General features: G+C 46.1%; 3 protein-coding genes and 1 long non-coding RNA gene across 7 annotated transcripts; 2 read left to right on the top strand and 2 right to left on the bottom strand.

The window, feature by feature from the left end:
- Positions 1 to 2,135: 2,135 nt before the first annotated feature.
- On the bottom strand, positions 2,136 to 36,407 carry ALDH2 (aldehyde dehydrogenase 2 family member). Its single transcript, XM_081203107.1, has 13 exons — positions 36,253 to 36,407; positions 27,434 to 27,538; positions 24,419 to 24,559; positions 23,606 to 23,685; positions 20,925 to 21,036; positions 19,788 to 19,916; positions 19,094 to 19,207; positions 10,086 to 10,188; positions 8,766 to 8,950; positions 7,336 to 7,500; positions 5,892 to 6,049; positions 4,037 to 4,151; positions 2,136 to 2,703 (listed from the first exon to the last, which is right to left on the bottom strand). The coding sequence occupies exons 1-13, from the start codon at positions 36,382 to 36,384 to the stop codon at positions 2,671 to 2,673; spliced, it is 1,572 nt and encodes a 523-aa protein (XP_081059233.1). The 5' UTR covers positions 36,385 to 36,407; the 3' UTR covers positions 2,136 to 2,670.
- LOC308592092 lies at positions 12,893 to 16,014 on the top strand. Its single transcript, XR_014010369.1, has 2 exons — positions 12,893 to 13,124; positions 15,766 to 16,014. It is a non-coding gene; the product is annotated as an uncharacterized lncRNA (long non-coding RNA).
- A 3,086-nt stretch (positions 36,408 to 39,493) lies between the features above and the next one.
- Positions 39,494 to 84,605, bottom strand: ACAD10 (acyl-CoA dehydrogenase family member 10). Of its 3 annotated transcripts, none has more exons than XM_081202964.1 (21): positions 84,525 to 84,605; positions 77,692 to 77,884; positions 76,215 to 76,363; positions 74,582 to 74,776; positions 73,650 to 73,808; positions 73,369 to 73,522; positions 71,727 to 71,868; positions 70,788 to 70,856; positions 69,661 to 69,842; positions 67,638 to 67,788; positions 59,878 to 60,023; positions 56,962 to 57,135; positions 51,069 to 51,442; positions 50,049 to 50,189; positions 48,051 to 48,188; positions 47,063 to 47,153; positions 45,533 to 45,691; positions 44,908 to 45,080; positions 43,012 to 43,155; positions 41,022 to 41,099; positions 39,494 to 39,866 (listed from the first exon to the last, which is right to left on the bottom strand). In XM_081202964.1, the coding sequence occupies exons 2-21, from the start codon at positions 77,873 to 77,875 to the stop codon at positions 39,732 to 39,734; spliced, it is 3,138 nt and encodes a 1,045-aa protein (XP_081059090.1). In that variant the 5' UTR covers positions 77,876 to 77,884; positions 84,525 to 84,605; the 3' UTR covers positions 39,494 to 39,731. The 3 variants fall into 3 exon arrangements, with proteins under 3 accessions (XP_081059090.1, XP_081059092.1, XP_081059091.1); XM_081202966.1 differs by lacking the exon at positions 84,525 to 84,605 and adding an exon at positions 84,168 to 84,440; XM_081202965.1 differs by lacking the exon at positions 84,525 to 84,605 and adding an exon at positions 83,662 to 84,062.
- Positions 84,606 to 84,722: 117 nt separating this feature from the next.
- Positions 84,723 to 104,024, top strand: BRAP (BRCA1 associated protein). 2 transcript variants are annotated; one of them, XM_081203325.1, is made up of 12 exons: positions 84,723 to 84,966; positions 86,218 to 86,379; positions 87,652 to 87,850; positions 90,855 to 91,044; positions 93,499 to 93,612; positions 95,017 to 95,165; positions 97,121 to 97,196; positions 98,231 to 98,369; positions 101,430 to 101,539; positions 101,848 to 101,937; positions 102,638 to 102,741; positions 103,304 to 104,024. In XM_081203325.1, the coding sequence occupies exons 1-12, from the start codon at positions 84,741 to 84,743 to the stop codon at positions 103,662 to 103,664; spliced, it is 1,920 nt and encodes a 639-aa protein (XP_081059451.1). In that variant the 5' UTR covers positions 84,723 to 84,740; the 3' UTR covers positions 103,665 to 104,024. The 2 variants fall into 2 exon arrangements, with proteins under 2 accessions (XP_081059451.1, XP_081059450.1); XM_081203324.1 differs by having other exon boundaries at positions 84,725 to 84,966; positions 87,649 to 87,850.
- The last annotated feature ends 8,796 nt before the right edge of the window (positions 104,025 to 112,820 follow it).

The following is a 112,820-nucleotide window of genomic DNA, read 5'->3' on the forward strand; positions in this document are numbered from 1 at the left end:
AGAAAAGTTAAAAGCCCAATGGGCTGTGGGAGGCTCTTAGGTACCAACTTTCAGGTCTCTAATGTCATTTGTTTATTTAAGCATATTACCAAACTACCTGGTGGTGCATTCAACATACATAAGCAGCAACAGTACTTTTAATTTTGATACCCTCTCAGGAAGTGAGGCCAAAATTCTCTGCGCATACAAAAAAAGGATAAAGGATTTCCTTGCAAACTGTGTTCCACACCTTTACCTGCATATAAAATACAAATAAGACCAGCACCAAAATGCTGTAGTGTGCAGTGCTCCTGTTGAGCCAGCCATGACCTTTATGGCAATATGCCATTTTATTCCCCTCCCAGATTCTGTTACTTCTCCCAGTTCAGCATCATGTAGCCAGTCATACTTTTTGCTCTGTCCCCATTTGGCCAAGCTGTGTGTTGTCCCTATGGTTCACTTCCTGAAAGTATTTATTTCCCCCCATACTTCTGCAAACCTTGATGATGCCCCGACCCTGGTGCTAGCTCCTTTTTGTAGGTGATGGAGTTTTAGCTATGCAAGTTTAAGCAGCTAGAGAATGAGCTCAAGGGTAGCATCTTTTGCCGTAGCTTTTGCTCAAGGTAAAATGTATGTGACTATTACCCTTGGACATTACGCTACTTTCCAGCCATGCATGTCAGTGGTTTCTTTTATCTCTCTTCCACCTCCTCCATCCATGCAAAGAAGCAAAAGGGATCGGCGCATCAGGAAAGGACACATCAAGCCACACAAAAGCACTCAAGGAGGCTGATGGGAGTCCTGAGGGCCATGTAGAGAGGCTGGGAGGGCCACGTTCAGTCCCTGAGCCTGATGTTCCTCACCTCGATATAAAGGATATGAAACATGCTGCCTCATAATGTGGCAACACAGATTATTTTGCTCCGTGAATTTGTTTAATCAGTGGATATATGAAACTTTGCATTGCTGGCATGCCTGGCTTGAAGACTTCCAGGAAGCCATAGGATCGGCTAATGGTGGTTCTTGAAGTCTTGTGTGCAGAAGCCAATTCCTCTTGCTGCTAAATTACACACTCACTTTAATAATGTCCTTCTCAGCCAATTGCATTCTGTATGGGAAAGACTGTCAGTCACCATATTGTCTACACAACAATCTCCCTACTTTCAAAGCGTTCAGAGTATTAAAATTAAGGTTCCTTGGCTGCAGATGACTTGCAGCAGGTAATATATCCTATATCCATGGACAGTGGACAAGGGATGCTCTGTGACCATCCATTTTTCCCTGCGATAGCCTGGTGGCTTATACCCAGTGGGGTTTTTTTCTGGGGGTACGCATATCCCTAAACATTTTGTGAATCTTTGTACTTTTGTCCATTTACTGTATTTATTTCCCCCGATTTGAACTATAAAATGGTGATTTTCTTGAGTCAAAATAAGAGTACCCCTAAACATTTTTAAAGGAAAAAAATCACTGCTTATACCATATAACAAAGCTGGGTTTTCAAATATTCTAAGTAGCAAACCTATGACAACCCAAAATAAACTAAATCCTGAAGAAAGTGGCTGCTGAGGGAGCATGGAATTTGAACCCTATGTTTTTCAGTTGAATAGTGAAGAACTCTAAGGCTGCATTCTCACCAGGCACTGAAAGTACTATGATACCACCTAAAACTCATGGTTTTCCCCAAAGAATCCTGGGAGCTGCCATTTTTTAAGGGTGCTGAGAATTGTTAGGAGATCCCCTATCACCCCCTTCATGCGGTTAGAATTCTCAGAGTGGTTTAAACAGGGGACTCTGGGAACTGTAGCTCTCTGGGGGGAATAGGGGTGTCCTAAAACTATCAGCACCCATCACAAAGTACAGCTCCCATAATTCTTTAGGGAAAGGCATGACTATTTAAAGTAGTATCATGGTGCTTTAAATGTATGGTGTGAATGTGGCTCAAAACACTCATCCATTTTTCTTGTTTCCATTGCAATCACTAGAAAGTGTCTTGGCATGTTGAGAATTCAGAAGAAGAAGAAGAAAACCACCAAAGAGCGTCCCTTCCTCTATTATACAAATCCTTTTCTCTCTATTTCATCTTACCCCATTTGCACTAAGAGAAAAGGGTAACCGTTTTAACCAAAAATGGTCAGCAACTGAACAAATGCACGTCAACTATGAAATTTTCTTTATGTATTTGATATAAGATCAGGGGGGGAAATCACAGCCTGCGCTGGCTTCACAGCATTGATTGTCAAAATAAGCAGACAGTTTTAGAGCTCTCTTATATAAAAGGGGCAGTTTCTGTTTAGGTTACACATGGAGAAAGGACGGAAGTTCTCATTACTTAGATATTTGCTCCTATAAACAAACCTCAAGATACATTCCAGATTACCATAAATGGGTACCATATAATCAGTTTGAAAAACCAGTTTGAGAAATTATTCTTAAAGCTCAAGTGGATATCTGCATCCATTAGTGTAACATTAAGATATAGGGGTGCCTGGTACAGAAAAAGTGAAGTAAAATGTAAGCAGGTAAATAAAGATTTTTCTTAAAATATATGAAATAAACGATCTTAGGTTGCTTGTAGAGGTGAAGGCTTTCTTCATGAAGGAGGTTCCTCTACTTTAATCCTGCTTAAATGCTGCTATCAAGAGGAATGGCAGCTTATACCAACGGTTTCAGATATACAGCTGATGTCCTTTAAGAATTCTTCTGTGGAACTTTGATGGTTACCTAGAAAGAATATGGTTCATTAGACTTGGCCAACTTTGCACCTCTCACTCTACAAGACAATCAGTCCCAAGTTGACTCCCATGTCAACCCTGTTAATGCAAATCTGTTTCAAACAGTTACAGGTAGGTAGCCATGTTGGTCTTCAAACAGTTTAGCAGAAACTTAGGCAGCTGTTACGACTTTTTGCATGCAGAGCATATGCTCTACCATTGAGCTTCAGCCCTTCCTCAAAACAGGATGCAGTCTACATAATATTGTGCTGGATTAATCAAACCCTACAGCTTCCCATTTAGAACAGAATTGGCTGGAGGCATCCACTAGCATTGGACAGAACAATACTCAAATTTCACTGCTTTCAAGACCATAGCCCAGTGCCTGATCCACTTGGCTTATTGAAGTAGCACTCCTAATTCTGTTGCTCAAGCTGTGGGATACTGGGACAACTGCTTCCCACTTCAACTCTTTAAATTGGCTCTAAGGTGGGTATCAATTCTTCAAAACTAGAAGAATTCCAGTGCTTTCTTTACATAATAAGAAATGCTTCCATGCAGGTACTTAAAAGGTGCCTAAACATTTTCGTTATGATCCAAGGTAGGAATTCTACGATAACCTAGCATACCAAAGCATTAGCTCAATGTTACCCCACAAACAACACTTAAGACAGTAATGTTTGGAGCCTATTTGTTCAAGAGATACTGCTCTTGTCCTGTCCAGATGCAATTTTACTTGCAGACAGATGGAGCCACCATTAGGCATGGAAGCCCAGTTTTCTGTTCACAACTAAAAGGTTGCCATCAGCAAAAAATGGTTTATTGAAAATAGGAACACGGTTTAGACATATTACCAAGTCATGATTTGTCATGAGGCCTGACCCAACACCATCTGAACCACAATGGCCACCAAACCATAATCTGCTGTTAGGTTTTGAAGGTGGCTTGCCACCTAGGTCAGGCAAACAGTGGTTTAGTGTTACGCCTGAACTATGGTTTGGGAATTCCTCTCCCCTTTGAGGATGTCATCAAGGGATTCTCAGGGAATATTGGGAAAGAAGATCAGACAAACCATGGTTTGCAGTCTAAGCCAGAGTTAGTGAAAGACATGCTTTCATGTTATGTCTACAAAACCAATGTTCAGTGGGCTAAGGAGAGCAACATTTGACACTTCTTTATTCCATTCCGTACAAAGTAAAATACCGTCAATTCTCCCATAAGCAAGACAAGTTTTATTTACTACTTGGAAGTCCTTGCCATTCTCTACTGGAAGATGCAAAATATAAGTTTCAGTTTTCAAAATACTTAAAAACCAAACTAGGACGAGAGTTTCAGATCCTCACCGTTTTTACTTCCATGTATGGCGTGAGACCATATTCTCCCCCTTCTCGTCCTTGTCCAGATGCTTTGTACCCACCAAATGGTGTCTGGCTGCCAAACACGTTGTAGCAGTTAATCCTGCAGGAGACATTGGGGGTTAGGAGTTATTTCTGGAGCATTTAGATAGCAGAAGACTACAGTGGTGCCTCACAAGACGAAATTAATTCGTTCCGAGAGTTTTTTCGTCTAGCGTATTTTTCGTCTTGCGAAGCACGGTGTCGGAAAAGTTTTGGAAAAGCTTCAAAAATCACCAAAAACCTCAAAAAAGGCTACCACACTGCGTTCTATGAGTTGCTCCTCGAAGTCAAGTCGCAACTGTATTAACGGTGTTAAGAAAAAGGAAACAAACTTGCAAGACATTTTCGTCTTGCGAAGCAAGCCCATAGGGAAATTCGTCTTGCGAAGCAGCTCAAAAACCGCAAAACCCTTTCGTCCAGCGAGTTTTTCGTCTTGCGAGGCATTCGTCTTGCGGGGCACCACTGTACAGTGGTACCTCGGGTTAAGAACTTAATTCGTTCTGGAGGTCCATTCTTAATCTGAAACTGTTCTTAACCTAAGATACCACTTTAACTAATGGGGCCTCCCCCCCCCCCCGTGATTTCTGTTCTCATCCTGAAGCAAAGTTCTTAACCCAAGGTACTATTTCTGGGTTAGCAGAGTCTGTAACCTGAAGCGTCTGTAACCTGAAGCTTCTGTAACCCGAGGTACCACTGTAATCTCATTTCTTGTCCACCTGATACCAAGTCTAACACTGCAGGCCTTGTCCAAGGCACCTATAAATCTGGAGAACAGGCACTAATTTGTCTGAGAGGTTTGAATACAGAAGATGAGATGTAAACTTCCAGCATTTCACATTTGAGGAGGAGAGGAAGGGAACTTTTGTTAAACCGGCAGACTCATGAACAGAGTAATAAAGGAAGTAATACTTTCACTGCCTGTTATTTCTCCATTTGATATATGTAACCAATGACGAAAAGAATGGATACTGAAACGTAAAATTCTGAATTGTTACTGGTTTAAATATTTGCCTGTGTTCACCAATCTAAACATCACAATGCAATTGCACATCATAATGTACCTGTAAATGTAATTACTCTGACATTCATCCTCTCTCATATATCTCAGTTTACAAGTTAAAAATGGCATTATTTTGACTGTTTTAATTAATTGTTTAATTAAGTTATATGCACATATGCAACAAAATGTGTACATTTATGCAAATATATTTATATTTTGTGATTTATTTTTTTACTTTGTTTTAATAGAAAAACCAAAGGAAATAATACAGCCTCATGTCCATGTGGGTTCTCACTCATCTGACATTTCTGGTCAGCCACAAAGACTAGCAAATTGTTTCCCCAAAAAAGGGTAGAAAAGTTAAACCAGCTAGGAAGTTAAATTCTGAAGAATGTCATACAGTTAGCAATACATAACAGTTTCGAAAGTTCTTTGAAAAGAGGAACATAGAAAGCTAATTCATAGCCCCTTGGTGCCTCTAGCTCAGGAATAGCCAAACTCGGCCCTCCAGATGTTTTTGGCCTACAACTCCCATGATCCCTAGCTAGCAGGACCAGTGGTCAGGGATGATGGGAACTGTAGTCTCAAAACATCTGGAGGGCCGAGTTTGCCTATGCCTGCTCTAGCTCAATATTGTTACCATGACTGACAGCAGTTCTCCAGGATTTCAAGTCAGGAGCTCCTGGCATACCAGAAGATGCCAGGGACAGAACCTATAACCTTCTGCCTGCCAAGCAGGTGCTCCTCCTACAGCATTTCCTAAAGCATTTGGTGACTGCTCCCCAACGTTTAGCCTCTTACCAGACGGTTCCAGCACGCAGACCCTGGGAAATGTAATTTGCTTTGTCAATGTCCTTGGTGAAAACTGCTGCCGCCAGGCCATATTTGGTGTCGTTTGCTCTGTGGATGACTTCCTCTATGGTTTTAAATTTCAGTATCTGCATGACTGGCCCAAATATCTGTAAGACAGAGCAGGATGCATATGGAAACAGATAGGTTTGGCAGACAGGATCTTATAAATCCCTAAGCAACTTGGGACCTGGTTACCTGAAGGAATGCCCTCCCTCATATAGCCCTGCCTGGTTGTAGGGATTAGGAGGAGGAGGAGGAGGAGAAGAAGAAGAAGAAGAAGAAGAAGAAGAAGAAGAAGAGGAGGAGGAGGAGGAGTTTGGATTTGATATCCCGCTTTATCACTACCTTAAGGAGTCTCAAAGCAACTAACAATCTCCTTTCCCTTCCTCCCCCACAACAAACACTCTGTGAGGTGAGTGAGGCTGAGAGACTTCAGAGAAGTGTGACTAGCCCAAGGCATAGCTGTCAACCTTCCCTTTTTTTGTGGGAAATTCCCTTATTCCAGTGCCGTTTCCCGCTGCTATCCTGGATTGTTATATATCCCGTACACTGTCCCCGGGACAGGGGAGGCTGTTGATCCCTTATTTTCGAGGTTGCTGATCCCTTATTTTCAAATCTGAAAGTTAACAGCTATGGCCCAAGGTCACCCAGCAGCTGCATGTGGAGGAGCGGGGAAGCGAACTCGGTTCACCAGATTACGAGTCCACAGCTCTTAGCCACTACACCATGCTGGCCACCTGGTAACAAGCAGGGGAAAGGCCTTTTCTGTCCTTGCACCCAGCATATAGAATCATCTCCCCCCCCACACACACACACACAAAATAAGGCAAGTACAAACTCTGCAGTTTTTTGTGCCTCCTATTCACTCTGGCCTTTGCTGGTCATTGATACCAATCAAACCACTGAGAAGTGTCTGAGACTGTACTAAATGATTCAATTGCATTTTAATAGATCGTTCTTGTTCTTACAGTACTGATATTTGTGTTGGCATTTGTGTTGTAAACAGTCTTGGGATTAGAAATGTCTTATTTTATTATCTCCACAAGATTTATATACTGCTTGATTAGACTAAAACCCCAAAGTTGCTTACAAAGCAAATAAAACAATGACATTTTCAGTAAAAACCAAAATTGCAACTTGCATTCTCTGCGCTAACAGCACTCAAAGTGAGATGGGGCGCTACAATAAAAATCATGACAGGTAATTTTAAGTAAATCGTAAGTGAATGTACAGATAAAAGAGGATGGTTGGTCAGTTCTGGAGGCCACCATTGTAGTTCTGAGACACAGACCAATACAGCAGGAGAGAAAATGAGAGGGATTGCGTAGACCCCTCTAACCACAGCACTGTTATTCAGAGACTAACAAGTACAGGAAAACATTTTGCTGCTGACCTCCTCTTTTGCAATGGTCATGTTGTCCTGCACATCTCCAAAGATGGTTGGCTGGATAAAATAACCTCTGTCTGCAGCTGGACTGCCACCACAGAGCAATTTGGCACCTTCCTTTTGCCCAGTACCAATGTATCCAAGGATCTTCTTATACTGAGTCTCATCCACCTAGAAGACAAAAAAGCGTGGTATGGCAGGTCAGTCCAATCCTTCTCAGAATACAGAAAAATACACTTTTAACACTTGTGTAATGCCCACACGCGAACAGCGATTCCACAGGTAGAATGAAAGACATCAACTTTTTGTTGATGAGGTTATGAAGGTCCTCTGACAATGTCAACTGTCAGGGCTGGGGAAGCCATGGTGCTCTCATTGTACGCATTCCTTGATCCTTGATTAAGCCAGCTGGGGCTGACGAGAGTTGAGAGACCAATAACATCTGGAAGGGACTGCCGGATCCCCATCCCTATTTTAAATCAACTGCCTTTGGGATTGGGTAGACAACAAGCTTTAAAATATTTTATTTGTTGAATATATACGTTGACAATTCCCATCATCCCTAGCTAGCAAGGCCTGTGGCCAGGGATGATGGGAATTGTAGTCCCAAAACAGCTGGAGACCCAAGTTTGGGAAACATTGCTCTAGATCAGTGGTTTTCAACCAATGAGCCGTGGCCCCCTGGGGAGCCTTACGTTGTGGGTGGACTGTGTCCCTTCGCCCCCAGTCTCTTGGCTACAGCAAATGCTTTTTTCCCCCTCTCTCCTTTTCTTTTCCTTTCCTTGCCTCCAAATTGGCCGTGAACACACTTGTAGAGCCAGCATTTGCGTTATCATAGTGTTGTTGTTTAGTCGTGTCCGACTCTTCGTGACCCCCTGGACCAGAGCACGCCAGGCACTCCTGTCTTCCGCTGCCTCCCGCAGTTTGGTCAGACTCATGCTGGTAGCTTCGAGAACACTGTCCAGCCATCTCATCCTCTGTCGTCCCCTTCTCCTTGTGCCCTCCATCTTTCCCAACATCAGGGTCTTTTCCAGGGAGTCTTCTCTTCTCATGAGGTGGCCAAAGTATTGGAGCCTCAGCTTCAGGATCTGTCCTTCCAGTGAGCACCCAGGGCTGATTTACTTCAGAATGGATAGGTTTGATCTTCTTGCAGTCCATGTGACTCTCAAGAGTCTCCTCCAGCACCATAATTCAAAAGCATCAATTCTTCGGTGATCAGCCTTCTTTATGGTCCAGCTCTCACTTCCATACATCACCAGTTATCATAGTAATAATAGCCATTTGGGTAGTATTAAAAATGAATTAAATATACATAAACTGAAAGCTCTTTTGGGGCCATTTGCCAGGGCGAAATTCTTTCCAATCTAGAATGTCTCACAATTCTTCCAATCCAGAATGTGTTTTATAAGGGCAAACTGGAATCTCTGTGCTCTCACCTGAGGGCCCTGCTCCGTTTTGTGGTCAAATGGGTTTCCAACCACTCTGGATTTGGCCCTCTCCACGCTCCGCTCCACAAACTCGTGATATATATCTTCTTGGACGTACGTGCGGGACCCAGCACAACAGCACTGCCCTTGGTTGAAGAACAAGGCAGAATGAGCCTGCTCAACAGCCCAGTCCACTGGAGGAGAGAAGGAAGCCACAAGTCAGGAGATCTGGAAAGCAATTATCTTCACCACCAACAGCATTAAGAATTACCAACACATCACCCCAGCTAAAATATGTTGCATGAATCCACTGTGGGGTGGCCCTGTTCTGTGGTGCATGTGTAATAATAGGTCAGAATGTTTCAGGAGACTGCAGCCATTGTTAACCAGGTTATTTTTCTTGTCCCTTCTCTCGTTATCTCCTGAAAACAATAATGGCTTCATTTACAAAGACCTACTCTTGTAATTGAGGGATGCGGGTGGCGCTGTGGGTTAAACCACAGAGCCTAGGACTTGCCAATCAGAAGATCGGCGGTTCGAATCCCCGCGACGGGGTGAGCTCCAGTTGCTCGGTCCCTGCTCCTGCCAACCTAACAGTTCGAAAGCACGCCAAAGTGCAAGTAGATAAACAGGTACCGCTCTGACGGGAAGGTAAACTGTGTTTCCGTGTGCTGCTCTGGTTTGCCAGAAGCGGCTTGCTGGCCACATGACCTGGAAGCTGTACAGTGGCTCCCTTGGCCAATAAAGCGAGATGAGCACCGCAACCCCAGAGTTGGCCACGACTGGACTTAATGGTCAGGAGTCACTTTACCTTTACCCTTGTAACTGATAGCCGCTACTTGGCTAAAGCTAACCTATCAGTGGAAGTCCTCTACGAAGTTCTCATGGCAGGGATGGTGGTTCAAAATATGGCCTTTTGCGCTAGCTGAAAATATGCACAAATACCTAACATTATGAGGGGTGGATGTAAGTGGCCATTTAGAGATGAGAAGTACAATCACCACTTCTCCAGAAAACTTTCTGATTAGAGTCATTATTGAGATACTTCCCAGACTAAGCAGTTCCTTATGCCCAGTGGACACATTTTGTGTCTTTCGGAAATTTATCATTTAGTTTGTTCTAAATCGTTGCGTGCTGTATTGTTACATTAAAGTGTAGCTATGTAACATATTATGTTGTGATGTCATGGATTTATAAATAAAACTATCTTAAACACTAAAGAATTATTAAGAGTTGCACTTCTGGTGAAGGAAGGCCCAGAGTGTCACCAGCCAATCCCGCGCTCCGCAGGGGCAAACCCACTCCTGTCAGGAGGGAAATGTCTCTTACTCTCGGCATCAGACATGATGATGTTTGGGCTCTTTCCACCAAGCTCAAGGGTCACCCTCTTCAGATTACTCTCTGCTGCAGCCTTCTGGATCAGGTGCCCAACCTAGAAATCGAAAGACAGGCAAGCTTGTTGTTTGGTATAAAAATAGGCTTGGGCTTAAGGAACCACCACGGTGTGGCAGGCTTAGCTCTAGATTGGAGGGCTGGGGAACGGGTGGGGAGTCTCCTCTAGTGGACCTCCTCAATCGGTGTCAGAGACCAGGCTGGGGAGTACAACTCTGATGAGGAATGGCAGGAGCCTCCCCCTCCCCCTGCTCGTGGCCAGGATCCTGAAACTCCACAGGAGCAGTGGAGTAGTGTTGATTTGGAACAATGGTTTGCTGAGGGGCACAGTTTGGAAGACAATAGCTGGGCGAAACCGGGAGGTGAACAGCAAGAAGAACAGGAAGAGAGTGAGCTAGCAGACTCTCTCTCACTGGAAGATGTGCAGCTTCTCAGTTCCTAGGCTAAAAGCTTAGTTAAGGTGGCTTCACAAAAGGCTCAATAATAATAATAATAATAATAATAATTTATTATTTATACCCCACCCATCTGGCTGGGTTTTCCTAGCAACTCTGGGTGGCTTCCAATAAAATATTAAAATACAATAGTTCGTCAAACATTAAAAAGCTTCCCTAAATAGGGCTGCCTTCAGATGTCTTCTAAAAGTCTGGTACAGTGGTGCCCCGCAAGACGAAAGCCTCGCAAGACGGAAAACTCACTAGATGAAAGAGTTTTCCGTTTTGGAGGTGCTTCGCAAAACGAATTTCCTATGGGCTTGCTTCACAAGACGACAATGTCTTGCGAGTTCCTACTGGTTTTTTTTCCTTTCCCCCCCTTTTTCTAAGCCGCTAAGCCGCTTATCAGCTGATCCGATCAGCAGATAAGCCGCTAAAAGCCGTTAATAGCGCTAATCCGCTAATCCGTCAATAGGCTTGCTTCGCAAGACGAAGAAACCGCTAGACGAAGAGAATCACAGAACGGATTCTTTTCGTCTTGCGAGGCACCACTGTAGTTGTTTCTTCCTTTGACATCTGGTGGGAGGGCGTTCCACAGGGCGGGTGCCACTACCGAAAAGGCCCTCTGTCTGGTTCCCTGTAACCTCGCTTCTCGCAGTGAGGGAATCACCAGAAGGCCCTCGGCGCTGGACCTCAGTGTCTGGGCAGAACAATGGGGGTGGAGACGCTCCTTTTTCTTTTATAAGATATTTATTAAGATTTTCAAAATATTACAAAATAAAAATAGGAAAAAGAAAAATACAAAATAAAAACTCAATCTTTCCATTACTTATTTTTCATTAGCTTGTTTCCCGGACCTCCTCACACCTCCCTTTTTTGTATTCCAGTTCAGTTTGTTGGTTCAGCAAATCCTTCCCCTCTTTGTTTATCCTAATCTTTAATCTTAAAATATTATAACATTAAATCTTTACCTATTAGTAATCCATTTTTCATATTCCCTTATAGTATTGCAGCTAAAAACCCCTTAGTTTCATATTCCCTTATAGTATTGCAGCTAAAAACCCCTTAGTTTCTATCCAACATTGTTCTAACATTCATTAATTTTACAGATTGAGGTTGAATCCTGACAAGACAGAAGTACTGTTTTTGGGGGACAGGAGTCGGTCTGGTGTGGGGGATTCCCTGGTCCTGAATGGGGCAACTGTGCCCCTGAAGGACCAGGTGCGCAGCCTGGGAGTCATTTTGGACTCACAGCTGTCCATGGAGGCACAGGTCAATTCTGTGTCCAGGACAGCTGTTTACCAGCTCCATCTGGTACGTAGGCGGAGACCCTATCTGCCTGCAGACTGTCTCGCCAGAGTGGTGCATGCTCTGGTTATCTCCCGCTTGGATTACTGCAATGCGCTCTACGTGGGGCTACATTTGAAGGTGACCCGGAAACTACAACTAATCCAGAATGCGGCAGCTAGACTGGTGACTGGGAGCGGCCGCAGAGACCACATAACACCGTTTAGGCCGTTTAGGGCTTTAAAGGTAAGCACCAACACTTTGAATTGTGCTCAGAAATGTACTGAGAGCCAATGTAGGTCTTTCAAGACCAGTGCTCTACAACTTTGGCTCATCTTCCCAAATGGGTAGATCACTGCCAGTTTATTTATAGAGGGAGTAGCTTGCAATCTCTTGGAAGTTGGACGTGCCTATATTATTGCAACATAGCCTCCAAGTGGTGTTAAGATCACAAAAATACAAGAGAGAGATAAAATCAGTTTAAATTCACCATAAAAATAAGAAAATGTAGTAAAAGCACAGAAACAAAAATATATTCACCATTTATGGATCCTTTCTGGGCCCGCCTTCCTCTGGTTCCCCCCCCCCCTTGAGAGAGTTCAATCCAAACTCCTTAGAGCTCTCCTACAAGTCCCCAGATGTGTTTCAAACGCATGGGTTAGACTGGAAACGGGGATGATGAGAGTGGAGGCATATAGCCACCTAACAGCAATCTATAAATGGCTGACACTGAATCTGCTCCCCCGAGGAATAGCCCCACTGATCCTCTGTGACCAATTCCAGTCAGGCTGGCAGACAGCAGTCCTGAACCCCCTTCAGAAACTGGGTTTTGCCCCAGTGGCGTAGCGTGGGTTGTCAGCACCCGGGGCAAGGCAAGTAATTTGCGCCCCCTAACCCGTGGATTTGTGCCCCCTAACCCTAACCCCCAGATGTTGCGCCTGGTGCGTCTGGCCCCCCCTGCACCCCCCACGCTACGCCACTGTTTTGCCCCTCAAGCCCTTCTAAGTCTGGGGTTGGGCCAGGCAAAAGCTATGGTCAGGCAAAGAATCATAGACACTGAGAGACAATGGGAGTGCTCAAGGTGCCCTGACTATAAAATTGGAGAAATCGAGAGATATATACAGTGGTGCCCCGCAAGACGAATGCCTCGCAAGACGAAAAACTCGCTAGACCAAAGGGTTTTCCGTTTTTTGAGGTGCTTCGCAAGACGAATTTCCCTATGGGCTTGCTTCGCAAGACGAAAACGTCTTGCAAGGTTGGTTCCTTTTTCGTAAAACCATTAAAACCCAAGGTGCATTGCTTGAAGAGGTGCAGTTGCGACTTGACTTCAAGGAGCAACTCATAGCGCACGGTGTGGTAGCCTTTTTTGAGGTTTTTGAGGACTTTGCTGATTTTTGAAGCTTTTCCAAAACTTCTTTTGCAGCCATTTGGTAAGTTAAACTTTTAAAACTTTTTTTGGGTTTTTTGGATTTTGGGTTGAGGTGTCTGGAATTCAAGGACTTGGTGTTGGGAAGGGGTTTGCAAGAATCTGGACGCTTGTGTGGTTTTTTCCTGCATTTTAATGATTTTTTGTGACCATTGGGGCACTCTGCTGGTTTCTTTTGAAAAAAAATCTGGGTTTGAATTTCTGTGTGGTGGGTGGCTGGGGGAACAGTTGAGGAGGAGTTTGCAAGAATCTGGAAGCTTGTGTGGTTTTTTGTTTTTTGAATTTTTATGATTTTCTGTGACCATTGGGCCATGTTGTTGTTGTTTTTTAAAAAAAAAATTATGGGTTTGAATTTCTGTGAGGTGGGTGGCTGGGGGAACAGTTGAGGAGGGGTTTGCAAGAATCTGGAAGCTTGTGTGGGTTTTTTTTTGAATTTTTATGATTTTCTGTGACCATTGGGCCATGTTGTTTTTTTTAAAAAAAAATCTGGGTTTGAATTTCTGTGTGGTGGGCAGCTGGGGGAACAGTTGGGGAGGGGTTTGCAACAGTTGGGGAGGGGTTTGCCATTTCTGTGTGGTGGGTGGGTGGCTGGGGGAACAGTTGAGGTTTTTGAAGACTTTGGTGATTTTTAAAGCTTTTCCAAAACTTCTTTTGCAGCCATTTGAGGATTTTGAAGACTTTGGTGATTTCCAGCCATTTCGTAAGTTGAACTTTTAAAACTTTTTTTGGGGTTTTTGGATTTTGGGCTGGGTGTTTGGAATTCAAGGACTTGGTTCTGGGTTTGAATTTCTGTGTGGTGGGTGGCTGGGTGCTTTTGAATTTTTTGGATGTGAAGCACTGATTTTTTTTCTTTTCTGAGTTTACGAAGGTAGGAGCTGTGCTGCCATGGGACCCAAGAAGACTGCTGCTGCAGAGGCCGGCAAGAGGAAGAAGGAGAAGGTGACGCTGGAAATGAAGAAGGAGATCATCCGGAAGCACGACGGTGGAATGCGTGTGACAGACCTCGCCAGGGAGTACGGCAGGAACCCATCGACCATCGGCACCATCCTGAAGATGAGGGAGAAAATCCTTGCAACTGATGCAGCCAAGGGAGTCACCAGGATCGTGAAGAACCAGCCCAGCTGTTCTGGAGGAGGTCGAAAAGTTGCTGCTCATCTGGTTAGAAGAGAAGTAGCGTGCAGGGGACACAGTGACTGAGGCCGTCATTTGTGAGAAGGTCAAGGCCTTGCACACAGACCTCGTCCGGGAACAGCCAGGAACCTCAGGCGAGCCAGAGGTCTTTAAGGCAAGCAGAGGTTGGTTTGACCGGTTCAAGGCAAGATCTGGAATCCACAGTGTGGTCAGGCATAGAGAGGCTGCCAGTTCTGATGTTCCTGCGGCTGAAGACTTTGCAGCGGAGTTCCTGGAGGTTGTGAAGACGGAGGGCTACGTTCCACAGCAGGTCTTCAACTGCGACGAGACCGGGCTGTTTTGGAAGAGGATGCCCAAAAGGACTTTCATCACTCAGGAGGAGGCCAAGTTGCCTGGCCACAAGCCCATGAAGGACCGTCTGACCCTGCTCTTCTGTGCCAACGCAAGCGGCGACCTGAAGATCAAGCCCTTGCTGGTGTACCACTTGGAGAACCCACGGGCCTTCAAGAAACACAAGGTCGACAAGAAGCAGCTGAGTGTCATGTGGCGATCCAACAGTAAGGCTTGGGTCACACGTGTGCTGTTTGTGGACTGGGTCAATCTTGCTTTTGGCCCTGCTGTCAAACAGTACCTGCTGGGCAACGACCTGCCGCTGAAGGCTTTGCTTCTGATGGACAATGCTCCTGCTCATCCTAAAGGCCTTGAGGAGGACTTGTTGGAGGAGTTCAGCTTCATCAGAATCATGTTCCTGCCGCCTAACACCACGCCACTGCTCCAGCCGATGGATCAGCAGGTCATCGCCAATTTCAAAAAACTCTACACCAAGGAGCTTTTCAGGCGATGTTTCGAGGTGACTGATTGCACCACCATCACCCTGCAGGAATTCTGGAAGGACCACTTCGACATCGTCACCTGCTTGAAGATGGTCAACACGGCCTGGAAAGGGATCAGCCAGAGAAATTTGAATTGCGCTTGGTACAGCCTGTGGCCGGACTGTGTGGCACCAAGTGACTCTGATGCACCAGAGTCAACAGTGGTGCAGGACATTGTTGCCTTGGGGAGGACCATGGGCCTGGAGGTCACAGAGGAGGACGTCAGCGAGCTGGTGGAGGAGCACGACCACGAGCTGACCACCCAGGAGCTGGTCAAACTGCAGGCAGGAGCAGGCCTCGCTGGAAGAGGAGGAAGCAACTGAGGAACGGCTGTCCTCCAAAGAACTGAGGGACATTTGCATGAAGTGGAAGGATGTGCAGGCTTTTGCACAGCGGCACCACCCTAACAAGCACATGGCACATGACCTTGCGAACACTTTTGATACAGTGGTCATGTCGCTTTTCAGGGAGGTGCTGAAAAGGCGGATGAAGCAGCAGACCATGGACAGGTTCTTCAGCAAGAAGCAAAGAGTGGAAGAGGAACCTTCTTCGAGTGGTCCCCCAGAGTCTTAGAAAATGTACTGTACACTTTGTTGATTTTTAAATGTTTTTCTGTCATGTTTAGAAACTTAATTTATTGTTCCTTCAGTTTTTGAAATGCTCTTTACAGTATGTGTGACTTTAAAGAGCACTTAATAAACTCTTGTTGTACCAAATTTGGCTTTGTTTGGACTTTTTTTGACCATAGGAACGCATTAATTGAATTTCAATGCATTCCTATGGGATTTCGTGCTTCGCAAGACGGAAAATTCGCTAGACGAAAAAACTCGCAGAACGAATTAATTTTGTCTTGCAAGGCACCACTGTAGCTGCACCTGCAGCATATCTCTTTTTTTATCCAAAAATAGAAGGGCTTTTACACTCGCCAGAAGCTCGGCTCTGCCCTTACCAGTCCTGGAAGGATCCTTTAAAAAAATCCCATATGCTCACAGACTCTGTGCCTGTTCATTGGGGGAGATAGGAAGCCCAGAACACTTGTTCTTTAGATGTCCATTTTATGAAGAGGCACGTAGTGAGACCCATTGATCCCCTGCTGGTGAGGCTTGCTGAACTCCCAGAAAAGCAAAAAATTGACCTTTTCCTGTTAGGCAAAGATCATAAGACAACCCGGATGGTCGCCAGATTCTGTGTACAGATCTGTAGGCACAGACCATCCCCCGACCCAAACTAGTTCGTTAAGAAAATCCCCAAACTCGGTTCCATGGGTGACTCTGGGTCTTCTCTCTGCAGTAGCTTATCTTAAAGTTTTAAGTGTCTATACGCTTATCACATTTATAAATTTTAAATTTATTGTTGTACATTGTTTTAAATGTTTGTTTTCCTTCTGGGATTGTACCCCCAAGTGTGTTTTATAAGCAGGTCTCCGACCGTAATAAATTATCTATCTATCGCCATAATTTTCAGGGTATGCTTTTTTTATTTGCGATTCTTTTTCTTATCAGCAGCTTGGTTATTAAATGCGATCTGCCACTATGCCTACGTAAACCAACTGATCTGTGAAATTCTAAAATCATAGGAACACAGGGTTGTTACTGGCTTCACTGCACTCCAAAAGAGCCTGTGGCAGCTTGTAGCAGCCTTTCTGTGTTGTGATTATGTATTGTACCAATGGTTTAATTGTATGTTGCTGGGTTAATATTAAGGGACGAGGGTGGCACTGTGGGTTAAACCACAGAGCCTAGGACTTGCCGCTCAGAAGGTCGGCGGTTCGAATCCCCACGGCAGGCTGAGCTCCCGTTGCTCGGTCCCTGCTCCTGCCAACCTAGCAGTTCGAAAGCACGTCAAAGTGCAAGTAGATAAATAGGTACCACTCTGGCGGGAAGGTAAACGGCGTTTCCATGCGCTGCTCTGGTTCGCCAGAAGCGGCTTAGTCATGCTGGCCACATGACCCGGAAGCTGTACGCCGGCTTTCTCGGCCAATAAAGCGAGATGAGCACTGCAACCCCAGAGTCGGCCACGACTGGACCTAATGGTCAGGGGTCCCTTTACCTTAGGTTAATATTACACTGGATATAACTGTATCTCGTGGTTTCATTTGCACAAACCGTTCTATGATTTCCAACAAAAGAACAGTTTAGAAGAACATCGGAAGAGCCTGCTGGATGAGGCCAATGCAGTGGCGTAGCGTGGGGGGTGCCAGGGGTGCCGGCCGCACCGGGCGCGACATTTGGGGGGGGCGTTTGGCCGGCCCTCCTTGAGGAAGCAGGAACCCCACTGTCCTCGGACCTCCTTCGAAGGCTGGCGGTGGGGCGGAGAGACCTCCTCCCGCTGCCAGCCTTCGGAAGGCTGCTCCAAAGCCTGGCGGTGGGGCGGAGAGACCTTCTCCCCGCGCCAGCCTTCGGAAGGCTGTCCTGAAGACTTGTGGTGGGAGCAGTGGCGTAGCGGGGGGGTGCAGGGGGGCCTGCTGCACCTGGCGCAACATCTGGGGGGGCGCGGAAGAGACTCGAGTGCTAAAATCCACGGGTTAGGGGGCGCAAATTACTTGCCTTGCCCCGGGTGCTGAGAACCCACGCTACGCCACTGGGCCAATGGTCCATCAAGTCCAACATCCTGTTCTCATGCTGGCCAAGAAGATGCCCCACTGGGAATGGCAGATGCCCACAAACAGGATTTGAGCACAAAAGCACCCCCCTTCTCCTGTGGTTTCTTACAATGCAAATTTAGGAACTATTAGACTTGAAGGTCATTTTACCTACATAAAGTATGATTTGGGCATACAGTGGTGCCTCGCAAGACGAAAAGAATCCGTTCTGTGATTCTCTTCGTCTAGCGGTTTTTTCATCTTGCGAAGCAAGCCCATTGACGGATTAGCACTATTAGCGGCTTTTAGCGGCTTATCTGCTGATCGGATCAGCTGATAAGCGGCTTAGCGGCTTAGAAAAAGGGGGGGAAAGGGGGAAAAAACCAGCAGGAACTCGCAAGACATTGTCGTCTTGCAAAGCAAGCCCATAGGAAATTTGTTTTGCGAAGCACCTCCAAAACGGAAAACTCTTTCGTCTAGCGAGTTTTCCGTCTTGCGAGGCATTCGTCTTGAGGGGCACCACTGTATTTCAAAGTATAATACGGTCGTACCTTGGTTCTTGAATAGAATGTGTTCCGGGAGTCCGTTCGACTCCCGGAACCGTTCGAAAACCAAGGTACGGCTTCCGATTGGCTGTAGGAGCATCCTGCAGCCAATCAGAAGCCATGCTGGACATCTGGCTCCTGAAAATCGTTCGAAAACCGGAACACATTCACTTCCGGGCTTCAATAGTTTGGAAGCCGATCTGTTCGGGAGGCCAAGGCGTTTGAGATCCAAGGTACGACTGTAATTTTATTTTTTTAAAAAGAAAGAAATCAGTAAAAGTCAAGTCCAAAACAAGTGGTACCTCGGGTTACATACGTTTCAGGTTACATACACTTCAGATTACAGACTCCACTAACCCAGAAATAGTACCTCGGGTTAAGAACTTTGCTTCAGGATAAGAACAGAAATCGTGCAGCGGCGGCGCAGCGGCAGCAGGAGGCCTCATTAGCTAAAATGGTCTTCAGGTTAAGAACAGTTTCAGGTTAAGAATGGGCCTCCAGAACGAATTAAGTTCTTAACGCGAGGTACCACTGTATGCACTTTGAAATGAAACTGCACAATTAAAATAATTGTCTACTTTACAGATCTGGCACAGGGTGTGACCTATCCTACACCTTTCAGAAGGGAGGGAGAAAAGGGAAAGATTCGTACATGCAGATATTCCTCACCTCTGTGGAGCCAGTGAAGGCGACTTTATCCACTTCCATGTGGGAGGAAATGGCCGCGCCTGCAGTGTGCCCGTAGCCAGTTATCACATTCACAACGCCTGGTGGGAATCCAGCCTGCAGGTTTATAAAGACAAGTGAAAATCTTCACAATAGTCTTGTCCATTCCAAAAATCAAAGGTTTGCCAGGGTGCTCAGAACTCAGCACCTCCATGTCTTCTGAGCACCCAGGCAAGGAAAAGAAGTGGAAAAGGTTTGTTTGGAGCTCACGCATCGTCCGAGTCAGCGAGCAGGACAAGGAAGGGTGAAGAACGAAGCAGAGAGTGGCAGCCCTAGAGACCTCTCTCTTAACATTTAAATTTTTATTTATGAAATTTTCAGACTACATAAAAGGGCGAGATACCATTCCAATACGAAAGAAAAAACACACTGTCATAAACATATATAAACCTATATCCTCCCCCCCCCTCGTGAATTCCCATCACCCCACCCTATCACTCCCCTCCACCACACCTCGACCTCCTTAACTTTTAATTTCAGTACTCTCGTTGCAATCTTTATGTTACTGAATTTTAATCTCCTTACCGCATCCTAATTGGTTTTATCCTTTCCACTTTACTCCTTTAGTCTAAGCATATCAACATGTTATGTTTTGAACAGTGTTTATTCCTATAGTCACCCCAGAGACCTCTCTCACCTCTTTGACCAGGCTGGCCATGTACAGGCCAGTTAGAGGCGTCTGCTCAGCCAATTTCATCACCACCACGTTCCCTGTGGCCAAGGCAGGCCCCAGCTTCCAAGCCTGCATCAGCAGCGGGAAGTTCCACTGCAATAAAGAGAAAGGGACCAGATCAACACCGAGGAAACACAGGAAGAGGAGGGAATCTGGGAGGGGACGGACGGACACACGTTTTATTTATGTGCAGTGAGAAAGAGTGTGTAGGTGGCACAAGGGATATGAGGGTGCTGCCCGAGAAACACAGAGCTAAGTGGGTAAAGTCCCTGAGAGTACAGTCATACCTCGCCGCTTCAGGTTGCGTTTTTTTGGGTTGTGGACCACTGAAACCTGGAAGTACAAGAGCGGGTTACTTCCGGGTTTCAGCGCATGCATAGAAGCGCTAAATCATGCTTTGTGCATGCAAACCGAATCACAACTCGCGCGTGCGAAGTTGAGATCGCTGCGGGTTGTGAACATGCATCCCGCACGGATCACATTCGCAACCCGAGCATCCACTGTACATGCCTGCATACATCATTTTATTTATTATGCCTCCTTTCCATGGTTAAAACCATGCTCAAGGTGGCTTACAGCATGGAAAAAAAGACAGCATAAAATAATAATGACAAACCTAACAAAGTACAGTGGTACCTCGGTTTTCGAGCGTCTCGGAAGCCAAATGTTTCAGTTTTCGAACGCCGAGAACCCAGAAGTAATGCTTCTGTTTTCGAATGTGCCTCGCTTCCGCTGCGTGTTTTTCTGTTTTTCCAATCAAACTTGCAGCCAGCCCTCTGCGCCTCGGTTTTCGAACGTTTCGGAAGTCGAACGGTCTCCCGGAACGGATTACGTTCAAGAACCGAGGTACCCCTGTAGTTACATCTGGGGCAAACACTGAAGGAGAAAAGTGTGTGTTTTTTTTAAGTCTTCTAAAAACTCCTCCTTCCTCTTTTCCCACTGACAGGAGCTTGTGTGTGGGAGGAGAGTGGCATGACAGGGTGGGCATGCTGGGCATGGTGCCCAAACCTAGAGAGGCAGCGAGCAGAACATAAAAAGCTTCTGGCTTCCCCAGCTCTGGGGACAGACCTGCTTCCATCTTCCAGCAGCGCCCTTACTTACCGGAATGATCTGTCCGCAGATCCCCACTGGCTCATGACGGGTATAGGTGAAGAAGTCCCCATCGAGAGGAATGGTCTTCCCTTGGATTTTGTCAGCCCAGCCGGCATAGTACCTGACGGAGAACAATTAATAATAATAATAAATTTTATTTATACCCCACCCTCCCCAGCCAAGACCGGGCTCAGAGCGGCTAACACCCGATATAAAAACAAATTGATTGAAATACAGCTTAAAAACAAGATTAAAAGACAACACTAAAACATCAAAATATAAAAATACAGCCTCATTTCAATGGAAACTCAAATCCAAAACTTTTTATGGGGGGATGAAAACGTCAAGTCTTCACCAAGGCTAACTTTCCAGACTGGTCCTACATGGGCCAGAAAAAAGCCAAGGAAGTCCCCAAATAGGAGTTCCATCACAGGAGGAGAAAGGAAAAAGGAAAGAGGGGGAGGGAATCAAGTTGATTCCAAGCCAAAGGCCAGGCAGAACAACTCTGTCTTACAGGCCCTGCGGAAAGAAATCGGATCCTGCAGGGCCCTGGTCTCATGAGACAGAGCATTCCACCAGGCTGGAGCCAGTGTTGAGAAGGCCCTGACTCTGGTTGAGGCTAATCTGACTTCCTTAGGGCCCGGGACCTCTAGGGTGTTGCTATTTATGGACCTTAAGGTCCTCCGTGGGGGTATCACATCAGTTTGACACACACACACACACATTCCATACAGTGCAGGACATAGTTAAACAATGGAATGCCCTTCTTCTGCAGGAGGAAGTGATGGCCGCCAACTTGGATGGCTTTGAAAGAGGATTGGGTCAACTCATGAAGGAAAAAAAAGCTATCGATGGCTACTAGCCTAGTTGGCTAAGCTCTGCCTCCACAGTCAGAGGCAGCAAGAGTTGCTAGAAATTGCAGGAGGGAGTGCACTCTTCTGTTCAGGTCCTGCTTGCCCACAGCTGTCAACTTTTCCCTTTTCTTGCGAGGAATCCTATTCGGAATAAGGGAATTTCCCTTAGAAAAAGGGAAAGTTGACAGCTATGTGCTTGTCAGTTTCCCACTGGGGCATCTGGTTGGACACTGTGACAACAGGATGCTGGACTAGATGGGCCCCACTTGGCCTGATCCAGCCAGCTCTTCACAAGTTCTTATGAAATTGACAGGCCCATATTTTAATTCTTCATGTAATGTAATACCCCACCCAGGTAACCATACTAAAACACAGTAAAATTGCATGAAGCAATTAGAACAATGTATAATTCAAAAACAGGGACGCAGGTGGCGCTGTGGGTTAAACCACAGAGCCTAGGGCTTGCTGATCAGAAGGTTGGCAGTTCGAATCCCCACAACGGGGTGAGCTCCTCTTGCTCGGTCCCTGCTCCTGCCAACCTAGCAGTTCGAAAGCACGTCAAAGTGCAAGTAGATAAATAGGTACCACTCTGGTGGGAAGGTAAACAGCGTTTCTGTGCGCTGCTCTGGTTCACCAGAAGCGGCTTAGTCCTGCTGGCCACATGACCCAGAAGCTGTACGCCGGCCCTCAGCCAGTAAAGCGAGATGAGCGCAGCAACCCCAGAGTCGGCCACGACTGGACCTAATGGTCAGGGGTCCCTTTACCTTTATAATTCAATAACAATTCCCAAAGACAATGCCATTCCTGTAAAAGTGTTCAGATAACTACCAAAGGCTTGGCAAAATAAATAACCTTTAAGCCGATGCCCAAACATCAACAGCATGGAAGACCATTGAATCTCAGTCAGGAGAAGTTCCTATGTGGAGAGGCACCACTGAGAAGACCCTGCATGTGTCCCCAGTGCCCCCTCCCCATTCCTCGCTCACTTATGGCCCCGCTAGCAGAGCCTCCCTGACGATCTTAAAACTCAGGACAGAAAGTATTGGGGGAGCACTGACAATTCCCTAAGAATGGATGAATGAAAAAGAGCAACAGCAAATAAATTAAGACTGAAGTGATTGAAATCATTGGGCTTTAAAAAAAAAATAAGAGTGCGGCACGCATGCACACAGACAGCGTTTCAGATGATTTTGGTAAAGCCTGGAGACCATTCATTGAATTTTATAATACAGAACAAAATAAATACAGCTGTTGCGTTCCATATTGCGTTCCATATTGCCTTATTAATTTTCTTTTCTTCTGATCCGTGAATCTGTGCTTACACTGGTTTTTTCCATAGTGCAGTTATTGACTTTTATTGCTCTTATCTGTCGACAGGCATATATACTTAACTTTGTTTTCAATGAGCCAGTATAAATGCATAAAGATCAGACTCATCCCATGTGAGTGACTGTTCGCAACCAAGAGTCTGCTGAAATCAAGAGTTGAGCTGGTCTATAGCACCGGTTCTTAGGGAAAGCACTAAGGAATAACAGCTATTCACAGCTACACCAGGAGTCTATTTCTTAGCTAGCCTCCAAACTATCACCAGAACCTATGCAAAACTGTGAGCAATGCAGCTGAGCGCACACACCACACCGGGAACAGCTCCTGTGCAATTCCTCTTTACTTCCATGAGGTTTGTGCAGGACAGACACGCCAAACTCCAATGCTCTCATGTTCCTCCCATGCCTGTTTAACGGTCAGGGCTACATAGAATCACATAATGGTATAGCTGAAAGAGGCCCCAAAGTGTCATATAATACAAGCCCCTGTGTGATTATTACGCCTCCTTACCGCAGGTGTTTGACAACCATGTCTAAATCCACCAGATAGGCGATCGAGTACGGCTTGCCGTTGTCCAAAGTTTCCAGGGCCTGCGAACAAACGGAAATCAGCAAACCCTGACGCGTTACAACTTTGATAGCTTTCAAGGAGGATACAGATAATTTTTGAGAGGTTAAGGCTATCGATGGCTACTAGTCATGATGGTGTCAGTTTGCATTTCTTAGTACAGACAGTATTAATCGGATGTATAGAGAGCTTTCATATTCTACTTAATTCCAGAGGGTTCTGGAAGCTTCTCTGTGTGAAAAAAACAAGCAGAGACTTCATGTTGTTTGGGTTATTCCTCATGCTCATTTGCCTTCAGTAGCAGTAAAGCTCTGCTGGATGAAATATAATTGCCTCTGGTCTATTTTATGGGAATCCTGCAACGCGTTTAAGTTGTTACTCTGCTAAATATACATTGGAATCTACTCTGGATGAATATTGAGTAGAATTTCAATGTCAGATGACTACAACCTACTTTGAGAATCGGAAGCAGCAGACCTCTAAATACCAATTTCTGGGGCACGCGGATGAGGGGAGAGCGTTCTTGCACGCAGGCACCTCGTGGGCCATTGTGAGACTTGCTGAAATAGATTGGCCTCTTGTCTGATTCTTCCCACCCCACTGCCTGTTCCTGCTTTGAGGAACCAGATGCTACTAGGCACTTCCAAAAGTGAGACCTTCAGGTGTAGGTCAGTATATAAACTCAATGAAGAAGAGAAAGGATCCAAAAGAGGAAAAGAGGAGAATGCACCTGGGGGAAAAAAGTTCAAAACATACCGCCAGGTATGCACGGTCCCTCTCCACCAGATCAGCAAGGCGATGCAAGAGTTTGCCCCGGTGGGCGGCGTCCATCCGCCTCCAGGGAGATCCAAATTTGAACGCCTCTTTGGCTGCCTGAACAGCTTTGTCTACGTCGGCCTGGAAGAGAATCAAGGTGGGACACAATGAGCAGGCAAATCCGCAAGCAGATCTGAGACTCTGGAGAACTGCTCATTCAGACACCAAGCTAGTCTACAGCATCTTCCCATTCTTCCATGGTGAGGGCATCAAGTCTAGGTCTCAGGAAAGCAAGAGATCCGCTGAGGCAGTGTCTCTGTGAGAGGGACAGGGAGCCTGTGGTCTTCCAGATGTTGCCGGACTACAACTCCCATCACCCCTGACTCCTGCACACACTGCGTAGTGGTAATGGGAGGTGGAGTCTCTCAGGTTCCCCATCCCTGCTCTTTGGTATCGAACGACAGAACCATTTGCCCACTAAGGAAAATTACGTCTCTCAGAAGAATGTTTCCTACCATCTTATCTACAAGATCCAACAACTCTAAAATGTAAGAGAGCTTTTTTTATATACAGTGGTACCTCTGGTTACGAACTTAATTCTTTGCGGAGGTCCTTTCTTAACCTGAATCTGTTCTTAACCTGAAGCTCCACTTTAGCTAATGGGGCCTCCCGCTGCTGCCACGCCGCCAAAGCACAATTTCTGTTCTCATCCTGAAGCAAAGTTCTTAACCTGAAGCAATATTTCTGGGTTAGTGGAGTCTGTAACCTGAAGTGTATGTAACCTGAAGCGTATGTAACCCAAGGTACCACTGTAAATTTTCCTCCCAGAGGACTGAAACAACCTGATGTCAGAAAAGTCCACCGAACCTGTAGCAGCTGCCATTAAATTGAGGACCTCTGAGCCTTGTTTTAAGTGGATTTGTTGTTTTTTGTGTTTTAAACCGTTTTTAATCATTTCATGTGCAAATTTCCTAGAAATGGTAGTTTAGAAGGTGAGATAATAAATAGTAGTAGTAGTAGTAGTAGTAGTAGTAGTAATAATAATAATAATAATAATAATAATAATAATAGAGAATTGCCTGCAAATAAGATGTGTGGGCAAGATTGCAGACAAAAATGTGTGTGTTAGGAGAAATGCAAACTAAAACACTGACAAACTCTTACAAGACCTTTTTCTTTCTTAACTGAGGCTGATGCAGATATGTGGTGCACTGCACCTAAGTTTAGGAAAACGAGAATCTGAGAGAAACCCAGACTGACAGATCTCCCCACTCTTCCTTCTTGCTCGCTCTTCCTGGCCAGATACTACGCAGTTAATTATTCCTCCTTGGGTGCTGCCTGCAGGGAACAAGCTCCTGGGTGCTGTGCAGTTTTTGCTGTGTCATTCCTGTTTGCTAACCCAGCCTCTGCCCAGATATAACATTACCATGTGAAAAGGAACAGCCACATATTTGCTGCCAAAGCGCAGCCGTATAAAGGCCGGTGCTCTGGTAAAACAAGGAAATGTTTACTCTGTGTGTGGCCGTCTGCCAGGAGCAGCCTGTTTGTTTCACAATCTCTGATTAAGGCCAGACAATCAGACGATTTCTATGTTGCTGGAAAGTTAGGTTTGATGTAATCGAGAGGCAGAGATGCAGAACCTATAGAAAGCGGCAAGCCCTTAGGTGGTAAATTGCTGCTCTACCTGTTCCTATAGGCTCACGGAAGCTTAAAATACAGGAATAGACATACTGCTACGACCCCAAATGCCATTGTAGGCTCGTATCTTTATTAAGGACACACACACCCCGCAAAAAGGTCACCAAGCTGCAACAAGCTCCTGAATCTGCCAGAACTTGCCAAGGCTCCATTAAAGCAGAAGGAAGCAGAGGACTAAATCAAAGCCCTCAAAAGTACCAAGAACCATAAAACTTAAAGGTGCCACATGACTCTTTGGGTCCAAGCTACCTGGGAGATTGTATCTCCTCATAAAAACCTGCCTGAGGGCTAAGATCTTCCAGTGAGTGTCAACATCAGAGGAACGGCTGGTGGTGGCACAAGACATTTTCCTGTGTCTGCTCCCAGACTGTAGGATTTCTTCCCACGAGAGGTCAGACTGGCAGGCTGAGACATTTCTGCCCAGACAGGTCCTTGGAAACTGAGGTGCAGGTGCTGCTAACCACAGCTGTCAGGGAAAATTAGGTTTTAATTGCTGGTCGTAAATGTGTTTTGATTTATTTCAACTACTTATATTTTATAATGATGTTCTTAACTGTGGGAAGCCGCTTTGAATCCCAGCTTGGGAGAAAGGCAGGATCTAAATAAGAAATAATAGTAAATACCTTAACAGTCAGTTTTGCAACAAGACTTGTGATATTATTCTTACCACGTGCCAGGGGCGAGGCTGAAATACAGATAGTACAATCCAGTACTACAGGGATGTCCAACAGATTGATCGTGATCTACTGGTAGATCCCAATGAGGTTTTGGTAGAGCTCTGGCTCCCTTTCCATAGCATCGCTACAACTGACGCCTGCCTTGCCCTCCATGGTTATATGATCTCTCAAAGACGGAGCTTTCTCTGTGCGATCTTTTTGTGAGTGACTTTACCCCTTTCCCCCATGCCTTTAACCCTCCCAAAAAGTGGAAATCCCCCCAAAAGCTTATTTTTTAACCTCCCCCAAAACAGGGCTCTTCTCCTCCCCTAAAAAAGCTCAGCAACTTTGAGCTGAACCCCCCAAAATGGGTCTTTCAGTCCCAAAAAAGTTCAACAACTTTGAGCTGAACCCCCCCAAAATAGGGGTAATCACTGCCAGTTTTTATTCTGAAAGTAGATTGCAGTCTCTTGAGAGTTGGCCACCCCTGAGTGTACTAGATGGTCTGATTCCATTTAAAGGCAGCTGCTATTGTTCCAACTTGCTAACCCTTGCCAACCCGTGCTTTTCAAAACATCTGGAGGAGACTGGGTTGGCAAAGGCGACACGAAGCATAAACAAACTGAGACAGGCATTTCCCCTGACCCCACTGATGTGGTACCTTGTCTCCTTCTGCAACCTGGCAGATAACCTCCCCTGTGGACGGGTTGACGGTTGGGAATGTCTTCTTGCTGGCTGCATCGTGCCATTCATTGTTGATGAAGATCTGCAAATGAAAACATGGACTGTAAGCTTTCGGGGTGCAAACGCTTCACAGCGACGGCTGACGGCGAAGAGATCGATGCTTCAGGAACCAACACACAGCTAGGCGGAACCTTAGTGTTGAGGGGCAGATTTGGGAGTGCCATTCCCCTCCTGAAGTAACCCCATAAAAGGTAAAGGGACTCCTGACCATTAGGTCCAGTCGTGGCCGACTCTGGGGTTGTGGCGCTCATCTCACTTTATTGGCAGAGGGAGCCGGAGTACAGCTTCTGGGTCATGTGGCCAGCATGACTAAGCCGCTTCTGGCGAACCAGAGCAGCGCACGGAAATGCTGTTTACCTTCCCGCCGGAGTAGTACCTATTTATCTACTTGCGCTTTGACGTGCTTTTGAACTGCTAGGTTGGCAGGAGCTGGGACCAAGCAACGGGAGCTCACCACATTGCAGGGATTCGAACTGCCGACCTTCTGATCAGCAAGCCCTAGGCTCTGTGGTTTAATCCACAGCGCCACCTGCGTCCCTATCGTAAACCCCACTGTAAACGAAGACCCACAGATGCTCAAATACTGAAGTGGACCCTCAAGCACTACCCTGAACGAAAGAAATTTCAAGAAGTGGCCTGGACAGCATCTTAAGCATTAAAAGAAAGCAAGAGAGCAAGAAATATTGGCCTATTCAAAACAACTGCTGCCCTAGGTGTTAATATTCTTTAGCCATTTATGAAAAACCTTTGATACATACAGCAACCGTTGATTCAGAAACTGCCGCCCAGCTCATTTACCCAGCACAAACAGAGATAAGCACTTATCAGAGCGTAGCAAAAGGGACAATACCCTCTTCCAAAACAAGTAACTGATTCAAGAAAAAATAAGAAGTGGCCCAAGCATGCCTGACAGCTTGCAACACAAAAAATAGCTAAGATGTTTGCCAATAAAAATAAATACAACCCGCCATTTACAGCAAGGATAATTGCTGCCCCGATCTTCCCGGTTGCTTGGGGAGGAGAAGGCAATCTTTGTGGCCCCTTTTCAAATGCCAGCACCTGTCCCATAGTGCTAGTTATAATACAATTTGGCCCAGATATTGTAATTCTGTAGTAGTAGTGGTGGTGGTAATAATAATAATAATAATAATAATAATAATAATAATAATAATAATTTATTTATACCCCGCCCTCCCTGGCCAGAGCCGGGCTCAGGGCGGCTAACACCAATAAAATTACAATAAAACATAATAGGCGACAACGACAAACAAATCAACACCCAGTTTATTAAAATATGGGTTAAAATACAATTTTAAATGCAGCCTCATTTTAATAAATCAAAACCATAAGGGGAGGGAAACATAAGGGTCAGACTGAGTCCAAACCAAAGGCCAGGAGGAACAGCTCTGTCTTGCAGGCTCTGCGGAAAGATGTCAAGTCCCGCAGGGCCCTAGTCTCTTGTGACAGAGCGTTCCACCAAGTTGGGGCCAGTACTGAAAAGGCCCTGGCCCTAGTTGAGACCAGTCTAACCACCTTGAGGCTTGGTACCAACGTGTTGTTATTTGTGGACCTTAAGGTCCTCTGCGGGGCATACCAGGAGAGGTGGTCCCATATTGTGTGTCCTAGGTTCATTTTGACAGCAGCTCCAAACAGCTGACAAAATTGTACACATACAGGAAGCATTTGTTTGGTCTGCATTCTTAACTAAACCAACTCAATTTGCACTTTGTATATTAATACACGGACCTCTTAACCTTTTAGAATTTGCATTTCTCTGACTTGGGCAATACAGTTCCTGTTTCACAATCCATTCAAAATGTGTATTTCACCGCCCGGATTATGTGATAAAATACATATTTAAGGACATATCTGAAGAAAAATGTGCATATGAATATTCATACAGATTTAAAAAGAAATATCAGACTAATGCAATAACTAGACCAAATGTCCTAGTGAACAAACACAGAGCTACAATTTCCAGAGTGGTTTAACAAGCAATCCCTCCTCCCAGGGAACTCTGGGAATTGAAACACTGGAAGGCGAATCAGGGCCCTCCTGACCACTCTCAGCACCCTTTACAAACTACGGCTCCCAGGATTTGGGGAATAACTATGACTGTTTAAAGTGGTATCACAGTGCTTTAAAGGTACCGTGCAGAAAGGGCCTGAGTTAATGCAGTCTAAATGCAGTCGTGGGGAGATGGCAACCAGCGTTTTCCAAAACGGTTTGTCAGCTGCTTGGTTTCAAAAGTGAGACGAAAAGGAAGGTGGAAGTTTCGGGAAGAAGCTAGCTCCTGCTCCCAGCTGCGGAGAGTTGAAAAGCCAAACTTTTACAATCTGGGGCTGTAAACTGAGAGGTCAGGGTACCTTGCCAAGTGCTGCATAACTTACACACAAAAATTCCAGATCAACATTTTCTCTACAATGAACAAGGATGAAGTCTGATTGTTTGTTTCGTAGAAGGCAGATTACGGAGGACGCATGATAAGAGTGCATATCTACTTACGCAACCTTCCTAATCTGGGAACTGAAGAACGGAACCTATGCTAGCAATTCTTGCAGTATAAAGTAAGCAGCACATAAGCGGCACACAAAACGCTACCAAATCATTCTACGTTCTAAATCTTATATTAATAATCCAAAAATTAAGAGAGCTATGTACCAGATCTACTCTTGTCTTGAGCATTTATTCATTTAATTAGCATATGAAGTTGAATGTATGTAAATACACCAAAATCTTGAGAGAGAATTTCCTGCAGAAATAAATTACCGTATTTTTTGCTCTATAAGACTCACTTTTTCCCTCCTAAAAAGTAAGGGGAAATGTGTATGTGTCTTATGGAGCGAATGCAGGCTGCGCAGCTATCCCAAAAGCCAGAACAGCAAGAGGGATTGCTGCTTTCACTGCGCAGCAATTCCTCTTGCTGTTCTGGCTTCTGAGATTCAGAATATTTTTTTTCTTGTTTTCCTCCTCCAAAAACTAGGTGCGTCTTGTGGTCTGGTGTGTCTTATAGAGCGAAAAATACAGTAAATATTGTAGCTTAATCTAAGAGGAAATGTGACATTTGGACTTGAATGTTTATAAATATATCAGAACCGTGAGAGAGAACTTACTAAAGAAGCCCAAGACTCTTCATGGGCGAAACAGGTGACAAACGCCAGCACCTTGTCTAACTCTTGCGCGTAACATCACCGACACTTCATTTGATCAAACTTATCCTTGTTGATATCTAACCCTTAAGCGCAACATCCCTGACACTTCGTTTGATCAAACTTACTTTTGTTGATATCTACAGAAGCCTGGCTAAAAGAACTTTAAAGACTGAATCTTCCTTTTGGACACAATTTGAAGGAGTTTTCTGTTTGTGGCTTCGGTAGTAGATCTTGTACATAGCTCTCACAATTTTTGGATTATTAATATAAGACTTAGAACGTAGAATGGTTTGGTAGCGTTTTGCGTGCCGCTCATATGCTGCTTACTTTATACTAGACCCAGAAGGAAGGCACATGTGCCAGTCTACTGGGCCCACACTACTTGGAATATTATATGTCTCCACCATGTTTTCCCCAAAGTCTTTTTGGGCTGATGGCCTTGGGCACCATGGAGACCAGATAAATTAATTTAGAGTAAGAGGGTGAGAGGATAGAAGTTTATAAAAACATGCATGCAGAAAGCAGAGAAAAGTTTTCTAATACAGTATTCCCATGTCAGATCTCAGCCCTCAAGCATTTCTCTTCTATTTCTAACTTATTCATAGCAATCTTCTGAGTCTGTTACTGGAAACCATAGGACAGGCATCCCCAAACTCAGCCCTCCAGATGTTTTGGGACTACAACTCCCATCATCCCTAGCTAACAGGACCAGTGGTCAGGGATGATGGGAATTGTAGTCACAAAACATCTGGAGGGCCGAGTTTGGGGGTGCCTGACATAGGAGAACAGAGTGTTCTGGTGCTCAGGTCCTGCTTGTGGGTTTCCTGCAGGCATCTGGTAAGAGCAGGATGGCCCATGGGCCTGATCCAGCAGGTAATAATAATAATAATAATAATAATAATAATAATAATAATAATAATAATAATAATTTTATTATTTATACCCAGCCCATCTGGCTGGGCTTCCCCAGCCACTCTGGGCAGCTTCCAACAAAATATTAAAATACAGTAATGCATCAAACATTAAAAGCTTCCCTAAACAGGGCTGCCTTCAGATGTCTTCTAAAAGTCTGATAGTTGTTGTTCTCTTTGACATCTGGTGGGAGGGCGTTCCACAGGGCGGGTGCCACTACCGAGAAGGCCCTCTGCCTGGTTCCCTGTAACTTGGCTTCTCGCAGTGAGGGAACTGCCAGAAGGCCCTCGGTGCTGGACCTCAGTGTCCGGGCAGAACGATGGGGGTGGAGATGCTCCTTCAGATATACTGGACCGAGGCCATTTAGGGCTTTAAAGGTCAGCACCAACACTTTGAATTGTGTTTGGAATTGAATTATGTTCTTACAGCCTCCCATCAACCTCTAGAACAGAGGTGAGAACCTCAGGTCTGGGAGACAAATGCGATGTCCTCTATCACAACACTCAGAAAGAGCAAAATATACAGTGGTTGATATTCAGAACTGCCCACTGAGAGCTGATTTCTTTCCCTTTTTCTACCCCCACAGTCACCAGTCTGCCAGGCACACTCCGTTCCTGAACGGATGCAAGAATTACAACGACCACCCCTCCGCCAGCAAAAGTAACAAACTTGCACTGCTGTGGGTTTTTTTCCCCCTTTATCAGGGAAGAGTTGGTCAAGGATCAGAGTGCACACAACTATCTCTAAAGCACCCCGTCAGCAATCCCTAAGGCAACACACGAAAGTCACCGTGCAGGAAAATCTGGCTGCCTTTCTAGTTCTCTCTGGCTAAAGGCATGGCACACCACCAAGAACTGTTAACAAAAATCCGATTAGAATAAAATGGTCAAAGAAGTTGGGGCCACACCCTCAACAGTCCACCAGCAGCTCAAAAAAGAAAGGGGGGGGAGAAAGGGAAGAAAAGGAGGATTATTTGTAGATAATAAATCATGTTATATAAGTAGTACACACATTCAAAGTCTTAACAAGCTTGTCTTAAATCTCCTCTGAGATGCTCTAAGCACCAGCCAACTTCAGTTTGGTACCTTCCAGACTACAACTTCCATCAGCCCCAGCCAGCACAGCTCCACGATGGTGGAAGCACAAACGCGCTGGCTGATGGGAGTTGTAGTCCAAAACATCACATCATACATTTAAAGCGCTATTGATACCATTTTGAATAATCATGGATCCCCCCCCCCCCAAGAGCTGTAGTTTGTAAAGGATGCTGAGAGTTGCTAGGAGACCCTATTCCCCTCCCAGAGCGACAATTCCCAGGTTGGTTTAACAACCAATTCCTCTTTCCAGGAAACACTCAGAATTGTCGCTCTGGGAAGAGACTGGGGAAGGGTCTCCTAACAACTCTCAAGCACCCTGCACAAACTACAACTCCCAGAATTCTGTGGGGCAAGCCAGGACTGTTTAAAGTGGTATCATACTGCTTGAAAAGTACATATGGCCTTAGTCAGGGCAATTGGCTGCAAATCATATAATAACAATAACAACAACAACAATAATTTATTATTTATACCCCACCCATCTGGCTGGGTTTCCCCAGCCATTCTGGGCAGCTTCCAACAAAATATTAAAATACAATAGTCCTTCAGATATTAAAAGCTTCCCTAAACAGGGCTGTCTTCAGATGTCTTCTAAAAGTCTGGTAGTTTTTTCCTTTGACATCTGGTAGGAGGGTGTTCCACAGGGCGGGTGCCACTGCCAAGAAGGCCCTCTGCCTGGTTCCCTGTAAGTTGGCTTCTCGCTGTGAGGAAACCACCAGAAGGCCCTCGGAGCTGGACCTCAGTATCCTGGCAGAACGATGAAGGTGGAGACGCTCCTTCAGGTATACTGGGCCGAGGCCGTTTAGGGCTTTAAAGGTCAGCACCAACACTTTAAATTGTGCTCGGAAACGTACTGGGAGCCAATGTAGGTCTTTCCAGACCAGTGTTATGTGGTCTTGGCAGCCGCTCCCAGTCACCAGTGTAGCTGCCACATTCTGGATTAGTTGTAGTTTCCGGGTCCCCTTCAAAGGTAGCCCCACATAGAGCTCTTTGGGGAAATTGTGGCTGACAAACAACGCCTATCAATGATTTGGGACAGGATTCTCCAATCACTCTTGCTGGAGGGTTGGGGAGTCGGAGAAGGAAGGAACCTCTAAGGTCAGGAAGTTTCAGAGAAAACAGAAGCAACAGCCTAAGCAAGTGGCAAGGAGGACTCCTCCTGAGAAACCAGAAGCCTCTGGCCCAAAATTAAGTTTCTAGACAGTAGCTAGCTATTCTCTCCATTTGCAAAACCCAAGACTGAGTGTGGATCATGGGTAGGCATACTAAGACCTGGGGGCCGGATCCGGCCCAATCGCCTTCTAAATCTAGCGCATGGACGGTCTGGGAATCAGCATGTTTTTACGTGAGTAGAATGTGTCCTTTTATTTAAAATGCACCTCTGGGTTATTTGTGGGGCATAGGAATTTGTTCATATTTTTTTTTCAAAATATGGTCTGGCCCGCCACAAGGTCTGAGGGACAGTGGACCGGCCCCCTGCTGAAAAGGTTTGCTGACCCCTGGTGTGGATCCTCACACAGCTAAAAACTACACCATCCAGACAGAGGAGAGGAGGACCGGCAGGCTTGCAGAAGTGCAAACCTTTTGGGGAGGACAAGCAATGTTAATGGGACACCGGTGGCGCTGTGGGTTAAACCACAGAGCCTAGGACTTGACGATTAGAAGGTCAGCGGTTCGAATCCCCGCGACGGGGTGAGCTCCCGTTGCTCGGTCCCTGCTCCTGCCAACCTAGCAGTTTGAAAGCCCGTCAAAGTGCAAGTAGATAAATAGGTACCGCTCTGGCGGGAAGGTAAACGGCGTTTCCGTGCGCTGCTCTGGTTCACCAGAAGCAGCTTAGTCATGCCACATGACCTGGAAGCTGTATGCCGGCTCCCTCGGCCAATGAAGCGAGATGAGCGCCGCAACCCTAGAGTCGGTCACAACTGAACCTAACGGTCAGGGGTCCCTTTACTAAGTGATATTAAAGGGGGGGTGGAATCGGAAGCAGGCAAACGAGGACTGAGCATGGACCTCAAGGCTGGCTGACTGTTGTGGGGGCAATGCAAAAATCAGAAAAGGGGATGTCATGGTGTGTCGTCTTGGGAAAGGGTATGGCTGCAGCACTCCATACTGCAACATGTTGTTGCAGGTGCCACTTTAAAAAAGGGTGTGTTTCCAGAGCACGTGTTTTGCACGTGCAAAAGTGCAGTTGTTCAGGAAGCTTTGTGCACGCTCCCACTCCTTTATCACAATTTCAGCATTCCTCAGGAGGGAGTGCGGGTGTGTGGTCAGTAGAAATCAGGAACCTCCACCGTTATTTCCACCTGCAGCCAACCTTAAAAAAAAAGTGGCAGAAGTTTCCACGAGACAAACTATGGATTGCCAAACCCGAGTTTTCCTCTCTTTAAATGACTGCCTAATTAAGAGGGAATGAGAGACAGGGGCGTTTCTTCCTTTTTTTCTTCCTTTCCCTGTGAATGCTACATTTTATGTTTCTTAATACAGTATCTAGCAGAAGAGGAAAAGGCCAGGGCAAAAGAGAGAAACTTCTCATCTGGCTAGAAATCAGGGCTTTTCACACATGCGTGGGGAATTCCAGAAAGCTAAGGAGATCTCGGAGGGGGAGGCCAGAATTTGATCCGAAATCCAAACCCCCGGCCATTTCTTTTGCAACTTGAACACTGTTCAGGGAAGTTTTTAATATTTAACGCTGTATTGTTTTTAACACTTGATTGGGAGCTGCCCAGAGTGGCTGGGGAAACTCAGCAAGATGGGCGGGGTGTGAATAATAAATTATTATTATTATTATTATTATTATTATTATTATTATTATTATTATTCTCCCAGATATATCCGGGAGTCATGGAGGCTGCAGAGTTTGCTCAGCGGTTGCAGCAAGATAAGCCCTCTCTGCGATAGAAGAATGGCAGATGAAGATGATGTATTTTTCGGAGCTAGCCAACCTAACCGGAAGAGTCCGTGACCAGAAGGAGGAGGAGTATCAGGAAGAGTGGCTTAAATTTAATGATTACTTAGTTAAATATGTTAAGTTAAATTAATTGGAAACAGCTTGCAGATACTTAATTGGTTTAGGATTTTATTTATGTGAAGTGATGAATTCATATGTTTAATTTCATAATGTGAAGATCTAAGGATGTTAAGGTTTAAGTTAAATTTTATAAAGAACTGTGATTTGGAAAACCGTTAAAAGGATATGCAATGAAATCCAACCAAGGGGAAGCGAGGAAGTCACTTAACAATGTTAATAAGTGTAATTTTCAATAAGGCTATGATTTGTGTTGGTTTGTCTTATGTGTTTGTTTATAATGTGAAAACCAATAAAGAAATTTTGGGAAAAAAGAAGATAAGCCCTCTCTGCAGGTGCGGAAGATACGGATGAAGACCCCCTCCTCCTGAGGGTCCGGGGGGTCCGGGTCGGAGAAAGGAGTTGCTTGCGGGTAGCGAGGGAGAGCCTGCACTCTGCACGCGCTCCAGGAACCTCTTGGCCGGCCAAGGGAAGCAAGGCTGGAGGGCGGGCAGGAGGCGCGGCTGCTTCCCCCGCGAAGAAGCAGGGGCCGCTCCGGCCTGCTCCTTACCTGCGTGTAGGCGATCTCCGGGCGCGGGTTGGGCGCGGGGACGGCGGCGGCGGACCAGGCTCTGGCGGCGAGGCGCAAGGGGGCCGCCCGAAGGCGCAGCGGGCCGGAGCGGAGCGCCAGCGTTCGCAACATGCTCGCCTCCTCCTGCGAAACGGAGCGCGCGCTCCCGCCGCCTGGGCTGCACCCCGATGCTCCGCCTGGCCGGGGGAGGGACGGCGAGTCGGCCAACGGCCCTCTCCCGCCTCCAGGCAGCCAATGGCAAGCGGTTTGGCGAGGGCCCGCCCCCGTGGCGCTCAGCTGCGCCCTGCGTGTCGGAGCCGGGAGGATTCACACGTTACGCGTGTCGCGAACGGAACCCGGCAAAGCGCCCCGCTGCCGCAGCGAGTGACACGCGCGCGGCCTGCTTTCCCCACGGACTGATGAGGGCACAGCCGCCCTCGTGGCTCGTTCGCACGCGCGAAAAATAACCAACAAAACCCTGTAGACTGCGGGCTTCAAAGCACGTGTGAAGGAGCCTGTGTTGCGGGCAGGGCAGGAGCTCGGCTAGGTCATTGCTTGCTAAAGTTGCCAAAGTGACTACACGCCCAGGTGAAGCCGCCCAAGGCCCCGCACCTTCTTCCCCCTATGACACGTTTCTTCAGGTTTTCGTTTTGTCTGCTGCCTAAAGCCGCTGCAAAAGCAAGTCTTGTCAAAAATAACTGCTTTGTGGGCATGTGCCACTCCTGTGCCAAGCATGGGAGCTTGGGGCCTTCCAGACACTGCTGCACTCCAACTGCTCTCAGCCCCCTCTGACAGGCCCAAGGTCAACCAAATTAACTCCATTGCTTTAGCTGAGTTTCCTGGAATGCAGGGGGTTGGACTAGATGTCCCCTGTGGGTCCCTTCCAACTCTACAACGATTCTATGGCCAAACAGGGATTTGAACCCTGGTGTCTCCCAGGTTCTAGTCCAGCACTCTACGCCACACTGAAATATTGCTCAAAGTAACCATATTTTTCGCTGAGAGAAAAAATATTCTGAACAAAACAGTGGATGTATGATTTTTGTGGTTCATGCTGTGGCCCAGACATGTTATGTGATTTGACGGTGAGTTTGGGGTAGCTCAATGCAAAAATCCTGAGGATCCATGCTTTGCGCCATTGCGGCCCCACACAACAGTGAGTGCGTGATTTCTTGGGTGCAGGCTGTAGCCATGGACATGCTATGTGATCCGATGGTGAATTTGGGGTGATCCAACGCAAAAATCCTGAGGATCCATGGGCTTTTACCTCCCCCCTGTCAGGCAGCCTCCTTTATCGCTAGCGTCCCTTATCTCACTCCCGATTGCTTGCCGATCAGCTGCTTCCTTTCAACACCCCCTTCCCTCGTTTGCCTTAGTGTCTTTTCCTTAGCTGGAGGTTTTTTTGCTCCTCCTTTTCTTCTAATTTCTCTCCTCATTGCTTTAGTATTCCTGTCTCCTCTCCTTGTAAGTTCACTGTCTTTACCTCCCCCCCTCCCAGGCAGCCTCCTTTATCGCTAGTGTCCCTTATCTCCCTCTGATCACTTGCCGATCAGCAGCTTTGTTTCAACACCCCCTTCCCTCTTTCTAAAAAAAAGAGCATGATCTGCTTTTTGCCCCTGGGCAATTCGGCTCCAGGGACCACGCATTCGCTCCGTAAGACGCAGACATTTCCCCTTACTTTTTAGGAGGAAAAAAGTGTGTCATATGGAGCAAAAAATACGGTATTTATACATTGTCAAGGAAAAAATAGAGTAGGCCTGGGGAACCTTCTATGTTGTTTAGGGCTGCCATATGTCTGGATTTTCCCAGACATTACTGGGATTTCAAAGGTGGAAGTGATGTCTGGGGGGAATTTCTGGAAGGCGGCGGTTTGTCCTGGATCTTCGGCAAGTAAACCGAAAAATCACATTTTTCTGGTTTTTTTAGGGGGGGAGCTCAAGAATGTTGGGGTTTGTCTAAGCTCAACAATTTTGGGGTCTTCCTAAAAAAATGCTCCTGGTTTTTACTTTTTGAAATATGGCAACACTCAGTTGGACTCCAGATCCCATCAGCCCAGACCCAACGCCGGAAGAGGTGCTACATAATACTTGTCCCACCCTTTTAAAGGTAAAGGGACCCCTGACCATTAGGTCCACTCGTGGCCAACTCTGGGGTTGCGGCGCTCATCTCACTTTATTAGCCAAGGGAGCCAGCGTACAGCTTCCAGGTCATGTGGCCAGCATGACCAAGCCGCTTCTGGCGAACCAGAGCAGCACACGGAAATGCCATTTACCTTCCCCGCTGGAGCGGTACCTATTTATCTACTTGCACTTTGACGTGCTTTCAAACTGCTAGGTTGGCAGGAGCAGGGACCGAGCAACGGGAGCTCACCCCGTCGCGGGGATTCGAAACGCCACCTTCTGATCGGCAAGTCCTAGGCTCTGTGGTTTAATCCACAGTACCACCCACGTCCCTAATCCCACCCTTTATCCATGTTTCAGTGTGGCAACACCTACACTTTGGAACTCCCTGCCTATTGACCTTGTGTTCATCATCCGAGGCCCTTCTTCACGTGCCATTTCGACATGTGGTCTGGAGGGCGGCAACAACCAGCGTCTGCCTATAAGCACCTCGTTTGCACCCATTCCCGCCCCCCAAGTACGTCTTTCGTTTAGCGAGTTTCAGCTTTGGTTCCATTTCGTTTGAAATTTTGTTTCATCCCCATGCTTAGCAGCCAAGGGGAATACAGGCAAGCTGATCGAAAAGGCAGCTATAAGAATCCTGGCGCAAAACTTCGGTTTCGTAACTGCATTCTGGAAAAGAAAACAGAGTCAGTGTGCTCATTCTGCTTTTAATGCAACCGTTCCCTGGGACACTTGCAGAATCCCTATTTCTCCTGTGATTTCGATCTTCCCCACGATTCCCTCAGTGAATTACAGTAAGTATATAATCAAAGTGCATATTCTCGCCCCCTGCCAAGGCACAGAAAACTCTGAAAGGCAGCTGGCATGGGGCTCCTCTGCTAGAATCCACGAAGGGATGCCCATATTTTCTCCACCATACTACTAAATATCCTGCGGTGGATCCGAGGCAGCGCTTTCCCATACACGAGCGAGCTGGGATTCTTCAGAAGGGACGGGTAGCTTTCCAATAGCCATTGCCCATCACAGTCGCCCACCATATGAAGGAAGTTCATCGCTTTTGTGGATCTCTGAATGCACCCATGTAGATTCTTCAGCAAAGACCCCAAGAGGTTACAGCTGAGTCCTTCGCTAGCTGCCGGCCGGCCCCTGTGATTCTTTGTGCGTTCTGTAATCAGCTCAATAATTATTGCAGTGGCCCAAGGAAGCCAGCACAAACACCGGATTTCCAATAAACAAGCCACATCCATATAGCCTCCCCAGAACCACACCTTGCCGGTCCCCAGAGCTGCAGATCGGGTGCCCTTTTCCCAACTCTGGCTTGCTGGGGGTTTGTGTGGCCGCCTGGACGGGGCTGCGTTAGCGCTTGAGCTCCATTTTAGCGATGGCTGCCCGGTGGACTTCGTCGGGTCCATCGGCGAGGCGGAGAGCCCGTGCCCAGGCGAAGAACTGCGCCAGTGGTTGGTCGTTGCTAAGTCCAGCTGCTCCAAAAGCCTGTGAGTAAGCCAGGCAAGGGGAAAGAGAAAGAAGCCAGGGAGCAGAGAGGAAACACAGTGTTATTATTATTATTTTTTAAGTGCAGGATGCACTGTATTGCAAGTTTCTGCACAATGCATTAGATTTCAAAGAAGAGGCTCAGCCAAATAACAAGGGGTGAAGGAGTATATTCATTCTGAACCCCTTTTTTTACTGAGAACAACCTGCTGGTTGTTTCCTGAGTGGGTGGGGCTCATTTGACCATGAGAAATGGAGTCATTGTGGTCATTGGCCCAGTCCTGTGGAACTCTCTGCCACTGGAGATTGAGTGGGTGCCTTCTATGCAAACTTTTTTAGTCCTCCAGGCCTATGCAGGCAATTAAGAAGACATCCTTTCACAATGGTTTACTGATGCTTGGGTTGTTTTTTTACTTTGTTTTTAACTTTTTAACATTGAAAAAAAATGCTTCTGCTGTATGTTTTTATTGGTGAAAACTACTTTGATATATTTTCAATGAAATAGTGGTATCCACATATATATTTTTAAATAATTAAATAATCCAGACAGAAATGGCGATAGAGGTAGCAGCCTAGCCAGAACCTCCAGCCCTCAATTCAGCTTTTAATTAGGGTTTAGACATTTTCTGACCCTATGTTTATATTTTTAGTTGTCATTTTGTTTTCTTTGCTTTTAGCCTACTGGTTTATTGTTTTATTACCTATTGTTTTATGGGTGCTTATTTATTGCATTTCCATCCCACCCTTTCCTCCAAGTTGCTCAAGGTGGGGTACATGATTCCCCCCCCCTCCACATTTGATCCCAACAACCCTGGGTGGTAGCTTAGGCTGACAGTGAGCCCAAGGCGAGCTTGATGACTGAAGGCCGATTCTTCAACCTTGGTCTCCCAGCTCTTAGTCTGATACTCTAACCACTACACCACGCTGCCTCTCACCAGAGTTGGAGCCTGGCAACATCTGGAGGATGCCTGTTAGCTAGGCCTGGCTCAATACAGTGTAAATTATCTTGCCTTTGAATTGTGACAAGACCCTTGTTACCCATCAATATACTGCTTGAGTTCAACTCCCATCAGCCCCAGACAATGGTCAAGGCATCCGAGAACACCTGGACTCCCACAGCTTCCCTTCCCCTCCACTAGCGTGAGAAACACTCGCCTGGATCGCTCGGTCGACAACGCGCAGAGCCATCCTTGGGGCCACCACCTTGATCATGGCGATCTCAAGAGCCGCTTCCTAGGAGATGAGACAAAATGTCGGTCAGCTCTTCCCCAGGACTCCCCCCACGTACATAAGGGCACAGCTCTCAACCTCCCTTCATTCCCACTGAAGCCGTTTGATGCCACCTCTTGTAAACTGATCAGAAGCAGAGCACAGGATAGGGGGAGCTTCCACTCCTGCCTTCACACGGCCCAATCCAGCCACTGGGCAGAGCCATGAACACAGAGCCAAAGGGAGAAACAGGTGGCAGGTGAAGGGGCAAAAAAGGCAGCCCAGCACTTTCTCAAATTCAGCAACGGTGTAGATCCACGGAGGGGAACCTGGGGCCTTCCAGATGTTGTTGTTGTTGTTGTTTAGTCATGTCCGACTCTTCATGATCCCATGGAGCAGAGCACGCCAGGCACTTCTGTCTTCCACTGCCTCCCGCAGTTTGGTCAAACTCATGCTGGTAGCTTTGAGAACACTGTCCAGCCATCTCGTCCTCTGTCTTCCCCTTCTCCTTGTACCCTCCATCTTTCCCAACATCAGGGTCTTTTCCAGGGAGTCTTCTCTTCTCATGAGGTGGCCAAAGTATTGGAGCCTCAGCTTCAGGATCTGTCCTTCCAGTGAGCACTCAGGGCTGATTTCCTTCAGAATGGATAGCTTTGATCTTCTTGCAGTCCATCGGACTCTCAAGAGTCTCCTCCAGCACCAGAATTCAAAAGCATCCATTCTTTGGCGATCAGCCTTCTTTATGGTCCAGCTCTCACTTTCATACATCACTACTGGGAAAACCATAGCTTTAACTATATGGACCTTTGTTGGCAAGGTGATGTCTCCGCTTTTTAAGATGCTGTCTAGGTTTGTCATTGCTTTTCTCCTAAGAAGCAGGCGTCTTTTAATTTCGTGGCTGCTGTCACCATCTGCAGTGATCATGGAGCCCAAGAAAGTAATGTTTCCAGATGTTGCTGGACTTCAATTCCCATCATCCCTGGCCATTGGCCGTGCTGGCCAGGGTTGATGGGAGCTGGAGTTCCACAACATCTGGAGGGCCACAGGTTCCCCATTCCTTGATTTCGCCCTTCAGGCCTCAAGCCACTCCAGCTCCACATCTCAAACCGCTTCAGTCTGAGGTCTGCATCATTCCTCAGTGCTCCAGTTCTGATTCACAGAACCACAGAACTGTAGAGTTGGAAGGGACAGCAAGGGTTATCTAGTCCAAACCCCTGAAATGCGGGGATCATTTTCCCTCTTGTGCACCTGTGGCAAGGGAAGGGCCACAAAGCCTAGCACTAGAACTTGTGGCCATCCAATGAAGTTGAATGTTGGAAGGTTCAGGAGAGATGAAGTCCTCCTTCACCACAGTGCATAGCTGAACTGTGGAACTCACTGCCACCAACTCGGAGGGCTTTAAACTATGGAACTCACCCCCATCATTCAGCCTGGACACTGAGGTCCAGCTCCGAGGGCCTTCTGGCGGTTCCCTCACTGCGAGAAGTGAGGTTACAGGGAACCAGGCAGAGGGCCTTCTCGGTGGTGGCACCCACCCTGTGGAACACCCTCCCATCAGATGTCAAGGAAATAAACAACTACCTGACTTTTAGAAGACATTTGAAAGCAATCCTGTTTAAGGAAGTTTTAAACATTTGAAGTTTTATTGTGTTTTTAATATTCTGTTGGGAGCCCCCAGAGTTGCTGGGGAAACTCAGCCAGATGGGCAAGGTATAAATAAAAAATTATTGTTGTTGTTGTTGTTGTTATTATTGACAAATCCATGGATAAGGCCATCAATGGCTACTTGCCACAAGTGGCCTGATCCAGAAGGCTCTCCTTGCATTCACATCCCCACTGTGAGCTGGTGGTGGGAATGACAGGGTTGAAACTTTCCTTTCCCCACAGCCACGGTTCTCGCTGGTTTGTGGACCCCCGAGATTCTTTGAGCACGTACCTTATTCCCAACAGTGTCCATCAGGTGCGCTGCCTTGAGGACCAGGAGGCGGGCTTGCTCAATCTCAACACGGGACTCGGCGATTTCTGCCCTGATGGTGCCCTGCTCTGCCAAGAGCTTCCCAAAGGCCACGCGAGATGACACCTGCCGAGGAAGGTACAGCTGGCTGAGGGTTTCGCTCTGACCTAGCCAAAGACTGTTTGGCCGCTGTAGCAACATCAGTTGCTTCACAGGACTTCAGGCAGACTACTGACCAGGGCCAGTTCCAATGGGTATCCTTACTCCCAATTTAAAGACAGCTTCACTGAAGAAAACCATCCATGAAGATGGATTAAAAATAGATAAATGATTCTATATTTATTGTGAGCTGCCAGGAGGGTTATCACAAAAAAGAGAAATATTTAGAAGGTTTAAATGTGGTACAGCCATATCTGTTCCAAAAAGTAACTTAAAATTCAAGGTACACTGGAGGACAAACCAAAAAAGAAAGAAAGAAAAGGTTTGCTTTCAACAGCATGGCAACTATTTTATTTCATATATTAGTGGTGATATCAATGTTCAAATGATTCCTACAGTATTTGGAATTCTTTCAGCTTTGAGAAGATCGTAAGACCTCAAGCGCAATACCTTGGTCCCATATAAATGGTCCCCTTTTAAAAATGTTATTATCCCCTCCTCCTGCCCAATGCTAATAATGGTAATCAGGGTTATTTTCCAGGGAGTATGAATGAAACAATCCAAATTTGTACTGTGTGCATATGTTTAATTTAGTTTTCAGTCAGTTCCATTGCTTTTTCCTTTTTTAGTTCTTGCGTGTTATTGAAGTGTATTGTCCTTGTTTAAATAAAAAAAAAATTAAAGGTTTCGAAGGCTAGCAGGTTACTTCCAGGCACATTTCAGAGGTGCTCATGGTGACTTATGAAGCTCTACGTGACAAGGAACCAAAAGCCCCTGTTTTAGCATACAGGGCTGTCTGGGTTTTAAAACTCTCCAGAGAGGGCCTTGGTGGAAACCTGAGACAGGGCCTCCTTGGTGGCTGCTCCTCCCAGGTGCTAGAACTCCTTGTGAAAGGAGACCCACTTAGCCCCTTTTGGACGCACAGTATATTCTCTGCCAGTGACCCTGTAACAGATAAGGCCCTAGACAGGGCTAGGATAGACCACTGCCTGAAACCTTGAAGAGCTGCCACTGGTCACTGTAGACAAGACTGAGCTGAAAGGGCCAGAGATCTGACATGGCAAGGCAGCCTCCTATGACCTTCTGCAGGCAAAGAGGGTTTTATTCAGACAGGTCTTCACCCTGATAAGCCGACTTGTCATGGCCACAGGTAATAAGCTGCAATGCAAAAAAAGGTAAAGGACCCCTGACAATTAAGTCCAGTTGCAAATGACTCTGGGGTGGCAGCGCTCATTTCACTTTATTGGCCAAGGGAGCTGACGTTTGTCCGCAGTTTTTCCGGGTCAGGTGGCCAGCATGACTAAGCCGCTTCTGGTGAACCAGAGCAGCGCACGGAAACGCCGTTTACCTTCCCGCCGGAGCAGTACCTATTTATCTACTTGCACTTTCACATGCTTTCGAACTGCTAGGTTGGCAGGAGTTGGGACCGAGCAACAGGAGCTCACCCCGTCGCGGGGATTTGAACCGCCGGCCTTCTGATTGGCAAGCCCTAGGCTCTGTGGTTTAACCCACAGCGCCACTCGCGTCCCTATGCACCTGCTGCAATGCAAAAGTCTCCCCAAACCACCTAGTGCTTGGGGAAGATGGAGGGAGAGAGGCAGCCCAGAATGAGATTGTGCTGGATAAAGGAGCCCAGTGACAGGCAGACATGACCCAAGGTGCCGAGGAGAGCTGCTCCATGAGAACCCTCAAGCCCACACACCATGCTGTGTTGCTTACCCTCTCCTTCATGAGGGCCAGCGCCCTTTCTGCAAAGCCGATCAGCCTCATGCAGTGGTGTATCCTTCCTGGGCCCAGCCTCCCCTGGGCTATCTCAAACCCTCGGCCAGGGCCCAGCAAGAGATTCTCTTGGGGCACACGGACGTTGTCAAAGGCTATCTCTCCATGGCCAGCTGGAAAGAGAAGGAAGTGGAAATTTCTTGGTAGAGGGAATCCCTTGCCACTCCCCGGCTGCTGTTACACAACACCCCCATCATAACCTGGAGGGGACCTCTGCCTAAGTAACGTGGCTTAATATTGAAGCCTTATTAACACTAACTCTTAAGTGCAGACATGGATCACAAACGTTCGAGCTGTGATTCCTGTCTTGCAGGGGAATGACCCTTTGGTTCCCTCCCAACTCTACAATTTCTATGAGTCTATGATCACTGAAATTAGCAAGAGCGCAACGCTTGATCTGCGGAGGTTCTTCCCCAGAAGCAGCTGGCAACCAGGAACAGGGCCTTTGCAGTGGTGGTGCCCTATCTGCGGAAGACCCTAAAGGCAAGAGAGGCCCAGCGCATGCCGGCCCTCCTTCCCTGGAAGCCCTTCAGGGAAAACCCTGAATAAAAATGCTTTGCCTGACCTGGAGCATCGTCCAGGCCGTAAACACTGAGTGGCCTCAGGATGGTGATTCCAGGCGTGTCCATAGGAACCAGCAACATGGACTGTTGCTTGTGCCTTTGGGCGGTGGGGTCCGTCTTGCCCATAAAGATGCAGAGCTGGCAACGAGGGTCCAAGGAACCTGCAGCGAAGAGAGTTTTGGGTGAGGGGTGCCTGTGTTGGAAATCGGTACTAGCCTCCATGCTGGCTGGCTCTTTGCCAACCCCACTGCCCCAAATGCCTTTTTTATTATAAAATTTTTATTGGTTTTACAAAACATTTTTTATAGACACATACAAACAAATAAACAAACAAACATGTATAATTTCATATCCATTTTTTCATAAACCTTACTTCGTTGACTTCCCCAAACCTCCCCTTTGTGCATCCCAGTTTCCAAAATTATTTCAGCAAATCCTGACACTTGGTTTTATCTGATTTATCCCTTATTCTTTTCTTTTACTTAATCTTTTACAGCTGTAAACCCCTTTTTTCCCCCTAAAGCCTCAACATTTTAACTTTCATTAATTTTACAATGTTTCTTAAGATAAATTTTAAATTTCTTCCAGTCTTCTTCCGCCGTCTCTTTCCCCTGATCACGGATTCTGCCAGTCATTTCAGCCAGTCCCATATAGTCTATCACCTTCATCTGCCATTCTTCCAGAGTGGGTAAATCTTGAGTCTTCCCGTGCTTTGCGATAAGTACTCTTGCTGCTGTGGTAGCATACATAAAAAAAATTCTATCCTTCTTTGGCACCAATTGGCCGACAATGCCCAAGAGAAAGGCCTCTGGTTTCTTAGGGAAAGTACATTTAAGTACCTTTTTCATTTCATTATATATCATTTCCCAGAAAGCCTTAATCTTCGGGCATGTCCACCAAAGGTGATAAAAAGTACCTTCAGTTTCTTTGCATTTCCAACACTTATTATCGGGCAAATGGTAGATTTTTGCTAGCTTGACTGGGGTCATGTACCACCTATAGATCATTTTCATAATATTTTCCTTTAAGGCATTACATGCCGTAAATTTTAAACCGGTGCCCAAATGCCCTTTCTTCTCGACTTGCACCGATGCATTGGAAACAGAAGAAGCCCCCACCCCAGGCAGTTTCCACTTCTCGTCTCTGCTTTGGAGCTGATTTCACCCAGTCACAGCTCCTTTGGTCATCTGGAAAATGCCCACAAGGCAATTCTTTGAAGAGCAGAGCACAGTTCCCAAGCTCACAGCACCCTTCAAGTTGCTTTGCTCCATTACTTCCTGTTGAGAATTGCTTCCAGGCAGTGTCTTACGGGCAAGCAATGAAATCTGGAACAAGGAAATTTCCCAGAAGCCCTCTAGGAAGACATCCACCATCTCTCTCTGGAAGCCACAAGAAAACCTTAAATTGTAGGGCAAGGAAATGGCTGAGCCCTTTTGGGAGCTGGCCTGATCCTTCCCCACTCCACACCTCAGCATCCCAGCTGCAGAACGGTGAGCCCTGATACCAGAAACTGGGGAGACGGTGCAATGTACCTGATATCCACCATTTGCGCCCGTTCAGGACGTAGGTGTCCTTTTCCTTGACAATGGAGGATTCAATGTTGGTGGCATCAGAGGAAGCAACCTAAGAAAAGAAGGCACTTTGTTTTAGAGGGAATATAGACGCAAGGCTCATTTATTCATTTGCTGTTTTTGTGTTCCACTGCTTCCTCAAACTGAAGCTAACGACATGGCTTATATAAAACAGCCCAGACCCCAAGACTTTCTGTTTCAGCTGCCGTCTTAAGGATTTTGTGCTGTGCCTATTTATAAAGATGATGATTTTACCTGGGGTTTTTTTTAACACTTTGATTGCTGTGGCTGCCTCAATTTATATCAGTGTGTCACCATTCCTTTCTCTTATTATTTATTGTTTGTTTGCTTTGTATATGGCATGATGTAAATACTCTACTACAGGGGTCAGCAAACTTTTTCAGCAGGGGGCCACTGTCCCTCAGACCTTGTAGGGGGCCGGACTATATTTTGAAAAAATAAATAAAAATGAACGAATTCCTATGCCCCACAAATAGCCCAGAGATGCATTTTCAATAAAAGAACACATTCTACTCATGTAAAAACACGCTGATTCCTGGACTGGATTTAGAAGGCAATTGGGCCGGATCCGGCCCCCGGGCCTTAGTCTGCCTACCCATGCTCTACAGTGGTACCTCGAGTTAAGAACTTAATTCGTTCCGGAGGTCCGTTCTTAACCTGAAACTGTTCTTAACCTGAAGCACCACTTTAACTAATGGGGCCTCCTGCTGCCACCGCACCACCGGAGCACGATTTATGTTCTCATCCTGAAGCAAAGTTCTTAACCTGAGGTACTATTTCTGCATTAGCGGAGTCTGTAACCTGAAGCGTATGTAACCCGATGTGCCACTGTACTACCAAAATAAAGGTTTTAATTAGTAAGAATAATTAAGAATCCCAATACTTCTTTCCCTAGTGTTCAAGAAACAAGAGGAAGGGCAGCCCTGACCTGTGGCTCCGTCATAGCAAAGCAAGACCGGATCTTTCCGTCCAGCAAAGGCTGCAGCCAGCGCTCCTTCTGTGTTTCTGTCCCATAGCGCAGAAGCACCTCCATATTGCCTGTGTCTGGGGCAGAGCAGTTGAATACCTGGAGAAGAGAGACAGGAGGTCAGACAGCATGTTGCCATCATTCAGCCATGAGACAGAAGATGAACACAGGCCCATCTCTCATAGCAAAGCTGATTTATAAAGCCGACCCAACTAATTTGTCCAACGCAGCTCCCTGGGGCCTTGGGGTGATCAGATGTAGCAATGCAAGCTGCTGAAAACCACGAGAGGGGGCTCTAGTGTTCAGGTCCTGCTTTCCCACAGGCATCTTGGTGGCCACAGTGAGGACAGGGTGCTGTAATGTTTCTGCGTCCAACAACAGGCACCAGGAATGAGAGGTTTTCTAAAAGAAGCTTCATTCAGAGAAGCCTCTTGCACGCTCTGCTAGAACTGAAATTCAAAGCCTAAGGAATGGACTAGGCCGCAGGCATGGCCAAACTCGGCCCTCCAGATGTTTTGGGACTACAACTCCCATCATCCCTAACAGGACCAGTGTCAGGGATGATGGGATTGTAGTCTGGCCATGCCAGGGGGTGTGAGTCCAGGGCAAGCCCTCAAATTTCCAAATCCTTAACATTAAGGGAGTGTCTTTGCTCTGCTACTTGCAAAGCCCTAGGTGCCCTTGAAGACAAGGGAGGAGGGGAGCTGAATACAGTAGGACCGGCAGGCTCCTGTGAAGCTGCTGCAGCCTCTGTCGCCTCCTCCTCCTCCTCAGCTGCCTGTCCTCTGTCTGAAGCGCTTTCTGCCTCTGGTTCCTCTCTCTCACTCCAGCCTGTTGCTTGTTCAGCATCGAGCCATTCTGTCCCCTCCCCTTCATCCTCTGGCCTGTTTTCTACCACCACTCCCCTGGCTCTGAGCCTTCCTCCTCTGAAGCTTCCCTAGGGGTTTCTCTGGCTGGAGCCTCGCACCGCTCTCCTTGAGGGCTGGAATACGTCCTTGGATAGCGATAAGGACTAACATGTGCCTGGATGAAGGGTGGAAGACCCCCATCGTTCAGCCCGGACACTGAGGTCCAGCGCTGAGGGCCTTCTGGCAGTTCCCTCTGTTGGCTATTTGCAGTTTAGTTGCACTGCAGAAAGCTTGCTGGGGAGACCACGCATTACAAGGAACTCAAAAATAACTTTAACAAGGTTTTAATAACAAAAACAAAAACTCCTTTTGCATTAAATATATCAACAAGCATGACCCAACCACCAACCTATCCCCCAGGGTACTGAGAGAGCTAGGTGCTGCTCTCTATATACTATACCCAATTGCTGACACAGCTTAATTAACACAACTTAGCAGCACCTGCTATACTGTTTCACAGCTGTAAAACTGGGTCTCATTATTTGCTCTGGCCCTTAAAGACATACACATCTTGTGGAACAATAATGAACCTTCACATTTAAAGAGACCATTCAACACCCTCACTGCAAGAAGCAAAGCTACACGGAACCAGGCAGAGGGCCTTCTCAGTGGTGGCACCCACCCTCTGGAATGCCCTCCCATCAGATGTCAAAGAGATAAACAACTACCTGACATTTAGAAGACATCTGAAGGCAGCCCTGTTCAGGGAAGTTTTTAACGTGTGACATTTTAATGTATTTTTAATCTTTGTTGGAAGCCGCCCAGAGTGGCTGGGGAAACCCAGCCAGATGGGCGGGGTACAAATAAATGTATTATTATTATTATTATTATTATTATTATTATTATTATTATTATTATTAATGTAAGTTGAATGTGTGCACATACAAAAATATCCAAAGTGAGCGGCTTGATTGCTCTCCCCACTCTTCCCTCAGGCCCCAACCATGGCTGGCATGTGGCCCCTGGAAGGTTCTCCAGGAAGGAAGGTGGCCCTTGGCTGAAAAGGGCTCCCTGCCTGTTTTAGGCCAACCTCACTGAGTTAGGCAGGTACCTCAGGCGCATGAAGCGAAGTCCCCATCAGCTCGCACAAGTGGCTGTACTCCACATTGGTCAGGCCTGCTCCGTACTTCATGTCCGGGTCACTCTCCAGCGGCAGGAAAAGGTTCCAGAGTCCCTCAGACTTGGCCTTCTCCTGAAGGATGAGAGAACAGGTGCAGAGATTGAGACAGAGGCACCTGCCTCCAGGGAACATCAGTGGATCCAAGAAGCAAGCTTGGGCTGGGCTGGGCAAACTGGATTTATGGTGTTTATTTGCTTTTCAAATGAGGACTACCAAAAACAGAAACCCTGAAGAATTTGCACTTGGGAATGATGAAGGAAAAACCCCTCTCTCAGAATCAGACCAAGGCTTTTCGGGACACAGAAGGGTGTATAATGAGCCTGCATGTATTCTTCTTTTTAGAAATCAGGTTCCTAGCCGTTATTATGACTACAGAGAGAAATCCAAAATCGTATGGCTTGTGATTGATGAAACGTATTTCAGCAGAAGCTGGGGGAGCAGGAAGAAGTGGGAAATGATATCTCCAGTGCAGCGGGGCAGTAGAAAAAAATCGGGGGGCCCCCCAAAAGGCAAAGTATATTTCTGTAAAGATCTCTGAAAGAAAAATAACACTATATGTTAATCATGATGTTTTTGTGTGTGTGTGTGTGTGTGTGTGTGTGTGTGTAGGTCCTTATCCTCCTGCCCCCTGTCTGGCACCACCCATGTTCCTGTGATCAGAGGAGAGAAACACACAACTCATCTCTTCCCATAACTATTGGGAACAGAACAGGTTACGCCAAATGGGCAGCTAAGATGTGAAGATATAATAACCAGACTGTGGAATCTGAGGTTGTTTGACAGTGTCCTATAGAAAGTCTCCTTCTCTTGGAGAGATTTTATGCAACGAAGACCGGAGCGGGGCCTTTTTGCTCATGGCACCCAGCGTAAGGGATGCTCTCTCCCAGGAGCCACCTGCCTGGCCTCAACTAGGTTGCTGCCCTGTGCGACACCAGGAGGAAGGGGACTTGCCTTGAGTTCTTCCATCAAGGGATGAGGAGTCCACCGGCACGAGGAAGCCTGGTGGTCTCGCAGAAGCTGCTCGGCCGGGTAAATGTGGGCCTCCATGAACTTCTTCACTTTGTGGTGCAGCTGCTGGACGCGGCTGGGCAGGCCGTCCGGAGAGATGATCAGGTGGAACCTGGAAGCAGGAGCCAGCGTGGAGTAGCTACTCTGTGGGAACTGCCTCGGGCCAGCCCAGGTACTGAACGCCCTGGTGGGGGCCACGGGAGTTGGAAGTCCCTTGAAGACCCGGAAGCCTTCTTTTGTAGCAAAATCCCAGGCGAGGTCTGCGATGAATTCGGCCTGCTTCCCGCTGCTCCCTGCAGTCGCTGAGCTGGCCTGGCCTGTGCAGAATGAACAGAGGCAACATCTTTAGGGAAATTCCTCGCCCCTGAGTCCACATGCCACTCTTTCTGCCTGGAGGGAAGAAGCTGGGGCCTCAACTAGAGGAACAACTGCCAGGGTCCAGGAGTGTGGACAGATACGCACCACACACTGAAAGAGCACCCAGCGCATGTATATAGCACATGGCTTCCTGCAAAGGATGGTGGGAATGGCAGTTTGTTAAGAGTACAGTGGTACCTCTGGTTACGTACTTAATTTGTTCCGGAGGTCCGTTCTAAACCTGAAACTGTTCTTAATCTGAAGCACCACTTTAGCTAATGGGGCCTCCTGCTGCTGCTGTGCCGTCACTGAACAATTTCTGTTCTCATCCTGAAGCAAAGTTCTTAACCCGAGGTACTATTTCTGGGTTAGCGGAGTCTGTGACCTGAAGCGTATGTAACCCGAGGTACTACTGAACTGGAAATTGTGGCTTTGTGTGTATGTGAATTTACAGTTCCCAGAATTCTCTGGGGGAAGTCACGGGCTTCAAATGTGCTTTAAGTGCATGGTGTGATTCACTGGCAGGATTTAAATAAACATTTACAACTTTATCTAAAGAGAACAAGAAGTACAGTGGACACTCGGGTTGCTAACGTGATCCGTGCGGGATGCACATTCGCAACCTGCAGCGTCTGCAACCTGCAGTGGCGCGTCTGCACACACGGGTTGCGATTTAGCGCTCCTGCGCATGCACGACCGCTGAAACCCAGAAGTAACCTGTTCTGGTACTTCCGGGTTTCGGCGGTCTGCGACCCGAAAAACATGCAACCTGAAGTGTCTGTAACCCGAGGTATGAGTGTATAACAATGGGACAACATAGTACTAAATACAAACAGCAGATTGTATCATTTGATGTAACAAACCAGAAATGGAAGCTGGGAGGGGGGAAATTGGAAAATGAATGTTTAATAATGATGATGGATATTTGTTGTAAGAAAGAAAATCAATAAAATATATATATATATTTTTAAAGTGCATGGTGTGATTCTGCCCTCTCTGGAAGCACATTCCTCCCCAACCTACCTGTAGTGGGTATGAGTTACTCGTGCGTAAGATGGTGCCTTTCTCGGTTAATTTCCCTTGTTAAACCTTTCTGACTGCGCAGCTCCTTTTTCCCGTGGCTGCCTCAGTCACTGGCAGAATCCGTCAGTGGGCGTTTCTTGAACCTCTTCCAGCATAAAAGTTGTTTGACACCCAGTCTCCTCCTCCTCTCACTGCGCGGGAGTCTTCTGCGCAGGGAGGGCGTGGGCAGCGGAGGACCTGGGCTCTCCTCACTGATGTCCAGTGAAGAGTCCTGGAGCCCTCTCTCCAATTCCCCCGTCTGCCTCCCTTTATCTCCGGTGTTGCGCTGATTGGCTTCCCCCTCTACTGAGCTGTTTCTCCCCCTACTGCTGGGTCCTTCGCCAGCATCATCTGGGAGCCTCCCCTTCGCCTCTCGCTCCGATGTCAGTTCCCTGACACTACCCATTGTAGTTGCATCTCTAAATGCAGGTGGACCCTCCTGTGAGGTGGATATGAAGAACTTGCAGCACCTCCGCACTACCTTTAGGCTCACTGGCATGGCTGACCATGGGTGACGGGGCTGACCGCTTGCCAGGGACCACCTGCTGACCGCCATCACCGCCACCTCCATGGAAGCAGGTTTTGTTGCTTTGCAGGCCAAAGGCCCCAGGTTCAATCTGGCATCTCCAGGTCAGGGATGGTAAAGGCTCCCGATCCAAAATCCCGAGGAGCTGCTGCAGAACAGGGGTGGGGATCTTCCCCCGCAGGGTCACCGACCTGCCAATCTCCTGCTGCCACGGAGACACCAGGGGTCCCTCCCACCTCTCCAATGTTGACCTATGGGGAGGAGGGGAGGGGTCTGTTTCACCAGGGCCTCCTAGACATTGGCAAAGCAGCAGGATGGAACTCCCTGCTCCCCAGCTGACCTGCGAAATGTCAATCCAGCTGTTTGCAGGGGTCAACCGCTTCCTGCCTTTGACTGCGTATGCACGTTTCGCCTCATATCTCGGGTTCTGAAAGTGCTAAAAAACCACTCTTTTCACTGTCAGAGGTAATATGTCTCTGAATGCTGGTTGCTAGAAATCACTAGTGAGGAAAGTTCTGTTGCCCTCAGGTCCTGCTCTTTGCATTTGTGTCTTGTTGTTGTTGTTTAGTCGTTTAGTCGTGTCCGACTCTTCGTGACCCCATGGACCAGAGCACGCCAGGCACTTCTGTCCTCCACTGCCTCCCGCAGTTTGATCAAACTCATGCTGGTAGCTTCAAGAACACCATCCAACCATCTCATTCTCTGTCATCCCCTTCTCCTTGTGCCCTCCATCTTTCCCAACATCAGGGTCTTTTCCAGGGAGTCTTCTCTTCTCATGAGGTGGCCAAAGTATTGGAGCCTCAGCTTCACGATCTGTCCTTCCAGTGAGCGCGCAGGGCTGATTTCCTTCAGAATGGAGAGGTTTGATCTTCTTGCAGTCCATGGGACTCTCAAGAGTTTCCTCCAGCACCATAATTCAAAAGCATCAATTCTTCGGCGATCAGCCTTCTTTATGGTCCAGCTCTCACTTCCATACATCACTACTGGGAAAACCATGGCTTTTACTATACGGACCTTTGTTGGCAAGGTGATGTCTCTGCTTTTTAAGATGTTGTCTAGGTTTGCCATCGCCTTTCTCCCAAGGAGCAGGCGTCTTTTAATTTCGTGACTGCTGTCACCATCTGCACTGATCATGGAGCCCAAGAAAGTAAAATCTCTCACTGCCTCCATTTCTTCCCCTTCTATTTGCCAGGAGGTGATGGGCCCAGTGGCCATGATCTTCATTTTTTTGATGTTGAGCTTCAGACCATATTTTGCGCTCTCCTCTTTCACCCTCATTAAAAGGTTCTTTAATTCCTCTTTACTTTCTGCCATCAAGGTTGTGTCATCTGCATATCTGAGGTTGTTGATATTTCTTCCGGCAATCTTAATTCCGGCTTGGGATTCATCCAGCCCAGCCTTTTGCATGATGAATTCTGCATATAAGTTAAATAAGCAGGGAGACAATATACAGCCTTGCCGTACTCCTTTCCCAATTTGGAACCAATCAGTTGTTCCATATCCAGTTCTAACTGTAGCTTCTTGTCCCACATAGAGATTTCTCAGGAGACAGATGAGGTGATCAGGCACTCCCATTTCTTTAAGAACTTGCCATAGTTTGCTGTGGTCAACACAGTCAAAGGCTTTTGCATAGTCAATGAAGCAGAAGTAGATGTCTTTCTGGAACTCTCTAGCTTTCTCCATTATCCAGCGCATGTTTGCAATTTGGTCTCTGGTTCCTCTGCCTCTTCTAAATCCAGCTTGCACTTCTGGGAGTTCTCGGTCCACATACTGCTTGAGCCTTCCTTGTAGAATTTTAAGCATAACCTTGCTAGCGTGTGAAATGAGTGCAATTGTGCGGTAGTTGGAGCATTCTTTGGCACTGCCTTTCTTTGGGATTGGGATGTAGACTGATCTTCTCCAATCCTCTGGCCACTGCTGAGTTTTCCAAACTTGCTGGCATATTGAGTGTAGCACCTTAACAGCATCATCTTTTAAAATTTTAAACAGTTCAGCTGGAATACCATCACTTCCACTGGCCTTGTTATTTGCAGTGCTTTCTAAGGCCCATTTGACTTCACTCTCCAGGATGTCTGGCTCAAGGTCAGCAACCACACTACCTGGGGTGTATGAGACATCCATATCTTTCTGGTATAATTCCTCTGTGTATTCTTGCCACCTCTTCTTGATGTCTTCTGCTTCAGTTAGGTCTTTACCACTTTTGTCCTTTATTATGGTAATCTTTGTACGAAATGTTCCTTTCATATTTCCGATTTTCTTGAACAGATCTCTGGTTCTTCCCATTCTGTTGCTTTCCTCTATTTCTTTGCATTGCTCGTTTAAGAAGGCCTTCTTGTCTCTCCTTGCTATTCTTTGGAAATCTGCATTCAATTTCTTGTATCTTTCATTATCTCCCTCGCATTTTGCTTGCCTTCTCTCCCCCGCTATTTGTAAGGCCTCGTTGGACAGCCACTTTGCTTTCTTGCATTTCTTTTTCATTGGGATGGTTTTAGTCGCTGCCTCCTGTATAATGTTGCGAGCCTCCACCCATAGTTCTTCAGGCACTCTGTCCAGCAAATCTAAATCCTTAAACCTGTTCCTCACTTCCACTGTGTATTCATAAGGGATTTGGTTTAGATTGTATCTTACCTGTCCAGTGGTTTTTCCTACTTTCTTCAGTTTAAGCTTGAATTTTGCTATAAGAAGCTGATGATCTGAGCCACAGTCAGCTCCAGGTCTTGTTTTTGCTGACTGTATAGAGCTTCTCCATCTTTGGCTGCAGAGAATATAATCAATCTGATTTCGATGTTGCCCATCTGGGGATGTCCATGTGTAGAGTCGTCTCTTGTGTTGTTGGAAAAGCGTGTTTGTGATGACCAGCTTGTTCTCTTGGCAGAACTCTATTAGCCTTTGCCCTGCTTCGTTTTGATCTCCAAGGCCAAACTTGCCAGTTGTTCCTTTTATCTCTTGATTCCCTACTTTAGCATTCCAATCCCCTATAATGAGCAGAACATCCTTCTTTGGTGTCACTTCTATAAGGTCTTGTAAGTCTTCATAGAATTGGTCAATTTCAGTTTCTTCAGCACCAGTAGTTGGTGCATAAACTTGGATTACTGTGATGTTAAAAGGTCTGCCTTGGATTCGTATCGAGATCATTCTATCATTTTTGAGACTGCATCCCAGTACAGCTTTCGCCACTCTTTTGTTGACTATGAGGGCCACTCCATTTCTTTTACGGGTTTCTTGCCCACAGTAGTAGATATGATAGTCATCCGAACTGAATTCGCCGTCTTAGGGCCCTTGTATTTACGGGACCGCCTCTCCTGGTATGCCCCGCAGAGGACCTTACGGTCCATGAATAATCATAGTTTAGAGGTCCCAGGCCCTAAGGAAGTCAGACTATCCTCCACCAGGGCCAGGGCCTTCTCAGTGATGGCTCCGACCTGGTGGAATGCCTCCCGCAGGGCCTGTAAGACAGAACTATTCTGCCTAGCTTTCAATTTGAACTTAGCCTGATCTTTTATTCTCCTTCCTTCCCTCCCCCTCCCGTTTTTATGAAGATTACCCACTCTGGGATCCCACAGCTAATTCTCCTCTGGTCTCCTCGCTGGCCCAAATAGGACTAATTTAGCCAGCTAGCCCTGGTGATCATCTAATGTTTATTGGATGGATTTCCCCCCTAAATTGATTTTTTATTTTATTGTTATTCACATTTTATACCGTATTTTATGCTGTTTTTTGTGGCATCAATTAAGTGCTTTAAATTTGTTGTTAGCCACCCTGAGCCCGGTTTTCTGAACCGGGAAGGGCATGGTATAAATAAATAAAAAATATTATTATTCCTTAACTTTTGAGAACAGGATGCTGGACGAGAAAGGGGCACTGACTCTCCTGATGTCCTTGTCCTCTCACCTGTGAGTGAGCGTTTGTACACCCCCTGTAGGATAGCAGCCACTCGGAAAAAGGAAAAGGCCATGTAGAAGTTCCAGTTCTCGACTCCTGGGGTGCCCATGTGCTTGCAATACATCTGGAAATAGGCCTCCGCCGTGGGGATGCCTAGCCGGCTCAGGTCACAGTCTCTCAAACCTGCAAGGAGGGAAAGCAACGCTAGTCACGGAAAGCAGGATCAGGGCTTGGTGCTGGGGCCAAAAGGTTCACCTTGCCAACAAAGGTCTATGGTTTTCCCAGTAGTGGTGTATGGAAGTGAGAGCTGGACCATAAAGAAGGCTGGTCGCCGAAGAATGGACGCTTTTGAGTTATGGTGCTGGAGGAGACTCTAGAGAGTCCCATGGACTGCAAGAAGATCCAAACCTATCCATTCTTCAGGAAATCAGCCCTGAGTGCTCACTGGAAGGACAGATCCTGAAGCTGAGGCTCCAATACTTTGGCCACCTCATGAGAAGAGAAGACTCCCTGGAAAAGACCCTGATGTTGGGAAAGATGGAGGGCACAAGGAGAAGGGGATGACAGAGGACGAGATGGTGGGACAGTGTTCTCGAAGCTACGAACATGAGTTTGACCCAACTGCGGGAGGCAGTGGAAGACAGGAGTGCCTGGCGTGCTCTGGTCCAGGGGGTCACGAAGAGTCGGACATGACTAAACGACAATAGAGTGTAAAGCAGGGGGGAGGGAGAATCTGTGGCTCTACGTGTGTTGCTGGACTCCAGCTCCCAGCAGCCACCATGGCCAACAATCAGGGATGGCAGGAGCTAGGTGCATGGCAACATCTGGAGGACCACTGGTTGCCCTAAAAACAAGCCTTTTTGCTCCCAGGCTCCATCCCTTGATGCTGACAGGGTGTCAGGTGGCTCAGGGTCTTGTTCTCCATGTTCGCCTTCCTGGCTCGGCTGCCCCTTGTCTTTTCTCCGCAAGTGAAGGGTTAGGAGCTGCAATTGGGGGAAACCGTGGTGGCACGGGGGGGGGGGAGAACCAGGCCTGCTCTGATGTTCTGAGTTCTCCCATGCAAGAGCACTCTGGGATGCTGCTGCCTGCACCACAGACTGCAAGGTGTGCGAGCGTGTGAGGGAGGGGGGCCTTTTTCAGTCAAAGGGCTACATTCCCCCATGGGTAACTTTCTGGAGGTGGGGCCAAAAGTAAAACTAGGTGAAGCAATGGATGTGACTCTTAATTTAATTTCATTTCACTTTTAATTTGTATACCGCCTTTTTATATTACTACAGGGGATGCTCGGGTTGCAAACGTGATCCGTGCGAGAAGCACATTTGCAACCTGCAGCGTTCGCAACCAGCAGCGCTGCATGTGCGCATGCGTGGGTTGCAATTCGGCATTTCTGCGCATGCGCAAAGTGCGATTTAGCACTTCTGCACATGCGCAAGCGCCAAAACCCGGAAGTAACCAGTTCCAGTACTTCCGGGTTCGGCACAGTGCGCAACCTGAAATCACGAAACCCGAAGCGTCTGTAACCCGAGGTATGACTATACACAAGGCAGTTCACAAGCTGAAGAAACAACAAATTAGACAGCAAATATCATACATGTGACAACAATCTGATACAATTACTAAAAAGTCTCATCTGTGTATTATCTGTGCATAAATTGTAGCAAGCCTTTCCTGTTTTCTGACACTTTTGTGGAAGGATTTTAATTAGAATATGTAAATTTTGTGGTGCAAAGTATTTCAGATTATACTGTGTTTTATGGTCTTACAAGGCTGACAGCTGTTTAAATGTGCTGGCTATGACATTTTAAAAATTACAACAGGCTACACTGAAGTCATGGGGATGTCAAGCGGGGTTTGTACATGATCTCTCCCTCTAGGCCAAGCAAGAGACATTGTCACCATTCAGGGGAACATTCCAAGTAAGTAAAAGCAATCAAAGAAGGCATGGAATAGGGCCTGAAGGCAACCTCGAGGACCAGGCAGAGTCACCCTTCCTCAATTTCAATGTGGCTTATGCAGGAGAATGAGCCATGACTTAGCCACTGACCTCTCTCGCCCTGACCTAGCCACTGTGATCCACGCGACGGTCACCTCCAGACTGGATTATTGTAATTCGCTCTACGTGGGGCTGCCCTTGAGACTATCGCAGAAACTCTAGCAGGTGCCGAATGCCACGGCAAGACTCCTTACGGGGTCCTCCTTGCGGGATCACATTCACCTGGTGCTATACCAGCTGCACTGGCTCCCAGTGGATTACAGGATCAGGTTTAAGGTGCTGGTTTTAACCTTTAAAGCCCTATGCGGCCTAGGACCCTCGTACCTACGGGACCGCCTCTCCTGGTATGTCCCACGGAGGACCTTACGGTCTTCAAACAAAAACATCTTGGAGGTCCCAAGCCACAGAGAGGTTAGGCTGGCCTCAATCAGAGCCAGGACTTTTTCAGCGGTGGCTCCGATCTGGTGGAACGCTCTGTCCCAAGAGACTAGGGCCCTGCGGGACTTGACATCTTTCCGCAGGGCCTGCAAGACAGAGCTGTTCCACCAGGCCTTTGGCCAAGGCACAGCCTGACCCCCTCCTTTGGCAATCCTCTCAGAACTCTAGCCCAAGGGTTGCCATTAATCTGATTTGAACTGATTTTATAATGAACTGATTTTAGAATGCTGTATTATTTTACTGTTGTTAGCCGCTCTGAGCTCGGCTTTGGCTGGGAAGGGCGGCATATAAATAAAATATTATTATTATTATTATTATTATTATTATTATTATTATTATTATTAGTTCCACCAGAACTTCTAGAAATAGTCATGCTTCCAGTTCTACGTGGGGCCAGAGACCATTTTCTACCCAGCATTCCCACCTCCTCCCCAGTTTTGTGTTATTCAAACCCACACAGATGTTGCTCCAATGACTTGATAATAAGCATGTACCTTTCAGGATACTGAAGCTGGAAGGCAGATAATACGCCAGGCAGTTGTAGGCCACATCAGAAAGAGGGTTGCCCAAGGTAGAGAGTTCCCAGTCGAGGACAGAGACCACCTCAGGCTTCTCCGGGTGGAAGATCAGGTTGTCCAGCCTATCAAAGGAAAAGGGGAGGAGATGTAGAGGAATTCTGGCAGGTGCCACCTTAAAAGCGGGGGTGTGTGGGCTCCTGTACGCTGTGCATTAAAAACCTTCTTGCAACCAGCTTCCTCTAAAGCAGCCTTTCTCTACTTGGCAAAAAGTTGTGGACTATAACTCCCCTCAGCTAGCAGGGCCAGTGGTCAGGGATTATGGGAACTGTCGTCTAATAATACGTGGAGAAAAAAAATCAAGATGAGAAAAGTTCTCAGGGGTGCCACAAAGTATTATTTAAAAACCAAACATGTTTAAAATAAAATAATAATAATAATAATAATATGCCCCCTGGCTTCTCCATAACCTCCAGAGGCCATCCTATTGGCTCCCTTGCTCTAAACAATCATGAGAAGAGACAGTCACAGAGGGAGTTGTGAATCAGGTCAGAGAGCTCCCCTTCACAGACCTCCAGCCCTAACCTTTTCCCAGGTTGCTACATATTTTGCTGAGAGAAACAGTAATCTGAACACACCTTTGCCATTTGTAACATGCCCAACAGGCACCGTTACAGGTGCCACATAACATACTTATTCCACATTTGTAAGAAATCAATCTTTTAGTGCGGCAGCACCTACACTTTGGAACTCCCTGCCTGTTGACATCAGGTAGGTGCCTTCACTGCATTCTTATTGGTGCCTACCAAAAAACACTTTTTATTTAGACCAGCCTACCCAGATATGTGGAATGTAGACACGTGTTTTAGTCTGTTTTTAGCTTATCACTAATTTTAATTATTTCTGAATGTTTTAAGCAGCTGTTTTTAACTGCTGATAATTTTATTGTTTTATTTTTTGGGGTAAACAGCTTCAAGGGATTTCCCCCCTCCTTTTCTTTACAACCAAGCGGTACATAGTATTTGTTTTATTTCATAAAATGAAAAGCAGTGGTTTTCTTTTTTTTTTCTTTTTTTAATTTTAAAAATTTACTTTATTACAAACTCATACAATTACACTTACATAAAATCAGACACATACACCTAAAGAAATTAGAAAAAAGACCGAACATAGAAAAGAACAGAAAAAAAAAAAAACAATCACATCCTTACACACATTTGACTTCCAATAACTTCAGCTTTGGGTTAAGTTTCCTACATATATCATCTGCAGTTGTTTTCATTAACCTTTCCACGTCACAGGAGTTAAACATCGTCTACTGTTAAATTATTAATTCCCAAGTTAGTCTCAAGATAAATTAAGAATTTGGACCAATCTTCTATCTTTTTAATGGGATTGTCCCGCCTAATATATTGTGTAAGTCGCGCCAACTCCAAATATTGGTATAATTTCACCCGCCACTCTCTCATTGTTGGTATTTCAGGGGATTTCCAATTCTTTGCTATTAAAATCCTTGCAGCGGTGGTTGCATACTGGAAGAAGGTCCGGTCCATTTTTTGTATTTCCTCCCCAATCATCCCTAAGAGGAAAGCTTCCGGTCTCTTGGGGAAATTATACTTCAAAATTTTCTTTAGCTCATCGTAAATTTGTCCCCAAAAGCCTTTCACTTTCTCACAGGTCCACCAGACATGGATGAAAGTCCCCACCTTCTCTCTACACCTCCAGCAGGTATTATCTACTGTTCTATACATTCTCCCTAGTCTGGCCGGAGTCAGATACCAACGATACATCATCTTATATAGATTCTCCCTTAAATCGGCACACGCAGTGAATCTCATGCCTTTCTTCCACAGAGTTTGCCATTTATCATAGCCTAGCTCATATCCTAGGTCTTTGTTCCATTTAATCATTGCCTCTTTAATCGAGTCCTCCTTATATTCACTTTCCAGCAATTGCCTATACATTTTAGACAATAATTTATTGTTACTCTCCATAATCTCTACTTGGAATCTGGATTTATTTTCTCCCATACCTATTCTCTTATGTTCCCTCCATAATGCATTAATTTGGTGTAGGTGAAACCAATCCTTGATTTTCTCTTTTAGCTCGTCCTGCTGTCTTAATTTCCACCCTTCTTCTGATTTAATTAAGAGGTCCTCATATGTCCACCTTTCACCTGTCATATTTAATTTCTTTATTTTAATAATATCCACAGGTGAAAGCCACCAGGGGGTACTTTGTTCAATCATATTTTTCTTCCTGTTCCACACTTCTAGAAGTGACCCTCTAATTATGTGATTATAAAAACCTCTATGGACTTTGTCTTTCTCCTGCCAGAGGTAAGCATGCCACCCGAATCTTAAATCAAATCCTTCTAAGTCTAATAAATCAGTATTTTTCAATATGACCCATTCTTTTATCCAGAGTAAACATGCCGCCTCATAGTAAAGCCTTAGGTTTGGTACACCAAATCCCCCTCTTTCCCTAGAGTCCATCAAATATTTAAGTTTTACCCTAGGTTTCTTATCCTGCCAAATATATTTGGTCAAGGTCCTTTGCCAGTTTTTAAAGCAAGCGGTACCTTTTATGACTGGTAAATTCTGGAACAAGAATAACAGTCTCGGGAGGATACACATCTTAATCGATGCCATCCTCCCGGTCCAAGATAAATTCAATCTACGCCAAGTGTCCATATCCTTCTTTATTTCTTTCCACAGTTTATTATAATTATCCTCTACTAAATTAATATTCTTTGGAGATAACCAAATTCCCAGATATTTCACTTTGTTTACTACTTTAATATCAACCTGTTGTTCCAACTGTGATCTCTCCTGTTCTATCAAATTTTTTGTTAATATTTTGGTTTTCCCCCTATTTAGCTTGAATCCGGATAATTTACCAAACTCCTCCAACAGTTCTACCGCTCTGCTAGCACTTTCTATAGGATTCTCCAAAGAGAGGACCAGGTCGTCAGCATAGGCTTTTAGTTTGTATTCTTTCTCTCCAATTCTTAATCCCCTAATACTCGGGGTCGCTCTTATTTTATTTGCGACTGTTTCTAACACCAAAATAAACAATAAAGGTGACAGTGGGCAACCCTGCCTTGTCCCTTTCATAATTGGGAAAAATTTGGTCAAGTTGTTATTAATGATCAGCCTAGCCTGCTGTTCTGTGTAGATCGCCCTGATAGCCTTCAGGTAGGGACCCCCTATTCCCACCTTATCTAAATTTTGTAGCAGAAATTCCCAAGAAACACAGTCGAAAGCTTTTTCTGCATCAATGAAAATAAGGGCCGCTGGGACATCTGGACTTGCTTCCAGGTACTCCATAATGTCCAATACATGCCGCACGTTTTCCCTCAATTGCCTACCTGGGAGAAATCCCACTTGATCTCTATGTATATATCTGTTTAGTAATCTTTTAAGTCTACCTGCCATGATGTCTGCAAAAACCTTATAATCACAATTTAATAATGAAATTGGCCTATAGTTTCTTAAGTCTGCCTTTTCATTTTCGGTCTTAGGAATTAATGTAATATACGCCTCCTTCCAGGAGCTAGGTATCCTCCCCTCTTGGAGGGTGTTATTTATTACCTCAGTTAATACCGGCGCTAACAGGTCTATCAGCTTCTTGTAAAATTTTGCAGGCAGACCGTCCGGGCCAGGGGACTTCCCGTTCTTCATCTTATTGATAGCGTCCCTGACCTCCTTTACAGAGACCATTTTATTTAATTGTATACAGTCTTCTTCTGTAAAAAATTTCCTTTCTTCTTGATCCAAATAGTTCTCTATTTCTGCACTACTCTCTTCTCCCTTTTCATACAGCTTTTCAAAAAAGGTGACAAACCTACTTTCGATTTCATTTGGATCTTCTATCACCCTCTCGTCTACAATAAGTTTATTAATCGCATTTTGTTTCTTTCTTTTCCTGAGCTGCCATGCAAGTAGCTTCCCCATTTTGTTGGCCGACTCGAAGTATTTCTGTCTTGTAAATTTAATTTTCTGATCTACCTCTTGGTTCAAAATAGCTGAGTATTGAGACTGCAACACCTTCACCGCTTGGTTAATCGTTTCATCTGTCGGGTTTAAGGCCAGTTTCCTTTCAAGGTCTTTCATTTGAGCCAGAATATCTTCCTTCTTTTTCTCCCTTAACTTCTTTCTATAGCAATTTTGCTGTATCAAAAAGCCCCTTAGGACTGCCTTACCGGCATCCCAAACCAGCTCTATTGGGGTGTCTCTATTCAGATTTATCACCAGGTACTCTCTCAAAGTTTTTTTGGCCATGTCCAGTACATCCTCATTCTCAAATAAATATTCGTTCATCCTCCACCTAGGTTGCCCTTTCAGTTCATTTTTAATTTCCAAAGTCAAGGGGCAGTGATCTGACAAGGTTCTGGGTAGTATCTCACATCTCCTAACTCTCCAAGCCATAGCCTTAGTCACCCATATCTGGTCGATCCTGCCCCAACTTTGGTGGGGCTCTGAGTAGTGAGTGAACTGTTTTGTGGTGGGGTTTCGGTATCTCCAGATATCGATTAGATCTAAATTTTCCACTAACTCATTGAAGGCATTAGGAAGCTTCCCCCTGTTTACATTCCTCTGATTCTCACTTCTATCCAGACTTGGTGTTGGTACCCCGTTCCAATCTCCCAATAAAATTAACTTATGAGGTTCCAATTCCAACAACAGACTTTCAAGTTTTTCAAAAAACTCTGATCTGTTTGAATTTGGTGCATACACCGACACTACATTAATTCTTTCCCCTCGAAAATTTAGTTGAACACCTAATATTCTCCCTTCCTCATCTTTACAGATTTGTGTTGGTTCCCACCTTTCTTTAACATATATCACCACTCCTCTTTTCTTATTTACATCCGAATTTACAAATTCTACTCCCAATTTTTTATTCACCAAAATATGTCTATGTCTCTTTGCAATATGAGTTTCCTGAAAACAGATTACGTCACATTTCTTATTTCTCAAAGCTTTTTGAATTTTATTCCTTTTAACTTTCTCATTCAACCCATTCACGTTCCATGATAAAATTTTTAGAGTGTCCAGTGTTGTCTTAGTTCTCCGACTACTCTACCTCAAGTCAGAGCTCGGATTAAAATCTAGCGCCTTTATTTCCTGAGAGCCCCTCCTCTTCAGCCGCCCCTTCTCCCACTGCGGCTTCCTCGTATTCATCTCCTGAGATTGACCTCCTCTCTCCTTGATTTTTGGTGCTCCCCTCCCCCTCCTCCTCCCCCTCCCGACCGATCCCTTTCGTCTCTTCCCTGTCTCGCAGCCTGTACTCTGTCCTTCCCAGCTCTCTTTCATATCTCCTCAGAAACTTATCTGTTTCCTGTATGTCCGTCAGTTTGAATTTCTTATCTTTATAAAAGAAGGTAATCCCCTCGGGAAACTCCCACCTAAATTGTATTCCATTTCTCCTTAAAGCAGCTACCACTTGTCTATAGCCCTCTCTTTTTCGTAGTAATCTAATTGGGATCTCTTTATATATAATAATGGGCCTGCCTTCTATTCTAAGTTTATTACGGTAACTCGTCCTTAGAATTAGATTTCTCATTTCTAAGGAGTTGAATATCACCAGACAGTCTCCCAAAAATTTGTTGGGTTTTAAGTGTTGTGGTCTAGACATTCTAAATACGTTATCTATTGTTAATGCTATCTCTTCTTCTTCCAAACCCAACCATTTAGAAAGTTCCTTAATCATTTTCTTTCTGATATCCTCATTTCTTTCCTCTACCACACCTCTAAATTTTAAGTGGAGCTGCTTTTGTCGCATGTCAGCCATGGCGAGGTTGTCCCAAATCTTGTCCTGTGCTTTATTTAGCTCTCCCAGCTCTTCCCTCATCCTCCCTGTTTCTTTTTTCTGCTCTCTCATTTCTTTCTGTAATTTCTTGTTGGACTCCTCAATTATCTTAGATTTTACTGACAAATCTTGAATTTTAGATGAGAGCTCTCCTACTGCTTCTTCTATTTTTTTATCAATCAGATCTTGCATATCTCCTAGCTTATTTTCTATATATGTTTCATTTTGTTTAAATTCTTCCTTTATTTTAATCCATAAGCTATCTAAGTCTTTGATCTCTTCCTGTCGCGATGTCTTTCTCTCCCCCGGGGTCCCACCCACTTTCTTAGCATCCCTCCCTTCCTTCCCCATCATTATTTATCACGCACTCCCTTTATTTGCTAATGATTTCTTCTTGTAGTCCTTTTAGTCCTATGTTCCTTCTCTTTCCCTCCTTTCCTCTCTAAGAGCGCCTGCCTAGTTGGTATATATTATAACCGATCTGGTTACATCAAATGTCCGTGCAAAACACGTGTAGACCCCCGAGAGAACGACAGTTTCACAGTATTGTCTTTAGCAGCCCTGGAGATAGGCTTAATCCAGAAGCATCAGTTAGTCTATTCCAGGCCTTGATTTCCCCTTTTACTTCTCTCAGTCCTTCCCTCGGGTCCTTTACCTGGCTTCACCTGTGCCTCACCGAGCACCCAACGACCCGGAATAGGAGGAAGGAAGGGGGGGGTAGGAGGTAAGAAAAAAGGTGGGGAGGTTATTAGAGGCGTATATCCAAAATTAGTCCTAATTAGTTCACTCCCGGCACTTCAGGATCCTCAGGAACTTCCAGCACTTTAGGAGCTTCGGACACTTTAGACACTTTACGCACTTTAGTCTCCTCACCCCCAGGGGTTACTGTCCCAATGGTGTCCCTCGTTGTAGTCCCAATTGCAGTCTAAGCTCCGACTCAAGGTGGCACCGTCCCCCTCTTCAAAGCAGTGGTTTTCAACCAGTGTGCCGTGGCACCGCAGGGTGTCTTGAATGATGGTCAGGGGAGCTGCAGGCAACACTGGCCTCCATCCCTTTTTCCTTCCCTGCCTCCTCTAATGCCCTCTGGCATCTCTGCCTCCTAAAGGTTGGCATAGCTGTTTGTTGCAGCAGCCCTGGCTACAAGCTACGCAGGCGAACGGTGCCTCTGGAGCTGGCCAGGGGGTGCTTCCCAGGCCCCTGTGGGGAGGCACATCTATCTGGGGCAGGGGAGGCAGCTCAGAGACCAGGGGTGGCGGCATCAGCAGCTGCCCAGAGGACTGCCAAGGAGAGGGCAGGAGGCTGAGGGAACAGTCCACAAGGGAGGGTGTTTTAAAAAGGGTGAAAGGCTGCCAGCTCTGCAGGCAAGGGGTGACATAACTGGGCTCCTGAGCCTCACAAGAATGCCACAGGAAGAATGAAGTTGGTCAAGGGAGCTGTGGACTGAAAAAGGTTGAAAACATATGGTTTAAAGCAGGCATAGGCAACCTCGGCCCTCCAAATGTTTTGAGACTACAATTCCTGTTATGTACTGAAGTTCTCACCCTGGGCCAGCAGGGGGATACTGAAGATAGTTCAGGTCCACATATGCAAATAAGGGATCAAAAGTGACGTTCAGTGATTGTTACAGAAAGTTGTTACAGTTACGTTGTGCTGGAGCTCTATATAAGCAGGCTGACTGAACCCTTCAGCTCAGTTCTGTTCTGACCTGTGAATAAACAAGAGCTGTTTGGAGAATCGCTGTGTCGTCTGATATGTTCACCCACAACTTAACAATTCCCATCATCCCTGACCACTGGTCCTGTTTAGCTAGGGATCATGGGAGTTGTAGTCCCAAAACATCTGGAGGGCCGAGGTTGCCTATGCCTGGTTGAAAGGGACTCCTGAAAACCGTGTTTGGAGGGGGATAGAATGCCGTTATTTGACACCTGAAATCTCCGTGCACGACAGAGAGGCCCTCGCTGGCTGGCAGGTGGGAAGGGAACCAGGCAATAAGCCTCTCCATAGCTGGGATGGTATGCGTCTCTGTGGCACGGTACTGTTTGCTCCACGTCTGGACTTGCCGCTGAACGTAGTTACCTGCAGCAGAAAGATGTCGTTAAAGATGGCAGGGGAAATTCTCGGCACTAAAAACCAAGAAAAAAACAAGTTCTATAAGATATAAAGATCTCTTGAAAAGGAAAACACCCAGGTGGCTTTCACCAATGGAAGCAAAGGCACAGAAAAAGTTGAACATGGAGAGTAAATGGTTGAAATATGCTGATTTACTGGTGGAAGATAATGAGGAATTTAAATTAAGATCATTTGATCAAATCAAAGATAAATCGAATGGATGGTTACAATATTATCAGATTAACGAATTGAATAAACTTGGTAAGAAAAAAATGGTTTCGCAACAGAAAAATCCAAATTGGAAACGGAATTGTTAGACACTAATGTTAAAAATTTCTCCAAAATGTCTAATTTGTTGTTAGAATGGCATACAAAGGACGAACAAGTTAAAGCTGTGATGATTGATTGGGCAACAGATGTTGGACACAATATAATGTTGGAAGATTGAGAAAGGCTGTGGAAGAAAGGGGTTACGTTTACTGCATGCACTGTATTAAAAAAAGTTCTGAATGTACTGAAAAAAACAAGTTCTGCAGAACCGAGCACAGAAATCATAGGGCTGTAAAATTGTAGAGTTGGAGGGGACTCTGAGGATCATCTAGTCTGACCCCCCCCCCACAATGTGGGAATATGCAGCTGTCCCATACGGGGATCGAACCTGCAACCTTGGCCACACCAGCACCATGCTCTATGAAATGGGGAACCTGTTGCCCTTAAGATGTTATCTATTACTATTGCTATCATTCTTATTTAAACTTATTAGTTGGTATTTTTTTTAATGAAAGCGACTCAATGTGCCTTACAATAAACACATACAGTGGTACCTCGGGTTACATACGCTTCAGGTTACATACCCTTCAGGTTACAGACTCCACTAACCCAGAAATAGCACCTCGGGTTAAGAACTTTACCTCAGGATGAGAACAGAAATTGTGCTCTGGTGGCGTGGCGGCAGTGGGAGGCCCCATTAGCTAAAGTGGTGCTTCAGGTTAAGAACAGTTTCAGGTAAAGAACAGACCTCCGGAACGAATTAAGTACATAACCAGAGGTACCACTGTACATTAAAACAGAGTAAAAACCTCTAAAAGACAATAATGTTTTTAAAGGCAGGCTTAAAACTTCCACCCACTCCAGGAGTGGCTCCACTCACTCAAGGAGGATAACTGAAAGCCAAAGGCCTGGAGGAAAATAAAAAATATATATTTGGGCCTGAAGATGATTGTACCAGGCAAGCATCCCTGAGGAAAGCAGCGGGGAGCCACTGTTGAAAAGGTGTGTTCTTGTGTTGCTGCTCTTGGGAGTTCTCATGGAGGAGCCACATGGAGAAGGGCATCAAATGATGGTCAGGGGGTCTTGGTGGGTTCATTTGGGGAGAGGCAGTCCTTGAGGAATTGGGGTCCTGAGTTACCTGAGGCTTTACAGTGGTACCTCAGGTTAAGTACTTAATTCGTTCCGAAGGTCCGTACTTAACCTGAAACTGTTCTTAACCTGAAGCACCACTTTAGCTAATGGGGCCTCCTGCTGCCGCTGCGATGCCGGAGCACGATTTCTGTTCTCATCCTGAAGCAAAGTTCTTAACCTGAAGCACTATTTCTGGGTTAGCGGAGTCTGTAACCTGAAGTGTATGTAACCTGAAGTGTATGTAACCTGAAGTGTATGTAACCTGAGGGACAACTGTATAGGTCAAATCCAGGGATAAGTTATCAGTCTCCAGCTCCCACCGTCCCCGACCATCGCACTGATGGGATCTGGGAGCCTAACTACATCTTGAGGGCTATCACAGTTCCACACCCTCACATTGTGAGAAAAGAAATGCCATTGCTCCAAACATTTACGCACCATGTTTCCCATAATCCTCCAGGCCGGCCGCCTTGATGTCCACACTGTGGATCTTACAGAGGACTCTGTTCATGGCGGTGTAAATCTCTGTCCGTTGGCTGGGTTCCAGTCCTGGGAGGGAGGGGTCCTTGAAGATCCGTCCGGTGCAGTAGTCCATGAGGTAAAATGGGGTGCCAATGATACTGGGGCGACACGAGGATGTTAGTGCAAGAACATCAGCAAAACTGCAGGTCCATGACCATAATAAACTGACTGATTGCTTTGAGCAGCAGCAGAAAGGGCTTTGAGAGGTGAATCTTCAATAGTGGGCGACTGAAATGCACTCTATGTGGGGCTTCCTTTGTGCTTGATTCAGAAGCTGCAGTTAGTGCAGAATACTGCAACACGATTGCTGACGCGAGTGAGACCCTTTCAGCATATAACACCTGTGCTCAGAGACCTGTACTGGTTATCAATTCTTTACTGGGCATAGCTGTCAACATTTCCCTTTGTTTAAGGGAAATACCCTTATTCCAAATAGGATTCCTCGCAAGAAAAAGGAAAAGTTGACAGCTATGTTACTGGGCCAAGTTGAAGGTGTTACTATTGATACATAAAGCCGTTAACAACTTGGGACAAGTTTACCTGCAAGATCGCCTCACCCCAAATATGCCCACATAACCACTTCAATTTGCGGAATGGGCACCGTTACAAGTGCCACATAATACCCATTCTGAATTTGTAATAAATCAATCTTTTAATGTGGCAGCATGCAAACTTTGGAACTCCCTGCCTAGTGACATCAGGCACTTCACTGCACTCTTTTTGGCGCTTGCTGAAAACCTTTCTGCTGACACAAGTCAACCCAGATAAGTGGAATGTGGACATGTATTTCCATCTTGTCTTTAGTCCATCATTGATGTTCATTATTGCTTGAATGTTTTAAGTAAGGGTTCTTACTGATAATTTTATTGTTGTTTTTTAAGCTGCTTTGGGAGGTTTTTTGTTTGTTTGTTTTTTACAATCAGCAACGTATAGAGTTTATGAGATGACTGAAAATTACACAGGCCCAGTGATTCATTCTCAAACACACACACACACACACACACACACACACACACACACACACACACACACCATAAATGCACCTTGAATCTTCACATAAGGCAAGGACTTTAGGAACTGGAACACCAGCCTCCGCAACAGCCTTCAAAACCCTGCCAGGGTAAAGGAGGCCAGAATTAACACTGGAAGAATTTGTTAGAGTGTGGTTATATTTCTTTTAAAAACCTGACTGTGACAAGTTATACAAGATACATTAACATTGTACCACTGCATTCAAAAATTAATTACCATAAGGACTGCCTGTCCCAATTCAGAACCTGCCTATAATCCAAGACCCTTGCCTGACATCTTGCTCGTGGGCGGAGCCTGTGAAATCTGTTAGCTTGACCAGCACACGAGGCAAGACCTTTGCATCTGTTGGCCCCGTGGATGTGGAACTCTCCTACTGTTAACATTTGCTTGCCTCCCTTGGAATCCTGGCATCCAAGAAGGCCTTAAACTTTTACTTTTTTTACTACTACCTTTCCTCGTGAAAGTTTAGGACAGTGGTTTAATTCAGTATTTATCACACTCTGCCTGAGCTTCTGATGCTTTTACTTCGCTTTGTGCTTCATTTTGTGAGGGCTTAGCCTCAAAAAGCAACTAATATACAAAGGGAATGAATAAACAAACTGTTAGCATTTCTGCCTCTCCCCGTCCTTTTTTGAAAAGGGTGATTCGTAGGCTGCTGCTTGAAAACTCACCAATGTGTTCAGGAATGACTGAATGGAGACCCCAAGCAGCAAAACATGAGGGGAAAATATCGTAAACCCCCAAAATTGGACATTTAAATCTGTGCAACTTATGTTAAGTGAAAGACTGCACACTTTCCAATAACACAGAACTCCTTCTGCCTGATAAATAATACTATGAAACTCAAAGGCTTGCATGCTCCTGCTTCCACCAAGTTACATGTGGCTAATCTGATATGTCAGTTTACCACTATTTTGAGCTAGAATGGAGGCAGTTGCTAGACTTTTCACCTGTACTCTCTCTCCACAGCATGAGCAGAGGGAAGGAGGGGGCCTGGCGGCTTCTTCCTCAGAACGAACTGGCGATCCCCAAACCTGACGTAGTAGGTAGGGTTGGACTGCCCGTGGCTGAACTGCCGTAGCACCAGAGGCCCTGAAAGTGGGAATGTGAGCCATTAGCGAGCGAAACTGGGTTTACTCCAAGGAGCTCACAAAGGTGTCTGTGGTCTTGCCCCCATCCATTTCATTCTCATAACAACCTACTGTGAGGTAGGCCAGGTGGAGAGTGTGGAAAAAGAGACAGGTGACTGACCCAATGCCTCCCAGAGAGCTTTGAGGCTGAGTGAAGGTTTGCCTAGATGGTAGGTGTCCCTGAAATGTAATAATACTTCTTCCTTTACCTGGATGAGGGATTGATATATTTGGGGGGGGGGTGAGTTGTACAGAAACCTCTGGCTTTGGCATGTACCCTGCTCTATAAAGATAAATGTGACCTCTGGACCTCCTCGCTGCTGGGATATGGCCCCTGGAAGCTTCCACACAAAGGTTTCTGCCTCGTGGGCTGAAAAAGGGTTCCCTACCCTGCTCTATGGACACGGGTGGCGCTGTGGGTTAAACCGCAGAGCCTAGGGCTTGCTGATCAGAAGGTCGGCAGTTCAAATCTCCATGACGGGGTGAGCTCCTGTTGTTTGGTCCCTGCTCCCGCCAACCTAGCAGTTTGAAAGCATGTCAAAGTGCAAGTAGATAAATAGGTACCGCTCCGGCGGAAAGGTAAATGGCGTTTCCATGAGCTGCTCTGGTTCACCAGAAGCAGCTTAGTCATGATGGCCACAAGACCTGGAAGCTGTACGCCGGCTCCCTCGGCCAATAAAGCGAGATGAGCGCCGCAATCCCAGAGTCGGTCACGACTGGACCTAATGGTCAGGGGTCCCTTTACCTTTACCCTGCTCTAACCACTACGCAATGCTGTGTCTCTATAGAATACAAAGTCATCTGCTGACAGAAGAGTAGTGAAGAATGTCCTGGCACTTTCAAGATCTGAATCTTTTATAGCTGGGAAGGGCTATACCCAAAGTGGGAATGTGCAAAATGCCATAATATTGGAGGGCGGGTGTCAGGCTTTGGGGCCTCGGCTTCTTCCCCCCCCCCCCTTTGGCCGTAGATAAGCAGGACAAAGTGAAAAGAGTCGCTTACCATTTAAAGAGTCTTTAATGATCACAGCAAATGAACAAAGCAGCCATTCTCGGAATGAAGGTGTTCCCAATTAAGGTTTCCACCTACTTCCCCCCTAGTCACTTCCGCCCCTTGCAACCTGATCTTGCAACCACCATGCTTTTTGTGTAGCCACCTTATCTGCCCTACGTGACCTTGGACTGATAGGCTGGACACTTTCCAGTGAGAGAGAGCCTGTTAGCTCTTTCTCTTCAAGTTCTTCTTCACTTTGCTGTTCACCCCCCAGTTCTTCCCAACTTTTGTCTTCAGAACTATGCCCTTCTGCAAACCACCGTTCCAAATCTATACTGCTCCACTGCTCCTGGGAAGCTTCAGGATCCTGGTCATGAGCAGGGGGAGGGGGAGGCTCCCACCATTCCTCATCAGAACAGTACTCCTCAGCCTGGTCTCTGACAGCAGGGAGGGGGGAAAGATTCTATACCTGGAGCCCCCAGGATGCCTTCAATGTACTTCTGGAGAGGGGCTGTGGGGATCTGCATTGCCGACCTCACGGAACATGTGTACGGAACAAACGATCTCAGGGCAAAGCCCAGGTGGCTCTCCAGCTCTTGAAGTGCTGAGTCTGGGTCATCAACCTGAGACAAAGAGGTGGATGAAGTAGCTAGCACGGGCTCCAGGAAGGAAGGGGAGCAGGTCAGTCAGGCAGACTGGTTTTACAAGTCTGGCGGTGACGGTCTTTGACATGGCCGCACCTCTGCTCACCTTGAGTGTCTTCATGCCCAGCTGGGCAGCTGCTTTTAGGTTCTGCCCAAGGTCATCCAGAAAGATGGACTCTTTGGCCTGAACGCCCAGTCTCTCCAAACACAACTTATAGATACGAAGGTCCGGCTTGCACACCCCTTCCCGGCAAGACTCAATTATCTAGAAGACAAAAGACAATAAAATATAGTGGTACCTTGGTTCCTGAACGGCTTGGTTCCTGAACAAATAGGCTCCCAAACACCATAAATCCAGAAATGTTCCAGTTTGCGAACTTTTTTGGAAGTCCAAAGTCCGTTTCAGCCGTCGGCATTGTTTCCAGGGCCAATCAGCCAATCAGAAGCCGCGCCTTGGTTTGCGAACGTTTTGGAAGTCGAACAGAGTTCCAGAATGGATGGAGTTCAGGAATGAAGGTACCATTGTAAAGTAAAAATTAGACTGGGTGAGATTTCTTGTTTCGGAGTGTTTCTTAAGTTCATTAGTCACAATGAATGGATGGTAACTGCAAATGCAGAATGGGCAGTTTCAAGCTTTTTAGCTTTCTTTACTAAATGCAGGTAAGATTAACCAATGTTCTAATTGGATCACTGTCTATAATAGGGATGGAGAGCTCGCCCACTGCAGGCCAAGTGTGGCAGCTGGGTGGAGCTGCTCACCGGTCAGTCTTCTGATTACACTATTTATTTAGTGGAATTGTATCTCACCTTTGCCTCCAAGGAGCTCAATAACCCTGTGAGGTAGGTTAGGCAATGATTGGACCAAGATCACCCAGTGAACTTCATGGCCAAGAGGGGATTTCAGCCTTGGTTTCCCAGGTCCTAGTCTGACACTCGAATCACTACGCCACACAAAACTCTCGCAGCATAATAAGATTTTTCTAATTAGAAGAGAGCCTTTAAAAAAACTGGAATCTCTGTTGCACGCTGTGAACTCACCACATCAAACTGCTGCCGGTCAAGGGGCAGAAAACTTTCTCCACTGTGCAAATAGAAATTGTTACTCAGGACGGCCGTCTTCAGGCCTTCTGCTCGGATGCACTTTATGGCTTCAGTCATAACGGGAAGCTGCTCTGACATTCCAATGCTGGTCAAATCTGCGAGGAAAGATTCCACTGGGACAGAGGAGCTTGCCTTGTGGGAAGAGATAAAAAGAGAAAGGAAAACGGTGGCTGAAACATCTTTGGGTGGAAAAGATCACGCCAAATGTTCCACACAACCCAATAATACCATGCCATATTCTACACACTGAATCATTTTTTATAGTGTGAAAGAACAAAGTTGAACCGAATGGTTGAAAATGGCTAAAGAAGAGATGGAAGAAAGAGCAGAGGGCTCCCTCCCTCTTAAAACTTCTCTGGGTGGGCTTGATCTGATCATGCTTTCTCAGCCTGGCCTACCCAACAGGGTTGTAATGAGTATGAGACTAAAACAAGCTCTTTGGAGGAAGAGATGAAATGCAAATGTGCTAAAACACTTAGGCAGTTCATGGTGGAGATGTCTCCCAATTTCTGCCTATGGATGTTTCCATTATTGTTTCAGACCCTAAATACAGTGGTACCTCGCAAGATGAATGCCTTGCAAGACGAAAAACGCACAAGACGAAAGAGTTTTCCGTTTTTTGAGTCGTTCCGCAAGACGAATTTCCCTATGGGCTTGCTTCGCAAGACGAAACGTCTTGCGAGTTCTTGCAAGTTTGTTTCCTTTTTCTTAAAGCCGCTAAGCCGTTAATAGCCGTGCTTCGCAAGACAAAAAAACCGCAAGACGAAGAGACTCGCGGAACGGATTAATTTCGTCTTGCGAGGCACCACTGTACCAAAAAAACCCTTCCCTACAGACTTTCCTGGGTGCCAATATCACCAGAGGCGACCCACTGTCCTCAGAAGCTTGGGGTGGTGGCAGCAGCCCAGGAAAGGGCATTCTCTATGGCAGTTCCTAAGCTGGGGAATTCTCTCCCCACAGAGGTACATTTGGCACATTCATGGCAAAGCTTCTAGCAGATGCTGAAGACACAGCTTCTTTGCCCTGGCTTTTGACATATGCATATTTTTAGGACTCATCTTATTTCTGTGATTATAAGTGGCTTTAAACTATTTTTAATGTTGTAGGTTAGAGTGATGGGCAGAATAATAATAATAATAATAATAATAATAATAATAATAATAATAATAATAATAATAATAGCAATATAGGAGTGGAGAACCTTTCAGCCTTCTAGGAGTTTCTGGACACTTCATACCGCAATCCCTGATCACATACTTCCTTTTCCCAGTATGTGTGGGATTGAATGTGGGTATGTATTAATATTTTTAAGGATTGTATCCAATGTATGTTTGTCTGTATATTTGTAATATGTATGTATTAATGTTGAATTATTTTAATAAAATTAATAAAATTAATTTATTTTTTTTAATATCCCTGATCACTAGCCATGTTAGCTGAACAGAGGCAGAGGCCAGCAACAGCCAGGTGGCTGCAGTTTCTCCGGCCCCTGAGATAAGGACTCTGCATGTGAGCCCTTCTACTTGGCCCTGATTCAGGTGATAGAAAACAAGCAGAAAAGCTGGCTTACGATCTCGGAGCACTGCTTTCCAAATTCATGCAGAAACTCTGCTGGCTGCAGCTCCCCTCTCATGTACCTCAGCCAAGGTCCGTCCTCCCCTCCCGATCTCAAGGCCTGCTTGATGGTGCCAGGGGGCACACGGTGCCGAACCTCCCAGTCTACATAAAGGAAGGAAGATGGGTGAGGAACCAACATTAATAATTGGGGCGGGGACATGAAAGGTTTCCTACCAGTCACCAGTGTTTCCTATAGAAAGGAATGTTGTTCCCTAATATCGGGTATACGTGTCACGTCAAGGATGACGCAGCCTGGGGAAGTCTAGAATAGAATCGTAAAATTGTGTGTCAGAGTTTGGGCTGATGCTGGAAGCTGGTGACATAGAAATGTGTCTGAAACCAAGTTGTGGCTGGTTTCCCTGGAAGCCTAATGGGTGTCAGGGAATGGGTGGGGAATGTTCCAGGGGAATGGGTGGGGATCTGTGCCACCTGTGAGGCAGGAGAAAGAGGAAGGTAGGAAAGAGGTCAGGGAGCCACAGAAGTGGAAGAGAGGGTCTTCCGTCCCCTCTCCCACTGTCTCCAAGGATGAGGAGGGGCTTAAAGTGACAGCAGCAGCTGGAGATCCCACACAGAAGTTTTCGATGCTTGTGTCAAAAAAGGTGGTTTAAACGTGCTGAAGAAGGCATGTCCGTCCTGTCCAGATCGCATACCCTCCAACATTTCTCCGATGAAAATAGGGACATCCCATTCCATAATGATAATTTTATAATTTATACCCCACACATCCTATTGGGTTGCCCCAGCCACTCTGGGTTGCTTCCAACTAATATAAAAACATAATAAAACATTAAAAAAACCTTTCCTATAAAGGATTGCATTCAGATAACTTGGGGGTCAGATAACTCCATACCCTCCAACATTTCTCCAATAGGGACGTCCTAAAAAGCGGGACATTTCAGGATCAAATCAGAAGCTGGGACAGATTCATTAAATCAGGGACGTTCCTGGAAAATAAGGACACCTGGAGGGTTTGGGATCGGAGCACAAGTCTGAAGAAAAAGTTGCCTAGCAAACTACTTAGCATGAGAAGTGCATGTGATTATTGCACCTTAGCAGCTTATGAAATTGAGTGCTTTGCCAATAAAGAACTAAACATCCAATTGTGTGTCCTCATTGGGGGCTGGTATGCTTGGGACAATGAAGAAACAAGTTCTGTTGTGAGTGTTAATGCTGTGAGCCCCTCCATCCTATGCTCAGGTGGAAATCAAAATTTATCTTCAGAACACCACAGTCTCCACTGATGTTCATTCTAAGGGAACTGAACCCTGGGAAAGCGCAGGCACCCCTGGCTTGGGGTTGGGCACAATAATACAGACACATTTTATATAGCAGAGAAAGGACTTGGAATATTCCACTTTGCATTCCATATTAAGGCAGCTCAATCAGCAAATGTCAGACTGGATGGGAATGCCACTGATACAGACACTCACCTGCTGCCAGTTTGATTGGGGAAGGAAGGAGAACACCACCCATATCAAAGATCACAGCTTTATAGGGACAGGTTGAAGAATTTCTCCATAGTGAGTGCGGAGGTCTGTACCAGAACCGTTGTAGGATGTGTGATCTCCTGACATGGTGGTTACAGAAGGCTTGGAAGAACCGCCCAGCACACATTTTCTGGAACTGTGTATATAAAGGGGAAAATAAATGCTTAAGAGATTTGTTGCAAGTTGACATGAGCCAACAGTGTGACGCGGCAGCTAAAAAAGCCAATGCAATTCTGGGCTGCATCAATAGGAGTATAGCATCTAGATCAAGGGAAGTAATAGTGCCACTGTATTCTGCTCTGGTCAGACCTCACCTGGAGTACTGTGTCCAGTTCTGGGCACCACAGTTCAAGAAGGACACTGACAAACTGGAACGTGTCCAGAGGAGGGCAACCAAAATGGTCAAAGGCCTGGAAACGATGCCTTATGAGGAACGGCTAAGGGAGCTGGGCATGTTTAGCCTGGAGAAGAGGAGGTTAAGGGGTGATATGATAGCCATGTTCAAATATATAAAAGGATGTCACATAGAGGAGGGAGAAAGGTTGTTTTCTGCTGCTCCAGAGAAGCGGACACGGAGCAATGGATTCAAACTACAAGAAAGAAGATTCCACCTAAACATTCGGAAGAACTTCCTGACAGTAAGAGCTGTTCGACAGTGGAATTTGCTGCCAAGGAGTGTGGTGGAGTCTCCTACTTTGGAGGTCTTTAAGCAGAGGCTTGACAACCATATGTCAGGAGTGCTCTGATGGTGTTTCCTGCTTGGCAGGGGGTTGGACTCGATGGCCCTTGTGGTCTCTTCCAACTCTATGATTCTATGATTCTATGATTCTATTCTATGATTCTAAGTTAGTAGTTTCCAGATCTTGGGATAACTTCTTGTCTGCACAGGTTTCTCTTTCAATGCTAACTTTTGCATCTTTCAGGTTACTCAGCACATCATCATCATCAACCTTTTATTCGACCGTCAGTCAGAAAAAAGTACAATTGTCAATACACAGTTAAAACATCCAAGAAGATTTTAGAGCTTAGCCAACACTAAAATGGGCTAAACAGATAGCCCCATATCAATACAATCAATTAAAGTCTTGCGACGCTTAAAAGCTAAAAAAAGAAATTTGGCCACCAAGGAAGGTATAGCTCTAGTGATGTTATTCAGCAAGTGTAAAACCTGGTTTTCTCCAGGTAGGGAGCTAAATTGACATAGAAGTGGGTCTATAAAATTTTGTCTAAGCTCTGCATAAGAAGGGAAAGTCAAGAGAATGTGTTCGGTGGACTCAACCACACCCATGGCACAATGACAGGTTCTCTGGGCGTATGGTACTCCCCTGTACCTTCCCCACAAAATCGCAGAGTCAAGGACATTTAATCTGGCCGCTGTAAGAAGTCTGCGGTATTCCACATAGTGGATTTCTGCAAGGTAGGGGGCTGGTATGGTCCGATAAATCTGGTCCCCTAGGAACATCCCTGGTTTTGCCTGGGCTATGTCCTCTTGTCTAGCAATGTCACTCAGTCTCCGGGAGATCACAGCTCTAGCTTGATTGTACGACATAGACTCAAAGTAAAGATGAGACAATCCGCAGGATTGAACCTCGTTAGTGACCTCCCTTTCCCACGATGATTGGAAATCGTCCCTCAATATCAAGGGGGCAATACCCACTGGTTTAAAACAAAGCTTGAGCCATAGCCAGAGCTTCGTCTTCAAGGCCACATACCGTAGAGCTTGCCAGCCGACCTCTAATCTCATAACTGCACCCGCTACCGAGGGGGGAATCCTAAGGATGGCTCTAAGGAATCGCGTTTGGATAGAATCCAGTTTCAAAAAGTCCCTACGGGAGCCTAAAGAGATGCCCACCAAAAGAAGGGGGAGGACTTTCATTTGAAAGAGTCTCAAAGCTATCTTCACTGATTGAGCCTGATTCTTAGCATATAGAGATCTAATCTGGATGGCTGCTTTAGATGCATTAGTTGTTATATAGTCTCTATGGGCCAGAAAAGACCTATTTGACCGTATTACTTGTCCCAGATATTTAAAGCAGTTAACCTGCTCTAGGGGGATCCCGTTCATCGACCATCGATAGAGTCTCGGTCGGGCAGAGAAGACCATGATCTTGGTCTTAGCATAGTTGGGTTGGACCTCATGCTGATCACAGTATTCATGTAGAGCTTGCAACATTCTCCTCAGTCCAATAGGGGATCTAGCAAGAAGTGCAGCGTCATCCGCATACAGAAGAACATTCAGAGATCGGCCTGCTAGTTTGGGGGGGTGGAAAGCATCATTGGCCATGTGAGTCACCAGTGAGTTAATGTAAAAGTTAAACAATGCTGGGGCCAATAAACAACCCTGTCTTACCCCTCTAGTGGTGGTAACGGGGTTGGAGACTAGGCCTTTATTGTCTAGCCTGATTCTCAGAAAGGTGTTTGTATGGAGGCTGATAATCAGATGAAGGAGACGACGATCGATATTTGTTGCAGCCAGTTTTGTCCATAGCTGCTTTCTAGAGATTCGATCAAATGCCTGCTTAAGGTCAATAAAAGCCACATGAAGAACCTTTGGGGCTTTGCCGGCATACTTTTCCGCCAGGTGATTCAAGGTTAATATTTGGTCTGTAGTAGATCTTCCAGGGCGAAAACCCGCCTGTTCATCGGCAATGATATTGTTGTCCTCCATCCATTTCGATAGTTTGTTTAGTAGGTACCCCGAGTAAATCTTCCCGATGACATTTAGCAAGCTGATTGGCCTAAAGTTGCTCGGCTCTGTACGTGGGCCTTTCTTATGTATTAATACAATCAACGCAGAGCTCCAGCTGGAGGGAAATTTTGCTGTTTTGTTTATATACGTGTAAAGTGCAGCTAAAAGTGGGATCCACCAATCTTTATTTGCTTTGATGGCATCAATGGATATAAGGTCATCACCGGGGGCCTTGCCTGCTTTAAATCGATCTATGAGGGTTTCAACTTCAGGGCATGTAACTGGGTCCCAATCGGGCAGTGCTTCCGGCTCCACCGTATCTCCGCAGGCATCATGGGCTGCATACAGATCGGCGAAGTATCTTTCCCAAGTGACCGCTGAGATGTGGGGTTCTATTCTTGCAAGCGGCCTACCCAGGTATCTGGAAATTAACTGCCAAAAAGAGGCTGGATTTCTATTCTCTGCAGCTATCAAAAGGTTGTTCCAATTGTTTCTTTCTGCCTCAAGCTTCTTTTCCTTTAGTAGGGCTTTATAACTTCTCCTGAGGGTGATAAGACGGTTACTTGGCATGGGGTCATTTGATGCTCTGTATGCCACCCATTCATTATACAGATGATTCTTGAAGTTTTTGCATTCCTCATCGAACCATTTTTTGTGGAAAAACTGTTTACCATGCTTTGTGGGGGACCGGACTAGTGTTGGTTTTAGAAGTTCTACTATATCGTCATATATTGGTAGAGGCTCATCCGCCTGCATAAGGGAAGCCCTTTTTATTTGGAGCTGATCAGACCAGAGAAGTTCGTTCAACTGCTGGGCCGAATTAGAGGTCCATTTAAGGGCTGTAGGTCTTATCTCCAGATGATCATTTGATAGGTGCACAAAGGAGTGCCTATCAAGTTCGTCAGCCAGAGTCAAGGAAATTTCTAGAGGGAAGTGATCGCTCTCCAATCTTGTAGCCACCTTAAAGCTGGATATTTTTGGGGTAAGGTCAGGAGATATCCATACAAAATCAATAGTGGATGCACGTGAACCTGACCAATAGGTGAATTCGGCAGGGTAGTCCGAGCTGACTGCCCCATTTAGCAGAAGGAAATTGAGGGCCAGCAAGGTTTGCCTGCATTTGAAACCTGCGTAGGTGGCTATGTTATCTTTGAATTTCCTTGGTAAAAGTTCTGTAGTCACAAGAGGTGAAGAAGGGTACTTGCTAAATTTAGAGAATAAGATTTGGTCAGTATGTGACAGGCGTCCATTAAAATCTCCCGCCAACAGAAAAGTGGCTTCGGGGTATTTATCAAAAAGTGTTTCCAATGTCGCTTGGATTTCCTGCCATCTCAGATCAACCAAATTTCTCTTATAGATTGGACATAAGTAGATATTGATCACTACTATCGTTTCCTCTGCTGTTTGCAACTTTATAATCAGCATGAGTGACGACTGGATGTCAATTTTTTCGGCCTGAAGATTTATGGCTAAGGAAACAAAGGTAGCCAAGCCTCCTTGCGGTCTACCATGTGATAACGAGTTCTGCGTGGCATTCAGGTAAAAGCCCTTGTATCCTGTTAGATAGAAGTCCTCACAGGCCCATGACTCTTGGAATAGAAGGATGTGGCTGCCATTTATATAGGCAACAAATGATGGATCTGTCAGTTTGGATTTAATACCAGCCACATTCCATGATAGTAGTGTAAGAGGCCGCTTTGTGTTTCCCTCAAGTCATGATTTCTCTTGCGTGGTTAATCCCGGAGAATCCAAATGGGGGTGCACGCTGCGTGGAGGGGCAGTAGGGTGAAAAAAGGCAGTGATTTTTGATTGTTTGCATTTCAGGTTCAAGTTGTCACATGTCACAGGAGCAGCCAGAGGCTGGGGCGAATTTATAGATCGCTGTAAGAGAAAGTCTTGGTACGAGGGGGTGTTACTAGCCGACAAGTTCATAGACTCGTCGTTTGCCGTATGCTCTATAGTTACAGGAGTCGTGCCTTGAGGATCGAGGCTTGTTGATGGAAAAGCACTATGTAAGACAGAAGAAAGACATCCTTTTCGGTTAGCTTCCAGTAGCATGTTTAGCCTTGCCACTGCCTCAGTGTTTGTCCAAAGGGCTGCTGGATCTCCCAGAGTCTCTTGCATCGTCATGGTATCAGCACAAGGAATGCAGCCATTTTGAGGACTGGAGATCGTTATCGCTGCAGGGGGGTCCACATGGGCTTGTGTCTGGCAATCTTTAGGGGCATCTATAATAGCCGAAGCTGGACCTGTCAAAGCTCTACCCCTTAAGGCAGTCCCTTCTTGCCGGTGGGATGGTCGGTTAGTAAATCGTGGGGAGGGGTTCATAGGAAGGGTCCGTTGCTGGGAATTCCGATCATAATCCTCAATCCTCCTTGTAGGCCTGCTAACCAAATTTGCTGAGTTTGGGGTTTTCCCAATAGTGCCCCTACAGTTGTTAAAGAAGCATCTTTGTGGGAAGATTCCAAACCAGTTGAGACGATTTTGAAGTTTGCTCAAAAGTGCAGGAAGCCTGGGAGAGTCGAACTTGAGCAACAAGCGCTTAAATTTTGGAGTCTCTGGCAGCCATTCTAATGATAGGAGACCACCCTGGGCCAAGTAGGACCTGGTCAACCTTCGCAATGAGATCACAGCTGCTTTACAATTTTTCCAGGCATAGTAGGGGAAGCAGGAGTGAACGATGTTCAAGCATATATTGTTAGGGGTGAGTTGGAGGTTTACTAGCTGCTGCCCCCTACTTAGACTCTGTGCCTCATGATTATCAGGTCCCTGATGATTTAATGGCGGATTCAAAATCGAGACAGGGGTTTTGATGAAGGCATTTAGTTTTTCCTCTAACATATTGATGGAAGCTGATAGCACCTTTATTTTGTCAGCCAAAATTTATCATGACTATGTAGGTGGCTCCTTCCCTAGGGCTAGGTTGCGCACCTCTTATCAGAAACCTGTGGCCCTCCAAATTTTACTGAACAAGCATGTTTTCAAACACAGCTTTAAAACTTGTAGGATGAGTCTTGTCTGATCTTATAATTGGATCAGGTTTCCACAAATGCAGAGTTGCCATTGAAAATAATACCCACCACATGCCCAACAACCTGGTTGTGGGCATACTGGCACATAAGGTATGAACAGTCTAGGATAAGGGAAGGTGGTATAAGGCTTTGAAGATTATCCCTATCACTTTGTACCTGTAAATCTGCACAGTATCACTGCACTGTTCCTACCTGTCTGGCGTCGGTTGTTCACAACTCCCACCAACCCCAGCCAGCATAGTCAATGCTCAGGCAGAATTGCAGGGGTAGTTCTCTGCTGCTTTCCAGGGAGAATGTTAATTGGGCTACAGAAATTATAGCAGTGGCAGTGCTGCTTACAAGTTTTAAACTGCATTTTGCCGCGTGCCGTTTAAGTGTGTGGCTTTGTAAAGCTATCTCCTGAAAAGCAGGGTTAATAAATATACAGTGGTACCTCGGGTTAAGTACTTAATTCGTTCCAGAGGTCCGTTCTTAACCTGAAGCACCACTTTAGCTAATGGGGCCTCCCGCTGCTGCTGGAGCACGATTTCTGTTCTCATCATGAAGCAAAGTTCTTAACCCAAGGTACTATTTCTGGGTTAGCGGAGTCTGTAACCTGAAGCATATGTAACCTGAAGCGTATGTAACCCAAGGTACCACTGTATATTAAATAGGAAATGGATAAATAATATTTGAACAGATTTGTTCTTTTAACTTACAACAGTTTGATTCCAGCATCTATTTGTGTATTGCTTTTAGTTTGCTGAATTATTTGCAAGTTACTGTTACTGTTGTTACTGTTATTATTATTATTATTGTACGGTTGGGTACCTAAGAACAAAAGATCTACCCTGAAAATGGGGGACATGAGATCACAAAAAAGTAGACAAACACCACCAGTGACTCAAATCCCACCGCGCAAAAGACCATTTTCAAGGTTCCTGACACCCCCTTCCCTAAAGCTGAGGCCACAACCTCCAGCACCCCGCATTTTGCCCTTCTCTCCTTTGTCCCCCACCCTCACTTCCGCCCTCTCCCAAGAAACCAGCTGTGGTGACCTCTGACCCGAGACGAACCTTGCGTCGAGTCCCTCGCAGCAGCTTCTGCCTCTCGGCGGTTCTCGCGAGAACACGGGCAGGAGGGAAGAGCGACGTCCTCACGACAGCCCCGCCCACTTAAACAGCCTAAGATCTGGCGACCTTCGCCCCGCCCCCTCTGCCGCTCCCTCTCTGCGCCTGCGCGCGCGCGCGCGGGTCAAGGGTCAGGGAGCCAGGGGGCGGAAGTGACTCATAATGCTAGGGAGCGGCGGCGGCGAAGGCGGCGGAAGAACAGCAGGAGCCCCAGCTGGCGGCTCAGGGGCGGTTTGGCCCTCTTTTCCCCTTTCCCCTGCCCCGCTCGGGCCCCGCGGGCTCGGGAGCCCCTCCAGGGCGGGCCCTATGAGTGTGTCGCTGGTGGTCCTTCGCTTGGAGCTGGCCGAGACTTCTCCCGTACCGGGCGGCTTTCCTTACAGCGCGGCCGGTGAGGGGGCTCGGGGGAGAATGAGGGGGAAACAAGACGGGGGGGGTGGAGAGAAAGAGAGGGAAGTCTCTCAGAGAGGGATTAAAACATAAATATTTTTAAAATTCTACTACAGTGACCCCCAGTGTGTTTTACAAGAAAAAAGCACAACTTTTAAAGCACAGCAATTATTATTATTTTATCCCCAAAGGTAGAAAGCCTAACCGAATTGTATCCTCTAGTTAAAAGGCGCTTATGTAAGAGCAGATGTCTCTCTAGGTGAGATCACACAGAGGTGATACCGGTTGAAGTAGATCATGTTGAGCAAGGTAGAGCAGTGCTCCCAAGTTCATGACAAACTTCATATTGTTGCTGTTTACTATGAAGAGTTACTGGTATCGATCTACATAGAGCGTTATAATGTTTCAAATGAAAAAGGGCTCCCCCTCCAACAACAGTTATATATGAAAGTTGGTGTGCTTGGTTTAACTAATAAGCCCTCTGGCAGAAGCCTATGTCAGAGAAGATAATGCAGAGTATGTGTGCACAACACAGGACAAATCCCTTCCAGAATGTGTGGTATGTTTGGGAATGCAGGATGTACACTCGAGGCAATAATTCTATGTTAAAATAGGCAGTCACTGGTATAGAAGTGTGCCCTCATCTTCATCTGTGACATCTTAGAAAATGTAAGAAAATGATTAATTTTCCCCCTGGGTAATGCTACAGACTCCTGGTTTCTGCATATATGTCTGTCATTGTACGTGACAGATTGTTAATAACAACTTAATACAGTGGCAAGAAGGAGATAGGATCTTGTGCTTCCCCTATCAAACAGGGCCCTTTCATAATAATATTGTGATGGCAGTTTTCTAATTAAGCATCCTATCAATTGCTCTAACAGGAAAACCCGGATACCTCTGTTACACTGCGTGTGGGTAGGTGTAATGCTTTGCTCATGACCTGATTTGTATCTACAAGTGCCTCTGAGATCAGCTAAATGATGTCACAGGTGTGTTGTAGCCCAAATGTTGAACCAATAGGAGGCTGGAAACATTTAATTATTTGTACTCCACCCATCTGACTGGGTTGCCCCAGCCACTCTGGATAGTTTCCAACAAGTTTAAAGAAGAATGAAGTAATTAATTAATAGGCTAGTTCAACTGCAATGGATATAATCATTTAGATTTGAAAGGGCGTGTTTGCTTTTGTTGTTTTTGTTCTAGCTTGTGGATAGCTATTATAATAATGCACATCACTGTTTTTGTTTAGCCACTGAAATGTCTGATGAGGAAATCCAGGAGAAATCACTAGCAGCTGCCACAGCCTCCTTAGACGGAAAGGAGCCTGTCGAGAAAGCAGCTATCATTCACCAGCACATTGGCCGCAGGGAGATGACTGATATGATCATTGAAACTATAAAACCTGATGCAGGTACTGGTATGGTGCTTCCATGTGCTTCTGGGCAGAATGCAGGTGCAAGTTTCTGCTTCGAGAAAATGTACAACTATCAGTGGGTGTCAGGCAGAGCCAGTTAACATGCATATGATAGTGTGAGCTTTTTCCTCTCTACTTAGCCATACAACAGGACCATTACTAAATCAGACTTGTTAAGTGCCAGAATGAACTAATTGACCAAACAGGAACACTTTGTTGTTCTTGTTACTGTCTAGGCTGGGAGAGAGGGCAGGACAGGAACAGACTTGGCTCTCGGCCCTTGTTTCTTAGAGACAAGGACATGCCCCAAACAGTGAATGGTTATGACCTGCAACTTCTGTAGATTTGTTTGCAAGATTGTTCTAAAGTTTTAAAGTATTCTTAGAACTGATGCCTGCCTATTGAAGGGGTAGTGAACAAGATGCCTTCCAGGTGTTTTAAACTACAACTCCCAGCATCTTTGACCATTGTCCATGTTGGCTTTGGTTGATGGGACTTGCTAGTCTAGAGGGAGTCAGATAGGTAAAGCACATTCTAATAATTCTACAACGATATGAAGGAGTATTGAATCAGGGATTAACTTTCCTGCCTTACCATGCTTTGAACTGCATGAAAGGACTTGCATGAGCATAACAGACCTTTCCCTCCCTGTCCTCCCCACCCCTTTGAGCTACTGTTCTGGGTTTTCCTGCAATTCTCTGGAGCAGGTTTTAGTTATGGGGGTAGGGAGAAAAGAGGGAGGGGAAGTTCTGTTGCACATGCAGAAGTCCTTGTGCGAATGGAACACCTTCAATGGATGCAACCTTTTGTGATCAAACATAACCTGAGAAATGTTTTTAGTTGCTGGGGGCTGCTTTGCGGTCTTTACCTTTTGGGTGCTAGGTTAGAGCTGCAATCCTAAACACACTTATTCAGAAAGAATCCCCATTGGCACACTGGAGCTTGCTTTGGAATCAGTATGCATGGAAATGAGCTGTCAGTGGCCTCTTGATCCTTTCTATGACTAAATAGTCTGGAGGACCAGTTTGCAAGTCACCTACTCGAAACAAAACCCTCAGATTGGTTTCACTGACTCTGTTGGACACGCTTCTGGGTTGGTAAATAGTGAACTGCGGCTTGGAAGTAGTCATTGATATACACAATTTACAAAGGGCCCTTTCTGAGTAGATTCCCTTTATAATGTATGGAAATAGTGTTTTAGAAGAGCAGTTGAATTTTTCGCGCAGGCAGTGTCTGACCTATACTTTTCTTGATTCATGAAAAAAGAAGCGTTGAAAGCAGTGATGGAGGAAGGCAAAGCGTCTGAGGCATCCTCCCCGGATGACCGGAGTAAACATAATGGTCAAAGTGGGGGTGTTGGGACAGCACTGGATTCCCCCTCGAAGCAGCTTCCAGACCAGATTTCCTTTTTCAGTGGAAACCCGTCGGTTGAAATAGTTCATGGCATCATGCACCTCTACAAGACAAAGTAAGGAAGTGCTTCTCTTACGTGGCTTGTGCGAAGCGGGTCACAGATCCAAGCCTTGTATGGTTTTTGTGAAACTCCTGCTCCCTTAGGGGAAGGGCTTTAAGTCAGTGGACGAGCAAACATATTGTTTGCTGAAGATCTCAGATGCGCATTCTCAGCCTAACCTACCTCACAGGGTTGTTGTGAGAATAAAACGGGGAAAGGGAGAACAATGGGTATCACCTTGAGCTCCTTAGAGGAAAAGTGTGATATAAGTCTAAGAAATGAATGAATGAATGAATCAGTTAGTGGGTGCTGGGACAGGTTCCTCTCTTTTCCTGCAATGCTAGAGAAATATTGCCAGCCAGAGTAGACAATACTAGGCCAAACTGAATCAAATTTAAGGCAAATCCCTAGGTACTCTTTGAAATGTGATAAATCCAGTTCCTGGATATATATATATATATATTTATTTTAGAAGAGGTAACTCTGGTTTAGTCATTTTTTAAAAAGTGCAATGAAAGAAAGTAGCAGCAGGATAAAGTCCAGGGAGGCAGGTTAAAATTGCCTTAACTGATGCTTTAAAGGGTCTGGGAAAGTGTTTGGAGGAAAGTTATTGGTTTGAAATACTTATTTACACTTTGGTTCAGCATCTGTTATGTTTGACAGCACAATCTTGCACTAGTTTCTTTACAGTGGTGGTTCTCTACCATTTAGGAAACTCCTGTTACCTGTTTAGGAACCCTGTGCATTGCTATGCAGCCCCTGTATGTTGAAGAAGGTTCTGGGATATTTCAGGGTGCAAATCGGTTGCTCATATTTTGAACACCGCCCTGAGTCTTGGGCCTGTTTGTGGCCTTGCACAAATCAAGGGTGTACTGTAGTTATTCCTTCAGCTTCATATTGTAGGGCATGGGTAGTTCACAGCCAAGGAATGTGCACGGCAGATAGTTAAGTATTTATTGTTAAAGATAACATCTACGGTCGCTTCTGCAGCTCTGAATACCTACACACACAGTGTAGAACCTAGGCAGCTATTCCCAGGTCTGAGCTCTGTGGACTATGCAGCAGTTGAAACAGCCCCCCCCCCTTTTCTTCACCCCAGTTTATGTATCCTTCCCTAATGGGCTGTGTGCACACGGCCAGAGAGCGCTCCTACATAGAAACTTTCTCTCTGCATCCCTTTTCAATTCCCTCTTGGTTCTGGGAGACAGTGGCCTGCCTGTTCCTGACATCAGGTGGGGAACACTTTTGGCTCCACACATCAGGTACTTGTTAGGATCTGTCATGGGGACCAAATCTGACCACCTGTCAAAGTACCTTTCATGCCAATCTTAAAGGGGAAGTAAGGTAAAGGTGCCCCTGACCATTAAGTCCAGTCGCAGACGACTCTGGGGTTGTGGTGCTCATCTCGCTCTATAGGCAGAGGGAGCCAGCATTTGTCCTCAGACAGCTTCCAGGTCATGTGGCCAGCATGACTAAGCCGCTTCTGGCGAACCAGAGCAGCGCACGGAAATGCCATTTACCCTCCCGCCGGAGCGATACCTATTTATCTACCGTATTTTTCGCTCTATAACACACACCAGACCATAACACACACATAGTTTTTAGAGGAGGAAAACAAGAAAAAAAATATTCTAAACGAAACAGTGTATTTTTGTGGTTCATGCTGTGGCCACAGACATGTGATCTGACAGTGAGTTTGGAGTAGCCCAATGCAAAAATCCTGAGGATCCATGTGGATCTATGGTTTGTAAGCACGTTTTTGCACCATTGCGGCCCCAGGCAACAGTGGGTGCGTGATTTTTTTGGTGCAAGATGTAGCCATGGACATGCTATGTGATCTGATGGTGAATTTGGGGTGACCCAGTGCAAAAATCCTGAGGATCCATGTGGATCTGTGCTTTGTAACCACGTTTTAAGTGGGGAGGGAAGGAAAAGCACTCAAGGGACAAGGAGCACGCGTGGGGTGGGTGGAGAAGGATGCTAATAATGAAGAAGAGGGGTATAAGAGGAGAAGGCTCCTCTCCTCTCCCTCTTTGCTCCTTTAGGCTTTCCCTCCATAACACGCACAGACATTTCCCCTTACCTTCTAGGAGGACAAAAGTGAGTGTTATGGTAAAAAAAATACGGTACTTGCACTTTGACGTGCTTTTGAACTGCTAGATGAGCAGGAGCAGGCACCGAGCAACGGGAACTCACCCCGTCGTAGGGATTTGAACCGCTGACCTTCTGATTGGCAAGCCCAAGAGGCTCTGTGGTTTAGACCACAGCGCCACCCGCCTTACATAAACTTTTGTGAGTTTCTCCCCCATCCCTTTCCTTCTAAGTTCTCATTCTTATGCTACTCTAGCACAAATATTTATGCATCAGACACATGTATCCAGTGGTGCATTAAACCATGAAGCCCGCTGATGGGCATGGTTTAGGGAAAATGGCTTGGTGGGCCAATATTGGCCCGCAGGCTGGCAGTTGCCCACTCCCGTTGTAAAAGAAGATCCACAGTAGCTCACAGCTGCCTACCAAGGAAGCTCGTCTTCCTTTGCTGATCATCTTATTGATGAACTTGAGATGAGCCTTTCTGCTGTACTGTTTGTTATCACAGCAGTGATTTTCTGTAATAGGTAACCAGGTTCAGTGGGGTTGAGAAACCTATAATGAAACAAAGTTACAGATTAATCCAGAAGTAGCCAGCATGATGCCAGATGTGTTGGACTCCAACTCCCATCAGCCCCAGCCAACATGGCCAATGGCCGGGATGATGGGAGTTGGAGTTCTAAGCCTCTGGAGGGACACCACATTGGCTGCCCTTGGGTTAATTAGTGCAGTTTTGCAGAAAAGTGAAAGAGGTAGTACATTTCCTCGTCAGAAGACCCTGTTATACAAATTATCTGTACTGTGGGAGCCTTTGAATGAAATAGATCCGTAATACATCTGTGCTTTTTAATTAAGGCTTTCACTGGTGGCTTGAGGCTTTCAAAATGCCAGCGAACATACTGACCATTCTAATTCCCGTCTCATGCAGCAAGATGACCTCCTTGAAAGAAGATGTGCGGCGCAGTGCCATGCTGTGCATTCTCACGGTGCCTGCCACGATGACCAGCCACGACCTCATGAAGTTTGTGGCTTCCTTTTATGATGTCATCGAGCACATGAAGATCATACGAGACTCCACCCCAAACCAGTACATGGTCCTGATCAAATTTAGTACACAGGTAAAAAGCCAAGAGATGAAATGTTACTTTGGCCAAAGGGGGGGGGGGACAGTTTTCTCCAAGTACACAGTTCTTTCAAAAAATGCTTTAGAAACACCCAGCTGTTTCTTCTTCCCAGGATGCCAGAAGTAGTGAACAAGATTCGCAAGCATACTTTTACCCCAGAAAAAATGAAACAAAATTTAAACCCAAGTAACCACTGAACAGGTTTAACCATTCACTGAGGCACATTCAGCAGTAAAACATATGCTCTTCTGCATGTACCTTCCTAAAACTGCTGTTGTGGAGCACCTGGATGCAGCCCAGAGCTACTGGAGGCCATTTTAGGTTCATAAAGGTCTGTGAGACCCACCTCCAGCTCATATGCCCAATATGCCATCTTAAATGGTTTAGCTGGTTATGCTGTCCGTGGGTACCTTCTGTGTGATTGTTCTGAGAGCTGGAGAACCTTTCACCAACTGGGTGGCCTCCATGTGTTTTGACTACAACTCCCATCAATCTGAAACATCTGGAGGGTACCAGATTGGGGAAGGCTGTGTTAGAGTGTTAAGACTTTTGGAGGGGAGAGAGTTAAGTTCAGGTCTCTGCTGTTCGGTTCTTTGGTGGGGGAGACTTGGCTTTTACGGGAAAGTACAACGAAATTAAAAGACGCCCGCTTCTTGGGAGAAAAGCAATGACAAACCTAGACAGCATCTTAAAAAGCAGAGACATCACCTTGCCAACAAAGGTCCGTATAGTTAAAGCTATGGTTTTCCCAGTCGTGATGTATGGAAGTGAGACCTGGACCATAAAGTAGGCTGATCGCCGAAGAATTGATGCTTTTGAATTATGGTGCTGGAGGAGACTCTTGAGAGTCCCATGGACTGCAAGAAGATCAAACCTATCCATTCTGAAGGAAATCAGCCCTGAAGCTGAGACTCCAATACTTTGGCCACCTCATGAGAAGAAAAGACTCCCTGGAAAAGAATCTGATGTTGGGAAAGATTGAGGGCAGAAGAACGGGACAAAAGAGGACGAGATGGTTGGACAGTGTTCTTGAAGCTACCAGCATGAGTTTGACCAAACTGCGGGAGGCAGTGGAAGACAGGAGTGCCTGGCCTGCTCTGGTCCATGGGGTCATGAAGAGTTGGACACAACTAAACGACTAAACAACAACAAACAACCTTTTTTTGCCAGCTTTACTTCTTTGGAGACACTTGGGGCTTTGAATCCAGTTGCTGATTTGATACCATTTGCAATTCAGATCTGTTTGTAGTCAGGAGTCAGTTACTGGACACAGCACAAGCAGTTTGCAGTTGTCTAAAATGATTCAGTTTGTATGTTTGACTTGAAGCACTGACTCAGATGGGCTTGGGGGATTCTGACTGAGCATTAAGGTGGCAAGAAGCAGGGAAGCTGGAGGTGGGCTGTCTCCAATAAAACCTGACCAGAAAACACATACAAGTCTTTCATGTGCATTTGGGAAGTTAGGATTTAATCTATTGGAATATAGCAGTATCCATATATGGAAAATCCCAGGCTTCTTAAAACTTGAATCTGGGTTTTTAACTTGATTCTGGCACCTATAAATTTTATATCTTATCTTTGCCTTGCTTAATCTTGGTGCTGTACAGCTCCAGGTGCTTTCAAAATAAACATTTGGATTTGCAGCAGCATCTGAGTTTTCAGCAGAGTTACGATGTATGCATTATAAATACTTGCGGTATTTTTGGCTCTATAAGACACACCGGACCATAGGACGCACTGGACTATCGGGGGGGGGGGAGAGAACAGGAAAAAAAATTCTCCCCCTCTCTGCTCAGCACCCCTTCAGCGAAGCGGTAGGAGAAACGGAGCCCATTCCATTTCTCTTCCCGCTTTGCTGAAGGGGCGCTGCGCAGAGAGGGAAACTGTGCAGCGCCTCTCCAGCGAAGCGAAGCCTGGAGAGCAAGAGGGATCGGTGTGCATCGACCCCTCTCGCTCTCCGGGCTTCAGGCGGCTATCTGCAAGCCTTCGGAGTGCAGTGGGAACTCCTGCTGCGCTCTGAAGGCTTGCGGATAGCTGCCTGAAGCCCCCGGAGCACAGTGGGAGTTCCCTGCGTTCCAGGGCTTCAGGCGGCTTCAGCGAAAGCAACACGAGGCCTCCGGAGCACGGGGAGCTCTCCCTCTGCGCTTCAGAGGCTTCGCGTTGCTATCGCTGAAGCCAAGGAGCCTGCATTCGCTCCATAGGACACACACACATTTCCTCTTCATTTTTGGAGGGGAAAATGTGCGTCCTATAGAGCGAAAAATACGGTATTTCCTTTTTTTAAAAGTGTTCTAGATTCTGAGGGGACTGTGTAAGCACCACCGGCCTGGGAAGTAATCTCAGTTTGTCTCCTATTGGCACAGATGCCTCTGTTCTGCTTTTCACTGTAGTGGGCTGTGCTCTCTCCATCCAAACAACTCAGTCTCTTCTCCCTTGCTTTAATTGTAGGCAGATGCAGACAGCTTCTACATGACTTGCAATGGCCGGCAGTTCAATTCCATAGAAGAGGATGTTTGCCAGCTGGTCTACGTGGAGAGGGCAGAGATCTTCAAGTCAGAAGAGGTAAGTTCCATCACATTTTTCCAACTCTGGCATCCTCTCAGGATCCCAGGTCCCTTCAGCCAGCTGGATGCAGCACCTCAAGGTTCCATCAGGAATTGTGAATGTCTACAAAAGAGCTTGTCTCTGTTTGTGTGCATTTTTAAACACCAATCTGCCCCTTGATTCTTTTGCCCAGTGGCTTCCAAACTGTGTTCTGAGGAAGTCTGGGGAGAAGATCAGTACAGTGGTACATTGGTTCTCAAACTTAGTCCGTTCGACTCCCGAAACTGTTCGAAAACCAAGGCATGGCTTCTGATTGGCCGCACGAGCTTCCTGCACTCAAGCAGAAACCGTGTCGGATGTTTGGCTTCTGAAAAACTTTTTGCAAACCAGAACACTTACTTCCGGGTTTGTTGATCATTGTTCACTGCCCAGGACTCTGTTTAGAGGAAGGAAAGCTGATTTGTTTGACAACTAAGCCACTCGAGAACCAAGGTACCACTGTAATTGGAGGGGGTGGGATTGGCATATTGAATGACAGCCTCTCCAACATTAGTGATCTTCCTGTGCTGTATGCAGTCGGTGGGAAGCATTGAGCGTGTTCCAGGCATTTTGTACCATCTAAAAGCTGCAGTAAAGAGTTAACAAAGACAGCAAAGCCAATGCAGGGCTCTTGCAATTTATTCCCATAAGCTAATACATGCATAGGGAAGACAAATAAGGAAAAGAAAATAAAGACAGAATCATGTTAGTTTATTAAATCTCTTTAGAAATCTGCATCCCATGTAAGGCTGATGATTTAGCACCTACAAATGAGGAATAAATAAGTACAGTAGTACCTTGGGTTACAGGCGCTTCAGGTTACAGACTCTGCTAACCCAGAAATATTACCTCGGGTTAAGATCTTTGCTTCAGGATGAGAACAGAAATCATGCAGCGGCAGCACAGCGGCAGCAGGAGGCCCCATTAGCTAAAGTGGTGCTTCAGGTTAAGAACAGTTTCAGGTTAAGAACAGACCTCCAGAACGAATTAAGTTCTTAAACCGAGGTACTACTGTATGAGAAATGGAAGCCATATATGCGCCAGGTTTAGCCTGAACTTTAGCTCATCTGACACTGGCGTAATTTTTTCCCATCAAAGCTGTATCTCCAAACATGATCTTCCTGTTTTGTTTTGTCAGGCAGGCTTTTGTTTCTAGCTTGGGCTCGGTTTTCGGGCACTACAGCTCTGTGTGCTGCCATGGATGAGCACTGCTGTTTTTGGCCTCTCTATAAAGTGGCTGGTGGGCTTAGAATCCCCTTTCGCTATTGAGAAGGCGAGAAGAAGAATGGGGGGAAATGAACACATTGTTTGGTTGCATGTGCCGTCGAGCAGGACCCTGACAAATCTGGATGTGACTTTTTTCTTCCTCCTCCTCCTCTGCAGGGGGCCAGTCTTCCTGTCATGGACTTGACTGAGCTCCCCAAGTGCACTGTCTGCCTAGAGAGAATGGACGAGTCCGTCAACGGGATTCTCACAACGCTTTGCAACCACAGCTTCCACAGCCAGTGTCTGCAGCGGTGGGAGGACACCACGTAAGAAGCTCTCTTCATTCTGGAGTATTGCCGGGGGTGGGGGTGTCTGCGTGCCTTTCCCAGTTTTGTTGCCCTTCCAACATGTAGCAGTGGGCCTAAATGTGAGGGTTCCAGAAAACCTGCCAGTGCCCTGAATCAGGCATGGCTAACTTGAAGTCCTCCAGAAGTTAAGCTGAAACTCCCTCATCCATGAGCCATGGCCCTGCTGACTGGGCGGACGAGATCAACAAGTCCTGTAGGTTAAACAACCCTCCCCCAAACTGGACTTGAATCATAGAGTTGGAAGAGACCACAAGGGCCATCGAGTCCAACCCCCTGCCAAGCAGGAAACACCACCAGAGCACTCCTGACATATGGTTGTCAAGCCTCTGCTTAAAGACCTCCAAAGTAGGAGACTCCACCAAACTCCTTGGCAGCAAATTCCACTGTTGAACAGCTCTCACTGTCAGGAAGTTCTTCCTAATGTTTAGGTGGAATCTTCTTTCTTGTAGTTTGGATCCATTGCTCCGTGTCTGCTTCTCTGGAGCAGCAGAAAACAACCTTTCTCCCTCCTCTATGTGACATCCTTTTATATATTTGAACATGGCTATCATATCACCCCTTAACCTCCTCTTCTCCAGGCTTTGGTTTGATCTAGTGTGTTCACTTGACTTTTTCAAGAAATCATGTTACTTTAATGGGCTATATAAACGCCAGTATTTTTAGTCTGCACGGTAGGGCAGGTCCCCATCTAAAATAGCCAACAGTTCATAACCCGACACTGCCGCCAGTGTTTGAGGCTATAGATCAGTTGCTGGGGAGAGTGTTGTTGTGCCCGGGTCCTGCTTGTCGGCTTCTGAGAGGCCACTGTGAGTACAAGGTGCTGGGACTAGATAGGCCTTAGGTCTGATAAGGGCTGCTCTTATGTTTTTTTTGTCGGGGGAAAGAAAGAGAAAAAGCACTTGGGCTTAACAGCAGTGGGGGTACAGAATGATGTGGTCGTGCTCATGGCTTCACAGAAGAAGCACATACACTTGGTGATGGGATGGATGGATGGAAGGCAGGTCTGGGTTTCAAACTCTTCAGTTGTGCCACTCGCTGGATGACCTTAGGCCAGCCATTCTTTCTAACCTATTTTACAAGACTAGCTTTTGGCATACGTGCCCTACCCTCCTTCTCAGGTTGTGTAAGAGTTGCTATAATAAAAAAAGAAAATTAAAAGTAGGGACACCGCTTATGTGATTCCCTGACCCAAGATATAGGGCAAGATAAAATTACTGGAACAGTGAAAGATGATGGCGTACCCTTTTGGCCAAGGTGGACCCGATTTTCAAAAGCTCTTTTTGACCATGTTGTTGCTACTTTTTATTCCCTCTGCTTCTGTCTGTCTCTTCAGCAACAGCAGTGAGGGTTGCTTAGTCTAACCCATGGGTAGGCAAACTAAGGCCCAGGGGCCTGACACGGCCCAATCGCCTTCTAAATCCGGCCCATGGACGGTCTGGGAATCAGCATGTTTTTACATGAGTAGAATGTGTGCTTTTATTTAAAATGCATCTCAGGGTTATTTGTGGGGCATAGGAATTCATTCATTCATTTCCCCCCCCCCAAAAAAAAAAATATAGTCTGGCCCCGCACAAGGTCTGAGGGACAGTGGACCGGCCCCCTGCTGAAAACTTTTGCGGATCCCTGGTCTAACCCATCCCGTATTCTTAGCAGATTTCTTATATTCCTGCCCTGGCTTTCTCTTTTAAGTTACTGAGTTATCTAGGAAGTTCTTAAAATGGCTAGAACAGGGATAGCCAACGTAGTGCCCTCTGCAGGTTGCTGGACTCCAAACCCCTATCGGCGCCATCCAGAATGGCCAGTGGCCATGGATGCTGGCAGTTGTACTTCAGCAGCAGCCGGATTTGCCCTGCACCTCCCACAAGTTAATCGGCCTGGATTGTAACCACTTCTCTTTCCCCTGCCTCTTCCAGGTGTCCTGTGTGCAGGTACTGCCAGACGCCGGAACCTGTGGAAGAGAACAAGTGCTTTGAGTGTGGAGTCCAAGAAGTGAGTGGGCACAGAACAGGGGCAATTTTTATGCTGATACTTGTATCGTCTGCAGCGGGGGCTGTTTACAGAGGGAACCATTTTCTCCAGGCTAACCAACCCTGAATGCACTTTTAAATCTCACTGGGAGAGGGGCTGCAGTAAGGAGGGATCAGAAGACACAGAGGGTGTCCCCACCCAACTGCAAATGGTCCGTGCAGTTGCTTGAATAAAAGATAAGCTAAGAAAGAAACAAATTTCCCATTTGCTAAGGCAAACTGGCACATCAGTAAAGTGCACTGGCTCCCGGTGGAGTACAGGATCAGGTTTAAGGTGCTGGTTTTAACCTTTTAAACCCTATACTGCAATAGGACCCTCGTACCTACGGGACTGCCTCCCCTGGTATGTCCCACGGAGGACCTTATGGTCTTCAAATAAAAACATCTTGGAGATCCCGGGCCACAGAGAGGTTAGGCTGGCCTCGACCAGAGCCAGGGCTTTTTCGGCCGTGGCCCCGATCTGGTGGAACGCTCTGTCCCAAGAGACTAGGGCCCTGCGGGACTTGACATCTTTCCTCAGGGCCTGCAAGATGGAGCTGTTCCGCCAGGCCTTTGGCCAAGGCACAGTCTAACCCCCTCTCTCCTAACCCGATGTTTGCCATTAATTTGATTCTGAATTGATTCTAGAATGCATTTTAATTGATTGTGCAATTTTATGTACACTGTGCTATTTTTACCTGTTGTTAGCCGCTCTAAGCATGGCTTTGGCCAGGGAGGGTGGGATACAAATAAAAAATTATTATTATTATTATTATTATTATTATTATTATTAGGCAACTGATAGGCAAGCAGGGCCTTCCCCCTTTCCCAGCGTGCCCCAGCCCACCTTTGAGTGTCCCTCTGTTCCTCTCGGTGCCCAACGATGGGATCCTTTGCATGTTTACTCAAAACACTCTATTCCACTATTCATTGGGACTTTGCAGCAAGGGTAAGGATTGCGGCCTCTCTGTCTGTCTGCTTTTTCTGAGCTTCAGTACAATCCTTCTATTCATGCAGAACCTGTGGATATGTCTGATTTGCGGGCACATTGGATGCGGGCGCTACGTTAGCCGGCACGCCTACAAGCACTTTGAGGAGACGCAGCACACCTATGCCATGCAGCTGACCAATCACAGAGTCTGGGACTACGCTGGAGGTATTTCCTCTACCTGACACTGCTTGAGGAGCAGCCATTGCTGAGCCTTAAATCTGTGCTTCGGTATTTAGCTGCCGAGCCAAACCTGCCTCGTACCATGTCAGGCTCTTGGTCCTTCTAGGGAAAGTGGACCATCTACTTTGCATGTGGGAAGTCCCAGGTTCAGTTCAAAAGGGGGCTGGGAATGTCATCAGTCTGCATCTGAAACCCTGGAGAGCCACAACAAGCCAGTGTAGGCAGTACTGAGCCAGACAGAACACTGTTCTTTGTTGTTGTTAGAAGATTTTTATTAAAGTTTTTCACAATACAGTAAGATAATTACTGCGAAAAGAGTACAGAGTCCTTTCCTAAAGGCAATTCTCAGCCCCCACCATCTACAGAAAGTAGGCACCCCTCCCAGCTCTCACCTGCGATCCTTCCTTCCTGCTCCCAGCCTCTCACCCAGGTAGGCCGACATTGCCCTGTCTCCCACCCAGGGACCTCCATCAGCCATGAACAACCCCCATGAGTACACAATCCCTGGACATTAGCAAAGGCCCCAAAAATACAACTCGAAAGAAAAAGAGAGATGCAAAAATGGAAAAGGAAAAAATATAAGAAGAGAGGAAAGAGACAGAAAGCAACAGACAAAAGGGAAAGTAACATTACAGAAAAGTAAAAAGAACATTTGATTTTCCATCTGCCAGTTACAGGAAAAAAAGAAAAGATTAAGACATTCAGTCCATGATAACACCCATCTTTTCTACTTTCTGTTAAACAATATTTCTTTTAAGTCAAAGTGTCTCAGAATCATTCATTTCTTTTTCTCACAAAAAGTCCAAGAGGGGTTCCTGAACTATTATTATTACTGGTAAAAGTCAACCATGTTCTTTCTTTGATATTAACTTTACCTCTGTTAATTTTCACCACTCTTCCTCCATATAGAATAATAGTAAATCCTTCCATCCATGGCTGTGTTATCTCCACTGCAAACAAATATTGGGAGAGTATTCCATAATTTCCCCCCTTGTTATATATCCTTTAATTCATGCCCAGTTCCATATGTTCAAATTCCATTTCCTGTTTATGATAGTATCACAATCTTCTCCTCTAGAATCTTCCATTTCCTTTCCCCCCCAGAGACAGTATCATAAATTCAGTAATATTGTCCTCTGAATTCTCTGCAAATCGTATGTAGAATACTTCCTCTGGTGGAACTAAAGAAAGGCCAAGACTGAGGTTTCCCCAAAGTTCAGTAGCAGAGCACCGGCTTTTCTTGCAGAAGGTCCCTGGTTCATTCCCTGGCATTTTCACATTGGGTGGGAATATCCCCTGTCTAAAACCCTGGAGAGCCAGTGCCAATCAGTACAGACCAGCCTTTCTCAGCCTTGAGCCTCCAGATGTTCTTGAACTACAACTCCATAAGCCTTGACCACTGGGCATGCTGGCTAGGAATGATGGGAGTTGTAGTCCAACAACATCCATGGACCCAAGGTTGTGAATGGCTGGTATGCTATAGACAATACTGAGTTACAGTGGTGCCCCGCAAGACGAACGCCTCGCAAGACGGAAAACCCGCTAGACGAAAGGGTTTTCCGTTTTGGAGGCGCTTCGCAAAACGAATTTCCCTATGGGCTTCCTTCGCAAGACGAAAGCCCATAGGGAAATCTCCGGGACAGCGGGGAAGCGCAGCGTCTTCCCCACTGTCCTCGGACCTCCTCCGAAGGCTGGCGGTGGGGCGGAGAGACCTCCTCCCGCCGCCAGCCTTCGGAAGGCTGCTCCGAAGCCTGGCGGTGGGGCGGAGAGACCTTCTCCCGCCGCCAGGCTTCGGAAGGCTCCTCCGAAGGCTGGCGGTGGGGCGGAGAGACCTTCTCCCCGCGCCAGCCTTTGGATGGCTGTCCTGAAGACTTGCGGTGGGAGGAGGGTTTTCCTTCCCACCGCCAACATTCAGAATGCTGTTCTGAATGTTGGCAGTGGGGAGGAAAAACCCTCCTCCCACCGCAAGCCCCGGGAACAGAGAAGCGCTGCGCCCCTTCCCCTCTGTTCCCGTACCTGTCCTGAAGGCTTGCGGTGGGGAGAAAAGCCCTTCTCCGCACCGCCAGCCTGGCAAGCGGTTTCCATAGGAACGCATTGATTGATTTTCAATGCATTCCTATGGGAAACCGTGCTTCGCAAGACGAAAAACTCGCAAGAAGAAAAAACTTGCGGAACGAATTAATTTCGTCTTGTGAGGCACCACTGTAGATGGAACTTTAATCAAGAAGGATCCTGGGTCCTGTGGGACAATTGCAGGAAGCAGGTTGGCTGAGCTTGAGCTTGCTAGAAGCTCAGCAGTGCAGCCATCTTCATTACCAGGGCCCAACTCCTCCTGTAGGGTGAGACTGGAAGTAGCTGAGTGCTCCGCCTACGAGATTCCCAGCAGGGTGGGCTTGTTGTATGGTGAGCGTGGGTAGAATTGGTAACTGAATTTTACTCTTGCTTTCTGTATCTATTTTTTTTAAGAAATAATCTTTATTATATTTTCCAAAAAAAGAAAAACAATACAATACAGCACTTCAAATTAACAAAACAAAACAAAACAAAAACAATAAAATAAATCAAACAATTTCATTATCCCATCTTTCATTCACTTATTTCCACGACCTCCTCACACCTCCCTTTTTGTATTCCACTTCTGTTAATTATTTCAGCAATTCCTTTCCATCTTCCTCTGTTTTCTATCCTATAATTATCTTAACTCATTCTAACCTTATTTTTCCTTTAATGCTCTATTAATCTATCTGTACTTAATTCCTTGTAACATTTCTACTAAAGCCATATAACTTCATTCCAACATTTTTCTAACATTCATTAATTTTACAGTATTTTTATAAATAGTCTTTAAATTTTTTCCAATCTTCTTCCACCAACTCCTCTCCCTGGTCTCGGATTCTGCCAGTCATTTCCGCCAGTTCCATGTAGTCCATCAACTTCATCTGCCATTCTTCCCGGGTGGGCTTTCTGTATCTATTTGTAATTCCAAATAGGAAATTGGAGCTAGTCAGTCAGGGTTGTTGCATTTCTCTCTCTCTCTCTCTCTAGATAATTATGTCCACCGGCTAGTGGCCAGCAAAACAGACGGGAAGCTAGTTCAGTATGAGTGCGAGGGGGACATATGCCAAGAAGAGAAGATTGACGCATTACAACTAGAGGCAAGTCCGCATTGGTTTTCTTCCCCTCTTGCTTTTACACATTCTCTCTGGCTTCCTTAATGGTTGGTGCAAGTTGGGTGCGTAATGCAAAGTAACCCAAACGAATGGAGACAACAGGCAGCCCTCTGTTTACATGTGAGCTTGAATGGCACTCGGACAACTGAAGCCGCAGGTCCTTTTCAGTTGCAAGCTAGCTGTTGAGTTTGTGGGACTGTCAGGGCAGAATCCTGGACCCATGTCAAATGCAGGAACGGCTCTCCCTGTGGAATATTGCCTTCTCATTGCCTCTTCTTTCCTTCTGAACACAGTATTCTTACTTGCTGACAAGTCAGTTGGAGTCCCAGCGTATATACTGGGAGAACAAGATAGTCCGAATAGAAAAGGACACGGCCGAAGAGGTGAGTTTCTTATGGGCACTAGCAGCACTTTCAGCTCTTCTGAGGATGGCAGGTTGAAGGAAATGCTGGTAGCGGGCTGGTAGTGGAGGGAGGTTGGGCAAACTGGTGATAGTGCTCTTCCCTCTAAAGTTGGTCCAACAAGTTGGCATCTTCTCTGATGGTCCTATGTTTGGGGGTGGGAGGATTATGGACGTAATCCTAGACCTTTTTACCCAGGCCTTTTGGGGGCAGAGGATGAACATGGCATGAGTGTACCACCCCCTCTTGCCACTTTTCCCACTGGCTAGCCATGGTTTCCCATGATTTCAGATGGGGTTCTCTCCCAGCCCTGCCTAGGGATTGTACCTGGGACCTTCTGCAAGTAAAGCGGGTGCTTTGCCACAGAACTGTGGCCCTTTACATAATGCACATTAGAAAAGGCTCCCCAAAAAAGACCACCCTTGTTCTCAGGCTTACAATCTAAAAACACACAACCTAAAAGGAAAACGGAGAGGGAGGGAGGAAGGAAGCTCCAGTTCAAATTCTTAGGGTTTTTTTACGTAGTTCTTGGTTATCTCTCTTCTTGAAATTTCTTCACTGACTCCCCCAGGAAATGGCCAGAGTCTAAGAATCACTCCAGAACACTCAACCCTTATGGAGAGAACACCCAGTTAGACTCTGGCTTGCTTAAAAAGTGCCATTTCTCTTTTTCTAAAAACAGATTAACAACATGAAGACTAAATTTAAAGAGACGATTGAGAAATGCGACTCGCTCGAGCACAGACTGAATGACTTGATCAAAGAGAATCAATCTATCGAAAGGAAGTATGTGCTTTGTGTTTTGTTTATCCTTAAGAAGCCAAAATCATGTGCAGTCAAACCACACTGGGTTCAATGGCAGGTGGGATTACCAAAGTCTTTTTTCCTGGACGCCTGCCCCTTTTTAAATGTTTTTAAAATTGTTTTGCCAAGCACATGAAAAGCCGAATGCGCGTGTGTTGCTGGCCTGCTGCATTCATAATGAAGTACCGTATTTTTTGCTCTATAAGACTCACCTTTTCCCTCCTAAAAAGTAAGGGGAAATGTGTGCGCGTCTTATGGAGCGGATGCAGGCTGCGCAGCTATCCCAGAAGCCAGAACAGCAAGAGGGATTCCTGCTTTCACTGCGCAGCGATCCCTCTTGCTGTTCTGGCTTCTGAGATTCAGAATATTTTTTTTTCTTGTTTTCCTCCTCCAAAAACTAGGTGCGTCTTATGGTCTGGTGCGTCATAGAGCGAAAAATACGGCAATTACCTTGGCATGGCCTCTGGGACTACTGTTTGATACCCACATCCTACGGAGTAGACTCTGAATGTAACATAGTTCCCTCTCATTTTCTGCCCTTCAGGTGCACCCAACTAAACACCAAAGTGTCCAAGCTGACCACGGAGCTGAATGAGGAGCAGGAAATGAACAAGTGCCTGCGAGCCAACCAGATCTTGCTCCAGAACAAGCTGAAGGAGGAGGAGAAGCTGCTGAAGGAGACATGTGAGCAGAAGGACCTGCAGATCACGGAGGTCCAGGAGCAACTGCGAGACGTCATGTTCTACCTGGAGACACAGCAGAAGATCAATCACCTCCCCGCTGAGGCTAGGCAGGAAATCCAAGATGGACAGATCAATATTGCCATGGCATCGTCAGCCGGCTCATCGGCGGGGGGTCCCAGGAAGCCTTCATCCCGGAAGGGTAGAGGCAAGAGGGGCAAGTGAGAGATGAGGTGGCTGCAGCTGACCTTACTGAAACTGGCCACAGAGGGGTGGCCGGGGGGGCTGAAGGAGAGTCGCTTGTCAGGTGAAGCAGGTGCAAGAGTCTAGCAAGGGATGAGCAACCAGTTTGCAGAGCCTTTCCTACCCCAGTGCACTAGCCAACAGCCATCGGCAGCCCTTAAGATGCTCTTTCCCTCTGCTGGCTATCTAGCTACTCATAGGCACTATGTAGTGACTCCTTGGCTGTCTGGCCGTATTTAGCCTCCCCTTCTCTGCTGCATAACCTGAGAACACTGTGTTCAAGTTTCAGATGTTTGCTTGAAATCATACTTTAAACTAAGTGCAAAAAAACCAAAATGACAAGAGCCTTAGATTTCTTTTTCCCCAGGGGGGGGCGCAGGAAGAGACGTTGTGGCCTTGCGCCTTTTGTAAGCTAGGAGTACACCTGGACCCAGGCTCCCCTTCCTGATTTTGAGGCACCTGGCTTGAAACCACATGCAGGCAGTCTCTCCTCTTGGTAGGTGTGCGCTGCAAAGTGGCAGAATTGCCAGTCGAGTGGGAAAGTTCTGCTCAGCCGGAAAGTTTTGTGCCAGGAGCCTTGCTGAATGTTGGCGTTGAATAGCTCCGAGGCGTTGGGTGCAAGAACTGCATCTCTGTGAGATGCATCCTTTTTGAGGCCTTTGTCCTAAGCCTGTCCCCCGGGTTGTAAAACTTCTGGGAGGCCTTGGCTGGTGGAGGACTGAGTTAATGAAAAGCATTGTCCAGACTTTGAAGGGATGTCCAGAAAGCGAGGGAGAAATCTGCTTAAGGGGTGGGAAATGCACTGAAGGTTTGCCTTGTTGAAATCTCAGGTGCCATGGGCTTAGTAGAAAGGTTGATGATTGCAGCAAAGCAAGGACCACGCTGGCTAGGGAGCTTTTTGGGAAATTGCAAAACTACCGCGCTGGGTGTCCCCGAGTTCATTCACAATTCCCCGGTTCCTTGTGCTGCATTGCACCTGCATCCTCTCCCTGTCTTCTTCCAAATGCCCCTCCCCTTGACAACCAGTGTTTTCTGCCTTGATACCTGACTATGCACTGCATGTGAAACCTGCCTTGAGAGAGTGATTTAGAGTGGAAAAGCTGTGTGCGTGTACCTAACCTGTCCCCTGCCGCTGCTTCTTCACTTCCTATCCGCTCCCCATGTCCCAAGTGTGTGTTTCCACTGTGGGGTTCCACACATGTGGTTTTCCTTGCAACTACCTTGGGAGTTGGTTATGTGTGTTTGTGTGTCAATTCTATTTTAGTTAGCCCTTAGCAGGAAATAGCAGAATTTCATCAGTCTGTGCAGAATGAGCTTGTCGGCAGGTATTTAAGAAGCCAACCCTCCTCTGCACAAAAGAACCCTGCTCAGGGGGTTGTAAGGACAAAAACCAAGTGGAGGTGGTCAGAAAGGGGCTGGAAGACCCTCTGCCCCCTTCAGACGCCTGCATTTTAAGCATACCTCGTCTCTTCTGTTTGCTAATGTGTGTGGCTGCCCTAATGCCCTCTCGACATCTTAAGAGAGCTGTGAATAGGGAGGTTCTGCCTGCAACCTGAGCACTGCTTTGGGTCTTGCCCCCACCCCTCCAAATGGCACATTTCCTCAAGTGAAGACTTTTTGCCATGCCAAATGTTGCTCTTTTGCCTTGTCCGCGGCAACTTTAGACTCAGCAGCAAGCGTTGCACACACCTCAAGGGCTACAACAATTTAAGGCCCTGGTGGTTTTTTTGTACAAGTGTACGCTTTGGAGGTATAATGAGTGCTGGCCCTTGCTGAACAAACTAGAGCCACAGGGTGAGATACTGGCATTGGTAGTATTCTACTGGCTGGATTGAAAATTATAGTTTTTTAAAAATCAAGCCTACAAGTTTCTGCTAACATGCTTATGTTTTGCTTTGAAAAGGGGGGGGGAGGCATCCACCCCACCACCAACTTAACATAAGCCTATCAACCTCACTTGATGCAGTTTGCCACCTGCAGTACCAGATTTTTATCAGCTTTAGCTGACTAGTAGTTTTCTGAGCTCCTTGCTGCTGACTCTTTTTGATCAAATTTTGTAGCACAAATGTATCTGTTAAAAAAAAAAGTTCTGTGCACATGCATTGTACAGTCTTGATACGATAATTTTAAAAGCTAAATGGTCAGTGTACCCTTCTTCTATAGAAACTACTCTGCTTATTTTTGAAACAATCCTATTTTTGCACTTGGTTACTCTTGCTTCGTGATCTCCTCTGTCCTCCTGGGTCCCCTGGAGTTAGGATGAGGCTTGTGCAATATTGGTGTGCTAGGGAAGAAGGGAAATTCTTCATCTGGGGAGGAAGGTTCAGGCGGAAAGAGAGGACGCAGTTTAAAAACCACGAAGTCGATGTCATATAAAGATGGACCTGGGCACCAAGAGTAATTGCTTGTGTTACTTATCAGGGAATCTTTTGGAAAGATCAGCGTACGCTCAGACTCTCCTTGGCATCGTTACTTTCCTAATTTCAGGGCTTGGAGCAAGATCTGGATTCTTCCCTGAGAAGCCTTTCATTTCCTCTGAAATGTTTTTCTTCTTCTTAGTTTCTAGTCCTAACCTCTTAGAAATTGAGGATAATTGCTTGATGTTTTAAGATGCCACATGTGCTGTGTTTGAACACTGTTAAATCTGCCAAGCTTTTTGCCCTGCTGAGCTAAGAGCAGTCAAATTTATTCAGAGGATAGACTGGAGTTTGGCTGACACTAGCAACACCCACAGATTAATATGGGTGTCTGTTATAATATATACTGTAACATCTGCAATGGGACTTTATTAAACTAGATTAAAATATGCACAGTGGCATTTGTGTATGTGCTTCCCTTGGATAGCAGATTTACTAAGATCTACGATGATTTGGAAGAAGGTACATTGAAGTAGCAAGCTTGTGGGCGAAGAGTTCTGCTGTTTCTATACTTGGGATGCCGATTGTCCCGAGGAGAGGCAAATCTGCCTTTTGCTAAATCAGACCATCTAATTCGCTGCCGGCTAAAACAAGGGCCAAAGATCCCCCAGCCTGTAGGCATGCGCCCTGGGGAAAAGGGGTGCAGGTATCTTTTTTTAACATGTTGGTCACGGCTGTTTCAGAGCAAGCGAAGCAGTTCTGGAATGCCTCCTGCCGAAAAGTCGTACGTCCTAATGCCTGCTCTAGTGGATAAAAGCCTTCCCACATGGCTTCATCAATCCTCTGTTCATAGGTGGCTTTTGAGAGATGACCAAAGTGTCAGTTACCTCTAGACCAGGGGTAAAGGTAAAGGGACTGGTGACCATTAGGTCCAGTCGTGGCCGACTCTGGTGTTGTGGCGCTCATCTCGCTTTATTGGCCGAGGGAGCCGGTGTACAGCTTCCGGGTCATGTGGCCAGCATGACTAAGCCGCTTCTGGCGAACCAGAGCAGCGCATGGAAACCCCATTTACCTTCCTGCCAGAGCGGTACCTATTTATCTACTTGCACTTTGACGTGCTTTCGAACTGCTAGGTTGGGAGGAGCAGGGACCGAGCAACGGGAGCTCACCCCATCACAGGGATTCGAACCGCCAACCTTCTGATTGGCAAGTCCTAGGCTTCTGTGGTTTAACTCACAGCACCACCCGCAATTAGCGCAACAAAATGTCTAGGCACCATCCCCCCCCCCGGGATTTATTGTTCTTAATATTAATTTCATTTCTATACTGCTTTATGTTTTAAAGAGAAAAAAATCTCAAAGCGGTTTACAACACATTAAAACATTAAACAAAACAATCCAGAATAAAGACAATTCAAGTTTCAAGGAAAGTATTTTAGAGCCTTCTCTAAGTGATATTGTGCTTTTCCCATAATTATGTACAGTGGTACCTCGGGTTAAGTACTTAATTCGTTCCGGAGGCCCGTTCTTAACCTGAAACTGTTCTTAACCTGAAGACTAGGACCTGGGAGATCAGGGTTCAAATCCCCACTCAAACATGAAGTCAGTCACAGCCTCCAAACCCACCTCAAAGGGTCACTGTAGGGATTAACTGGGATGGGGGAAACCATATACTCAGAGAAAAGGGTGGGATATAAATGCAGTGAAGAAGCTCTTCTGCTTACGTGCTTAAGAAATCCGGAGTGTCAGCCAGATGGAGATGTCAGTCGCCAACCTGGCATCTAGAGATCTCCATGTGGACCTATGCCTGGGTTTAGAACTCTCCCCATTCAATGTCCAACTGGCTGGGTTGAACTCCCCTGGGTCTGGATGCTAGATGGGTGAGCAGATCTGTGGATATAGGAAGAGTTGGTGGGGGGCACATTGCTTATTTCCCTGCCTTAAAAAGTCTGTGGGTGCAAAGCTATACATATTTAGCGGAGAAAATCCCATTGAACTCAGTGGAACTGGTTACACTACAATTCACAGAGCAAAGATCGCTCTTCCAGACTCCCCCGAATGCTGCTTTGAAGTGACTCTTCAGCCATTTATTTGACATTTGTTCCCTTGGTGGCTTACGATAAATAAGTTAGAAGCAAATCAAACTATAAAAGGGAAAAAACTACAGGCACACAACAAAATGGAACTGTGTGTGCTGCCCTGCTTTTTGAAAACTACCTAAGCTATTTAAAAGGCCTGGGTGAACAAAATACAAGTATGCTTTCTGGCATGATGAAAAGGTCTGCCATTTGCAGACTACTAGATCACATCTTACATCCTCTTCAAACTTGGGTGCACTCAAGAGTCCTGCTCACCATTCCAGAACAAGAAGTTCAGTGCCATCACTTGCGGGTTAAATTGAGACAGGATTTATTTATTTTTTCACCCACTACAGTGGTACCTTGGTTTAAAAACAGCTTAGTTTATGAACAACTTGGATTAAGAACACTGCAAACCCAGACCCAATCGGTGAACTCCAATAAGGCTACAGTAGGTATTTTGGTTTATGAATTTTGCCTTGGAAAAAGAACATGTTTCGCTTCCTGTTGAGTGTGTTCCATTTGTAAATTGAGTCCCCGCTGCTATGGGAAAGCACGCTTTGGTTTAAGAACGGACTTCCAGAATGGATTAAGTTCATAAACCAAGGTACTACTGTACATGTCTTAATTAGCTTATCAATGCTTATCTGTGCCATCAAAACTTATCTGTGCCATCAACAGTTTTGTGCTTATGGCTCCCTGCCCACTGCAGGTGATAATGCAATCATCCTGGCAGTGCTTAGGTAATTATCACCAACCTGTGAAAAGGGTGTGCCCTCTTTAAGCTTTTAAGCTGATTGTCAGGGACTAGTTTGCTCCCACCCCTTACAATTTTCTTCTTTATAGAGCTGCCAATTAAGATTCTACTCCATGCATCTTACATGTGCTTTAGTATGGTACATGAAAACTTAGGCCATTGGTTCCCAAACCCATGGACCATTGACATTTGCAGAGGATCTGGATAGACCACTTAATGATTTTACTGCCTGTTGTAGCAATTGCAATGTGCTGTGCTTGATGTTGTATGATTTGTAATCTTACGTTTACAGGCATGCTTGCTCATTCATTACTTGTAGGCTGCTTTTCCACCCAAAAATACGCTCAAAGTGGCATACAACAAAGAAAAGAGGAATGCACAATAAAGCAACAGCACAATAGCAAATATGACAGCATACAAAAAACCAACCAACAGTATTTCAGTATATAAAACAAGATTACGTTAACAACATTCAAAAGCAAAAACGAGAGAGCTTGACTTTTGCCTTGGTCATAGAAATCCCCACCCTTGTGATGTTGCTTACTGTCCATGGGGTACCTGGAAACAGCCCTCCCATGATGTTACACCTCTTCCAAGATGCTGTAGATGCTGTGGACTACTTTGGGAACTGTTGACCTGAGCTATTTAAGATTCCCTAAGCAAGGACATTTGTTTTAGCTGTAACAGACTAATACAGCTCTTCCTCTGTACACTCTTGACCAGGGGTCAGCAAACTTTTTCAGCAGGGGGATGATCCACTGTCCCTCAGACCTTGTGGGGGGCCAAACTATATTTTGAAGAAGAAAAAAATGAACGAATTCCTATGCCCCACAAATAACCCAGAGATGCATTTTGAATGAAAGCACACATTCTACTCATGTAAAAACACGCTGGTTTCCGGACCGTCCGTGGGATGGATTGAAAAGGCGATTGGGCTGGATCCGGCTCCTGGGCCATAGTTTGCCTACCCATGGTCTTGACGCTTTAACCCAGTGTTTGCCATCCTGCCCTTGAGACGTTTTGGACTACATTAACTAGAACTGTTTGGCAAGGTGGTTTTTTAAAGCTGCTCCTAATAAAGCAATGATCCTATAGCAGCTGCTTGGGTTTTGTCCCCTCTAACATTTCCCCTCTTACTAAAAAGATTACCTCTTTGAGAAGCAGAGAAAATGTCCTGAGGCATGCCACACCCACACAATGAAAGCTAAAGAGTGCAACACAAAGACTACATTGAAATGAAGAAGCCAGTGAAACAATCGTGCAACCCTTTGTCACTGTAAGGGAGGCAGTCGCGGAGTCTGCTTTGCCACTGAGCAAACACAGAGACCACAGAACCTGGCTTGGTTGGGAAGGATAGAGCTGGGTGTGATTGCAGTGATGCTCCCCACCAAAGTCCAAACCTCTTAGCAATCTCACCCAGTTAGTCCACTGTGTGTGTTGGAAGAGATGATAGACACCTTTATACTAAAGGTAAAGGGACCCCTGACAGTTAAATCCAGTCGCGGACAACTCTGGGGTTGCGGCACTCATCTCGCTTTACTGGCCGATGGAGCCGGTGTTTGTCCGCAGTTTTTCCGGGTCATGTGGCCATTGACTAAGCCGCTTCTGGCGAAACCAGAGCAGCGCAGGGAAACGCCTTTTACCTTCCCGCCGGAGCGGTGCCTATTTATCTACTTGCACTTCGATGTGCTTTCAAACTGCTAGGTTGGCAAGAGCTGGACCGAGCAACGGGAGCTCACTCTGTTGCGGGGATTCAAACCACTGACCTTCCGATTGGCAAGCCCTAGGCTCAGTGGTTTAGACCGCAGCGCCACCCGCTATATACTAGTTGCAGGTAATCACAAGTGCAGGGAGTGTGGTGCTGGCAAGGACTGATGGGAGTTGTAGTCCGGCAGTATCTGGAGGGCACCATTTTTGTTATCCCTGCTCTGTGCCATGGTGACGAGTGGTTGCATAATGCTTTCATTGGCCTCTTCCATTTCAATGCCTTTGCACACCTTTAAAATTGATACACACATACAGTGGTACCTTGGTTCTTGAACGTAATCTGTTCCAGAAGACCGCTCAACTTCCGAAACGTTTGAAAACCGAAGCACAATGGGCTGACAGCAAGTTCAATTGAGAAAACTGAGAAACATGAGGTGTGTTTGAAAACGGAAGCATTTACAGTGGTACCTCGGGTTAAGTACTTAATTCGTTCCGGAGGTCCATACTTAACCTGAAACTGTTCTTAACCTGAAGCACCACTTTAGCTAATGGGGCCTCCTGCTGCCGCCGCGCCACCGGAGCACGATTTCTGTTCTCATCCTGAAGCAAAGTTCTTAACCTGAAGCACTATTTCTGGGTCAGCAGAGTCTGTAACCTGAAGTGTATGTAACCTGAAGTGTATGTAACCTGAAGTGTATGTAACCTGAGGTACCACTGTACTTCTGGGTTTTTGGCTTTCAAAAACCAGAACGTTTGGCTTCCGAGATGCTCGAAAACCGAGGTACCACTGTATTAAAAACTGGATACAACAGTACAAAATGGGCGCTGTGAGTTGATCCAGCACATTGGCTGTGGCAGAAACCCTGTGTGGAATCTACACACGCATAAAAAATGTTATGAAAAGCATTTTTAAAAATACATTGAATTTTCCATATTGTATATTACACTTATAACACACTTAAAACATTTTATTTGCAGCTGTATAGCTGAATCTCTGGTATGTCAGTAAATGGCATTGCAGGTGGGATGGGGGCAGAAGGAAGGTCTGGATCTACTCTCAGAACTTTGGCGAATTTGCAGTAAATGAAAGGATTTCAGACATCCAATTGTTCCACAATAGGAGCAGCACAATGGCTGCCTCTTATCCAAAGAACAGAAATGGTGGTGGCTTGGGGGGTGAGCAGAACTAGATTTGTGAGGTCAGGTTCATTCTGGTACAGTACTCAGAACAAATTCCCGGTTTCAGAATTCATTCATTAGAAGTGCATGTCATGTGCACCTGCTTCTGGTTGGTGGATCTCAGCGTTCTAGTAAAAACAATGGAGATCCTGCAAGCCTGAAGTCTGCCAGTCGTCGCACAAAAGCCCTTTCTATTGAAATGAAAGAAAGGATTGCTAAGAGCTGGAGACTTGCTGAAATGGCAAAACTGACCATGTGCCTTTAAGAATAAAAAGCCAATCCAACATTACTATACCACAACCAATACCCCCACAGCAAAGCCCAGCAACTAACTTAGCTTTGGGGTCAGGGAGAGACCCAGAATAATTTTCATCATTCCTTTTTTTGGTCATTATTTATGTATTTATTTGATATGTATTCTTCCCTTCATCCGGAGATCGCAGGGTGGTTCATAGCATTACATTATTAATGGAAATATTTTGTTTAAAGATTAGAATGGGGACAAAAGCATGCAACAAACCTCTACCAAAAGTGTCTAGGATACAAGTTGCACATGAAATTTCACATATAGGATTTTACTACTGCCTGTGTGAAGGACCATATTGGCCTGAATGTAAGCCTCGCTTTTTTCCCCAAATTCCAACCGTGAAAAGTTGAAGTGCGGCTTAAATTTGCGACCTTACAAAAATTGGCTTTTATGATATCGCTGCTGAAACAGACATACAGTAAAACGGAACGGGTGTGAGTGCCTGCGGAATTTTATGGGAGTGGCGTTTATTTGGGTATTGTATTTTTTTCTCCCCCCCACCCCTGAAATTTTAAAGGTGCAGCTTATATTAGGGCCAATATGGTACATTGCAGAGTCTAAACTGCTATATAAATATTTTGCCTTGGAAGACTGTACTTCACAGCAATTTGTATAACTTTGGCAAGCCGTTTCAAGACACACACAGAAATAATAAGTACGGCAGAATTTCCTGGACTGAATGTTTTATAATGGCTTTTAACTGGCCACAAAACTACAAGTAGGCTACAAAAGTTGTGAAGCTTTTCATGTCCCT

The sequence above is a fragment of the Podarcis bocagei genome (genome assembly GCF_964188305.1).
Source record: "Podarcis bocagei genome assembly, chromosome: 7".
Lineage (NCBI taxonomy): Eukaryota > Metazoa > Chordata > Lepidosauria > Squamata > Lacertidae > Podarcis > Podarcis bocagei.

Coding starts and splice junctions, on each gene's coding strand:
- ACAD10 (XM_081202964.1), bottom strand. CDS start 77,875: ATGTGTGCTGGGCGGTTCTTCCAAGCCTTCTGTAACCACCATGTCAGG. Junction 67,789..69,660: donor GGAGGATTATGGGAAACATG/GTGCGTAAATGT, acceptor TTTCTGCTGCAG/GTAACTACGTTCAGCGGCAA. Junction 41,100..43,011: donor TGGACACTGTTGGGAATAAG/GTACGTGCTCAA, acceptor CTCATCTCCTAG/GAAGCGGCTCTTGAGATCGC.
- ALDH2 (XM_081203107.1), bottom strand. CDS start 36,384: ATGTTGCGAACGCTGGCGCTCCGCTCCGGCCCGCTGCGCCTTCGGGCG. Junction 19,917..20,924: donor TCTGCGGACAGATCATTCCG/GTAAGTAAGGGC, acceptor TCTTTATTGCAG/TGGAACTTCCCGCTGCTGAT. Junction 2,704..4,036: donor CATACATGGAAGTAAAAACG/GTGAGGATCTGA, acceptor TATTCTTTCTAG/GTAACCATCAAAGTTCCACA.
- BRAP (XM_081203324.1), top strand. CDS start 84,741: ATGCTAGGGAGCGGCGGCGGCGAAGGCGGCGGAAGAACAGCAGGAGCC. Junction 84,967..86,217: donor CTTTCCTTACAGCGCGGCCG/GTGAGGGGGCTC, acceptor GTTTTTGTTTAG/CCACTGAAATGTCTGATGAG. Junction 101,938..102,637: donor AAAAGGACACGGCCGAAGAG/GTGAGTTTCTTA, acceptor TTCTAAAAACAG/ATTAACAACATGAAGACTAA.